The 121,896-nt window shown below is 36.4% G+C and overlaps 2 protein-coding genes across 4 annotated transcripts; both read left to right on the forward strand.

Moving 5' to 3' along the window:
- Positions 1–45,733: 45,733 nt before the first annotated feature.
- Positions 45,734–68,317, forward strand: G2E3 (G2/M-phase specific E3 ubiquitin protein ligase). Of its 2 annotated transcripts, XM_066188364.1 has the most exons (16): positions 45,734–45,842; positions 48,538–48,593; positions 50,044–50,141; positions 52,085–52,186; positions 53,736–53,860; positions 54,919–55,084; positions 55,763–55,869; positions 56,935–57,051; positions 57,879–58,003; positions 58,152–58,284; positions 58,955–59,083; positions 60,297–60,607; positions 61,240–61,421; positions 61,586–61,758; positions 63,512–63,711; positions 64,281–68,317. In XM_066188364.1, the coding sequence occupies exons 2-16, from the start codon at positions 48,557–48,559 to the stop codon at positions 64,511–64,513; spliced, it is 2,238 nt and encodes a 745-aa protein (XP_066044461.1). In that variant the 5' UTR covers positions 45,734–45,842; positions 48,538–48,556; the 3' UTR covers positions 64,514–68,317. The 2 variants fall into 2 exon arrangements, with proteins under 2 accessions (XP_066044461.1, XP_066044459.1); XM_066188362.1 differs by lacking the exon at positions 45,734–45,842 and having other exon boundaries at positions 48,520–48,593.
- Positions 68,318–68,820: 503 nt separating this feature from the next.
- On the forward strand, positions 68,821–118,470 carry SCFD1 (sec1 family domain containing 1). 2 transcript variants are annotated; one of them, XM_066188365.1, is made up of 25 exons: positions 68,821–68,876; positions 73,171–73,241; positions 73,480–73,568; positions 74,510–74,600; positions 75,351–75,473; positions 76,539–76,626; positions 80,385–80,474; positions 81,732–81,787; positions 82,748–82,833; positions 84,569–84,668; positions 87,801–87,940; positions 88,929–89,019; positions 89,370–89,443; positions 89,981–90,062; positions 96,974–97,070; positions 100,479–100,549; positions 101,462–101,541; positions 102,061–102,123; positions 103,134–103,209; positions 105,367–105,420; positions 109,633–109,685; positions 112,197–112,230; positions 113,493–113,558; positions 116,139–116,207; positions 117,136–118,470. In XM_066188365.1, exons 1-25 carry the CDS (start codon positions 68,846–68,848, stop codon positions 117,157–117,159), a joined length of 1,899 nt encoding a protein of 632 aa, XP_066044462.1. In that variant the 5' UTR covers positions 68,821–68,845; the 3' UTR covers positions 117,160–118,470. The 2 variants fall into 2 exon arrangements, with proteins under 2 accessions (XP_066044462.1, XP_066044463.1); XM_066188366.1 differs by lacking the exon at positions 68,821–68,876 and adding an exon at positions 72,357–72,561.
- The last annotated feature ends 3,426 nt before the right edge of the window (positions 118,471–121,896 follow it).

The following is a 121,896-nucleotide window of genomic DNA, read 5'->3' on the forward strand; positions in this document are numbered from 1 at the left end:
AGTCCTTGGTATGTGCCTAAGTTCATGATGGAATAATCTTGTCCACAGTGGGTGTCACTTTTTAAACACCAAGCATACAGCCCAGATTCAAGTGAATTATCACAGACTAGTAAATCTGCATGAATGGCTGAACTGTGGTTGCTGCCTCTGAGGATGTTCCTGGGCTGCAGAAATTAAAGGAAAATATGGTACTGCTAAAACTGAAGTGAGAAATTAACTAATTTACTACCATATCAAGATTTACCTCATTACCTGCAAAAGAGCGCAGTTTCTAAGGTATCCCCTCCAGAAAAGAAAAAAAAAAATGGTTGAGAAAATCATGAGTATTTCACTTAATAATCAGTCTTTGTATGTTTTGGTCTATGTTTTTATTTTCTGAACTCTTTCATAAAGATAATTTGTAAACTAATTGATACTTTTGTAAAATACTTGGAAGTCCCTGTGAGTAAGAAAATATGGGTATTAAAAGGAATTTAAGGAAGGTCTTTTTTATTAATAGCATACTCAGTTACCATAGCTCAGCTGGCACATGTTTAATTCCACTGTGGTCTTTTTATTTTTAGTCCAAGGCTTTAGTTTCTTAAGCCAGACCTTGAAGCACTGAATGAAACAATTCAATAAAACCAATTTGGATACAATACTCAGAACTGGTACTTACTGCAATATCCAGTGTTGGTGACAGGCTGCCTGGAGTCCTGCCAATGCTGATTTAGCAGTATATGCCAGCTCAGTGAGTCAGAAAGAGTTTTTACATGTGCCAGCTCAATTGTGCAAGGTTGCACAGAAATCCCTTTCAATACCCAGGCAGAATAATTGCTGTATTTCCAATCTACTTTCCTTTGGAGAAAGGAACAAAGGAAAAGAGAAGCATCAATAGAATGGCTTTTACTATCAATTTTGTAGCCTGCTGTGGAAGGTCACTGCTTTGAAAATATTTCTCTCTAAGTGAATATTTAGGTCATGTGATAGTGGGTGCAGCTTTCTGACACTCTAGTATGAGAGAGAGAAAAACAATAATTGAAAGGATAACTCCCTTGAAACAGTAAGAATAAAAGTTTAAAAAGTCACTTGCCTAAGAAAAAATGTTTAGCAAAGACTGGGGAATGTACACATGTAGTTCAATGTAAATTCAGCCCACATATCATAACAGAGAGCAAAAGAGAAAGATGGAGCACAAGTGTGATCTTTTTAATGTTTTTAATTAAATTATGCGGTGACAGTATAGCTGTAGGAATATTACTTTTTCCTCTGTATAGAATGAGTTAGTAGAAAATTTCTGTTTCAGACCAATTTCTTTAGAGTTGCTCTGTTCGGCTCACTATGAAATAGGAAAAGGAGCACTTTTATGAGCCAAGTCAAAATACCCATTCATCATTTGCCTGGGACAGTGTCATTACTGACGAGTTGCATAAAAAGGAAATGGTAATATAGGAAACCAGGACCTAATTGGAACAGGTTTGTCCTGTTTGGTTTTAAAAATAGTAATAAAACTGGATAAGAGAATAAAATTTACATTGTAATAGTCACTGAAGCCAATAACCATTACTTACTGGTTCAGTTATCACAACATAATCTGGTTCAGTGTAAAACAAAGAAAAGTTGCCATCTCCTCAAATTTCCATACAATGAAATTAGAATCTCAGTAAGAGAAACACTGAACACACAAACCCTTGTTCCCTATCCAAAAATCAAGTTACAATAGCTGGACTAGGTGATTTGGAAAAAAAAATCCTCCACTCCTAGGCTTTGAAACAATAATCAGCGTGCTTAGTAACACTGTTTTCCCCCAAGGGGTGAAGAACCTCTTTGTACTCCCACCTGTTTTTCTCACATGACAAGTGACTCCAATGAGTTTAAGGGTCAGATAACTTCCTGCTATTTTTAACCTCTAAGAAATACCTGTCAGCGTTTTTGTACAAGTCCCTCTTTCTTTTCTGCTTCCACCACTGGCTCTAAAAAACCAGGCTGACCTTCCCACCAGAATTCCTTCTTGATGAGTTTTATATGCCAGTTTCCTTTTATTTCATGTCTCAGCCTTACATAACAACCGGCGGGCTAAGGCCTAGCCTATGCCATTCCAATCACTTGAAACACTGAAAAAATCCCTTTTACCCTTCTTCAAAAGGAAATATTCCAGAATTCTTAACAATTTATGATGAGGTGCTTATTATAACCACTTAGATAATAACATCAAAACAGCACCAAAAAAAATATAAATACTGACCCCAGTTCCTTCTAAAATATGGTTCACAACAAATACTGAAATAAAAATATGGGTAATTTTTTTAAAGTTTAAAATTATTTTTTCGTTGTCAGTCAAAGTGTGCCTTTTAAGAAAATCATCTATTTTGATTTAATTTCAGTAGGGTATACATTTAAAACAATGTCAATGTAAGTAGGTGGATTGGATGGGGTTTGGGTTGCTTCAGCTTCTCCTTTCTAACACCTGCATTGAAAGACACATTTGAAAAATGTAAGTCCAAAAAAGTAGTAAAAACAATAAAATCAAACATCTTCAGGTAGAAAGAAATTGATATAAAAGCTGAATTTGCAAGTGTCCATATAATCTCTTGTCTACAGCTTTGGTTGTTCACAAAGCTTATTTCCATGATGCAAAATTTAGTTCATGATAGAAATTAAAATTTTCTCAGAGAAACTTAGCCATCTGAGGAATGTAGTAGGGATCACTGCAAAATATTGCATCATATAAAGATATTACAAGTGTCATAGTGACACACATTATGCCAGATTTGTGATCTGGAGGTCTGTACAGAGCATCTACTGAGCTGTTCAAATATATAACAGGAACACAGAGTATTATGCCCTCTTTTCAGGATGGAAATCAGGTTTTTCTTACTCTGAAACAACAGAGATAAACAACTTAGACTTAATTTCTGAATTATAAGTATCTTCACCCAGGGACATATGATGTTCAAAGGCTATAGAGATCAGTAAACTTCAGCTTAATCATGCACAATCTCAAACCCCAATATTAAAATAACTCATATGGTCATCTTTATTCATCAGAATTTGTCATTTTTTTTCTATGCTGAACAAAGTCTTATTACCAGTGAAATATCACAAAACATTTTGCAGAGTTGCTGAGGAAAGTGAATGTGTTGGTCAAATGACTTTTGAAATAAAATATCTAACTTTCTGCAATAGCAGCTTTGAAATGACTGACATAATAGGGAAGCTTTGACCATGGGTGGCATCTGCAATACTGGGCACAGTGTGTTAATTGTGTTGCCTGTATAGGTGGCAGGTTTTTATGACATTGGTATATGTGTGTGCAACTGAAGAAAAGAATAAATGTGAGAGCATGGAATTTTGATAGTGATGGATCACTGAATTCCCAGGAAAGTGTATAGGTGGTTTTCTCAAGAATTCCCAACATAAACATGACAATCATATAAACATTCCCATGCTGTAATCTCTTCCTGCAGTATAACGAGTGAAGAGTGGAGTAAGTCCAGAAAATTAACTTGGTGGATATAAAACCATCATCCACTAAATTGAATTTTATTCCAAAAACTAAAATGTGTAAGGCTAGGTGGCCATCGACCTATAGAGAGAACAGATATACATGGTTTAAGTGAGTTAATGTGCAATGATTGGACCGTGAGAGACAGTCGTGTCCAGCCATTCTTTTCTCCCTATTCATCTTAAACTGTTTCTAGCTGCACTAGTGCTTTTTGTTCTTTTGAGAGAAGTAACCTAGGTTATATTGGAAATCAGTCAGAGAAGAGGGAAGCTTTTCATCAATTATTATTAAAGGCGCTTGTTGAGAGGAATTAGTTGGAAGTTAGTTGTGATGGGATAGGTAAAATCAGGCTCCAGAATGTGCTTGGGAACAAGCTCTGTGTTCAAGGGATGTGATCCACTTTGTTAGTAAAGCCTTTGCTGTTTATTCTCAATATGACATCTTTTTCAAAAAGAAAAATTTTGTATCACACTTCAAAGAGAAGAGCACTGGGTTTGTATAAGTGAGACAATTTGTCGTAGTGGCCCTTTGGGGCAACTCCCAGTGTATATTTTTGGGTATATAAATTGAGGCATACTTTTTTTCCTCCTGTTTTTCCTTATCATTATGCATTATACCTACAATACACTCTAATACCCAATAACCTCTCTGTAGACAAAAGTTCCGAGGAAAAAAAAAAAAGTGTAAATTGTCTTATGTAGAATTTTCAGGGCTTAGATATAGAACAGCTCTTCAAAAATGTTTACACCGGTCTTGATTCTGCCTCTGATTTGCTGTAAAATATCAAACTCAGAGTTCTTCCCAGATATTCCAGAAACAGTTTCTGTCCTTTCTAACAAGGCTCTTTTAAGATGTTGGAGCATGTCCTCTGCTATTTTCCCTACTACTCAGAAATCAAGATCCTGTTTCTACTGATTACACTCATATAATATATTCCCACAGACCAGAAGGGGGTGAGATCTGCTTGAGAGCTTTTGCAGTCACCAAAAGACCATGAGGCTTTCAGTTGCTTTTAGCTTGACTTGCCAGTTTGAGCAATAGCAATATTCTCATTCAGTACAGAGAGCCATAAAGCCTAATGTTTCCAGATTTTTCAGATGTTATGAGATAGGGCACCCCTGTTGCTGATTAGGCACAGGTGAAATAATTTGAATAAGTCAAAGTAATTATATCTGAAAGTTCTTGGCTGTAAAAATCAAGATTGAATGTATGAATGGTAAGATTGTACCTTTGGGCTGGTTTCTGACAGTGGCAAACGAGCACTATTTTATCCTTAGTGAAATCTGTTTACACTGGGTAGACTTACCTACATATAAGGAAGCAATAAAGTAATGGTTCTGACAAATCTAAAATCCAAGGCTTAATTTTACGGATTAAATTGAAGTTATTGAAATATATAAATTTGAAGGAATTATTGGAATGGAGTGAATAAACACTGAATACAAGGAATCTTCAAGTAGGATGGCATCTTTATTATTTAAATGAAGAACATATAGGATTACATCATAATCAAGGCTTTATGTGTTCAGCTGAAATGTGTGAACCTACATGGGCAAAAATGTATACATTTTTGCATTAAACTGATGGAAACTTTCAAATTTACTCTCTATAATTCTTTGTTTTACAAATACATTTCTGTCAAGCTCATGATTACTAAATGCAGTCCTGTCACATTAAAAAAACGTATCTGTGACAAAGATGAGATGACTGTGAACAAGGCCAATGACACAGAGCTACAGCAGGACAGAATAAAGCAGAAGGTTTGATAATGAGAGATTACACTTTCCAGCTATTCTTGAAGACCAGAGGGAGGGAATTATTTGTCTTATGCTGGCAGCAATTTCCCTAAACCATGTGAGATGGCATACCTCAAGCTGTTGCAAATGTAGGCAGAACAACACAGGCCATGGCTCTTGGTTGGATCTAGGTTCCCCAGGGTATAAAATATATTGAAAAGGCTCCTAAATAGGGGCTGAACACTTAATTTGACTGTTTCAATGGAAGTCCCTATATTTTTCAATCACTAATCCTTGTTCACAGCTCCCTTGAAGCTTAATAATCAATTCTGATTTTTTTTAAAATTAGATTAGCTGTTCATGGTTGCAGTTTTACAACTGTAACGTATCAGATGTGTTAAGCAGAATTTATGCACTGTCCCCTTCTTTGGGTTCTGTGAAGCTGCAATGGACAAAGGTTATTAAGCTCCTGCTGCGTTTAAGTTTCCTACAGGTTAGTTTTAATAAAACGTTTGTTTCTTCAAAAATGGGACCACATTAATCCCCAGTCCTTGAGAACTTAAAAGTTAAGCCAAAGTTTCCCAAAGAACATTTGAAAATAAAAATATGTTAGTATTTATTTAGAGACATTTTATTATCCCGCTATTCATCAGTTTTCTGTAAGGAAATTATGGTTAATTGCAATGGTTGAAGATTGTGTTATGCATGTTTCTGAATTGCTAATACTTATGGCTTTTTGTCCTTTGTAATACCAATGCGAGAAAAAAAATTCATTCGAAGTTTTCAGTTTTAGTGAACAAGAAAAACACCTTTATCAAAATACAAAAACCACCTATTCTTACGCAAATTCATGTCAGACATCTAAAAGACTCCTTTTGTCATTCCTCTACAGGAGCTGATTGATTCATGCTACTAGTTTGAAATATACATACAAATCAGAGCACTAAGAATTTTTTTTACATCAGATAGTGTAAACTTTATTATAAATACTTCACTATTACATATATTTTATTCCAATTCAGACTCAGTCAAGTGTTCTTTAAGGATAATGTGCCTTAGACTGAAGTAAGGCATTATAAAAAAAATGTACTGACTTTATCCATCCCATTCTGTGAAAGTAGATAAGAATGTGAATATGTGTATGTGTGTCTGCTTGTGTGTGTGTCATGCAGACCATTCATAAATTGTCATAAAAATTAGTCACCTAATTAGTTGCTACTGCATATTATTTTTTAAAAGATCCAGATAGAAGATACGTTGGCAAATGTTCAGACCATCTTTATGTTATTACATCTAATTGTAAACATCAACACATTTAATTATCATGCAAGCATGAACAATTATGCCATTACTTTGTAAATACACATGAAAGGTTATTCATCACTGCCATACATTATAAAATATTAGTAATATCATGAAAGACGACCATACCAAACTTCTTCCCAGTCTTTGGTTTACTCATCATTTGAGAAAGTCACAATAATGTGATTAGTAACACGTAAGTTGTCTTTTTCTGATGGAGAATATGTATCTGTTCTATCTGAAGCATTGAGATTTATCTGTATTATTTTCCCATTAATTCTTCATTGAAATTACCTATGCAAGTTTGACAATATTTAGTTACATACTTGCCACCACAGGAAATGGAAGCAAACATCCATTTCCACTCTGAAAACGCCTTGTAAAACCTGAACTGTACATGTTTCAAGGTATGGGGGAGAAAAGAATATGGGACCATAGAAGCCATAATGTGCTTTTTAGTTTGTTTGAAAGCAGATAAGCAGTAGGCTAACAAAAAAGTAACAGTTTTATGTTATCATTTTTACACATGCTCCTACACATAAAAGACACTAATTTTAGATAATATCTAGACTTAAGGTTGTCTAACACTTTACTATTTTAGTATCCAAATTTGACTTGCATTTAAATTTCCTAAAATTTCAAACTCTGGACCGAAAGTCTCATGTCAGGTGTTGGCTGCTGAATATTTTTCAAATATTTCCCCATTCTATAAAAGCCTTTCATAAGGAGTTATCAGCCTATGTCTGCTCTGAAGCAAAACCGTGGTTCTGCCCAGCCAAATACAGCCAAGTTTTGAACTTTTAGATACTACAGTTCATGTTGTAGTAAGGAATCACACTAGATCTTAGTGAGAAGCTTTTAGAATTGGGCAACATAATTTCCTGAACAATAAGCATGTTTAACTCAATAGTGCATGACACTGTGCACCAGACATGCCTCACCTCTACCCAGCAGCCAATATGCCCATACAGTCCAATGTATTCCAATTTAAATAGTCCAGAAGTGGTTTAGGCATGTCAGCTCCAAACTGCATCCATTCTAATTCATAAATTCCAAAACTCTTAGCCTGTGCTAAGACCACAGGCTCATTAGCTCCAGGGCTTCAATCTGCCAACATTACTATACTATTTCCAGCTTAATTACTCCAGAATTTTTCTGTTGTGAGAAAAATACCTGTGAAGCATGCTGGGAATATGTCTGTCACATTAGCTTAAAACCAATAGCCCATTATTTACCAGCTATTTTTCCAGATAGGCTACTAGAGTTCTGTGCTGTTCATCACATGCAAGATGCAATATGGTTTCTTTGCATCTAATTTTTGCTATTTATTTTCTGGGGAAAAAAAAAAAAAAAAAAAAAAAAAAAAAAAAAAAGCTCAGAAATTATATGTATTGCAGTGCAAGAATATTGATTTTTGAGGTTCAAAACTTAGTAAACCCAAGAATTAAGATTGATTCAGCAATGTTAATTCAGGCCTTAGATGTATGTTTTAGGTGGTAGATCCTTATTTATTTATTCTTGACAGTTTATCACATTTTGCCTAATTGAATAGACTACACTCTGTTCTGTCCTTGATATGTCAAGGATAAACTGCAACGGAGAATAAGGATCAAAAGAAAACTGATTCATCCATCATGTAACTAGGAAAGTCTGTAGGACCAGAGTGTGTCTTGAAATGGCAGGTGAAGGATAATGGATTTGAATTGTGACAGAACTGAATCTACCACAAAGTTCTAATGTGATGGTAATTGAGACACTTAAATTAAAATTTTCATATGGCTGCTAATGGCTGCTAAAAATGGCCACATTTTCTAGGTACCTATTTGAGTCATCCTTGGCAGATCCATGCAAGTGCCAAGTGATCGCAGCTGTGATTGAAATGAATTGGATCTGTGCTTGTTTTTTAAAATGCTCTGAAAATTCAAACCCAAATGCATTCAATTAGCAAAATATTAGTGAAAACTTCATAATTTTAACCTCTTTCAACTTTTTAATTTCTTGCAGAGATTCCTCAATACTGGCAGAATTATTTTAGAATTTTAAATCATTTTATGATTTAAAAAAAAAATGTTATTGTTTTGATGTGTCTTACATAGACAGACTTGAATGTTCAGACTCAAATGACCTATAACCCACCAAATTATCTGTGACTAGTGTCAAATTCAGAAATTACACCAATGCTTGCATTACTGTTTTCATTTGCAGTAAGCCAGTTGAGCCTCTGAATGAATTTAGCACTGTAATGTTAGACTGACTGTAAACCTTAGCTGGTTAAATGAAGTTTCAGATGGGTGTAGAGATGCTATTTCTATTGCATTATCCAGGAAGTTCACTTTCTTGCTTGTTTTCACTGTTCCTACACCCACTGGAAATGTGGAGTGTCTTCACCATTTTCAGAAACTTACAGACAGCATCATGCAAGGACATATGTTTAAGACTGAGATAATCAAGCATACATCAGAGATTTCAGTTTCTGACCTCTGGGCTACTTCCAAGCTAGCTTTCATCTGAGATGTGTTTTTACTTTTTTTTAATTAATTAAATTAACTGACAGTTTATTTCCTGGTGGTAACAAGATCATATTTATAAACAGGATATATTCTGTATATCCTACTTTGCAGCAACAGAGTTTTAGTAGAAAAATTTGGCTGTTTCTAGATAATGAAAGAAAGAAGCCTGGGAGGATCACAGAATCATGGAATGGTTGAAGCTGACAGGTCATTACCCCCCGGCCTTACTCAGGCAGGGTGAACTGAAGCAGGTTGCTCAGAACCTTGTCCAGCCAGGTGTCAAGATTATCTCCACAGATGAAGACTCCACAGCCTCACCTTACTAACCTACTTGTATTCAAGTTAGCTTATATTTTCTCCCACTTTTTTTTTTCCCCCATCTTAAATTGTTTATTGTCCGTCCTACTAAATGGTTACACCATTAAAATATATTGGGGATGAGTACTCATCAGTTCTCATCAACCTCTAACCTACTTCTAAGACAGCTATTTTATTAAAACAAATGCAAATTAAACACAGTACCTTCCAAGCGGGATAACCAGAAGCAGATTGAAACCTTATAGAATTAAGGACACAATGATTTTGACTGAATTTAATTCTGTATTTGCAGATTTCTATTCACTGTACAGATTTAAATGGTATAGTCTGCATTTTCTACTCCAGTGCCAGGGCTGTAAAGGTGTAATGCATGCTTAAATTTAATGGATTTTATCTCCATTGAATCCCAAAGCATTAAAGTTTTCCACGTTGCAAAGTTTCCATGTTTCACATGGTTTTTCTGCCATAGTAGAAGAGCTGGTGTTTGTGGTCTGAGCAACAATGTTTTGAGCAGTTTTGTTGAATAACATCTGTTCTACCTTAAAATTCAACTTTGAGCACTTACAGATATGACCATTAATAAACTGATAGTAGTGTTCTTCCTGTGATGGGTTGCCAACTACTTTCTTTTTAAAATCTAGCATATTTTCCAAGTTATTGCTAGATAACTGTAAGGCATTCCTCTACCATCATTGGTCTAGGTAAATTTGCTGAATTGTTTTGTGACTGCTTACTGTCTTTTGCTAACAACATATTGAAATATGGCAATAAAGTGTATGTCCTTCTTCTTATAAAACTGATAATTATTGCTTCCGATTAAGTATTGTGAAAGATATTGTAGTAGTTCAGCCAACTATTCTCTGGGGAGAATGAAGAGGTAGAAAAGTCTGTTTGTAGCTAACACAGGCAATCTTCCTACATGCAAAATTCATCATTGCTTTTCAAACTATATGCTCAGACTCTTCAGTCAGTAAGTAGTAGTTCAGAATGGGGTATGCATATGTGAGGTTTAGGGCTATGGTGAGGTTTGGACTTTATTATAAAGGAAAGTGAGTTTTCAACGAAATGAAAAGTTTTGAAAAGGTCTTGAAAGAGAATATAGAAAAAGGAAAGAGAAAAGAGTAATACTCTAAGCCTCGAAGTGTCAGATGGAAGTTTCACTGTTGAAGTGTTAGTCCTGAGTGTAAAATGATCAAACAGGAGGAAGGGAAATCATAACATGGAATGGGATAACATTTCCGAAGACAGAGCTTAATTTCTCTTGGAGACCTTAATCATGAGCAAAAATGGTTCAATTATGTTGTCAAAACTCAGAGCAAAAAAAAAAAAGCTAAATAAATCACATACAAAATTGATGGTGTGCATGTTGACATAAGAGGACAAGGCTTGAGCTAGATGTGAATGAATGAATTTGAGAGTGAAGACAGGGAAGAGGTGACACATCCAACCTGTCCTTACTACAAGGTGTCCCAGTTTTCTATTCTAGCACTGAAAGATGAAGAGTGCCCCCTTTTTTTTCTTTTTTTTTTTCTTTTTTTTTTTCTTTTTTTTTTTTTTTCCTGAATTCCTGGCCAACTTCCCTTTTTCCTGTGCCAGAATGTTTCCCTGAGAACCCCTGAACACAACACCCCAGTTTTTCACTTTAAAAATACGATCAGTCTGCAAGAAGATAGAAAGAATCTGCAGATTGCTACTGACTTACCAGTTAGTTTGGCATCATTTTCCACATGACCTATCTTGGGAGATATTTTAACTCACATTCTGAGTGATGCTTCCAAATGGAAACCTCGATGTTTAATGGTTGATTTTGCAGCACCAGACAGTCTCATAATTTTGATCTGAGTAACATCTTGGTCTGATGCTTTTCATATTTGCTATCTTTGCTTCCAACTACACCAATGTAAATATACTTGTATTGTTGAATGTTTCAGTCTACTGACGCACAATTTATTCTGAATACTGTATCAAGAAGGACAATAGAGGTTCAAAGTACACACCAAGTTTCTAGAATGTAGTTAGTCTTCTGGTAATCATCCACCTTCATTAGCTGAATAAATACTTATTATGTCTATCTGAGAGGTAGCTACTGATTTTCAGGAAAAAATATTCCAAATATCTGTCATCATAGCTTGAAATCCAGAATCTCACCAAAAGTCTCTGGATGTAAACGTAGATTTGATGTTTTAAGGATAGAAGCAGATGGTCAGAAAGGGAAATAAAACCACTGATCTTTGACAGAAAATATAAAATAGATTCTGACTTCTTCATCCCTAGTTATCTAGGAATGACTTGGAAATTCCTTTTGAGCATGAGTCTAGTGGGAAGGAAAAAACACAATCTACATCCTCTTTGATCCTCAAACCTTTGCAATTGTACCAAGATGATGGTGTTTCCCACTATTTGGGCAACAGAGGAAAAGAAGTGTCTTTATCTGTTTGTCAGACAATATATTCCACTACCATTTGAAATGCAGTTTTCCTCCATAATGAGTAAGCCATAGTATTTAGCTTCCTAAAACAGCCTCTGGATGGAAGTGCAATGTGTTCCAATACAGTTTGCTTTCATATGTGCAATTTGTTTGTGACTCATGTATCCCCATCAATATGCCTTCTGTAGAAGATGTTATAAATGCCATCAAACCTTTATTTGTATTTGAATCACATGCATAAGGCACTGAGATTTCATAAGATACCAAGCAGATTTTGAGAGGACAGCAGTTTTCATTTTCAGGGGGAAAAAAAAAAAACAAAACAAACCCCAAACAAAAAAAAACGCAAAACAAAAAAAATCATGTATATGCAAGATTTTAGTGAAAAGTCAATATGAAAGAGCAACAGAAATTCCTGACAAAGCCTCCTCCCCTTGAATTCCTCCCACTGCTTCTCCGTTGTCATCCTTCTTAAGTATCACCTCTCCTTTCCATCAGGACTGGCACTCAAGAATAACAGATGGCAGCCTCAAGATTGTAGCACCCTTTAATGTCTGCCCTTTACTGTCTGGCAAAAGTGTTGACATTTCTGCCTTGAATGAGAACTGAAAACATGTAAAAATATATTCAACATGAACAGTCAGTGTCTAAGATGTTGTTTACACACTTGCTAATGGGCTTTGACTTTATTAGAATGATCCTTAGGTCTGCAGAACCCACAGTCAGGTGTGAACTGGAAATTTTCTTCTGTTATTTCCCTTACATTAGAGAAATAACCAGTCTTTCTGCCCATGGACTTAAGAGCTGTCCTTACTGTTTCCATCAGCAAATGTGAATGCATTGTTGTGGGTTATCTTGCAAGCATCAACCAAACTATAATCTCCTAGAATTGCCCCCAGGAATCTGCTTCCTCCTCCTCCTCCTCTGGTTAGGGTTGCTAAATTGGTAGGAAGAGATGAAATAAGAAGCTCAGGTGCTATTAAATTGGAGTCTTAAGTAGTTACTGAATTTTGAAATTCACCATCACAGGTTTTTGTCTTTAGTAGTGTACTCATGTTCCGAAGGTAAATTGTACAAATGCCTCTTCATTGCTGAAAGCAAAGTTTATTTATTTGTTTGCTGAACTGAAGACAGAAGTAATGGAGTGTATTGTTCATTTCTAAGAGTAAGCTTCAGGGAAATCTCTAGAATTCTTTTTTTCTGAAGTACTCAAAATAGGTATCCAAATCCATAAGACCAGTGTTTTCTGTAAAACATGAAATAGTATCGAAGTGGAGCAGAGTTACATCATGGTACTGGGCACTGGCGCTTTTCAAGAAAGCACTGCAACTCCTGCAAATCATTTATAGCACTGACTTGTTTCTGGTGGACATGAAAAATCCCATTTCCTCCTCATCATAAACTATTGGACAGCTCTTTCTATAATGTTTTTGGGACATCATTTCATGTTTTATATGTTTGCAGAGTTTTGATTTTTATCCTTGTTTGTCTTTTAATTATTCCCAGTTGTTATGAGGCAGAAAATACTCATTAACAAAATAGATGGTTCTTTAATTTTCAAATATATGGAACAATTCAAGTCAAACAGGTGACAAAATACAGGACAATTTACCAACAAATCCTTCACATTAGTGTATGCTGCTTAAAGATTTAGCACAGAAGGACTACATATGTCTTGGAAATGAGTACTACTTTCTGCTTGAAACCCTGTATTTTGACAGGCCATATTGTCTTGAGATACAACGTCAGAAAAAGAATGAATAATTTAATCAGAAATAAATGAGACAAATTGTATAACGGACAGTACACGGTTTTCCGTTTTGAAAGCTGAAGTCTACCCATGCTTCACATGACTGGACAACCATTCCACACTAAACAGTGAGCTGATCAGAAGCAGGTTTCTTCCTGCTAGTTTTTAAACCAAATAAATAAAACATTCAGATTGCTGGCAGTTGAAGGGAGATGTTAAGGAGGCACATAGCTTTTAATACCCTTAACAAAAGCATGTAAGGTGATTTTAAAATTAAAACTATTACCCAGCTGATTTGAAAAAAATTTAAGAGATTTCTTTTTATTCCAAAAACAATGTAAAGGATAGACTTGAGTTCTATAAAAATATTACAGGATTTACTTTTTGTATGCAAGCTTTTCTCTGAAATTATTCCATACAATTTGCTTATCTGAAAAAATTGAATACCTCTGCACTTCATTGGATATCTCCCTTCTCTTCCTCAGCAACATGAAAAGCTGTGGCACAGAATTATTTTTAGATGGAGTGAGCAGCGTGAGAAAATCTGTCTTATTTTGGAAAAAATACATATATTCAGAATTAAATGCGAATGGTCTCTTTTGATCAAAAGAGTTGGAATAAGCATGTGGGGCACAAATGTTGGATGTCGAGGCATGCTGTTCCTCACTGTTCTTTCATATATCAAACACTGTTTTATTTCATCTTCACATTAGAACATACTGAGTGATAGGGTTAGAGAGACCTAGTGGTTTTAAATTTGCACGTCTAAGCCCTGTTTATTGGTGTTTTCCTGACATCTAGTGGTGACAAACCTGTTAGCCAGATTTCTGCCCTGTGCTGCTGTAGCAGGATCATCGCTTAATGAAGAATGCTTGTAACTGTGGGTTTAAAGCTGGCATTTCATAAGCTGAAAAAGAAAATGCTCAGCAACCGTTCTCTTCTTTCACTGCCTAATCACAGGGAATTGTCAACTTCTGGTACTTTCAAATACAAAGGAAATGATAGTCTTGTAGATAATTCTAGAATTTCAAAGTCAGGTTCTACTAATATTGTCAAAAGCAGTAGGAAAATAGAAAACTAGAACCGAGGTTAAATGATGCCATAGTGAAACCTTGATAGCCAGTCTCTTCTTCAGTCTCCACCCACTGCCAACAAGTTAAAAATATTGTGTGCAAATTGGAAGTGTTTGCCTGCAATGAAGAAATACCTTGTGCTGACAGAGTGGCATGGTGGTTTGGGATGTGTCTAAATCAAAGAAAAAAAATTTCAGCTGCCCTAGTTGTGAATGCTAAACTAGTTACATATATTAGATGGCTGCCTTTGTTGGAATTCACATCCACATCTACAAATTCAGTCTCAGGCCCAAGGTATGCAATAAGATAAAAAAAGGAATCAAGCTGTGAGAATTCTCTTTTCTCTCCCTCAGAGAATTAGTGTTGAATAGAGATACTTTGGTTGAACAGCACTATTTTCTACAACACAAACGTTTTATTTTTAATAAATATTTATGAGGAGTTGGCAGGGGAGAAAGAGGTTATATTTTGATGATTAGAAAAAACAGTGATTCAATAAATGACATTAAGCTACTGGCTTTTCTGCTTTTGTTTCAAAACTATGAATATGTAGTGAGAGAGCGTGTGAGAGCGTGTGTGTGTGTGTGTGTGTGTGTGTGTGTGTGTGTGTGTGTGTGTGTGTGTGTTTGAAAGAGAGTGTGTGAGACAGGTGGCAGCAGGGTTGCTATAGCAATTACTTGTCACTAATGATAGGAGGGTAATTACTGCAGCAAATTCCCACATAGCTATTCAGCACACAAGTTAGACTATTTCCCATCCTAAAATATTCTTTCTGTATGTACAAGATTACCTTTTTCACCAGATGGCTGCCAGCTACATTTCTAAAATTTACAACACTGTAAAACCTGAAGTTCATTAACTATGGTCTGAATGGAATCAGAATTCAGCCACCACCATCAATTTTGAAAGATGCAGTGTCTTTTGGGGTGTTCTTCTCTGTAGATGCAATACAAAATTTTGTTTGCCAGAATGCTTTTTGTAAGTTCAATGTCAAAAATTTATTGAGGTCACCTTCAATGCTGCATTCAAGAAATAGAGATTAGTATGTGATTGAGGCTGACTCATCATTTAATTGCACAAGATGTAAATCAGGTTTTTCTGCAGTGAACTAATAAAATTAAACTATTAATAACTGTACAAACAACTACAAATCAGGCCATGTTTGATGGAAAATAGATGCAGGCATTGAGAGAGTCATTGTGAGAGTTTCTTTGCAACATCTTCATTAGTATATTTTTCATTTCCTCTTCTTCCATTATTTGTAGCTTAACAGTGGCTTATCATCTCCACCTAATCAGAAAACAAACTACATTTCATCTTTAGGCTGTTTCATTCTGCAGTTTTTGAAATATTTCTAAAATAATAAAACAGAAGCTTCTTCCCTGATATCTATAATGAACATTTTTATTTTCTGTAATCAGCACTAATAAAATGGTGTCAAAGGTGTCTATCTAATTTACACAAAAGTATGATGTTACCTCAGCTACAGTATTCTTCAATGATTCTCTTTTCCTTAATGTTCTCTTTATCTTTTTATTGCCTTTGAAATGAAAGTATGGATTACGGACATTACCTCTTAATTAACTGATGGCAAATATGTACAATTACAATCTACTTTAGAGGGTTCATTTTTTGCCCCCCAGCTGGCTGAACTGAGATGATTTGAGAGAATACATAATATTTTCTCTCTTTTGAAGAAGAAGTAATGAATTTCTGAATTAGGAGCTGGAAAGATAGCACTTGGGCTTCCTAGGTGGATGAGATTGTCCACTATGCCATAATTAATGACTGTTTGATGCTTTCCTAAAGTGTATTTCTTTCTGATTCACTTGTTATGACAAAACTGTGCATCTCTGGTTATTCAGACTTTAAAAAGTGCAAATCTGCTTACCTGGGCTTTGTTCATTTTCCATCCTTCAGACAAAGTATCAATATTTTGTATCTCCAACAGTTCATTTTATTATTATAAAAAAGATAACTTTCTTATGGTGTATGAATATTTCTAGAAGAAACCCTTATCAAATGCCACTGTTTTCAGATAATGTTTAGTACTATTGATAAAAGTAGAAAGTAGAAAAAGGCTGAAAGTTAAAATCCACTAGTCACCTGGTGACCTTGTACAGTTAGTAAAATAATACTTGCTGTTACAAGATGAATAATTGTATAAATAGATATTCTTTAAGTAAGGACTATCACAAATTTTTTTTCTTTATGCCACAGGTGAAGGTTGATTTATAATCTGCTTCTGATGTGTAAATCATAAACCTTATGAATCATTTTATCCTCAAAGACATCACTTGAGTTCCAAGAATTTAATGAAAAGCACTTCCCATTTTTCTCACTAAAAAAATATAACTTGGTGCCAATTAAAATTCAGTGCACAGTGTATCCAGTAACCCTGATAATCAGTAAAAACATGTCAGAGAGCAAAATGGTTTCTCCAACTGAATGGAAATTTCAATGAGCAGTTAAACTACAATAGGAAGAAATTCATTACTGGAATACCTTGCTGCCTTTACAGCAGTTCAAATCTGATTAAAGAAATAATGACATGAAACTATATAAAATCCTGGTGAAAGTGGTAGCAAGGACAATGACACATATTTCAGCTTGTACCAATACTTATTTTGGCTCAGAACAACAACAGAAAATATTGATCAGACTGCTACATGTTAGATCAGTGTACAAGAATGGCAATTTCTTCTGCAAAACCCCACACTGTTTTTATTGTTTCAACTCTTTGACTCTTGCTGACTTGAGTTCGAGTCCCAAATGGACCTCTGATCAGCAGGGTAGCTGATTTCAGAATACAGAGAGAGAGAGAAAATGTGTAAACTTCGTGAAGTACTCCACAAGCTCCAGCTTGCAAACCTCACAGAGATTGCAGCCCATCCAGCTCACAAGCTCTCACCTAATACAACAGGCTGTAAGTTGTGAAGAAATGTGTTTAAGTATAAATAGTCTCTGCTGGCTTCAGGAAGTAAAACTGTTCCCTTGGTTTAGTCAACATATTGCTTGCTGGGGAAGCTGAGAGGCCAATGTCCTAGGCTCACCAGTGATTTCTCCCTGTAAAATGGAAGTTAGAAATAATTGTGTGTATAATATTGTCTATTAGGTGGTGCATAAGGGCTTGCATTGTATGTACATACTGTAATTCTATAGAAAACATTACAGAGTGAGCCTGCTTTTAGCTTGATACCTCATACAGTGGTAATTGAGGAGAACAGTCTTTTGATTTGCTACTATTTGCAGTTCTGCAGGAAAACTAGGTTTAGGCTATCTTGTGCTGTGCATTGTTGCCATGTTTAATCTTCTGATTCTCTAGGAACAATTACATGCGACACCCATGGGGAATTTAATTCCTCTGCTCCTGCCTCTATGGCAATTGTGATTATGGTGCAGTACTATTGGGGGGGCCGGGGGGGGGGGGGCGGGGGGGGGAGTGGAGAGGAAAGAGAGAAAAAAAATATTGTGTTTTTCAGAATATAGCACTGAATAATACCAAGTTTAGATTTATAAAACAGCATAGCTCCAAGAAGTAGCTTCCAGAATTAACCCTGTGTTTCTGTGTTTCTTTTCATGAGAGGCCAGACCAAATAAAAGCATTGGTTATTGCAAATATTGGCATGTAAACCTTTCCATTCAAGCCTATCAAATGCGTGTATCCTCCCAACATATGTGGGAGTTGTCACAGCTTCTGTTTTTTCCCCCTCCTTCTCCAGCTGAGGAAACTAAGGCACAGCAATGTTCTGCCTGATTTGTCTTTATGAAAAATCCAAAGGAGAGCAAATTACTATGTGAGAAATTTTGAATTTCTAGCATTTCCAAGCTCCTTTTTCTTTTAGTGGATGCAGCTTTGAAGGAAACATAATGGGCAAAACACATGGCTTTTTAAGCTATAAGACCTTTAAAAAGTCTGTGAAATGAAACATAATAAATGAATAAATGTTTCTGTGCACTATTCTGCAGATAAATCCTGTAGAGCAGAATTGAAGATGTCATTGTCTAAATCACACTGTATGATCCCAACCAAAGGAAATCATAGATAGGGTTATGCTATTGCATTCTGAAGGAAATTTTAAAGAGAATCCAAAAAGCAATAGTGTATTAGAACTTCTTTTGTTCCTTATAAAAAAAAGAAAAAAATTATCTCTGCTTCATTTGCAGTAAGGCCTTTTGATTTCTTTTATCATTGTGATGATTTTCAGAACTGATCTTGATGGTAATTCAGTTACAAATTAAACTGTCATCGAGAAGTCCTCCAGTGGCTTCACAAGTTAGCACTCTTGGAGAAGTGGTGTACAGGTTAAATCAGGACAAATACGCCACAGAATAGAGCCTATTCTGGCTGAAGAGCCCATTTAATAATAATGCAGAGGCTTATTTGTCTTAAATAAACACTAATCATGCAGAAGTGAAATGCACTCACCATTCTCCACGAGCTACCTGTTCACTTTCAGCATGTGCAATAGTCCCCCTTAAATGAAACCCAACATGGCCAAATGTGACCTATAGATAGCAAAAAGCTAACCCATGCCTTTGGTATAATTATAGTGTACGAGAAATATAGGTTTAAGATAACTACTAGGTTCTTCTCTTTGCAGTCTATCCAACATAAGTTTAGTCATGCCAGAGAAGGTATGATGCTATAATTGCCTGTATGAATCTTGGTAGACAATGTGCTGCAGGAGTGAAGGTGCACAGTACATACCCTTGCAGATCTGCTGCTGTGATTAACCTGAGAAATTTTCATGAAAAAGAAAGTAACTAAGAGAAATGTGTTTTCTTCAGATAATTATCAACTTCTTTTGATACTGACATCAACAGAACTGACAAGATCTCTTTGAACATCAAGATTACCTTTCTGTGCATTCTTTCTTTTTAAATGAAAAAATACCTACATTGACATTTTAAGCTTTTCCCATTTTTCCTCTTAAAAAAGCAAAGGAGTTGATGGAAGATCTTTTCTAGACCAAAGGGAATAAATCTCATACAAGAGCCAGTCTAATTTTTTCCACACAATCCTTTTTTTTTTTTTTCTCAGTTATGAAAACAGCTAGCCTTTTCACTGAACAGTAGTTCCATGTGTGAACTATCCATATCCATCCTCCCCACCCTGTATTACGTTGCAAAAGACTTCTGGACTGGTACAAGACAGGTCAAGTTTTCCACTCAGAAAACAATCTGTGTGTTCACAGCCAATGTGATGATCTCCTTGAGAAGTCAGCACATGGGAACTGTCATTTGAAGACCTGCATTTTGCCACCATCTGGCCAAACAACACTGAATAAGTCACTTGCAGTCTTTGTTCTTTGAACTTCTCATTTATGAAGCTATTATCAGCCAATATTTGCACAAATGTTTTGTGCTTCTGTTGTATATTTAAAGTCATTTTTGTCTTTACTATGCCTTAAAAGAATTTTTTGGCCTTGTTTTCTCCAAATTTACATATCTAACCCTCAGTCGAGCCTGAACTGCATCCCTTGTTTTGTAATATTAACAGTGCAGGCATAGTACAAAAGAGAAGAGACTCCAAACAGTGAATATGAATGCACTTTTAAACATACTTTTTCATTGCAGGTATTTACAAATGAAATCCTGTGATGCAGCACTTAATTCCCACGAGAAGTGTTATTCTCATTATATCTTCTGTCCGTATACAAGCTTCTGCTGTGTTACTTGTATTGCCATTTTCAGCAGGGACTCAGAAGAGAAAAAGGATAGGAACTCGGACAGAATTACTAAACTGAAACACAAAGATAATGAACTCTAATGCAACAGGACAGCAAATTAAAAGACTGGGAAGCTGTTGGCCCATGCAAAAATAGGAAGAAAAAGAGCTTTATTCCATACTTCTGAAGCATTCTTCAAAGCTCAGAGAGCCTACTAAACGAAGCAGTCCAGTTAATCTGCCTAGAGCTCCTCAGTTTGGCTCTCTTTACAAAAGAAATCCAAGCAGACATTTTTAAGAGCAATTATTTTTTTATGAAAAGAAAATAACTAAGACCTAAGACTAAGAAAGGCACATTAGGGGCTAGAAGACACACCAATCAGGAAATGGTTTAAGATGCCCATTCAGCTCAATTTGTTTTAAAGTATTTCAAACCCCCTGAATACAGAAAATTCTACAAATAACCAAGTGGCTGGAGACATAGTACATACTGCCAACAGATTTAAATGCAAAACCAAGACTCCTGTTTCCCAAAGCTGTGGAGGGTGATTATAACATTGTCTAGTCTTAAGGCAAAATTAGTCCTTCTGTGTCTCTGTTTGTTTCTCTGTATTTCCCTACCAGAGTCCTAATGTTCCTCTTCTGTGCAAATATATCCACAAAAGAACAAATTTATAGAGAAAATTGGTGGTTCCAAAAATGGCATGGATTTGGCAAAACTGTGCCCTGGTTCACAACATTATCAGGCAGAAGTATTCGAGCATTATAAAACACCTCCTTTGCTTTGGGATCAAAATTTTAAATACTTAAAATTATGCATTTCATAACACATTTTAGAATTTTATTTACTTTTCATTTCGAAAACCTTGTGAAAATCTATGTAATACATTAAGGTTTTTTTAGAAGCACTATGGCTATGAATTTGTCTTTTTATTTAAAAGAAAATCCTCAGTTTCCCCTCTCTATCCAAATAATTTTAGCTGCTGAAATATACAGAAATGCACCATGTATCACAAGACTGTGAAAAAAGCTGGAAGATCACAATATTGGATCCATTGGCTGCACTTCAATTTTATTGTTCCAGGAGTTTATGGGTACTGTTACATGAAAGGGTACAAACCTATTATAATACTGACTTTTCAAGTAACTGGCATTCTGAAAATGTTCTGAACACTTACCTGGGATTGGGGGAATTTTCTTTTCATTCTGGAAAAAAAATAAGTTCTCTAAATCTCTTAGTCTGGATAGAAACTTAAGAAATAAAAGAAATGAAGGCAATGTTTCCAGATTTTTGTAGGGGAAAAAAAGCACTATCACTCAGGAAATCAGATACTCAGCTGTGTCTGCAGGGTATGGAAAGCTACGATACAATCTTTCTGCAGAATGAGAGTCCTTTGCAAGGCTTACTAGACAGAATAATACAGAATATTTCTAACAAGAGTATTGATTGCAAAAGCACATTTTCCTTCCTCTTACCCACATTTCTGATTTTAAAGGCCTACACAATAATGGTGAAGTATATGAAGCTTAAAACGCTGTAAAAGCTGCATAAGGAATCCCTGATACCTGATCAAAGGCAAGCTATTTGAGAAATTTCATGAGCAACCGCACCTATTTGAAAGATAAACTAAAACCATCTATTGAGAGATAACATGTGAAATAATGTCATTTAACTAAAAAATACTAAATGGGCATTAAAGCAGAATATGAATATAGTTAAATGCCAAATATCACGTTTGTTTCTAAGACACAGGGAAACAATTCCAGAGATTTTCAGCAAAGAAGCACTGAGTGACACACAATAAAAGCAGTCAGCTTCCACATTTCAGCACAGGTTGCACCACATAATGCAAGGAACAGCAGGAATGTATTAATAAGCATGTAACTACAAGACAAATCTGTTGTGATGACTGCAGTTGTGCAGAAAAAGATCTTTAGTGGATTACATAAAAAATGTACAAAAGTTATTTTTCAGATCACGTATTTGTGATATTGAAAGCAAATTAATATCAAAGACGGCTCAGAAAATACAATGATCTAGAGGAAAAAGGTATGAAATGTGCCTCTTTTATACGTCAGCACATGCAAATTCACAGTTGTACTTTTCTAGAATACTGTCCATCCTTCTGATTGTGAGACGAAAGTCTCTGAATGCAAAACCCAAAGTGGGTTCTCATTATCTGAAGAAAAATGCGTGAAAGAAAAATGCCTTAACTAGCTTAATGGCATCCAAAATTAGGATATGTAAAATATCTGTAATACTGAAAACCTTATGAAACACCTGTATTACATGTAAGATTACATAACCATTCAGACTAAGTAAAAGCTGACCATGACTGAATTTGCAATCATGTGCCTGGAATATCAGTGTTTAGCACAACAAAGTAAACTATTCAAGAAGTGTTATGGAGTAAGAGCTCCCAGTAAGTGAACACATATCTTTACACAGAACAGCTGCAGTAGCTGGAATAAGGGAATAAACTTTCCATCCCGACAGGTAGAACACAGTTACCAGACATGGATGTTAAAACAGACCTACAGCAAGAATGACACAAGTAGAATAAAAGTGGTGACTTTGACCTTTGAAAGTAATGGTGAAGTGATTCATTCCATGGTCATGATAGCTATTCTTGCAGAACAGTATGGTCACACTCATTTCTGAGGATCAGTCCAGCAAAAAGCATCAAAGCTAAAGAAAACTAAAGGTAATAATGTTTACAGTTATGTCAGGATAGTCAAAATACTACAGCCTGTTTTCCTTCACTGACAAATTGTTACCTAATTACTAATAGCAGAAGTCATGGCACACACAGGAAAGAAATGCTATGATAGAAGCCTAGATGAATTAATTGTTTGGATTCAATATTTAAACCCTATGAACAAATGTACAGTGGAACATAGAATCACTTTGGATACAAATTCGCCTGTCTCCTGGATAGCTATCGAAGTGATTTTATTGGGTATTTGTTGCTATTTTTATTTGGCATTATGCTTAGGTTTCACTTGCAGTAAATGGCAAGCAAAATGAAGCCTCAACATAACTGTTCAATTAGTTTTATTTATTTATTTATTAAGCATTAAAAGAATTTCCTGGAATATACTTTCATTTGAGCCAGATTTTATATACATTTGCCATTATCTTTTCCTATCCTTCAAATAATGTTTCAAGAAAAATGTTTATAAAACCTCATTTTGTTCTGCTAACCCTGCAAACTAAATATGTTTCATTTATTTTTAAATTAAGTGAAAATTAGCCAGGTGTGATAGATAAGTTTTCTATACACAGGTCTAAATATTGACAAAAGGAGACGTGTCACTGGAAAAATCATCAGTCTAGCAATTATCACGTTAGCATGTTAAGTGGAAAAAGATGTGAAACTTCCAAATGTGTCAATACAGATTATTTCGTTTCCACCAGCTATCAGCTATACTGTGAACATCAGTGCCTTAGTGTCTATTCAGCAACAAGTCAGTTTTTGCAAGCAAATATCTTAACGTGACATGAAGAATTGTCAAATCTCTGGCAAAAATTATGCACATCCCTTTCAGAAATGGTCTGCCAAGCAAATATTAGACATTTCTAGAAGGACAGACATGTCCATGTCCATGGGATAGAGCCAGAGGCCAGGAACTGGAACAACCAGTCAGCAAGACCTGTCTTTCTCACAGACATGGCAATGATTTTCAGGCCCAAATGTGAGTGGACAGGGAACAGAGGAGAAGGAGCTAGTCACCAATTTTTTCCACTGCTACTGACTATCAAAAAATGTTTCAAGAAGTTAAATTAAAGGGCATTGATTATGGAGCGGCAGACAAAGCAAGGAAGATAGAATAATGATCCTTGTAGCTGAACAGAGTGCATTTAAAACACATCTTTTTCTTTACAGTGTAAACAATTAATTTCAAGAGCCATGAGTAGACTACTGCCTAAACCAGTATTTAAGTATTAACTCTTTCTCTTGTCAATAATAGTGCTGATAATTTCATAGCAGTTTATGAGAACTACAGCTCACAGAATTCATTGTTTTGGAGGGAGGACTTATAGACTCAACCCAGTGAGAAATAACAGGATGAGAAAAGGACACTCAAGATGAATAACATTTTCTTGCAAGGATCATGCACTGTTGCAAGATGTTGGATCTTGAAAAGAAAAACCTCTCTTAATGATTTTTGAGTGATCTTGGAGAAGTCCCAGCTGACTGGAAGCTGGCAAATGTTACCCCAATTTTCAAGAAGGGCAAGAAGGAGGAGCCCAGAAACTACAGGCCTGTCAGTCTCACTTCAGTGCCTAGTAAAGTTATGGAAAAATTATTCTGTAGCCATTGAAAAGCACCTGAAAGACAAAACAGTCACTGGTCACAGCCGGTACAGCTTTATGAGAAGGTCCTGTTCATCAAACCTGATTTCCGTTTATGACAAGGTAGCCCACCCAGTCAATCAGGGGAAGCCAGTTGAAGTAATCCTTTTGGATTTCAGTGAAGCTTTCAATACCGTCTCTCACAGGACCTTTCTGGACAAAATGTCCAGTGCAGAGCTGGATAAACACATCATGTGATGGGTGAGCAATTGGCTCACAGGTCTGGCAGGAAGGGTTATAGCAAAGGAGATGACATCAGACTGGGGACCTGTCACTAGTGGAGTTCCACAGGGTTCCATCCTCAGCCCAGAGCTACAGTACACCACTATGATTTTCTGGCTGAATTATGTCCCACCTTTGCAAACTCTCAAGGAGACCTTCTAGAGTGCATGTGGGCAAGATAGAATTTGTGATGCAGTTTAATCACAAAAATCCAATTACTGAAGTGCTGATTTTGCTTATAACAGAATTCATTGTACCATAGTCTAACAGACATTTTTAGGTGAAGAACAAGTATCTTCTTAATTTTATTTGTACTGATTTTTCCTTAGAAGCATATGTATTCCATATTTTAAACGTCTTTTTCATTAGAAGTGCATTATGCAGGCTGCTGGTGTGATAGTCCAAGCATTATTCAAAGTTTAAAACTATTTTTCCTAGGAAATAAATCTGCATTTGCTAAGTTTTAATAAGCACTAACATTTTATGAAGATCTACTACCTTCCTATCTATTTCCTTCAAAGATTTACTAATCTTTGACTTCTAAGCAAGAATTCTCAAATACATAAAACAGTGACAGATTACTTTAATACAAATATCATAATTTTGATGTCAAATGCCTCAATGACTGAAACGGTTTTTCCTAAGTTTTATTGCAAACAGTTTGTATGGTATTAAATTTAAGATATTGCGATCATCCCATTCTTCTCTTTTTCAATGTGCTCAGGAGTCCATGATTTGAAATCTCCTTTACTATTGATTTCAAGATAAAATTTCAGCAGCCAACAAGAAAGATATTTTAGTATTTCCTTTTTATCTTTTTTACTCTCCCTTGGTGCTCAGTATCAAGCCAGATTTGGCCCCAAGTTGTGGAGATTTTAGGCAATAGCTTCCCCATGCTTAAATTTTAAAAGTAGTTGCCATAGCAACTGCCAGACACAGCATATGGTGTGTCTGTTACCTCCAAGATAACAGAGCAAGTTCTAAAGAATTTTCTTTACAATATGTTATGAACCTTTGTACTTTTTACAATTTTTCAGAGTGCAGTATAAGGTACTGTTGTTCCCTGACATTCTCTTCAAGTTGAATGCTCATTTTGTAATTCTCTCTTTCATATTAGGGAAATATTTCCCTCTCTCACTTGTATTTTTAGTCACCCAATATTCAGCAAAACAAGAAAGAATGAGGCGGGGAAAAGGAGACATTTTTTAAGTTTTATTTTAAAATTCTACTTAGTTTTGCTACGGTGTTCTCTTTCTTTCACAGTGACAATCCAAAAGAAAAAATACAGAAAAATCGTTTAAAATTCCTTACTATATAGGTGCTAGGCATGCAGACATTTTGCAGAACTCTATACAGCCAGCCTTCAACCCTTTGACTCCCATATTTGTCCAGCATCTCATCTCAAGTGAAGAATAAATATCTGCACAAAGTGGCCTCAAACAAGAGAAACTCAGAAACACACCTGTCACCTCTTGTTTGGTAGGTAATACATATCTCTTGTATTGCAAAGACCTATGTCCAGACCCCTTTCCAAAATGGGTTTTCCCTGCTATGTGTAGCTCCTAAAAAGAAAAACCACTAGAATAGTTTGTGGGTGAAATGACACTACCTACCTTCCTTCACACACCGGGAAGATGCCTCTGTCCAGCAGAACTGACTCACAGAAGTTCACCTGTGCAATGCTTGCCTTGCTTTGCAGAATGACATGCAGATTTGAGAAATAAGGGTAATAGGCCTTTATTCCTCCTTCTGCACCTCTGTGGTTGTATAGGCTGAGACAGGATTAAAAGAATAGTTACTAGGATACATAATAATGTTCTGCTCTATAATTTTCTGTCCCCCGAGTCCTTCATTCTGACAACTTTCTGCAATTCAGGCACCTTCTGCAAAAATCTTCTAAAAAAATTAAAAAATAAAACTGCACCAAAACAGGATGTAAGAGTGCACATTTAATTCTCCCCTGAGAAGAAGCTAAGAAAGGGAATGAACTATTCATTATACACTTAGCTTAATGCACAACTACAAGATGGCGACACTACTCTGATGAAGACACAAGATAGTGTAAGAACAGAGTAAAATATTTCAAAGGGAACTTTGCATGCTCGTGGGCTTTTCTTTCCCTTTATTTACCCTTCTTTTACCATGGTTACTTCTCAAGGAAGGGGTAGTCATTCAGTAGTTGGAACTGCATGTTGTTACCTTCAAGCAATACTTGGTCAAACGTCTGGCAAAGAAATACTTGTGTTTATTTAACAAGTTGTATGGTTCATTATAGCAATTATTAGTGTAGATGTATTTTTTTAAATCCTCTTCTGCTGCCTGGTCAAGAGGAGAAAGAGACTAAAGAGCATAGCAGCAGGTACTATTTCTGGACATTAGCTTTCAGTGTAACTGAATTTCAGCAAAGGCTGAATGATTTTATTGTGGGAAAAAAAATGAAGACTTTTTTCTGCTAAGAAGAGACAAGTGGCAGCATTTTTTTTACTAGTAATAGCAGTTGAAATTAACTAATAACCACAGTTACAGGAAAAGCAATCGTGGGAACTTCAGATTTTAGCTGCTAAATGGCACGTAACAGAGAAGGAAGGTCATGTGTGTTTCACCTCATCTTGGTCATGCATTATCAGTTTATTAGTCTGGAGCATTTAGGAGAAGAAAATTACTCCTGGTGTCCTGACTGACAGAAGGCTAGTAAGAAAATACATTTAATTAATTTTTAAATATTGTTTTTATTATATATAATGTAAAAATCATGATTAAATGAAAATTCTATAATGTAGAAAAACATAGTTGTCACCCACCATGCCCCATTTTTATTTGCACTGTAGGCAATATCAGAGTACATAGATAGAATATTGGTTAAAGTCACTTCAATAGCCATGAATGCCATGTTTCTCTTGAATTTCAGTTTCATAGGTTCGTATGGCTTACTTTTCCTTGCCAGCTCATGGATGGCATTACTTGTTGCATTGGACATACCCTTGATATTAAGGTCTCCAGAAGTTCCTAAGGGAACAGTTATACTGTTACTCATACTTACTCACTTCCTTCTTCTGAAACCATTTCCTTCCACTTAATCCTGAATTTTTCTAGTTCTGCTCTCAGCAACCAGCCATCTCCACAGGCACTGTGGCATACCACCCAGCCACCAGGCCACACAGTGTACAAGAAGGGCCTGAAAGAGGTGGGTCTGTTCACTCCTACGAAGAATAAGCAAAGGGGAGATCTTAATGGACTTCTCGCTGTCTTCGACTGCTTACTAGGAGAGTCTGGAGGAACAGAGCCAAACTCCTTCAGTGGGGTACAATTACAGCATTGGTAGCATGAATTGCCACATGGGAAATTTCAGCTAGATCATAGGAAAAAAAGCTTTTATCATAGTCAAACAGTGGAACAGGTTTCCAGAGAAGCTGTGGCATTGCGACCACTCAAAACTCAATCAGGCGAGGTACTGAGTAACCTCGTTAAGTTGATCCTGCTTTGAGTGGAGCCAGATAACCTCAAAAATTCTCTTCCAACCTAAATTATGTGGTGATCCTGTGATTCTATTCAGTTCAGGAAAGCTCAGCAGGCAGTGTTTACCACTGAAAAAACTAGTGTAATTGAAAATCTGAGTATGCCTGACAGTTACAAGCGAAAGGTTGTGATTTATCCAAAGTAGTTTGTGCCACAGAGGGAGAGGTTGGTATTTTTCACTTTTGGATGACTTTTTTCTTTATTACATACAGTATGTTGAATTTAGTAAAGTTATTTACGGTGAAAACACAAATAGCAGAGAATCAACTTGTAACTACGAATGCATCAAAAATAAAATATCTGATAAGTTTCCTTTCAGCATGGCTTATTCCATTTCAGGAAACATAGAACCCAATAAGATATATGCAAAGCCCCTCTGTAATTAAGTGTAAGTGAAGTATATCACTACAGTGTATTACTGACTCCATATAAACATATTTTCCTCCTGAATGGTTATAAACAGGCACACCATAACCTCATTTTTAGCTTTTTTTCCACATTATAAATTCATTTTTCCCTTTGCAAAATGTCACTTTCTTTCCAGTAGGTTAATCCCAGGAGGTCTGGTAACTACAATTACTCCATTTAAATATTCCACAGATCTGTCAAGACTCAAAAGAATTCTGTAGTGTCAGTTTAAATATAAATATATATAATTCTAGTTAATAATCATCACTTCAAGTCTGTTATGAAAACTGTATTACTCATTCGGAGTGTGTGTGATGTTGTGTATTATGCAGCATTTGTTGCAGCATTTTTATTGATTTAATTGTTAAAAAAACAGCCATACTAATGGCAGCACATCAATGACCTCATGTAGAAAACAACATTGCTTTTAACAAGGTTAACTGGTCTATAAGTGGTTTTTTTCTAATTACTTAAGGAAAAAGTACCAGAAATTTTCTAGCTTTTCATATAGAGTATGTATTATTGTAAAGACAAATACCAACAAAACATATTTGATGCTTTTAATTTCTATAGCCTTTCCATCTGAAGAAAATACTTTCATTTACCAGTTACCAGAACTTTTATTTTCTTGATGGGGGGTAGAGATGTTTGGAGAAATTGACCATTTTCTGCTACCGTATAAATAGCCAGAGACATTAAACAGTTAAAAGACAACCTTCTTAATGGCTTCAAAACGAAAACTGTTATGTTGATCAAAAACAGCAAACTGTATATTTTCTTTAAGTCTAATGTGTTCATTGGATCTTTGTTTACTTATCCTGCTAGAATAGCACTTGCAATACAGGCAGAAATGTATCTCTTTCTGCAATGAAAGTTTCAGAGTAGCAGAATGAATATGCCCTTATGCCCAGGAAACTAATAGCAATAAATAGTATTTTGAAGCTTTTAATCACCATGACAACCCACCTCAGATTCTTCAATAAAATGTCACAAACATACTGACTTATGCACACCTACCATGTGTTCATAAATATCACCAGTGTTGTGCATCTTAAAAACATATAATGGCATTGATGTCCTTCTCTTGGAAAACTCATCAATCAGCACTTCAGCTAAAATTACATGTGTATCCTTCTATTTATATTAAGCGTTGAGTAAACAGTTCAGTTAAATAAAAAGACAAAGAGATACATGCAAAATATGTCTCAAACATAGAAGGACATTCATTGAGTTTGACAATCATTGGGGAAAATACTTGATACATAAATAAAGCGGAGGAATTACCTCAAATATCTACAAAACAGAATCAGAATTCACACGGCAGCACTCTTCAAAGTACTCTGTCTCAGAAAGGAAATAGTTGACTTAAATATTATAAGCAGAGTATTCACTAAGCTGTGTGAGTAAGGGTCTAATTATTGATATGAGTCACATTCTGATGTAAATGCTGCTTATGCTAATGCTGGAAAAATCACGACAAATGTTCAAAAAAAACTGCCCCAGGACCAAAATTCAATTCAGGCCACTCTTGGAAGTGGGACATTACAGACATTTACCTGTGTGAAGAAAACAGATGCTTACTGCCATTTACCCAGCACTCAGAAAATTCATCAATTACAGTCCATTATCTTCCATGTTTTTAGGACTGGTGCCCTGGACCAGCTGTGCCACCACAGCTGTAATATACTTGCTGAGGGGGACTCAGTAGTGTCACAAACCAAAGAACAATGTATGCTCATGCCTGGAGGCAGACCTGCCACACTTGTCTATGCATGGCCTGAATGGGTCACGATATAGCTGCCACCATACCCCCTACAGCCTCTGCCCCCTGCCCCAGCCTCCTCCAGCACATTTTGCCAGCATTTCCACGTAACCTGTTTTAACAAACTCTCATATCTATAGCCAACCCAACCACATAGACTTTATTAGTCATGGTTAATTGAACATATTTCAAATACAATTTGTATCTGTTAGGCCATTTTGCAAGGTACTAGATGACGAACTGGGTAGATTCCTTTTTCCTCACTTCTCTCAGGTGTCAAAGGGTAGCCTACTATCAGTATCAATTTGGGGAAAAGCACTTTTCTACACACACACACAAAAAAAAGAACCAATGAAAAAAGAAAAAGTCAGACATCAGCCTTCTCTGTGGCACCCCAGGCCATCCCTCACTTTGGCATGAGTCTGCTTACCACAAGACCTTTTATCCCAATTTGTATGGTCAGTCACAGCAGATGACATGAAGCACCTGTGAATCTCCAGGCCAGTCTGGAGGCAGAGCTGATAAACTCAGCTGAAACATCTCTGAAATACCACCAGGTATATTTTGGGATAGATGTGAACAAAAATTCTTAGCATTCTCTTCTTCTCCGATCCTTTCTACTATCCCTGCACTGAACTCTACTACAGAACAAGACCAAACATCCATTTATAGAGGAACAAAAACCACTTCAGCATACCATTTGCATGGTATTTCACAGGACCTCAAGGCTTAGGATGGACTCAGGGCATGTTGAAGACCTACAGCATACATGTGAATGGCTTGGTCCCTAGAAGAATCTCAGAAAGCATCATGGATGCAGGCTGGTTGATCCCTTTATTTCCCTAAATAACACAGAACTGTGCTTCAGGAAATGTGAGGGAGCAAGGCAGTAGGGGCTCTTTGTAGTCTTGGTGTAACCCATGCTGCACAATCACGCTATTCTGCAGACATTCTCCAGCAGTAATCTATCAGATATGTTAACCCTGCCCTATTCACTTAAGATTAGCTGTGAATTCTGTAATAAAAGTGACAGTTTTAAAATCAGCACAAAATTCTCCTTTTGTTCTACATGTCCATTCAAAAATAAAAGCTTCCTGCAACCATGTACATCCTGTAATGTATCAATACTAACAACGCTGTCCCAAAAACCTCCGGTTTTTCCATCCCTCTTCCTATGACTATCACAGTGAAGACATATTGTGCATTCTAAGATGGCATTGCATTATACTGTAAAATAAAGGTAATTTTCTTAAGTTTCATGGATAAATGCCAAATTATGCTTATTTTCAGATTTCAGTACCTGAAGTCTGCAGTCCATTTCACTGCAAGCCAACAAAATGAGTCTGTCAAGATATATTCCTCAAAATTTGTTGCTCTGCTCTGTAACTTCTTCGTAATACTTTCCCTGCTCGAGAAACTGCAAAATAGGACAGAAACTCATCTGCCTTTTAATTAGCCAGTCTAAACTATTTAATTTATGTTCAGTCTAGCATAGTTCAGTCTAGCATAGTTCAGTTCTAGTTCTGTTCTGGCAAATGGACAGAATGTCTGAAAAGCCAAAATTTAATTTCCCTAAAGACTTTCAATATTTTCTCATAATAAAAAAGTTCCAGGGTGACGGGGTTATATATAAGAGTTTAGAAGACAAAATGAAACATTACTACAAAAAGATACCTTGAAATTCCTCCTCTGCTAGCCTTTGCTCACTTATGGCCAGTTGCATCCCTTCAAAGGTTTCACTATCCTCCTTCCATTAAAATGACAATATAAGTTACCAAAAGGCAATTTATAATATATATAATCACCTTTTGTGTATGTTGAATGCCACATGCAGTGTCAAAATACCAATGCTGAGTTGTACTATCTGTCTAGATTGAAGATCTAAATTTCATACCTAAGAGTTTCCCTGAAATGCCTTATTTCATAATACAGTGCTGATGGTGCCAAAAGGGCTCAACTATGTTATTTAGGTACTCATTACTCAAACACAACAAAAGGTAAGAGTTATCATTTACCTGTAGACAGCCCAAGCTTGGAGAGCTAGAGCCACCACTAGAGCATGAATCTTTTTAGAACATAAACCCATCGAGATTAACCTTATCATTTTCTCACTATATCTTCAAGGCACTGTTAAAATTAAAAAGACAGTGAGCTGGACTCCTCAGGGCACCTGAAAATAGCTGAGTAGATTGTGAAAGTCACAAGTTCAGAGATACTAACTCTTATTAATCATAGTTATTTTTTACTTATTGGTAACAACTTCATTTTAGATAAAAAACTTGCACTGCTCCCAGTATTTCTGAAGGAAATCTAATGTAAGGACCACAGGTTTTATGTGGATTCAGCAGAGCTTTTGAGCTGTCAAGACTCAATCCAGGCTGTTAGAAGATTTAGCCAGGCAACTCCTAGAAAAAATAAGCACCTTCTTCCTACTGAATGAGTTTAAGTTTTAAACCAATACTTCACTTTTTAAAAAAATGTTTTATCTGTTCATTTTATAACTACTGCATCACACAGTTGATTCTCAAGTCCAAAATACCACTTGTCTAGAATCCTAATGACATTTACAGGGCCTACAATTAAATAAACAAAAGATATTTTACCATCTCTCAATGTCATTTCCCTGTAAAAATTACATACTGCACTTCTAAAGAAATGTATCTTTTCTTCTGTTTAGTTTATTAGCTATGAAGAAGAAGTTTTAGGTATCCTTTTATGTCTTGTAGCTCTAGTCTCTAAACTATATGCAAGTACTTTCAATGAAAGGAGAAAAAACTATAGTGGGAATAGCTTTATTGTCATATTTTTATATGGGTGGGTGTGAGAAGTGATTTAAGTTACAGGTACTGATTATTTAATTGTATTGATACAGAGCATAGAGCCTACCATGACTAGTGAATCATTCAGACTGACAAGAGGAGGTGTAAAAACCCTTATTGCTTCTATTCTGCCACATCCTTCCAGCTTTACAAAAGAAAAAGCTTTATTCACAAGTGGGGGTTAGTAAGCCATTAAAGTTCTTGATAACAGCTATGAATGCGTAAAACAAACACGTCAAATCCATACAGTATAATTCTGTAATTGATTGGATAATGATTTTTCCAAGAGATGACTATGTCATCAAATGCACAATATAGCTGACTCTGAGCCTACATATGGTTTAAAAATAATCTTTGTAAACTTAACAAAATTAAGCTTATATGGTGTGTTCTATTTAATTTGTTAGCATGTGACCTTTATTCAACAGTTTTATAAACCTATTTACTTGTTGAGATGGGAAAAGATATCACAAACTATTAAACTCTTTCCCACATTGTATGAAAGAAATTGTACTTTGAATTTTTAAGCCTATAGCCCTGCAGCAGTAGTTGATTAAAAGAACATGAATTTAGTCTACTAAATAATTGTGTTTTCGACAATATTTAACCAAAAATGAATCTGAGTCAGCAGTGCCCTGGCAGCCAGGAGGGCCAAGCGTGTCGTGAGGTGCATCAGGCACAGCATCGCCTGTGGGAGGGGATTGTCCTGCTCTGCTCTGAGCTGGGGCAGCCTCACCTCGAGTGCTGGGGGCAGTTCTGGGTGCTGCAAAATAAGAAGGATGCAAAGCTGTTAGAAAATGTCCAAAGGAGGGCAACAGAAATGGTGAAGGGCCTGGAGGGGAAGACTTAAGACGAGCAGCTGAGGTCACTTGGTCTGTTCAGCCTGGAGGAGACTGAGGGGAGACCTCACTGCAGTTACAGCTTCCTGGTGAGGGGAAGAGCAGGAGCAGGCGCTGATCTCTGCTCTGTGGTGACAGTGACAGCACCTGAGGGAATGGCCCGAAGCTGTGTCAGGGGAGATTTAGGTTGGATATTAGGAAAAGGTTCTTCACCCAGAAGGAGGTTGGACACTGGAAAAGGGTCCCCAGGGAAGTGGTCAGAGCACCAGCAGCCTGACAGAGCTCAAGAAGAGTTTGAACAGTGCCCTCAGGAATATGGTCTTGGGGCTGTCCTGTGCAGGGCCAGCAGTTGGACTTGATGATCCATATAGGTCCATTTCCACTCAGGATATTCTGTGATTCTATGAAAAATAATTAGCAGAATTTAATAAATTCTCAGTCCTGCTTCCAGCAACATGAAGACAAAAAGCTACCCGTAGATAGGTTTGAATATGACTATTTATGTCAGGTTTTAGAAACATAACAAAGCACAGGTTTGGAATCAAAAAAGTCTGTTTTTCTTTTCTTCTTCAACAGTTCTATGTTTTTCGCTAAACACAAGATGCTGAAAAGCAAGCAAGTAAGGGATTGAGATATATCTCTTAATTTCTTTTCAGTATCACATTATGATGAGGATAATTTTAAAAAAATATGTGATCTGTCTTCTTTAAATTCTTACGGTTTTGATTTTTTTTTTTTTTACAGCCAGCAATAGATTTTAAAATCATACTTTTCTCATTGGTTTTCCTATAGTACTTAAGTAATACATAACTTTTGGTTTGTGTGGGGTTTTCACTATGTATTATACATGTCCAAAATTTTTATCTTCTATTTTCAGTATCATTAGTTTTTCCTTTATTAGTACAAATTAATATTTTTGGAAACTGGGTAAAAGTAATACACTGAAGGCTAATAATTTACTTAGTAGCAGAAACATAAATTGTAATGTGAAATTTTTATTCTTATTACTTTTTGACTTGCTATTATCAGAAGAAACAAAATAAGGTAAGAGCTGTATTAGGTAAGATTCAGTGCTGGTAAAAGAGTTCTGAACTAGTGATCATATTCACTAAGAGGTGAAAGGGTTGCTATTAAGTACTGTCATAAATTTGTTTTGCAAGAAATTGTTTCTTCAACAAATTACTAAAAATCTGCCGGTTACTAGTAGTCCAATATTGAAGGGAAATCTTACGTCCTTTTTTCATTTTGTACAAAAGACAACTGCAACGAGTCTGACTGCAGGACAAAATCATCAGAAAATGATGTTGAGAATGGTTGTGTATCCTGCATTATTTCATAGACAACACACTAGTAAAGTCCCACTGGAAGAAAGCTGGATCATCTGGACAACTCTTTAATGAAGACAAGTTTTATTTTACAGAATAAAAGTAAATGACATTTTTGACTGGCTAGCTATCTTCAGATATGGAAGCTAGACTGTACGAAGTAATGCAACATGAAAAAAATACTGCAGTAACCCTGGTCTAAGGTGAAGTTTGCAGGTCCGAACAGAATACTCTTTGTGCTTGTGCACTTAGCACGGCTTACTCTTAACAACTGGCATTTCACAATTGTTGATGACATCCAAGCCACTTTTCAGCACAATGCATAGCAGTCTTTTTAGTTAAACATGAACTAAAAATTATGTCTGGCAATTCACCCTACTTATCAATTTCTATTTAATAAAAAGGATGAAACCACTAGAATTGAACTTACCCTGTGAAATGACAGGATTGAGGAGAATCATAAGAACAAATTAGAGACATGAATAGGGAAAGTGAGCATTGATACAGGATCTTGTAAGTCTGATAAAGAATTCTATTAAGATATTGTTATTTAGCATTGAATTGTAAAAAATCTTTTTACATGAAGAGAAAAATCATAGAATTGTAAAGTTCAAAGAACAGATAATGCAATTATAACAGGATACAGGTGAGCTACTCAAATTATCATATTCCACTTAACTCGGTGATCATAATAATTTTGCAACTCTATTATAGTGAGCGATGAATAATTTAGAAAATCACTGACTCCATCTAGTGGTAGTTTTCTGTAATTTTTCATTGGCAACTGCTTCAGTAAAGAAATCAATTCCAAACTTTCATTTTAATTTGTCAAGAAACAACAACAAAAAACAACAATCAAGAAAATCAGCCCACATCTCTTGCAAGAACAGTGCTCAAAATATTCTGCAAAGAAAGTCACAACATTTTCATACACTGTAGTTTAGGAAGCTGAGATGGGGGGAAATGAGACAATTTTGGCCAGTGGCAGAATATGGACGAGAGCCTCAGCTTCCCCAGCCACAAGATTGTCCCTCAGAGAACCAGGATGATGGAGGCAATTTTTCTCCTTGAATATCTTCGCCTCAGATTACCAGTAGACTACTGGTGGCTGGCACTCCGAATGAAATGAAATTAAATGAAATGGAATTAAATTATATGGTATTTTTCCTTTTCATAACTTAGAGGAGGAAGATATATCACTGCAGCCACCACCTTAGCCATTACAAGTAACCATGTTTGCAGGCTGCTGAGACAATATAATCAGACCTCAGAACATGCTCTGCTTACTCAGTCTCCACAATGTACAATTTAATCAAAGTGGCAGCATGGCATGAAGAAATTTACACTGCAACTCACTGATGATCTACCTTATTCCATAAAATTAAAAGAAAAAAAAACCACCCACACACACAAAAACCGAACTAACCAACCAAACAAAACCATACAACAAGTCAAATCTCCAGGGCAATAGCTGCAATTTTTCAAAAACATTTTCCAAACTGTAATTTTTCAAAGATTTTCCAAAAGCATTTAACCCAGATGAAGTGATTTTGGATAATCTTGTTTATGTGACTACTAAAATGTAAGTCTGCTAGAGAAGTCTGAAATGTGGAAAGCCACATGTTTATCCAGGGTCAGTGAAAGAAAAATTAAGTCCATAGTGATCAGAATCTAAAGAACTCTAGAAAAAAGTGATTTTAACATTGTGAAGTTTTGGGGCTTAGGGGGAATGTGGACATCAAAAACATGAATTTTTATTCCTGTTTTTACAACAATACTTGTAAATTCAAGCAATATAGTGGACCTCAGAAAGGAGACACAGTATTCATCTCCAGAGTTTCCACAATAGGGCAATAAAAATGTCACTGTTCTAGTCTATATAAAGTTCAAATACATAACACTCTTCCCAATTACTAATTTGGAAAGCTATCAATAAATTTTGAACTGGTGCACAGCTATGAGGAAAATATCAACTGCTGATAGGAATAAACATCATTCCATAAGCAGGATGATTGGAGTTCAACTCTAGCTTGAGCTGATTAACACTACCTTGTCAGTCACAGACTGCACAGCCAAAAGAGCTGTGACGCTGAGTGAAGGATTAACACCATAGTGAAATGGGTTTTCAGAGCTGAAATTTGAATGTTGAAAGCATTCACTGGTGAAATTATCCAAAGATTATTTTGAGGAAGTAAACTTGGCAAACACAGTGATCTCCTAAAAGCAGTATAAACAGTATATGTCAATAAAGAAGCTTACTTCCCCTTCTGCTGGTTTTCGTCAACACAGTTGATTCACAGAATTTCTTCTGCTAAACTCTGTCCTACTCAAAGCCATCTTCTCTTTGACAAGAGTACTAGTGAAAAAATCACTGGATTGAAGAAATTCTTAGCTACTAACACTTGTTCTCCCAAGCCATTATGTTCAGTATTCTGAAGTACACTGCTTCCAGGACAAAGTAGAAGTATTCTACATGCTGTCCTTACCAACACCTATGGATGAACAGAGCATCTTTAAATAATTCCCTAGACAAATGAGAGTGACCCCACAGCTAGTCAGTTTAAAAATGCTGGAATATCACAGAATAGTTATCTCTCAGATACGATTACCAAAACAAAAAATTAGAAGAAAAGTTCTTTTTATATTTTCAAGTAATTTATATACAGAGTGACTTCAGATCTTAATAAGAGCAAACTGCAAACTAGTAAGAGATCTGACATCATCTACAGCATCTGATTAATATTTTGGTATCCATAAATAAGATGTAGATCAACAAAATAAATGCAGTACTTGAAACAAATACAGTAACTGTATTTTTCATTGTAAGTGATGCAGCAAACAAAGTTGTAAGTAACATAATTAATGTATTAAAAATACCAGGCACAGGTACTGGCACTTTTCTATTTCCCTTTTAAATTATACCATAGAGATGATCCCTAGTGCACAGTTCTAATACTGCGGTCTTATAGCTGCATATTAGAACCTTCTTCTCCTATTACAATCATACCTTAGAGAAAAGAAAAATGTCTGAACAGGCTTTTTAATAGGAATAATTTTCCATGCCTTTAGTTTAAAAACTATCCATTTTATAATAAAATTCTTTATTTGTAACTGTTTGTACTTTTAAAAAGAATAAAGGCTGTTTTCCCTTGATAGTCATTCAATAAAAGAATGTATTCCAGGAATTAAGTAATCACCTGCTATTTTTAATCTTTTGTCTAGCCAATTTTCAGATCCTGGGCAATTTGCAGAATGTGAGAAGTCTGGATAATCATGAGTTGTGGTAGTAAAATTCAGCTCTAAATTTCTGCAATGAGATAACACGTATGAGACAACATCTCAATATAAATTATTTCTGTTTTCCAATGCAGGTCCTCCTCAAGAGGAAGAATTTGTAAATAAACACAGAATGCTTATGCAAGTGCACCATAGCCTAAGTCAGGTGCAAAGTATATCATCATCATCAAAACCATCAAGATTTCAGGTTGTCTAGCCATTTCAGAGCTGAGAATTTAACCTCATCTCAGCACTTGAGAAGAAGTAATAGGTTTATGATCAAATTTTCTTTGTTAAAACAAAAGAAAGAATTGGTAACAAATACAAAAATCAGGACTCAGACTCATTTGTCACCAGCAAATGATGGTTCCTTGGCTGTTTTTACTTCATCTGGTATTTTCCTTACATCCATCCATGAACTTCATAAGGGCAGTGCATAGGTCTTTCCCCCCCAAACTCTTAATTGCGGCGAACAAAATGTAGGTATTGTGACCTCCCTGATACCTTCCTGCTTTTTGCTTGTGGGTCACCTCTGGTTGCATGCCAGGTACCCACCAAAGCTGTTCTCTCACTCCTCTTTGCAACGGGACGGGAGGGGAAAAAGAATATAATAAAAGGTCCACGAGTTGAGACAAGGATAGGGCAAAATCACTCACCAAACACCATGAAGGCAAAACAGACTCGACTTGGGAATATTAATTGAATTTATTGCCAATCAGAAGCAGAGAAGGACAATGAGAATAAAACAAATCTTTAAAAAACACGTTCCCCCTGCCCTCCCTCCTTGCTCAGGGGTTCTATCTCCTCCCCCTCTCATACTCCCTGCCATGGCCCAGGGAGACAGGGAATAGGGGTTTCGGTCAGTTCCTGCCACTGCTTAGGGAGAGGAGTCCTTCCCTTGCTCCAGCGTGGGGTTCCTACCATGGGAAACAGCTTTCCACACACTTCTCCAGTGTGAGCCCTTCCCACAGGCTACAGTTCTTCATGAACTGCTCCATCATGGGGTTCCTCCCACAGGGCGCAGTCCTTCAAGAACAGCCTGCTCCAGCATGGATCCCCCACAGGGTCACAAGTCCTAACAGGAAACCTGTTTCGGTGTGGGCTTCTCTTCATACTGACATCTCAAGAGTCACAAAAAAAGTTAACAACCTGCCCACCAGAGAGTTACAGGGAATGAGAAGGGCTTATGAAACAGGGTCCTGCCTTACTCTTGCAAAAGGTGGAATATGTAAAAATTTTCTTGAGAAAGGATGCTCTTTGATGTTTGATCTTTATATACTTTCAAGCCTAATCAACAACAAAGATTTAATGTGTGAAACAGATAGCAGCCAGCAAGCAAACTCTGAGTGATGTCCAGGTGTTAGAAAGGCAAATTACTAATTTGCCTTGTTAAGGTTTAGGGTTTGACATGCTCCAGTGATCTCAGACCTAAAGGGAGGTTAAACAAAACTTGGGAAGAAGGGTAAACCACAAAGAATTCATAATTTATGGGCCACAAGGACATTTGGCAGAACATCCAAGATAAGGAAGAAACTAATAAAACCAAATCAGCAACTGTGCTGAATCAGCTCCAAATGAGTAAAAGGTAATTCCAGCAGGGGGAAATCTGCAGCCACCGACTCACAGGCCACCAACCCAGGAAACCCACAGACTCAAGAGAATGACTGTGTGGACTAATTAGCATGAGAAGCCAGTGAATCATTAACCAATAAAAGATAGAATATTAATTAATAAGAGAACTATGTCATTTATAGCAAATAAACATTAATGCCTTTTTTTTTTGTAAAATATATAAATAGTAAATAATAAATAGTGTGCTTAATTTGCGGAAATCTCCACCTTGCATGCTGCACAGAATAAACAATGTCTGCTTTCTAAACCAGACTCTGTGTCTGTGTTTGGAGAGCTCCTAAAATTGTCAACACTTCCTCCACAGGTCTGCAGGTCCCTGCCAGCCTGCTGAGGTGAGGGCTTCTCAAAGGATTCAGTCTTCTCTTGGCATCCAGCTGCTCCAGTGTGGGTCTCCTCCATGGGCTGCAGGAGGATCTCTGCATTCCTGTGGTCCCCCATGGGACTGCTTTCACAGCCTGACTCATCACAGCCTTCACCATGGGTTACAGGGGAATCTCAGCCCTGGCAGTTGGAGCCCCTCCTGTCCCACTTTCTCCACTGACCTCAGTGTCTGCAGAGTTGTTCCTCTCATATTTTGTCATTATCTCTGCTCTTCTCTGGACGCAGAGATATGTTATATCTCAACAATAACTTTTTTCCTTCTTAAGTATGTTATCACAGAGGGATTACTGCCATCACTGATGGACTCAGCTTTGGCCAGCAGCAGGTCCACCCTGGAGCCGACTGGCATTGGCTCTGCCCGACACGGGGAAATTTCTGGCAGCTTCTCACAGAAGCCAACCCTGTAGCCACCCCAGCCCCCAAAACCTAGCCATGCAAACCCCATATATACTTACGTAAAATACATCAGCAGAGCAATCACTGAGGCCATCACCATTTTTTTTTCTGCTTTTGTTAGACTCCAGTACTAAGCTTTTGTGGTGAAATTCCTATATTAGCATAAAAATCTTTTAAAAAGAGAATAAGTATTTCAAAGCAACAAAGTTTAAAACGGACACTGCATCTTGGAGCTGGGATCTTCATTCATATGTAATTCAAAGGCATTTGTGTTGCACAGGACAATTCACACCCTCAGGGTGCACCAGTGGTTTCATGTGGGAGTAGACCTGTATTTCTGCCTTGTCTGGGTCTGATGAAAACAAAATGTTTGCAGGATGCACTGAAGGATGAGTCACTATTGCCTGAGAAGACAAGATTAGCATCTTGATTGTCACAGTTGAACACAAAGGTCTTTAAAAAAGAGATACATTTTTTAAAATCCAACAATTCATTTTTGTACGGACAGATTCCTTTCCAGATTTGTCCTTGTATCTGTAATAACTTGTGAATTATATTCAGGACATCATTACGAAAGGAAAATAAAATTGGATTGACTGGACATTAGGTGAAAGGAATTTAGAGTCAACTCTGAATGATGGTCGCCCCTAAATGACAGTTCAGGGATATGTTTCCAAATGCTTCTATGCTTTCCAAAATCTGAGTCTCTTTCTGATATTTTCATTGAAAAGCAGCATAGGCCCTAGATTGCTAAGAAAGAAAAACTAGTACTAATCACCTCTTCAGTAAGGCTGTCCATAAGATTTTGGCAGAAGTAGCATTCTAAGGGGTGAACAGACAGTTATCATCTAAAATGCACTTTTGATTGATTTCAAGGTTTGAATTTTGTCTGATTTGTGTCCACTGACTGCTCCCTCATCTAAGTCTTCTTGGATTGCTTAAGGTAAACTGTTCCGCTCTGCTCTTGCTTAGTTATTGCTGGAGGAATAAGCTGGCTACAGTCTATCCAACTGAAAAACTTTGGTTCAGCAGATTTCAGCTAAGTTTGCTCACTTCAGCTTATTTATAAAACTTACAAAGTTTCCAGAGTAAATTAAACAGAAAATACCGGCCCTTAAAGGAACAACCCCTGCCCAGCTTTAAAATAAATATTTATTTAAATGCTCAAAGAAAATGTTTTATATTCTACTTTACCTTTATAAGTAAGATTCTTGGCTGAGGTGGATTAGGAATTTCATAAGCAAGGATAAGCATACTTATCTCACAAATTATGTTAAATATTTGTATGCTCAAACAAACATCTCAAGAAACATTAACCTACTTTAAAGGTTTCCAGAAATACTGGAAGGCATCAGCATTTAGAGAACAAAGTGGCAGTAGAATTTAAAACATTTTCCCAACTAACTCTTTTCCCTGAAGCTACTTACTGTGCAAAAACAGATACAATTTTCTTTTGGAATATTTTAAAAGTCTCTGAATCAAAAGTATTTCATCAGCATCACCCATAATCTACTCTACAAAATGCTTTCTGCAAGGCAAGTATTAGCTGATATTTAAATACAGCTTTCAAGCATAAAACACAACATGAACAATTGAAGTAAAACAGCACATTCACATCTACAGTCTAGAGTTTAATCATCTGGATCGGGACAAATGGAAGTTTTTCTGACACAGGATGAAAAAGGAAAAGCTTTTTACTGTATATTTTTTTTCCTGAACCTAAAAATCTCAACAAAATATCAAGTAAAAAAACAGATATATAAACTATAGCTGGTCATCAAATGTAGAAAGATTGTTTTAAAGTGCTTTGTCAGCTTCAGGAAGGGTAACTGATACGTGTGTGCAACCACTTTCACTCAATAAATGGAGTTGTTTCTCCCCACCCCAGTTCTCACAAGTGTCCAGATACACAAAAGACACCTATTTATACTTTTAGCTTGGGGAGGAAAATTTGTAAGCAGTTTTGCCTATGTCCTATCTGAAAAGCCAAGGAGTGGAACAGTGTTGTTGCATTTATACAGGCCCACCAAGCTCCTGACCCGGCATGAAAACAGCAATGCAGGCAGCAGATGATCTCTGCAGGGTGAAGCCCCACTGCCTCACAGCAGGAGAAATATCACCCCAACCACTGCTGTTCACACACTTGCCTGTTTTCAGAGCAAGCTGGGACCCGGAGACCTGAAACTGCTGTTCTGTGAGGAAATCCCTGCTGCCCAGAGGTTGTATGTTTGAGTTTAAGACACCAAGAACAGTCAGAAGTGGTTTCAGATCAAACATTCAAACAAGAAACAGAAAATATAATAGGGGGAAACTAGGAAAACAAAACACTCGTGTTTAGCAGTAAATAGTAAGCTAGTGCTTTTTAAAGGGTTATGTGAGAACAAAAGAATAAGACAGTCCATGATTAAAAAAAAAAATATATATATATATATAAAATTAAAGGTAACTGGACATCTTTCTTTTAAAAACAATTAAAGAATAAGGACTTTATTAGTTATTATGTTAATTTTATTATTATATAACCATGTAAATTGAGTGCAACATGCCACCATCATGGTTACATCCTAAAAACTTTATAAGCTGTGACATGACTGCTAAGCATCTCCATATGTGGTTTAGAGTTTTAGACATACTTCTGATGTTTAGAGGATGCACTGCTTGTCAGAGTTTTACAGAAATATAGAAAAGTGTTTGAGACTGTCTCATTAAAAAAAAAGTTCATAAAACCCAAGAGAACACACAGATACATTCAAATGTTAATTCTTCCTTTAGAGCTCTTTCTCCCTTATGAGTAGAACTACCTGAATGACTGATAAAGACTGAATGAAAACAAAAAATGTTCAGGGTTTTTTTCTGACTGAAAAAAATGACAATAACAACAATAACAACAACAACAACAACAATAATAATAATTTTCATAACCCTAACAGAAGAGCTGAACCAAAATGAAATATTCTGTATTCGTACAGAATACATAACTGTATACAGCAAATATATTCTGTAATATATACCAGAAGTACTGCTATATTATAAAAGATGGAGGTAGTATAATAATAACATCCTTTATTCGGTAAACTGTTACTTGAGACAGATACATCCAGAATGTGGCAGACTGGGATCAGACTCTCAAAAGACAACATTAAGGCTTATCATTTCCATTGGCAATGTGACAATTCCTTTTATATATTAGAATAGTCATCGAGCCAGACAGGGTATGGACAAGAATGATACTCTGCACTTTTGAAAATGTGCATTTGCATCCATGTAGGAGAATGGAAGCTGTTCCAGATAGCAAGTAGGTTCATTGGGTTTTGGATAAAACGGGACACCCACCATACTGAGGTACACTTAGGAAAATCAACATAATTGGTTACAATATTTTATTTTATTTTATTTTAGGAAGAAAATAATTACCTAGAATTGTCCTTCTCTACCCTTCACCCTGTTTCGAATCCATAGACATCCTTCTTTTCTTTTCTTTTCAGAAGTACAGACTGGAAGGATTAAGAGCTGTTTAACATGCAAGACTTGGGCGACACACAGAAGGAGGTAAGCCCTGGATACACAAACCCAGGAGGTAACAGAGACTCTTACGAAGACCTCTGATAGGCCATTGAAGGAAACATTGGTCCCATGGAGATGAAGCTGGAACTTTCTAACTGATGAGGGGGAAAGTTGATCACATATTTGTCAGGAAAGAACAACGTCGTTACAGGGTATTTTAGGGTATTTGTATGATTTGCGCAAAATATGTCATGGGATGTTTACAGGAACGGGTGTGATGAAGGTAGGTTATAGATGAACAAGCACAGGGAAACAGAGAGGCAGTGGGACAACGGGGCCAGTTGTGTGAAAACAAGCTGCAGGTCACCACACCTGCCTAAACAACTCCAGATTCCAGATAAACTCTCTGTTCCGTCTCTGTTTGCCGCTAGAGAACTTCCAGACTGGGCAAGTGATCCGGGATCTACCTTGGGTACCTGCTGGGACTCCGGGCTCAACAGCCAAGTCACCAGGGGAATAAAGGTGCGGAGCAGGTATTGCAGAGACCAGCCTGGCTAGGGCGGGGCTGAGCGGCGAGAGCCGCTCTCGGCAGCGGGCAGTGGGTGGGTGTTGAGCTGACACCCGCCCAGTATTTCCACCGCATGGAGCTCGGCACGGCGGCATTCCTGCTCTGCTGGACAGGGAAGGAGCCCTCGCCAAATCCCAAAGCCGCTGGAACGAGCTTCCTTGTGACACAGTGCACCACCAGTGGCATTCCAATGGAAAAACATCAGCACAAACATCAAATAGATTCACTGAGACACTCCATTTCATTGCAGCTATGGGGGGGAAAGGGTCAGCACGGCCTTGCACTGTGGCAGCTTAGGCCCCTTGAGAACAAGCTGCAGAAATAAAAAAAAATTTAAAAAACCAACCAAAACCTGGATTTCTTACAAAAATCTCAATTTTTTGTTTCCTTAGGTAGCTCCTCCAAAGGAGGCTGGCGGGGCGGCCTCCCGGCGTTGCGGGGGCGCGGGGCGGGGCGGGCCGCGCTTCCGGCAGGCGGCGGATGTTGGGGTTTGAATTCGCCGTCGGTTGGCGCGCGGCGCGGCCCGGCCCGGCACGGCACGGCACAGTCCGGTCCGGTCTGAGCGGTGAGTGCCGCCCTCGGGGCTCCGCGGCGGGGGGAGGCGAGGGCCGCCCGGCACGGGGTGCTTCGGGGACACTGTGAGCTGCTGGGACACGGAGACGGGAGCCCCTTCCTTCGCCGTGCGGGGAGCGACGTGCGGCAGCCTCCCAGCCCGTGCTTTGGGGAGCCGCCTCTGCTTGGCTGCCGCCGCTCGGAGCGGCAGGAGCTCCGGGAGTAGCTAACCAAACGTGCCCCCTCTCGCCCGCACGCATGCGGGACACGGGCGGCGTCCCGGGGAGACGCGGAGCGCGGCACGGGAGGGAGCGGGTGGGCGTCCTGCACAGGACCCGCCGTGGCCCCTGTGGCGGGCGGGGTGGCGGCGGAGCCCCCCGTGCGGGCGGAGCGCGGCCGCCTGAAGCCCGGTCCTCGGCTCCAAGGGACGTGCCGGGGGCGCTCCCGCGCCCGCCCGGGGCTGGATGCCGAGCACGGGGCTTTCTCGGGGCACGGCGCCGGGGAGCGACCGCGGGGTGACCTGGAGGTCCCAGGTGGAAATTCAGGACGCACGGGGTGTATGGACGGCTTCGGGGGTTCCTTTGTTCCTGTGCTGGGGAAAACACGTGCCTTTTACCTTGCCTCTTGGGGCTGGCTTTGTTCTTTTTCGACCTCTAGTTAAAAGACTCTTGAAACGCTTTACGTTATGGAGCAGTAAAAAAAAATACTGGACTTGCAAAATCTAATCACCCACTCTGAGCACTTTTCAAGCCGCTTTAGGCAAAGTAGATACATTTTATTTACCCTGTTTTTCTTGACACTGGGCGATATTGGGGTCGTTCCTGTCTTGCAAACGGACTGATGCGAAATTGCTTTGTTCCTGTGAAAAGCCCCAGAGGACTTAGGCAGGGGGCCTCAATGGTTGATCCGTGTATCTTTTAACTTGTAAATTCAAACTTTGGGTCCGCTTACCTGAAAGAATTTGAGAAACGTAGAGAGAATTGGGGGTGGGGGTGTCGTAGCGATTTCTTTTTACTTTCTGTTTTGCTGGAGCCAAATGGGTGGGAAGGTGAATTTCTTGTTTCCAGCCACGTATGTGCTTTGTCCACCTGTAGGGCTTTTTACGAAAAAAATGTCGGCTTATGTGGTCCTGTATAGGTAATTTCTTTGTTGTATTACCGCAAGAGCTTGAGAACGGTGAAACTTGACAGTGTCCATCCTGGGGAGATCCTGAAGAAAGGGAATGCGTGTGAGCTCTGTGCTTATCTTTTGCTCCCTCTGTACTTGATTAAGTATAGTTATTCCTTTTTAATTTAGAAAAAGGGAAGTGTGTTTCTAGGAAAATAGTAGTCACTTATTTAATCTTATTCTGACTGTCAGTGTGGTGTATCTTTAGAAGTATGAACTAATTTAGTGGTGGTACTTGTTGGTTTGTTTTCCTTTTGGCCCGTTTTCTGGCCGAGGTCCTTTGTGCAACTCCTCTGGTTCTCTGTGGCGTAGGGCAGTTGCCTTGTGCCTGAGACTTCTGCCTCCCTTTCTTTTTCTTTCTCAAATGTGCCTCCTTCCCTAAATCTCCAGTAAAATTGCTACAGTGCTTTATTTGCAGTAGTTTGAATTAGCCTAAACTTTGTTCCTGAAGCTGATACCTGGTAGTCATGAAAACTGTAAATGTCGGGCCACAGATAGCTCACAGTCTGGTAGGTTTCTGATTTGAACGTCGGATTTGTTACTGGCTGCTTCCCTGTTCGCTTCAGCGTGCGAGAGGGAGTTTTCTGCCTACCTGAGATCTAGTCTGGAGATGCGCTCATGATTCTTGGCTTGCAGAACTTAGCTAATGCTTTCTTCAGCTTCCTAAGGGAAGGCAAATCAGAGGTGTTCAGATGTGTTCCTATAAGGGTTCTGAGAAAGAATAATCATCTTGATGCTGTGGTGAAGAAACTAAGGAATTAATTGGTTTGAGGGGTTTTTTTTCCCCAATGCGTGATGTAGTACACAGTAAAGGGCAGCTCACCTGATGTTTGAAGGAAATGGAAGTTAGATCAATGTTTCTAAATTCCTATCCACTTCAGAATGTAAAATAGATTGTTCCACGTGGTGTAAATTCCTTTGAATGCGTGTCCCAGTTTTGGATTCTTCACATTTTTTTGGTTTTGTTTTGTTTTTTTCTTTGCCTTTTTTGTGAATTAGGCTTTCTCTGTTTAGGTCAGGATCCTGCATTTTCTCCAAACAGTGGAAATTATTCATAGTCACATCACTACACAGTTATTTTTTGTTTCCAAGTTTTTTGTACTAGTACAGTCTTTATTTGAGCAGAAGTCAGAGCTGTTTCCTAGGTTATCTCTGGACCATTATTTCTGTTGCTTAAAATAAGTAAGAACTCTTCTGTATGATTAAGTTTGTAGATAACTAGCTGTTGCTTTGGACTTCATTTTCTCTTCTAAAAATGAAATATATATGGTTTGTTAGTTTGAGGAAATAGGTAAAAGTTGCTATATCTCTCATTAGTTGTTGAAAAAAATTGGTACGAATTTTTTTCTGGACATCCTGCTTTCTGAACCTCTGTCTCTCACAATAACAGTCGAATTATTTTATTCTTCTATTATAATCGTGCTTTTAGTTTATTGCGTTTATGCGCTCTTTTTTGCAGTTTTAAATAAAACATAAAAGAGGTGTGTAATGTTCATTAATGCACTGGATGTATTTAATACCTTGTTTCTTTTGCATGACAGACAGCCAGAAGAACTCAGGATGAGTAAAATGACTAGTTTTGATGTTCAAAGCACATGTGAGTAAAGTTTTTATCAAATAATTTCAGAAAGACTTAATCTAGTATGCTAGTTATAACTTGTTTCATTTGGCCTCAAGGAGCAGGTGAGTTTCCAGTAATCAAATTACTGTGTCCAGTTTGAGGCTCTTCAGTACAAGAAAGACGAGCTCCTGAGAGGGTTCAGCAGAGGCCACAGAGATGATTTGGGGTCTGGAGCATCTCTCTCATGAGGAGAGACTGTGGGAGCTGGACCCGTTTATTCTGGAGAAGACTGCGAGGGAATCTCATTAACACATAAATATCTCAGAGGCAGGTGCCAAGAGGATGATGGCAGACTCTTCAGTGGTGCCCAGTGACAGGATGAGGAGCAATGGTCATGAGCTATAACTCAAGAGCTTCCTCCTCAACATGAGGAAGAACTTCTTTACTTTGTGGGTAGCAGAGCACTGGAACAGGCTGCCCAGAGAGGTGATGGACTCACCCTGTCTGGAGACATCCAAAACTCACCTGCACAAGGTCCTGTGTCACCTGTTCTAGGTGGCTCTGCCTTGCAGGGGGTTGGACCAGATGATCTCCAGGGGTCACTTCCAACCATTCTGTGGAGTTATGTTGGAACCATCACTTGTCTCAGGAAATGAAAAAGAAATAACTTACAAACTTCCTTGGGTTTGTTTACTGTAATCAGACTACTTTAAAATAGTATTTTCTGCAGATGTTAAGAAAGTAACCGTGAATTTAGCTGCCAAATCACACAGAGCTGTGTTTGAGATGTATCATTCAGGACTTTCTTAGGCTGAAGCAGTAACCCTATTCTTGTTACTACTGTGATTGTTCTTAATATTAGAATATTATAAATGTATTTTATACATCTACTGGGAGTTAAAGTCCATGGAACTATGATAGCGGGCTAGAAACTTCACTGAGTAGGAAATCTCAAGGTTTAGTTCAATGCCGTGTTGTCTCAAATTGTTAAATATTTCTAAAAGCTGTGGTAGCAGATGGCTTGGCACCATTCACATGCTTATCACCAAGGTTATCATACAAGTTGACAAAGAAATGGTTGATTGGATTCTGATATGGGGATGACTTTATGTGTAGTACAAAAAACAGCAGATGACATTTCACGTGCACCTGGACATTGTTGGCCATTTGTTAATTCTCTTTTTGTGTTTTGGGAAGAATATTTCAATTGGGAGCACAGTCTGCTTGTGAATTTAGCTTGGCTGAGAGACCACTCCTGAATCAGCAGGCTGGTGAAGTATTTACTTTCTAGTAACTAGAGAAGGAAAAATAGTGCATTCTTCTGTATTATAAAATTCAGCATTAAGGAAAGGGAGATCTACTGTCCTCATCCAGTAATCTACTTGATGATGCATGTGATTAAAAGAGGTGAAAGCTACTGCTCTGCAGCTGATCCATAGTAATTCCAGCACACTCACTGTGGTTATAACATGATTCTGTATTTCAGCCTGTGTTCTCTGTGGACGAACAGATGACTGCCCTGAAAAGTATGGAGAAAAAAGGACCTATGTGGAGTACAATCTCACTGTTCATTATTACTGTTTGGTAAGTGTATGGTATTGATCTTGGAGTTTTTTGATTTATATGATAAAAAAGGTGAAGCAAGTATTTAATACTAATAACCTGTCCTATTGTTGTAACTTTTTTTTTGTTGTAAAGCTTGAAATGTGAGCTTTAACTTATAGCCTTGAAGGCTTGTACTTGTCAGGTACAGCAGATGAAATAACTAAATCCCAACAAGCCTTTATTCAAAGCTAAATTCTGTTCATGGCCCTTTTAAAGGAATTCATTTATTCTCCCAACCTATCACAGCAAATAGCAGTGAAGGTACATGTTAAGACAAAGGGAACAGTTTGCACCTACAGATTCCCTCCTCTAAGAAAAGTGTAATTTCAAAATTTGAAATGCGAAAATTCCATCCGGTGTGGAAAAAATACAGAAAAGGGTTTTTTTTCTCATTTCTCCGTAGTTCTTACTGGCTGTGAGCTAGTCTCTGACATTACACAGAACATCGTAACACTTAAGTCCTAATTTTCAGTTGAGTTATATGTACCTTGTTGATCATATTAGTACAGTTTCACTAATTAGTAGAAGTTTATAATTTAAACGAAGCTGTGGATATAACCTGCAGCTTTTGTTATCACCTGTGACATTCTCCAGGATTCATATTCTTGAAGGTGTACTTAAACTGCCTCCCAAACTCTAAATTTTTGTGGGTCTTTAGAATAATACTACTACTTTACAAAAAAAAAAAAAATTCTTTTGTTTCTTAATAAATATAATTGGAATTGTTCTCCCCAATTTTGAAATGTGTGTCAAGTATCAGAAGTAATGTAGGAGGTATGGATTCTCAACTAGTTCTTTAAGGATTGTAGATGGTTTCATAGTTTGGATACTGAATCCTTTAAAAACTAAGGAGAGTGGAGGTTTTCTGAAGTTACATAAACATAGAAATATTTGTTTTTAAGTAAATTTTAAAAGCTGTAAGGAAATAGAGGCCATCATACCATGTTAGTGGTAATTTTGTTTCCTATATAAGGCCATATCAAATGATAAGAAAAAAGTCCTATCCTGATGAACAGCTAGGAAAAGGCATGCATGCAATACTGAACCTTAGGACTCAGAAGGTATTTTAGCTGCAGGAAGCTCATCACAGTATCTTTTACGTTTTTTGTCTCTACTTCTTTTAAAAATATGCAAAGCCCTCTGATTTTACATAAATACAGTGTATGTTATATAAGAAAAGAGTTCTACAAAGAGGCACATTAGTGACAGTTTAATTATTCTTTGCCAAATGTCTCACAGTTGGAAAAATACGTTTAATTGGTTTGGATATATAATCTTACATTTATTTGAGTAAAATATTGATAAAACTAGTTTAAATGGTGCTATGTTGAAATTATAAAATGAGGTTGTAAAGAACATAGCATCAAGTTGTGAAACTATTCAGTTACTTGAAGACAGTGATGTAGCTGCCTAACTTTAAATTATCATCAGGCTCTTCTGATTTTCTTAGTTACTTGATTCTGTGTTTATTTAAATCTCCTCTAAAGTGAATTACTTTTCCTCTTAGGTGTCACTTCAGTACAGTTACTTCCTACTGTGCTTCATTATCTCCACAGCACAATTGTCATTCATATTAACTAAGCTAATTTAATTTTACTTCCTCTGAAGATCTATGTGCTGAAAGTAATTGTTTGACAATTATCTGAATAGTCTGTATACTTCAAAAAAGGAAGACAAAATACACTATATTGGGCCCTACAGTATTATACAATACTTTGATGTTATAAAATATTTATTTTCATTTTACTGGTTATTGTCATGTCAGACAAAAAATGTGTTTTCTATCAGATTTTTAATCATGCGTATGTTTCCATGTGAGCTTTTTTAGACTAAACTTCTCTCTTACTTGACAAGCACAGTATATGTAATTTTAAATCTTTAGGTTAGGTGGATGTTTTAAAGTACTTAATTTGTTTTTGTAGTTGATGTCAAGTGGCATTTGGCAGAGAGGTGAAGAAGATGAAGGTGTAGATGGATTTTTAATCACAGATATTAGAAAAGAAGTAAATAGAGCTGCAAAACTGGTAAGAATGATGTCTTGAAGAGAAAAAAGGTAACTTTTAAGTGCTCTTAGTACTGCCTGTGGGGTTTGTTTTCTTCCTCAGATGGACAGTGTGTTGAGCCCATTCAAGCGTGTGAATTTTACATTTAAGCAACAAGTATACTGGATGTGTGGAGGCCACAAGGAAAAAAAAAACCTGCAGAAATTGTAATGATCCATCCTTAAAGGGAAGAAAGCATCTAAGATTTGTAAATGCTCATTGGGCAAAAGCAGTGACAAAAGTCAGAGGATCCGCTAGAGATCAAGAAGTGTTATTAGTCAGTTACTCACTTGGCATGGAAACTGGCCTGGGCTTTGTGGGGGGTACCTTTTTGGGGATAGGTTTTTCCACCTCAAAGGTAGATTTCTTGCCTTCTATGTAAATTAGTTTTGAGCAGTCTGTTCTTTCAGGCCTTTTTGTGGAAATGGGTTGGAGGGCTTTGGGGATCTAAATCCTACCCTGTAGTCCATTCCCACTTCCTGCCACATGTTCCTGTGCTTGCACTGTGCTTTACCAGTGGTGTTGTGGTTCTTTCTCACAGCAGAGTGAATCTCTGCCTGGCCCTCTGCTCCAGTTCTTGTTCTCATGTTGTGTTAATACCAGTAGTCCTTGGTTTTCACCAGCAGTTCTTGTGTGTTACTGTCAGCAGTCGCTGGTTGGCTCCAGAGCCATGTGGTTATCAGTGTTTGAGACATGCACATTAGCTCCTTGTCTTCTGGGAATCGAGAGCTCCAAGGGTCTCACTTTGGACCACTGCTTATGGGGTGACAAGAGAGTGGCCTTTAGTTACAGTAATTTTCCATCCTGGCTGCAATTTGAGTTGGTAACTTCCTCTGAAGTTTCAGTAACAAAAATACTATTCCACTTGGGTTGTTACTCAGGCAAGAAAAATAAGTTTACAGGGCTGTTTGTGATAAAACAGGAGCTCATTTGATACCTGTTAGTTCCTGGGAACAGTGTTTCTGATGAGCATTGTGAGAGGCTTAGTCCAGTGCAGTTTGTTCAGGCTGAAGTGTTGTGAACATTTCTGAGATCGTAGTGTGGCCTTGATGCTCCATTACAATCCATCCCACCACTGAAATCAGTCTCCCTGGACCTCTACAGTTTGCAACTATTTTTATTCGTTGGATAAGTTGCAGATAAATAAGAGTGATTTGAACTTTCATAATACCTCATGATATTGTGCTGAGCTTGAAGCTAATAGTTAACAGATGTCCACATATAAACATATATGTGTATATATATGTGTGTGCCTATTATACCTGTATAAACTATAGGTACTGGTAAAATAACTTGTATTTTATTTACATGTCACAAGACAATGTGCATGTAAACCAGTACATAAAAAGTGAAATAACTGCATATGTTTACTCTTTTTAATGGAGCTAAGCCACATACTCCTGTCACAGTTTTAATCTATTAGCTACTGTTCTTTGTTACACTTTTTGTAACTTTTCTATTGGTTTAATTCCTGTAATTTTACTTGTATTTAAAATGTTAATATTCTATTTCTGAAACAACTTATTTCTAGAAATGTAATATCTGTAAGAAAAAGGGAGCTTCAATTGGATGCGTAACTCCTAAATGCAAAAGAAGTTACCATTTTCCTTGTGGGTTACAAAGGGAATGCATTTTCCAGTTTATGGAAGACTTCCGGTGAGTTTTGGGGATTTGTTTTTTTCTCCATTTTCAATTTATTATATTTAAAAAGGAGGTGACTTGGGTTTTTTTTCATGGCTTGTTATTGGATAGGCTGATTGTTGCAATGATATCAGATTATCTAGGAAACAGATTCCTGATTTGTGGAAGACGTGAAAGTCGAACGGTTATATTACATACCTAATATTTATAAACTCAATTCTCAACACTTTTAAATACATGAGTTTATGCTTATACAAGTAGTTAAGTTGAGCAGTAAATTCTGAACTCTGAAATAAACTGCATAATGGTCGATTTGGGTTTTCCTGTTTTCTTGCCTGTCTCCTGTGCCTTTGTTAAAATGGCAGAGCTTTGGCTACCTGTATCTCTCAGCTGTCAAAACACAGTGTCTGCCATTTTGCTGTGTTTCCAAGTTTATTAGAGGTGGACTGCAGGGGAAATGGGCTTAAAAATAAATGTTTAAAAAATGTTTTCTTTTACTGTCATCTGTCTAGCATCTTGGCTGTAGTCAAAATACTCTTGAGTGCATTATTCTTCTTGTTACGAGTGGAGTTTGTAGAGTGGATGAATTGAAGTCTGGCAGGCACTTCATAAAAAACAATTTGCATTAACTCAAGTGGGTATAAGGACAAGGCATTTTCAGAAGGGTTTCTTCTAGAGCTGCATTTCTTGGATGTCATGGTATGGAATGTCCCTTAGGTCCGTGGGACCAGCTGTCTCACCTCACCAATTCCTTGTGCATCCCATGCCTGCTCCCTGATGTGGAGTGGTGAGAAACAGAAAAGGTCTGGTCTCTGTTCAAGATCTGCTCAGCAACAACTAAAACCACTGTGTTATCAACACTGATTTCCTCACAAATCCAAAACATCTCCATACAAACTACTATTAAGAAATTTAACTCTAGCCTAGCCAAAACCAGTATGTCTGCATTTTTAGCTTGTTGCATAGCACTTACTATTGAAAAATGGATTAATTAATTTTACTGTCTTCAAATTTTATGAAGAAGGTTCTTAAGATGTTATTTTGTTAAGGGAACCTTAAACTATTATTTTTAGATCTTACTGTTGGGAACATAGACCAGTCCAAGAGTTTGCAGATAAAGAACCAAGGGAAGCTTCACAGTGCACAATATGCCTGGATTTGGTTGAACATCTTTCGTTGTACACTGTATTGAAAAGTCCTTGCTGTAAAAATGCTTGGTTTCATCGAGAATGCTTGCAGGTAACACAAGTTCTTCCTTTCATTTTTTTTGCGTCCATGGAGATCACATTTCTTTTTAAAAATAATGGAACAATTGCTTACTGTTAAGTATAGGTAGTAGGTATGAAGTATACTAGGTTTGAAGCCCAGTGCTAAAATTGTGTTATGGACACGAAAGGATTTTGAGTTTTTAGTGCTATTAATTTTTCTCCCCCTGTGACCCCTCCATGTTTCTGCATGTATGATATATACCTACTGCCCTTACTACTTTCAGGAACTGAAGCTCAGCCTATGTAGTTGCTTTCCTGCAAGTCATTATGTGCAGAATCTGAGTGCTAAAAATGTAATTTATCCATTATCAGTTCTCTTTGGCTAAATCCAGGACTAGAAAATGTTACAACATTATTTTTGTATACTTATGGTGGATCTGGAGAGGTTGACTGTAAAGGATGGTGCTTTTGTTTATGAATCTTACTCTAGCATATGAGCTCTTCCCTTCAAAGGAAGAGAAAGTCCTTGCTATTTGCTTTAATGTCAAGTCACATCATGATTGATATCAGCTTTAATACCCGTGTCAGGACAGTATCCATGAATGTAATGCATCTCAGTATTAAGACATAACTTATTGGCATCTTAAGGTTGGTAGTAATTCAATAATTGGTCTGGTTTCTTTGTTGTGTTTTTTTTTTCTTGGCACAGTATCAAGCTTTGAGTGCTGGGATATTTTTCTTTAGGTGCACAGTATGTAATAACAAGGACAAATTTCAAGAAGAGATGTTGAGAATGGGCATACACATTCCAGAAAGGTAAGTAATTTTGTTACTGATTACTCTGGTATGAAAACTTTGATAGGCTGTTATAAACATTGATTTTATTCTACAGAACTTCCAGCTATTAATATGTGAAACGTTGGTGCTACCTTCAGTTGTAGAATGGTTCAGTTTGGTAAGGAGTAGCCTGTTTCCTTTTAGATATGCATAAAAATTGGCAAAGGTGAAATTAGTTATCTCCAACCTGAAACAGGAAGCTCTGAAAAGTCATTTTTAATGCCATGATTCAACTTAAACTCTAAAGCAAATTAGAAGATAAAAGCACTTCTTAAATATAATAATTTTCCTTAACATAGAGGTTGCTAAGAAGTGGGGTTTTTTTTGTGTCCAAGTTTAATTATCTGAATTTCTGTCAAGACAGAATTATAATTGACTGATTACTCAGTCATACAGCTTCTATCTTCTGCCAAGGGATTGCAAAGGTTATGTTAGTATAATAATTGCTTCCAAAATTCCAAGCTGTTTTTCCAGTTTTTATCACCTGATGAAGCTCAAAATATGGCAGAAAGAGATCAGAATGATGTTTCTTTGTTAGAAGTATTATTCCTTAATAACTATTTGTCTCTTCAGAGAGCACCATTAATTCCCTCTTGAGATAAAAGCTTAAGATTCTGGAGAGGAAGAAGAGTCAAAATAATTGATGAACTTTGCCATGCTGGCCTGGAATGTTCTGAGTTACCACTCATTAAACCAGTTTCAGAGTTGAGTAGGCTGCCTAAACAAATATCCTTGTTTTCTGTGAGAGAAAAAAGGGACAGAGCAAATGTGCACTGAGGTCATGTGAAAAATAATAAATACTTGAAATCAAAGTAACTTTACACCAGAAAAAGTCTGTCTGTGTGTTTTATAGTATTATTTTAGTTACTAGACTTTTCTTCCCCCTCAGTTACCTAGAAGAGCCCCCCTGTCTGTTACCTAGAACATGACATGATTGAAATATATTCATATGTTTATTGCATATATCTTCTTTGAAATAGAGAGTAACCCATTGAAACAATCAGAAATAGATTTCTGGTATCCAATCTTCTGCCTTCTTTGCAGGGATGCGTCTTGGGAACTTGAAGAAAATGCGTATCAAGACTTACTCCATTGTTATCAACATTGTGATGTTAAAAGATGTCTCTGCAAAAAAGGAAGGGACTATAATGAGCCTGATAGGTATGATACTTCAGCAGGAAAGTAGAACTTAGGATAGAATGGTTTTTTTGATGTGTTTTTCATTGTTGTTATTTATTAGTAATATTTTTATTTACTTAAATGTTTTGCTATTTTTCAGCATGAGGTTTTAATGTCAAGCCAACACACTGTCCAGATAGTGTTTGTTTTACTCAATATAATCATATTTCAATACTAAATTTCTCTAATTTGATCTTGTTATAAAAGCCATGAAAACCAAACTTAAGGGATTATCAGTTACCTTGTCCTCATTTTATGCAGGCTGAAGTAGAATTTGTACATCAGCGTAGCATGTGCCTACATGAACATTGTGTATGTATCATTCAGAGTTTAATTCAGCAATTTAATAAGTGTTAAAATACTTACAGCCTTTGCAAGAAGTTATTGTTAAAGTAGTAGACTTAGGTTAGTATCTTGAATGTTTCCCTAGAGGGCTCTCCTTTAAAAGAATTACCGTTTGGAAAAGCTGACTGGTGGATACCCATAAAACACAAGGGATTTTGCTGACTAGCAGGATGAGAAGGAAATAGTGCCATGCAATCTGTTGACTTCAGGGCACAGGAGTACTGATAGTCTCATTCAATGTAAGGTGCTGGAACATGAGTAGCTTTTTTTTTTTTCTTGTTGCAGCCAGATAATGAGTACATCTCACATGGAGATGTACTCATTGATTAGAATCAGTTCTACCAGACTGATAAAATTATGCTGTGGTGGTTTAGTGTCTGGATTGCACTTACTATTGAACAGTCTTTGTTTTAACTAGCCTCTTTATTCTGTCTACTTCTAAATACCTGAGTCTTTCATTTTAGTAAATGGGAAATAAAGCGTTGCCAGTACTGTGGTTCTCGTGGTACTCATTTGGCCTGTTCATCTATGAAATCATGGGAGCAAAACTGGGACTGCATGGAATGCAGAAGTATCTTTGCAAAATCAGGTAAAATTATGGGTGTGACAATGACTTCTTAAATGATAACTCAAGTTATGTAAGCATACTAGCTTAATGCTAGCTTTACTAGCTTAATGCTAGCATACCATCTTTACAACTAGCAAATTCATTAAATTAATACAATGTAATCCTACAGGGAAGTATAGCAAACGGCAAAAGCATTCTTTGGCTACCTCTGAAAAGACAAATGGAACAACGTATTTGCTGGAAGAGCCGCCTCCGAAGACCCCTCGGCAGTCGTCTGGATCTCCACACAGTTTTCTACTCCAGTGTGTAATTTTCTGTTTTCTTGCATAAACTGGCTATTGGATAAAATAATACTTAAAACATGTGGAAATTATTCCTTATTCTATGGGAGAAACTTAAACTAAATTGCAAATCAAATGAAATTGGAATAAAGTTTAGTGATTGAAGTTTTCTGAGTAAGCCATGAACTCTGGAAATTTGCTATAGTTATTTGGATTTGGTGGAACCTAAAACCACTTTTTAGTTTGGTGAAGATAGATCCTTGTTAAAGGAATTTTAGCGATTTAGTGGTAACTTAAGAATATACAAACAGCAAAGCTTTAAATTTGCTTATTGGTATTTTTTTCCATTTTAATAGTGTTCTAGAAGTCTAACTTAAAGATGTTCATAACAGTGTTCTCTTCTGCTGTAATAAAAACTTTTCAAGTTTGTAGAAACAAATATTTTTAGTTACTGTGTCAATCAGGACTTTCATCTGATATATCAGATGCAACTAAAAACATACCCCAAGACCACAAAAAATTGTTATTTTTAAAAGTATAATTCAGGCACTGGTGGATTCATGGAAATGAGGATACAAATTAGATTCTGTACTGATTTAGGGGGAAACTATACTGCTACCTTGAAGTAGGAAGTGTTCAAGCATTCTTCAGTTGTATCTCTTCTTAAAATACTGGGTTTTTCGGCTAATAGATCACCAAAGATGATGTGCCAGAACTTGTCACCTTGCTCACACCTAGAACTTCCAGCATCCAACGGAATGTCAATGTCCTTGTCTCCAGTGATGTCAAACAGGAACTGGTCCCTGTCGCTGAGGCACAAGTATTTCTTCAGTTTTTCTTACTTTGAAGAGTAATCTAGCACATGGCTTTATACCATATTTCCTACAGAACATGTGGCTGGGGAGGTGTCTCTGTGTGTGTGTGTGTGTGTGTGTGTATATACAGTATCCATATATATTTCTGAGTATATACAGTATGTATATACATTTGTGTGTGTATATATGTATCTAGTTACTGCAAAAATGAGATGAGTATACACTTAAAGTGTAAAAAGACTTAAAGACTTTCTCAAGTCTTAGCTTGAGAAAGGCTTCTGCTATTTATAAATACTAGAGGAGTGTGAGGAGAAAAAAATGAAACCAACTGAGAATTTTTAAGTTAGGTAGTGAGGGGACCAAAACCCAGAAATGCGTATTTGTCCTTACTCATGCATGGTTAAACATTCTTTACAAAATAGAGAGTAAAAAGTCTTAATTGCCTTCTTCTAATTAGACAGGTCCTTAATTGTTTGTTTGTTTGTTTTGTATTGGGTTTTCTTGAATTGGTTTATATTAAACCAATTTTTATTGGTTTTGTACCATGTGAATAGTTTATGGTTGTACTAAAGTCAGTGCTAAAACAACATGTTTTAATATAGAATATTCAGTTTAAGGACATAAAATTCATTGTCCTCTTGTGAGTAGTGAATTTATGGATTCTACCTGATCTGCTAAAGTCTGATGAAGAAATAAGTTATTTCTAGTAGATATGGTGTTTGGGATAGTTTTGGTTGGAAGCTAGAAATCAAAGAAAACATCTTGCTTTTTTAAATGAGAATCTTTTTCCTACTCAAATATCTTCTTTATTATAGTGACAAAGATTGTTCTAATTTGGTTGCAAACCATCTTTATTGTAAAATGATAAACTCTTCAATTTCTCACTTGTTTCACATTGTTCAAATGTCAGCTCATTGTGTGAGAATTGTTTGGCACTGTATTGGAGTCACTGAATTAAGAAAATTACTACTTTTTTTTATGCCAGGGTAATTATTTCTACCTCCTTTTTTCAGTTCTTAGAGGTATTTTAAGACTTGCCACTACTGTGGTAAATTTTTAAAATCTATACTAAATGTTTTTACTGATATAATTCAGGCAATACTTGAATGTGCCCACAGTATTTAAAGAAGTGTTCTTCTTATTAAAATGATTTTTGTGTAACTGTTGCTAATTATGAATAATAGATTTCATCTGAAAATACATGCAATTTTCTTGTAGGCATTTAAGAGAGAAAAGAAGGGAAGCTTGTAATATACTGAAAGAGTTAAAGGCACAAGTTAAAACAAAAACAACAAGACTTAACATCAATGCGGAAGATATTTGGAGTAGTGCTTTAAAAGGATTTAGACAGCGCATCTTCAGTCCTACAAACACTATTGAAGTAAATTTCTCCAACTGCAAAAATAGATCAAAGACAAATACTTCTGCTGCATCAAAGCACCATTTCTTCCAATTATTAATGCTTCACCTTCAGAATTCATCATTGTTTGAGGGCTCTTCTGGAAAGAACTTGTCCCTTGATTTTCAAGGTAATTAGTTGCTTTGTTCAAAAACATACTGAGAAGTATATAGCTTAAAATATTTTTTAATCTTCATCCAGCATGAGTGTCAGTTCACAAGTATAAAGTATGAAGGATAAAAATTGGGAGTTGATTTATTTTTTCAATTTCAAAGGGGGATGGTGTGTATATTTGTAAGTAAAAAAATTCGGGTTGGTTGGAAAAGTTGATGACAACCATGGAAAAGCAGCATATAACTAGTCTTGGAAAATTTTAATTAGTGTATTTGTTCTCTTTAATGAATTTCTTCCTGACTCACTTTCTCTGCTAATTATTTTCCTTTCCTCAAACTTCTAGGACATTATTTCCCATAGTGTGCTTCCCAAAGACCCCAAGTTAGCTTCTTTGAGTTCTTATGCTTCAGAATTAAATATGCTTTGGGTGTATAGTCAAAGAGGAAGTTACATCTCCCAAACCTTGATAGTGGCCGAAGAGTTGGTGTAAAAGAATGTGGTACTCCTATGTAAAAATATGGTCTTACAGTTTGAACTATCAGAAGATAGTAAGTCATTAAGAAAAAAAAGCACTATGACATTTTCTATTAAAAAATGAGGATCAGAAATAATTTCTATGCATATAAGTAAACACTTTTCTATTTGCAGCTGTAAAAGAAAATCTTTATTTTGAAGCTGGTAAAATGATTGCAATTTCTATGGTTCATGGTGGTCCATCTCCTGGCTTCTTTTCCAAAACACTGTTCAAGTGCCTTGTCTATGGTCCAGAGAATGTGAAGCCAGCTTTGGAAGATGTTGCTGATGTTGATGTAGCACAAACAATACAAACGGTAATATGCCATAAGTTTCATTTTATTTCTTGCTCAAGACTATGTTTGGAGATAAAGAGGGTCTTACTGATTATGAATTTTGTTGAAATTCAAAGGCTTATTTTTCATGTAGTAGGCTTGTTTCACATGTAGTAAACAAGTGCCTAATTTATCTTTTTATGCAGATAAAATGTGCAAATAATCTGTCCAGCCTACAGTCTGCAGTACAGGACTGCTGCGAATTCCTCGCTGCTGCTGGGTGTTTAAGACCTGTAACAGCTTTGTGTGATAAGAACATGCTGGTGAATGACATATTGAACTATCATGTAATCAAGAGAATTACTTTACCCTTAGAAAGGTTTGTTTTGCTTGACTTTCTGAACTTCTTGGTTCTTTTCCTTACTGCAACTCTAAATATGTTGCTAAAACTAACTTTCACATGTTCTTATTCTCCATTTAAACCACTGAAGTGTACTGTAATTTTCAGTTGATAAGTAGCTGCTGTTAACTAAGTAGTTAAACCAAAAGACAAATTATTTCTCTGCATATCTCCTCTGACTTCTCCTTGGTCACGTTCCTTTTTCAACCTTATGAAGAAGGCAGATTCACAGTTTTTAAACTGCAGCATCACAAAGACCTTTGCACTATAAAATTTCTCTGGCTTATGTTCAATTTGAATTCAGAATTGCTCGAATTTAGAATCTTTACATTTTAGAAATGTTTAACATATGTTTAGAATTAAAATGAGTTTTCTAGGATTCTAATTAGGGAGTTTGTGTGTGCCATTAGGAGTGCAATACTGTCAGCAAGTGTAAGTTGGCCTGCTTAGAACATAAGCATTGCATTGATGTTTCTGTGAGGTAGTGATGACCTCATTAGCTGGAAAAGTTGCAGCTCTTTACTGTTCTCTGATTGATCTCTGGCCTTACTTCCAATTTGCATTCTTCATCTGCTCAGTAAAAATTTATTGGATGCTAATTTTTCCAACAAGCATAGCCTGATTTAAATTTCACATATAGTGTTATTTTTGACAAATTTGAACAACTCTCCAAGAGTTATGAAAACTGATTCTTAATGTGAAGATTTTTTTAATGAAGGTCAGAGGAATTAGTCCTTCAGTCAAGGCCCTGTGGCATGTTTTAACAATCTGTATCATATTTTTTACATTAGTTAAAAATAAAACATAATAATTGGCGCATTTGTTTATGAGGTAGTGGGGTTTTGTGCATTTCTGGACATGGGCTTAAGATGGGCATAAGTGAGTAGAACAAGAGATTACTTGTCACTAAAGGACTGAGAGTAACTGGAGGTGGTTATTTTAGCTGTTAAACGTTCTGCACCACTGAAAAGGGTCTGTCTCTGACCTCCTTGCACGTTCCCTTCAGATACTTCTACATGTTGGGATTCCATCTGAATATTCTCTTCTCTAGGCTGAAGAGTCCCTGCTCTCTCAGCCTCTCCTCATAGGGTTGTTCTCTAGTCCCTTAATCATCCTAGTCACCCTTTGCCAGGCTCTCCCCAGTATGTCTGTCTCTCTTGTACTGGGGAGCCTGGCAATGAACACAGCACTTCAAGTGTGGCCTTACTGCTGCTGAGCAGAGGAAAAATATCATCTCCCTTGAGCTGCTGGCAGCACAGTTCCTAGTATAGCCCAGGTTGCTGCTGTCTGCAGTTGTCACAGGCAGAAATAATAGCCTGTGAGTACACGCAGAAAGCTAAGCAAAAGGCTGTCTTTTAAGACAACTCATTTTGTCTATGGACAAGGAATTTCAGCTGTTTTCCAAAGAGCTATTTTTAAGAAAGAGAATTGCAATGTTTTCATACTGAAGTTTAAACTATACGTGTACATACAGTCAAGTACCAGGAAATAGGTCAAATTCTACATATCACTGGTATTTCTTTCGTCTCCCAAAAAAAGCTCTACGGAAACATATAGATTGTTAAAATGAGAGTGAAACGCATTTCCCAAGATAAAATGGGAATACTATGTAACCTTCTTGACAAGATTAGAGACTGGAGATGGGGAAGATTTATTATATCCCATCTTGCAGCTTTATAAAATGCAGAGTTCTGATGCATGGTTACTTTTTTTTTTTTTCTCCCCCTCCTAGTTTTAGGCAGGGTTTGAAAACTCTTGGTGTTCTAGAGAAAATGGAAATGCACCCAGATGTGTTCTCTAGCATATTTTGCTACAAACCCGAAAGACTTTCAGCGGAAACTGTTTGTGATCTCTTTACAATCCATTCCTCATCAGATGTAAATAAAGTTGAAGGTGCTGATTTTTGGATGGGCTATTTGCAAGATGTGGAAAGTAAGTAATTTTAATTTCTTTTTAGTTAAAAAATCTTCCCCTTAACTGTCCAGGTTATTTAGTTGCTGGTATACACACAGAACTTGATTTTTAGAGTTCAGTGGTGTAAATAAATCAAGGTTTTGTAGTCTACTATCAGTTCCTAATTGTTCTCTCTTCCCTCTTTCTTACTAATTAGAATTTCTGAAACTGTTGCCCAAAATCTTAGAGGGGTAAATATCTGAAAGATTTGCTCTAGGATTCCTGTGAATTAAAAAATAAAAATCCAACACACAACCTAAGTGATACAGAAAATTCCTTTATTATATAGATTGTCTGAAGTCTTAAAGACCACTGTTTTCTATCCTTTTCTTACAGAAGAGATTTTTATATTCACTTAAGATTTTTCAGTACTAACTGAAGTGGGTTTCTCTTGCTAAACTTTTTCTTGGGTAGCCATATAACTCCATATTTATTCAGCATAATGATTTGATTTCGTGTGGGTTTTTTTCCTCTTAGCACTTAACATGCAGGGTAATGGTTTATGCATAACAGACAATAAATGATAACATTTAATCCTATTTTTTTAGGTGATGAGTCTGTAGTGACATTGGAGGATATTCTGCTCTTTGTAACAGGCTCCTGTTATGTACCATCTGTTGGTTTTGATCCTGAACCTACTATTAAATTTTTGTGTATAAGCTATCCCGTTGGAAACAGACTTCTTAATTGCTTGGAGCTTCCTATAACAAAGACATATCAGCAGTTCAAAAATATAATGGATCTCACTATCAGAAACACACTAAGAGTTGAAAAGGATTAAGTATTTTTGCTATTAAACTGAATGCTGGAAACTTGAGTTTTCTGCAGGAACATCTGCTTTTAGTTCGCTACTGTATTTTTGGATGACATGCTTTTAGTATTTTCTGACCTTCCCCCCCCAAAATTATGCTAAAAGTTGTAATGTTGTGATATATGCAAAAAGATTTTCAAATTTAAAAAAAAATCTCCTGAATAATTTTCCTTTTGAAGTTGACTTTAAGAATCCTCCATCTCTTGCAGAAGTAGTTTAAGTATCAGCTTTTGCTGTAGACAGGTATGAAATGTTACCACAGTCTGTAACGGGTAAGTATGTGGATTGTATCAAACACTTAGGTAACTTATTTATCAAAAACAAACCAGGTACATTTTGAAGATAATTGCTGTAGAGCATTGTCTTGCGTAAAACTGTGATGCAGTTCTTCAATTCCATGTATATTTTTTCAGTAATTGTTTTGTATTGATTCATTTACATTCTTGATGGTTCATGGAAACCTAGGAAAGTTAAAATACTTGTAGTTTTATGGTCATTGTGGCTAGTGCATTCAAGGTCTGGAGAAAACATAGGTAAAATAATAACAGTGTAAGAACAAAATCCAGTTGAATTTGTGTCTCTGTTTTAAAACAAAGTCTTTGACATTTGCACATTTCTGCATTCTACTGTCATACATTAATTTTTAATTACTCATAGAGCCAAAATAGTAGAAAAAACAGAATGAAATCTTGAACAGGCAATAATAACTGGTCTTTCAAAGTGAAATATAGGAGTTAGACTTAATGTTGTTGAGTATGAAAGAATACATTTGTTGCTCATTAGAACATGTAAACTTGACTTCTATTAAGGTATTTTCATATGACCATGCACTAAAGCTCATTAAACTAAAGGCAGTCTACCATCAAGCTTGTTTGGCCTGACATTTTCCTAGCTTTTATTCTAAACTCTTCCAGTTCAGTTGTAGGCGCATTCCAAGCGCTGTATAAAATAGATTTTAGTGCTGCAGTAATTTGTGTAAATGGCCGGGGCATTAAGCTGTAAAAGATAAGTAGTGAAATTCCTATACAGCAACACTTTATTGTTACTAATGCTAAAACTATGACATTAAAAGAACATTTAAATACATTTTTTTTAAATGTGTGTTGCTTTCTGTTTTGAAATTATACTATTTCCCTCTGTTAGTTTTAACCACCTGTACTATATGTCCTGAACGTTAGTTGTGCTATAGACATAATACAGATACATATGTGTCTGTATGTGTCTATTCTTCAAAATACTGGAAAGTAATCATACAATTTTTTATTAACAGAGCTTGGTTTGAATTGAAAATATAAGCAGGATTGCTTTACATTTGAATTCCTTGGCAAGAAAGTACATCCACAGTAATTATAAATGAAGAGGTGCTTCTGAAAATATGATAGAAAGTCTTAGGAGATCATTGCAAGTCTTAAAACAGACATTTCTCATTACTAATGCATAAAACAATCTAATCTCATCAGTCTTGTCTTTTGTAAATTTAAGAATATTAGAAATTATGACAGGATTAGCAGTGGTTTTTGCTTGTTGGCCAAAAGCATATTCAAATCTCCTTTAAAATAAACATATGATCTCTTGGAGAATGTAATTTGACTTTTTTATATACTAAGTATTTTTTCAGTGTCTTTTCTCCAATAATTTGTATTTCTCATCTTTGCATAATTTTTGACTCATTCTGCCATTCAATTCTTTGTATTCTTACCCTTTACAGTGGTCTATTACCATTATAGTGATAGTGGTTTGGCACAAATTCATTTACATAATAAGGATTCGTATTGTATGTTTGTATTTTTCAAATAATAATGAGTTTCCTGCAGATATATTATACTTTAAAAATTAGTGCAGTATTTGTTTTTCTTGCCTAGTTAAAGATAAACGTGTTCTGTAATGTTATTCTTCCATATGAGAAGTACAAATTTTATAAAAGTAGCGAGCAGAGTGTGAGTAATTTTAAAGGACAAGGACTTTTGGTACCTGCAGTGGCAAGAGAAATTGTTCAGAACCTGGAACTAAATAAACTGCATTTTAAAGCCTTCAATGCAGAAAGAAATAGTAAAATAATGTGAGTATAAGGCTTCAAAACATACCTGAAATTACAAAAGTAGAGTTCACACCTTTTATTGCTTATTACTTTTGAACTCAGCAGTTGAAAGGCGGTTATATAAAGGCAGAACTAACCTATAAGCCAGGTTTAAAATACGTTAACTTTAAAATTATCTGCTATACAATGCTGTATCCAAACACTAAATTCATAAAATCACATAGTATGTAATATTGCTTGAAAGGGTTTTTCTTGCACGGAATTTGTTCCCATTTTCTAAGTGACACATACCCATTCAGTACAAGTTGTCTTTTCTGTTGGTTTGATCAGCTCTATCTAGACACTCCAATATAATACTTAATATATTCAAGTAGTAGTCCTGAATGATGCTATGGAATTTCCTCATTTTCAGCATTTATTTATATAGAGCAGTCATAAATTTATTTGAACTGTTCATCAGAATTCCACTGAATAAGCTAACCTCCAAGCACAGAATGGCCTCCCTTGTCTTGAAATTGTAAGAGCAATTTATATAGCTATGAGGTTTTTTAATGTTGTAGCAGATCACTGAAGTGCAATATTATGGGGTAGTTTTCATTTTACATAAACACAATCTGAAGCACACCTGAAAATTAGGGAGGCTGCTTTTTTTCAGTATTTCTGTCTGGAAGAATAATTGTGTATGCATCAGTTGTGTATTAAATATATTCTTATAGAAGCTGAATCTTTAAGATTTCTCAGTGCCACAAAAGAACTATTGCACACCTTTTTGTGTTTGGCCAAAGAACTTCATCCCACAGTTTCTGCATCAAACCCTTAGTTTCCATCTGGAATTAGCACATCAAATAAGCTATTTATTTTCTAGAGTGATAATTTTCTACTAAACATTAATATATTAGTATTAGTGGGTTTAGTATAGTCTCCTTAAGAATGCACATTTAATAAACATGATCAAGTATTTTAGCTCTATGTTTGAAAGAAAAACAAGGAATAAGAAATTTCTGTGACTTGCTTTTTTACCTATTTCAGAGGATGCTTACCAGAAAAAGCAGTTAGCCTTTTTAACTGATTTAAGAGTGAAATATAGTCCAAAGGAGAAAAAATTTGTTCATATTAAAAGTCTAAACCATTGTGTACTGCAGCTTTGATTATTTTCATTAAGTCCTGGAATTTGAAAACATAAGGATTTTGAGAGCATTAGTTAACAATTCACACTCACATTTTGCATATGCATTTTGAAAATAGTGTAACAATCTGATTTTAAAGAATTGCAACTTTAAAGCCTACAAAATATGACTGTAGGTTCTTTCCAAATTTATCTTGAATTTCTTTTATATGGTAAAACATGTTGAAAGCTCCAACTTTTCTGTTTCTTACCTAAGGGAATGTCTAGTTAGACAAAAGAAAAATTAAAATGCAAAAACTTTTGAAGTGTCAAACCATATGAATACAGAAAGTCATTTTCAAAATGTTAATGTTTGTAAAAATCTACAGTGTAACCCTCTGATTTTTGTATTACATAAACAATGTTCTTTTTAAACTTGTTATTTTGAATGTTATGCAACAAAAACTAATTTTGTAAATTTTTGTGGCTCTAACTTGAACTGCAGGATCAGTGCCTGAACCGTTGCATCTTCAAGCAACGTTTTACATAGCAAGTGTAACATCAGTGTAGAAATAATCGGTAATTGTGGGGAATACTGTGTATATATGTCCAAAGTGCAATAAAAGGTTAAATAGGTAGCTTCCGTGTTTTTATTTTGTTGATTTGTGGATTTTAGCCCTACAAGTGTTATCACTCTTTTCTGTACTTTAATTTGTGTACCTGGAGGATTTCTATAGAGGTGTATGTGGCCTGTTTATCCCGATCCCGGTGTATCCAAAGCTGAGCTGGGGCAGGGGGGCTCCTTCCCCCTGTAGGATTGCTGTAAGGCCATGAAGGCGCAGGGGCCCTGTGGGCCTGTGCAACCTGAGGCACAGGGAAAGCCAACTTGTAAGTATATTCCATTGTGATAACTCACTAGAACTACGTGACTCTAGTTGTAGCTAGATCGCTGGTTTTGAAACCTACGACCGACTCAGTAGAAAAGGCATGCCAAAGGCCGTCCCTCGGCGGTTCTCAGCCGGGGCAAAGCGCAGGCCCGTGTTGGCAGCGGGCGTTCCTGCCCGGGGCCCGCCCCCTGCCCGGGGCCCGCCACGTGTCGCGGCGGCTGCGCGGGCGGCGGCGGGGCGGGGCGGCGCGGCCGGGCCGGCGGCGCGGGAAGATGGCGGCCGGGATCCGGGAGAAGCAGACAGGTGAGCGCCCGCCCGCGGTCCCGCCGTGCGGGCGGCAGCGGCCCCTCCCGGCGCTCGGCCGGGGCAGCGGGGCCGGCCGCACGCTGCCGCGCCTTCCTCTGTCCCCGCGGGGCGGGCTGCGGGCGCCGCCGCGCCTCCGCCGGGGATTCGCGCCCTCTCACCCGGCTTGGGTCGCCCGGCAACGGGGTGGCGGCCCCTCTACCGCCTTCTCCTGCCTCGGCGGCGGCGGGCCCGGAGCCGCGGGGCTCCGGAGCCTCGGATTGCAGTTCTCGCAGAGGGACTTGGGCCCCGGGTACGTGGCCGTAGGTGCCGCCGAGGTGTGGAAGGCGCTCCCGGGGCGGGACTTGGCCGGGCCCGGGCCGTGAGCCGTGCCTTCTCTCGAGGCCGTGGGAGCGCACCCTCCGTTTCGGTTTCTTTCTGCCCATGGGAAGGATCGACGGGAAATAGCGTTTAATGGTGCAAAAATAAAGCTGCTGTTGTCACGTTTGTGTAAAGACAATACAGAGGCATTCGAGCGTGTACTGACCCTCAAGAAATTGAGAATGCGATAGTAACTGAACTAATTGTGCATGAGGATTTCCATGAGTAAAGGGTTTGTTATTCAGTCTCTTCCTAGACTTTGCTGAGAATCCTTAATTGAGTCTTCTCTGACTTGATGCTGCTTCGTAAAGCCTTGAACATACTCCTGGAGCGCAGGGAAATGTCTGCTCCGTAGTCTTTTACTTCCCTTGCTTGCCAAAGTTGTAGTCAGTAGTTAAGCTGTAATCATGACGCTTTCTCCTTGACAACTGCAGTATCTTTGATGGTATAGAGGATTCTGGATGCATTTAGTTAGATGAAATTTTTGAATCATCTCACTAACACATCTGTCACAGTCTCTGTGGACAATAAATATTTTACTAGTATGCTTCATTTTTTGGTACCAGTGTACTTTGTTGTCATCTCATTCCTCTGCCATCTACCACTGATAGTGCTATTTGATGTTTCTCTGAAGTCCTTCGTTTATCTTCTCTTTGTTATCTTTCTAATAAAGCCTATTTTCTTTGAGCTCATATTCTGTACGGCTTTATTCTTTTCTCTTCTGTTTGACTGTATTCATAGGGTGGTGTGGGTCAAAAGGGACCTTGAAGATCATCTCATTCTAACTGCCTGCCTGCTATGGGCAGGAACACCTTTCACTAGGTCAGGTTGCTCAATGCCCCATCCAGCCTGGCCTTGAACACTTCCAGGTATGGAATATCTACAGCCTCTCTGTACAACTGGTTCCAGAGCCTCACCACCCTCATAGGGAAGAATTTTTACATTATATCCATTATATCTAATCTAAACCTACTCTCTCCATTTAAGGCCATTCCCCCATGTCCTATCACTGCATGCACTTGTGAAAAGTCCCTCTCCAGGATTCTTGTAACTCCATTTAGGTACTGGAAGGCACTATATGGTCTCCCTGTAGCCTTCTCTAGGCTGAACGAAACCAACTCTCTCAGCCTTTCCTCACAGGAGGGGTACTCTAGCCCTCTGATCATCTTGGTGGTCCTCCTCCGGACTTAATCCAGCAGGTTCAAGTTCTTCTTATGTCGGGCCCAGATGCGGTCACAGTACTCCGGGTAGGATCTCACCAGAGGAAAACAGAGGGGCAGAATCCTCTCCCTCACCCTGCTGGCCATGCTGCTTTGGGTGCAGCCCAGAGTTCAGTTGGCTTTCTGGGCTGCAAGTGCACATTGCCAGGTCATGTCAAGCTTCTCATGCACCAACACCCCCAAGTCCTCCTCAGGGTTGCTGTTAATCCATTCTCTGGCCAGCCTGTACTTGGCCTTGCTGAGCTTTCTGAGGTTTACACAGGCCCAACTCTCAAGCCTGTCAAGGTGCCTGTGGATGGCTTCCCTTCTCTCCGGCTTAATGAGGAGGAATTTCTTCATGGAAAGGGTTAAATATTGGAATGAACTGCCCGTGGAGGTGGTAGTCACCATCCCTGGAGGTGTTCAGCTGGACGTGACACTTGGTGCTATGGTCTGATTGACAAGGTCGTGATCAGTCAAAGGTTGGACTCACCCTGGAGGTCTTTTCCAACCTAAATGATTCTGTGATTTTGTGACCATACAGAGTTTGATGTCATTGGCAACCTTGCTGTAGGTGCACTCAGTCTCACTGTCCGTGTCACCAGCAATTGTTACTTGATTATTTCAGTCAGCCTTTACAACTGAATCCATGTCGTCTTCTGTTAAGATCTTTTCCAAGGAGCTAGATTCAACAACTGAAATATACTCAGAAAAAGGTTTCTTACCACTTAGTCATGATATTACCATGTATGTGCACCATCTGTTATGACCTTTATCCTGGTTCATAACCAGGATTGGTTTCATAAGAAAAGCATATCATTGTACAAGCTCAGTAAAAACCTGATCCTTGTCCCAGAGAACATTCAGCATTAATGTAAATGAAATGGCAATACAAATACAAAAAAGGAACCCAGACACTTGCTGAATGTTGGCGTGATTGTCACAGCACATTACTAGTCTGATTACTCTTTCTTAGCAGAGAGCTTATGCCAAGTTTTACTTCAGATGATAAACTCTGCAGTGCCCCTGCTTCAGCTCCAGTAGTTCTAAAGCATGTAACTATACAGCTTTATATAAAATTGCTCGTATGGCTGAAGATGTCACCAGCAGTGAGGGGCTAAAGAAACCAGGAGCAGCCTGTAATCAACTTTCGGGGCTGCTTTGCGGTGCTTAAAAAAAGAAAAGAAAAAAGCATGAAGCAAGTGGAAGGTGGGAGCCCATCAAGACTCAGCACTCAGTGCTAGCTTGGATTTTCCCACATTTGTGTTTCACTGCTAGTAATGTCATTTGAAAGGGTAGTACACAGGAGGAAGCAAGGCATCAGAAGCACTGCCTGGCCATGGATGGATGGTATTAGGGAAGCCAAAGTTCAACTGAGGTTGAGCTGTGCAGCATGTATCTGGAGAAAGAAGTGCTTCTGCAGCAACATTAGTAGCAAAAATGTAAATAAAAAAACCTGTGGATCTTTGCTAAGGGGAGCTGGTCAATTAATGGTGATAGGCACAGATAAGGCTGAGGTAACCAGTGCTGCCTTTGCCTCAGCTTTCACCTACAAATGCTTCCAGGCCTTAGTGTCACTTTGGAGTCAAACACTGAGTGAATCCTATTGGAAAATACTCATCACATGAAGGAAAAGGCACGCATGAATTTATGTATGGTAAATCATGCCTGACTGGCCTAATTGCCTTCAGTGATAAAATGACTGGGTTCGTTGGCAACAGGACAGTAAAGTATTTAGTTTGTCTTGACTTCAGCAAAGCTTTTGACACCGTGGTGTTATATCCATGTTAGGATGTCATGGACTAGATGGGTGAACAATTAGCTACATTAAAGAAACTGGTGGGATGGTCAGGCTCAGCAGGTTTGTAATTAATCAGACATAATTACCTAGAGGCTGGTAACAACTAGAGAGAGCACTGCGTGAGTGTATCCGTCACTCTAATTTCTGCAAGTTTTTCCTCTTTGCAAAACTCTCTGATGATTTTGTTGCAAGTTTTAAGAGAATAGGCACTGTAGCACAAATAGTCTTTTGCTGCTAGTCAAAGATGGGAGAGCAGCACAATACTGTGTTGTTTAATCAGATAAATGAGGAAGAATTCATTACATAATAGATTTATAAATGAGAGGTAGGTGAAGCCATCTGCTTTGGTTTGTATGTGGAATGGAAAGTTAAATTAAAATGCATTCCTCTTTCAAAGAGTTTTCCTGCTGCAAACTAAGGGTATTTTTGTACCCTTTAAACCAGCAATTTCTTCATAGGAGCTCTCAAAATCTTTCAAACTGTGTATTGATTTTAGTCAGGCATAAGGGTTGGGTTTGTTGGTTTTGTTTTTTTTTTTTTGGTGTGTACAGTGTTATTCCTGTGGGGTAGGAAAAGCAGATGGGGGAATAAAGCAAACTAGTTCCCACTGGACAGAATGCACCTTCAAGAAGATACTGAAATTATTTTTAAGGCAAACCATGTTAGAATATAGCCTGTGTAGCTAAGGAGAGTTAATGTTTTAGGACTTGCTTCGTTGCCTTTTGCTGTGTCCTCTGGAGCCTATAAATTCTAGCAGATGTGAACCACTTGTCAATCAAAGCTGCATAAAAGTAATGAAAATGTGACTTGTTGCTTTTATATTTTGTGATGGTTTTCCTTTAAAATTAAATGTATTATAAAATCCCTGTAAAGTCTTTGGTCACTGTTGTTGAAGTGTAAAGAGATTAAGGCATTCTCTGGCTTTATTTTCTAGTGGCTTTGAAACGTATGCTGAACTTCAATGTTCCTCCTGTTAAAAACAGCACAGGAGAACCAGTATGGAAGGTAAGAACTTTTGGAACTGCAACAGAGGAATTTTATAGTGTTCAGATTTTCAGATTTTAACTAAATCAAGCACAGATGGAAGTCCATGACAAATTAATGATTTATTATAAATTGGTAGATGTTTAGATGTTGAAGCACTTTTGAAGTTTCAGTAATAGTTCTCTAAGCCTGAGTTCCTGTATCCACTGTATTCTGCAGTATCCACAGCACTTTATAAGATGATGTGTATCTGTTTCAGGTTCTCATTTATGACAGATTTGGCCAAGATATCATCTCACCTTTGCTGTCAGTGAAAGAGCTGAGAGATATGGGGATCACTTTGCACCTGTAAGTACTTCTAAAAAAATTGGGAATTCTTTTCTAAAAATAACATTATTTAATATTCCCCAAAATAATGAACAAATCTAAAAAATCATTGAATAAATAACTGCTATAATAAAGGTTATATACTGACTTGTTCCTAAATCAGATTTAATTATGCAGAATCAGGGAGTGGAGAGGTAGCTCCAAACACTGTTTAGTAGTATTTCTTGCTCAAAACAGGAGGCCCTTGTTCAAAAATAAGTAGGTATCATTTTGGAATTTGTCTCTGCAAATCATATATGTTAAAATTTTATTGATACAAACTGTTTCATTGGACTGTGTATGTTCTTTGCTTATCTTTTTACATATAGATTTTACTCGTCTTCTGTCAAAACAATCTTTAGGTATTTAAGAGATTTCTCATTTCTTTTTCCCCAGATTACATTTACCTAGTCCATTGTCATTCCTTAGCTGTGGTAATAGTCATGAGGAAATGTTGAACATACATTTATTTTTTTACAAGTTTATTAACTTTAACTAAGTGAAGGCTAGAAATACCTGCTGACAAATCAGCAGAAATGTGAGAAAAACATCTAAGCTCCTTGTTTTCAAGCAGGAAAGGTAAGTTTAATTGAATGAAATATAGTGGGTTTTTACCATGTCAGCAGTTCACATATGAGTTTCGTGTATGCAGTATTTTAGCTTCCTCTGAAAGGATATTCTGTTTTTGAACACTTGCAAAGCCATTTCTCAAGCTTTGAATAAACTTTGAACACATCTATTAAGATATTCAGCCAAAAAATACACAAATGTGATTTCTTTTCTTGCTAAAACTCTAGCTAAGTATAGAAGGAAATTTTAGGAAATTACATTTGTCTGTACAAATAAATTATTTTTGTAACTTTTCTAATTTTATATGTTTCAGAGAAGAAACTCATTAGAGATGTCTTTTTTCTTCCTGTCAGGCTTTTGCATTCAGATCGCGATGCTATTCCAGATGTTCCGGCTGTGTACTTTGTAATGCCAACAGAAGAAAATATTGACAGAATGTGCCAGGTAACTTGCATGTGTAATCCTTCAAAAGAGCCCACACAACAAGGTGTGTGAAGTAATCCTGCACTCACCAGTCTGTGACTGTAACTAGCACATATTTGTCAGAAAAATGTTGCTCAAAATATTTTTATACAAAACTTCAACTTCCCAGCAAGCAGAAGAGAAAACATCTCATGTTTCAGAGAGAGTTTGGGGAGGGAAAAGACAAGAGGCAGTGGGTACAAATGTTCCATTTAACATTGGAAAAAGCTATTTTATTGGGGGTGGCTGTACACTGGAACAGATTGCCTGAAGAGTTTGTGGAGTCTCCATCCTTGGAGAGGTTTGAAACCTGACTGGACACAATCCTGAGCCACCTGCAGCATTTGATACCGCTTTGAGTGGGAAGACTGGATTAGGCTGTCTCAATTTTTCACATTCCTGAGAAGGAGATGGATGGAAAGTTGACATCTTTGCCAAAGTAAGGAGAAGAGCAAAGGATATTTTTGATCAGCAGCAAGGTGTGGAATAATACTTGCTGCCTTTTGCCTTAAATGTCATTTCCTGTTTTTTTTGCAGTTCTGTGTTTGGTTGTTTATATCTAGATATGTATTCAAAACACCACGTGCAGAGCTATATGAACAGACAGCTAAACACTTCTGAGGGTTTACTTTTACTGTGGATAACAGTAACATCACATAGTAAAAGTATGATTTCTTTGAATTAGTCAGGAATGTATTAGTATTTATTCAGGAAAATTTTCCTTTCTTTTAGGATCTTCGAAACCAGCTTTATGAGTCTTATTATTTAAACTTTATTTCTGCCATTTCAAGAAGTAAACTGGAAGATATTGCAAATGCTGCTATAGGTGCTAATGCAGTAACTCAGGTGGCTAAGGTAAGAAAATCCCTCAGTCCCTAATAATAACACCATTAAAGGTGCCACTGCATTCTTATTTTCAGACATACTGGGGAAAGAAACAGAACCTACAGTCATCCCAGTAATGCAGCTTAGTACCATATTTCAGCTGTCAGAAGTCTAAGTGCAAGGCTTCTGGGCTAAATGATAAGAGAGGAAGTACAGTGGTTTCACAGGATTCCTGATTGCATCAGCTGAATGAGCGCTTTCAGTGCATATATATTTCAGTATTATCTCCAAAATACACGAAAAGAACAGTATGAGTGCAATTCTCATTTGAAATAATATTTCATATGTACACACTTTAACTGAGTACTCTCCTATACTTTTATGATTTAAAGGCATGTGTTAGGGATTTACTTCTATTTTTGTTGAATGGCTGTACCAAAACCTATACATTATTAAGTAATATGCTTAAATACATTTACTTTTTCTCACTCCAGTTAGTACTACTGGCATGAGAGAAAGAACCTGTTGTGAAATAAAATGCATACTACTAGTAAAGTTTAAGCCTTAGGTCCTCAGCAGTAGGAAATTGGTAAACTAACTTTCTTCCATCTGTTTTTCAGTTGTGATATCTCATTAATAGTTTATACTATGGAGAAGTTTATTTTTTTTCCTGTAGGTACAGGTGTGTTACAGAAAAGTTAAAATTCATGAGCTGTAATGTCTTATTCTTCAGATATTGCCCTCTTTCCTCTCACCTGCCTGAGAGCTCAGTATTGATTATGCTGTAGTCATTCATATCCATTAAAAGTGAACATATAGTATTGAAATGTCCTCCATATGTGTTTTTTCAGTGATACTTGGCTGCTAAACTTTGTTCACAGAAACAGTTGAAGTTGTACAGTTCTGGCATTTGCCAGTGCTCTAATATTTTGTGTTAATCACTCAACCCTTACACAGGCTTTTTAATTCATGATTTATCTCTTGCTTCTTTTTTTTTTTTTAATAGGTACTTGTGTAAAATGTAGCAGTAAATCACATACAGGTTTTTTTATGCTTCATTCTGGACTATTCTGACCGTTATTCCTTGCTTTTTAGGTGTTTGATCAATATCTGAATTTTATTACTTTAGAAGATGATATGTTTGTATTGTGTAACCAAAACAAAGAACTTGTTTCCTATCGTGGTAAGTAGAATTTATATAAAAATTATACTGGAATGTCTGAAGTTGAAATTTACTTTTAAAGTTGTAGCTAATAAGCAGCATTTCCTTTGATCTGCTCAGAATTCAGGAGGATCTGTTAGATATGTAAAATTGTGAAAGAAGCAGTTCTTAGATATTCATTTCAGCATCTTTTATTACATAGTGATTCTGATACTGAAAAATAAATGTGTATTTTTAAATAACAAAGCAAAACTGCAATGTAGACATTTATGGATAATAACACTTTTTATACAAGGAATAATATTGGAAAAATTACGTATTGTTTTCACATGTAGATAGTCACTGTGGGTGGGAAAGGGCATTCTAGACAATATGCAATACTGACGGCTTCTGAAAGCATGCGAGCTAAGCATGTCAACTTCTTCATAAAGTTTCAGAGTTGCAGGTGAAGTCAGCCTCCTGGAACTCTTTTTGGTTTTGGTTTTGGTGTTTTGTTTTGGGTTTTTGTGGGTTTTTTTGTTTTGTTTTGTTTTGTTTTTTTCTCTCAAGACTTCTGTTCGGCTTGGTTTGGAACCTAGCAGGAAAAGCAAGTGGCTGCCTTAGGTCTGTTACCTGGATGCTATGGCAGCTCAAGTCAACATACATACTAGCTGTCATAATTTTCCGCATGATTTTCCTCTATCTTGCTGATTTTATTTATATCTCTGACCCATTCAATGTGCTAAATGTACAGAGAACTACACTCCACCACTCCTGCCCCTTACTCTGGATTTTACAGGGTATGTTGTCTGTCTACTTCTGCTGTAGCTTTGCTCTTCCTCTCCTTTTGCATCAGAACCAGTAATTTCTGAGCTGCAGGGTGTGTTTAATTGACTCATTCCTTAGAAAATACCAACTTATTTCTGTGATGTACAAATGCAATGCAAGGGAAGAAGCAGAAGTCAAGGTAGTCCTATTTTTGCACCAGCTCCTCATTACTTCAGTGTAGTTACAATGTCACAAAGCTAATTCCTGGTGCATAGAATACTGCCTAGTGACCAGACGGAGGTGAGAAGTCTCTGTATGTGTAATATTTACCAGTGAGATTTTTCTCCTGTCTTGCCCAATATCCAAAGTCAGTACCTTTCTTTAAAACTGGATCCCTAATAACTGAGTTGTGTCTCACACTGGGGATTGATTCCATTGTCAGAATGAAGGGCATTTTTGTTTGAAAAGCAGATTTTTCTTTTTTAATTTTAATTTTTTTTAATTTTTAAAATTTTAATAATATTAATTTTAATAATAATTGTTTTGTGATGTGTTCCTGTGTATATGAAGATACTTAATTGACTGTCATAAGATTCCTTATGCTAACAAGGAATTTGGATTAGAATGACTGAAAGTGTTTTGCACCCATCAGTTTCTGTCTGGCTTGTTTTCCTGTCTTGGGCCTCTGAAATTTGCTAGTATGTTTAAACCAATCTAGAGGTGGGCTGTTTCCAAAAGCTTATCGAACAGAAATCTGATCTCCCACAGGGAGTGATGGGTTTTCCATTAGAGCTCAGTAGCTGATCTGTCTCATTGTGTGAGTTCTAGATCTGACACAGACAGGCGGTAGGAATGTAGAAGTGAGGAAAAAGTGGCTCTTTCACGTGTGGAGAGTAACCCGAGCAGGAGAGCGTCAGTTTCATAATCTACAAAGTCAGTGTAAATCAGAGGGTACTTTAAGATGCCTGCTATTCTTACAGCAGCACTGCTGTGTGTGACCACAAATGTGTCTGAATGGGTGAACTAAGAACAAATATAACAAAACAGGTTAATTTTCAGTTTCCTGATCCCTTGGCTGTATGACTGCTTTTACAGAGAGGTAATGTCAGGACAAATAAGCAATATAAAATCCTTCAATTATGTGAAAGACTTTCCTAGACAAAAAGGACACAATACATTCTCTCGGTTTAGTAATGGACAAGAAGTGATAAGTTTAAATGCAATAAGAAAGTTTCTGATCAGATATTAGGAGCATTTTCTAACTTCAAAAATACTGAAATATTAGTTTACCTATAAATGTTACGGTATTTTATGAGTGGGAAGCTCTTTGAATTGGTTTAGATAAAGAAATTACAGTTGGGCTTAACTCTCCTTTGGAAAGGAGGACCAACTAGTTAATCTCTCAGGCTCCATCTGATTCTGTTTTTCTAAGACTGTGTAGAAGGAAGAGTAAATGAGTAATATTGGTATGAAGTTGATATTTGAGACATCCTGTTTCATGCTATTTGAGTGCTTGTTCACCATTCTTTACAATTTGGTTGAATTTTGTAGTCTAACAGGAATATGTAGGAGACCTATGTTTACTTTTCTATAGTAGATGTATTCCCCATAAGCTTGTTAGAGTGGAGAGAGAGAAACTTACAGAAAATTAGGTACAACATTTTACCAAAATATTCTTAATGAAGTTTCTCAAAGGTTGATCTAAGGAGCAGTAATATTAAGTATCTGTGTTGGTTGCTAGGGTACAAGAAAAGGAATGTGCTCATAAAATGTGCCTGGTAGACAGATTAGAAGGCACTGACAGTATGGAGATTACTGGAACATCAGAAATGAGGACTTCAAACATAAAAACAGGATGGGAAATAAACTTTAAAATTGGAGAAGGCAAGAGAGTAAAAATAAGGGGTTTTCCCCCCTGTAAACTGGGAGACCATTAGTTGGAGATAACTACAGAATGCTAGCCCCAGTGAATTCCAAAGTTTTGTTATTATAGTAAAATACTGATACTGGGAATGGTCTGCCTATCTTCGTGCTGATATTTCAGAAACTTGAAACTTCTGTTGCTGCTGTCAACCTAGTCAAAACTTTGGCTTACTAAGTATAGTTGCTGAAATATAATCCATGTCTCTAAAGTTCTTACTGGAGAAAAGCTGAGGGGAAAAAAGCACCTCCAAAGTTAGAGAATGGTTATAGCTGTCCATGCATAAATTTAGCATGGAAGGCTTACTAATGTTTAGAGCTTTGAAAATCAGTTTTGAAGAAAGTGGATAAGACAGGTAAATGTGAGAAATTAGAAATTTTTAAAGATAAAGTAAAACAAACAAAGATAGGATTTATGGCATGAATCCTCAGTGCTTGACTTGAGATCTGTGATAAGATTTGGTTTGATGTTTCCTGTTGGCTATTACATTCTTGTCAGTGTTAGTTACTTAAGAGAAATATTGCTCCATGTCTTCTGTTCTGGCATACATGTGGGAGGGAAATCTCTCTTATCTGTTAAGTAAAATGTTTTATAACTTGGGAATTGCCCCTAATTTAGAGGCTGATGGTAACTTTATGAGAACAAAATGGAATCGCCATACAAGAGATGGGATTTAGAAATTTTAAATATAGATAACTGCATACTATAATTATTTATCTAAATTAGGTAATTTTTGAGGATTTTCTTCCTGAAAACTGTTTGCCAAGTGGATGGCCATTTCTCTTGTATAACATGTTTCTTAGTAGGCTTTTTTAAATGCAATACTAATATAAGCCAAAAGATACATATGCAGTGAGAGGGGTTTGGAAATGACTGTGTAGTGTTTGACCTTATACAGTAAGCAATAATTAAGTTCTGCCATTTTTTTTTCTCAGAGAGAAAAGGGGGTGGAAACTAATAGATGTGCTTTGAGGGGCTTTTCAGGATGTAATCTCTTCTGCAACAAAAGCCGTTGACTCCTAACAGCCATCAGATAAGAAGAGGATTGCTCTCTCACTATTAAAGTGGCATAAACTTACTTAACCTTGTTCTTTTTTCCACACTCTTTTAGCCATTAACCGACCAGATATAACAGACACAGAAATGGAAACTATAATGGACACTATTGTTGATAGTCTCTTCTGTTTTTTTGTTACACTTGGTAAGTTTCAAAATTCTAGCGTATTTTCTATTTCTATTTTTCATATTTTTCATTCAGTGAGATAACTAGAAGTCTAGTGATTTCATATAGAAAATTGAAAGCAGAATTTGATCTGTGACCAAAATCTCAATAATTCACAGGGTAGGATAATGATCTTGTTCAAATTATTGCTTTATATCACTGCGAAGTACAATAAAGGCTGTCCTTCATGAGGGTTGAGTCTTAGTCTTCAGTATCAATGGGAGAAGAATACTGAAGTGCAAAGGTTTGGGGTCACTGTTTTAACAAAATCCTAGTTTGTAATGAAGATAATAGTGCATTAATTTGGATTTGTCATTCTCAAAAAAAAAAAAAAAAAAAAAAAAACAACAAAAAAAACACACCCTAAACACCACAGAATTAGAAGTAAAAAACTTTTCACACAAACCCTGCAGAGATCTAACTGAAATAACTTCCTAAAGGAATAGGAAGATATATTAAGTTTACTTATTTTATTGTGAGTTTCCTTGATGCTTAGCTGATACATTTAACATACTGATGTTAACGTATGACATCAATATTGATGACAGTTAACTTAACACGTAACTGAAATTGGTTCATCTGAGATAACTTTCCTACAAGGGGATCTGGGGATTGCTATGGGGCAGTCTGTTCAAGAGAGATTCCCTTGGTCCTACTCAGTTCTTTCAAGTGTTAGTGTGATACAAATTAATGTCTTTTCCTCAGTCACTTAAAATCTGTGGGTTTGGAATTTTCATGTTTGTAAAGATAAGTGAGAAACAGTAGCTAAATATTTTGAAACCTGAAAGCCAATGGAAAATGTACTTTTGCAAACAGCATTACCCTACATACCTAGTCCTGGACATAGCAGTGAGTTGTAACAGATATATATGGTGGTGGTATAATACTTACTATTGTGTTTAAGGGACTTTTGACCTTTGAAAATAACTTCTAATTCATCTGTATGAGATAGTTTGTCCCCTCCAACAGTACATTAGCTTTCTTTCTAGTATACACTCTATTTCTCATAAATTGTATACACTCTGTTTCTCATAAATTGTTGTATGGGGTATTCACTTGCTGCTGTAAAACTTTATTTGATATTTCTATATAGTATTTTTTTGTTTCATAGATAAAGACTAAGAGAAAGGTTTTGTATGTAATCTCACAATGTTAGTAAAAGTTTTTTATGAAAAGTAATGTAATGTAGAATCTGAAAATTACAATGCACGTAGATGTCAATGTATCTTTTATTAGGCGCTATACCTATAATCAGATGCTCAAGAGGAACTGCAGCTGAAATGGTGGCAGTGGTAAGAACTGTTTTTCTAAACACCTATCATTGCTTTACAACTTTCCAAACAGCACTTTCACTTTGCTCAGTACTAGGCACAGGTCTAGTGTCATTGTATCCTTTTCCTTATGAAGGAAATTAAACTGGAAAAGAGATGCATCTGTTTTCCTTTCTGATTTGAGTTCCACAGAACTCCTGTAGAAACTGTAATGTTAGGGAATCAGATAATGAGAAACTTAAACATAAATAATTATTCCTAATCTGGAGTTTATCAAGTTTCTAATAGGCATTGTAATTAAGCTGCATCTGCACAGTCTCAAAAGTGGCTGTTGGGCCTGTTTTCCTCTGTGTGTATCAGTAAGAAATTTTTACTTACTGGGAAACTCTGTAAGTACAAGACATTTTTAGTATAGCAAATTAAACTGACATTGAACTTGATCATCAGATAGGGATGAAATGACCAAACAAAATCACAATTAACAATCTCTACACAACTGTCTTCATTAGGAGTCACTATGGTTCATTTCTTCCATCTTCTTCGCATCTTCTTTGTCAGTGAAAAGATAATGCTGATTAAACATAAGCATGCAGTGTGCATGCACTCATATTGAGGATAATCTCACTTTTTATGAAACAATTGTGTGGCAGTGTCTGACAGCCCAATTTGCTGCTTCTGCTGTGGTTCCCTCTTGTTGCTTCCTACTGGTATTTTCTACTTGCATGTTCAGGGAAATTCTCTGGGAGATTAGTAGACATAAAGGAAACATCTTCAGTGTAGTCCTGGACGTAGATATAAATGCTGGAGGGACAAAATAGATGTAAGATTTCTTTCTTCCCATGTGCACTGAACCTAGTCCTCCTGCATTTAAGACATTTATAAACTACAAAAACAGCACAATATGTCTTTTAATGTTGATCGTGTAAAGAGGTTAGGAAACCATTGGTTTGTTAAAAGTGGCTTTGTTTTTCCCCTCCTCAGAAATTGGATAAGAAGCTCAGAGAGAATCTAAGAGATGCCAGAAACAGTCTTTTTACAGGTGACACACTTGGAGCTGGCCAGTTCAGGTATTGTATTAGTAATTTCACTTCTCATGTTACAGTTGTCTGGGTAAGTCGCCACTGGACTGAAAACTATTTACAAGAATTTGGTTCAAATTCTATATTAAAATAATTTACATACTTTCAAGAGAGTTCTCCAATCCCATAGCATAACCCATTTAAAAACTTAGAACTATTAAGTGCATTGTCCTAGGACAGTAAATCAGAAATTATGTTATGAACCGGTTAATTTTGTTCAGCCTCTAAACCCAGCAAGAGCCAAACTTCTGCAAATACACTCTGTTTATGAGGTTATGAAATGCAGTTGGATATCTGAACATAGTTCTGAGCAACACTTAGTCCTTAAAAAGAAAGAAAGAAAGACCCATTTTCTTGCTTGTGAATACTGTTACCAGTTTAGTTAAATCAAAAGCAAAGTTTCCCAGCTGATCCCTATCTTAACCGGAGGAGGACTGCTTGAGGACTACCACCTGAGTAATTAAGGTCTGTTAAGTCATGACCATTTGAATCTTTTGTGGATGCTTCTGAGCATCTGATAATGTGTTCTCAGTAGCATCCCTGTATACTGTTCCCCTCAACTGAATATTCCACAGGCTGTCTTTGGAAGGTGTGTTATGAGAGTTTATAGTGTACATGAAAAGGAGGAGATGTATTGGCAAGACTGTAGCTGAAGGAAACCTACAGTCTGCTAAATAGATATAAAACAGTCATCATACTTATATCTCAGATAAAAATCAGAGCTTGGATAAAAGGCACAAAAACATCAAGATTGGCAAAAGGAATAAGATTGAAAGGGGAGAGAATAGGTGTGAAATACCAGTTTCTTCATTTTCATGGGAACTGAATTGTAAGCACTGCTTTTCCTTCAGAGGCGTGGCTTGTTTTCCTCATAGTGTAGCATCATTGCCCTCAAAATTAAAATGCAAAGTAAAGGAAACAGGAAACTTCAACCAGTTGAATGGCTCCAGATCTTTAGTTTGGTTTTTCAGAATCAGGTGACTAAGGCACTTGAGATTATATATGTAAGTGAGTATACTTACTGCAGGGAATTCCAGAGCATGGAATTTAAATGCTTTTACTCTGTTCAAATGCATTTTAACTGCATGTTTGTAGGATTAATGTGCTTAGGAGAAATGGCTGTTATAATGTTCTGTCCGCTCTTCCTATCTTCACTATAAATTTTTCATGTAGCTGTAGCACAAGACCTTTAGGCATGAGTGCATTTTTTTACCACAAAATTGGGTATTGATTACCACAGTGCATCTCAGAAGTTCATAATTTATTTTTGTATGGACTTTATGTACAAGAAAAGAGAATAATGAAATTAGAAACCCTTGGAAGTGAGATTTTATGTTTGAGGATTGTAATGGGGATTTAGGTCAAATATTACCCACTGAAACAGTTTTTTGGAACTCAAATGTGTATCCACACAAAAATGTATTAGTTAATACCTTAAAAGTTTGTTGCTCTTCAGTGTTTTGACTTTGGCTCAATATTTATATATTGCTAATTTCACTTAGTAAAAACTAAATAATATTTTTGTCATTACTAAGATTTGATTAATGGAATTTATCAAAATGATCAGCCCCAGTTACTTTCAGGAAGGCTGGAGGAGCTCAGCTGTAGGTAGTTTTGCTTTTGTCTTGAAATGTGATATAGAAGGTGGCTGATATCACTCAGGATGTTACTGGGTTGCTTTAACCATGTTTAAAGAAATACTAACACAGTGTCATCTTTTCAGCTTCCAAAGGCCCTTATTAGTCCTTGTTGACAGAAACATAGATTTAGCAACTCCTCTACATCATACTTGGACATACCAAGCTTTAGTGCATGATGTTCTGGTAAGGATAAATCTGATTTTGTTACCAAAACTGTTTTTTCACTCAGTTTGCTGTTAAACTTATTACCAGATTGTCTCTTAATCCAAAATCTGTTTTGTCTGTTTTATTTGGAAGTTGTTTTAGTAAAGAGCAACGGGGAAGATTTTTCTCTAGGTTTATTTAGCAATTATTTCTAAAATATTTTAAAAGTTGAAATATTGGTATCCTCAAAAGTTCACTAATTCAGCAACCCTGGCTTTTTCTTCAGTAGCTCATGATCTGTATGTTATGTAATATCCAAACCCCATTAAGTGCAATACAGTTTTGAAAAAGAAATGTTTTTAATGTGTTTTTAAACCAGTTTTGGTTTTAGTTTGGACTTCTAAAAATACTTTTTCCTGTTTTTCTCCACAAGGTGGGGTAGGTGTTCAGTGCAGAGTGGTATACGGTCTTACTGTAAAGAATCTAAAACAGATTTTTTTTTTACTAATTTTTTTGAAATTTAGATAGCCTTAAGCTGCCTTTATTTCCTCAAGTTTATTTTATAAAACCAGTATTAGAAATGTACTTGAATGATAGTTCATTCTGTTTACCTCAGATTTGTGCATTTTGTGTATAGGTGTTGAGTAAATAATAAAGAAAAAGAAGAGTGAGAGTAATTAGTATCTGGAGGCTTTTTATGTGCTGAGACTTATTTGTGAAAATCATTTCAATATCTAGCTTTGAGAATTATTTTGAATTTATTATTGAGACTGTTAGAGGCATACATGAAATATGCACATGCACATATGTGTTGATATACAAAGTTGATGGTTAACTCTATAGTCATACATAGTGTCCAGAAACTTGCATTGCTACAATGAAAATATTTCAGCACTAGTGGAATGTTTTAGGGCACTTGTAAGTTTTATTTTATGTAATTAATTCATTATCACAAGTCATTTCCTCTTAAATAATAAGGGTGTTTTCTGCAAATAACAATTTTTGGCCTAGTTTCTTTAGGAAAGGCATATCTGAAAAAAAAACCAGTTTGCACCAAGTGTTGAACTGGCCGGAGACTTGCAGGTAGAAGAAGTGAATTTCTACGGGTTTGTTTTTATAGTAATGTTGGGTGGCCCTCAGGCATGAGTTGGGATAGGACTTCAGTTCATCAAGATGCAGAGTGATCAAAGATGTACTGGAAGCTGAGGACAGCTAGTGCTACAAATATGGTGGGATACTGGAATAACACTGGAAGACTTACTCAAAGATCATTGGATCTCTAGTGCATCAGGCTTTTCTAGTTTCTCTGAACCAACTTGTTAAATGTTGCATCTTAAAAGTGTACAGGGCTAGGAATATTTTCAATGAAATTGTAACCAAGTGGTCTGTGGTTCCATGGCAAGGGCAAAAGTTTAATTTCAAAGCTAGTTAAGTTATTCACCTTAAAGCCAAGCCTGCCAAACTCTTCACATATTGAGCATAATATTTCATTAAAAAACTGCAGTAGTCTTTTAGAGGCCATAAATTGTAACCATGAAAGTGTTACCAAGACGTTGATTATGTAAACTATACTTTCAAACAAATTTGGGTTTTTTTGAGGTCTCAGTTACAGTAGTCCGGGAATGCTGTGCAGTGTTGAACTACCCAGGCACAAAATTGAATGCTGCGTCTGTTGAGATCATAACCATGTTGTTTCTGCACATAAACATGCTTACATGAAGAGATTGCTATTTCTGAGCAAAACCCTTTTGTCAGTGGATACAGAAAAATAGGAGGCATGGTTAGAAAGCCTTATAAGGACAAAACGGGGAGTTGAAAGGAAGAATACTAATCAATAAGAATTATTTTATGAAAGCTTGTAAATGCCAAAAGTAACTTGAAAATGCAGGTCACTGGTGAGATAAAATGGTCCAAAACATAGATCTCCATTAAAAATTACAGCTAAATTTGCAATCAAATTAATTATTTTCTCTTCAAGTTTTTATCAAATATGCATACTTGAAAAATACATTTTTTTTGCTGAAACATTTAACGGCTCTTGTAGTATGAGGTTTGTGCTTATCAATTGCATGTGTTTCCTTTGAGTAACTACTTGGTTATGTTATTGTTCTGGCATGGAACACTTGTAGTATTTAAGTCCCTGCCAAGAGATAACTAGAAACATTTTAAAACTTTATTTGACAGTTTCACTCACAGTGATCCATTTCTGTATGCTTTAAGGAAAATAATGAAGTGCTCTTTTATTTCTGGAAAAAAAACCCTGTTCTAAAAGGTTCATAACAGTTTCTGTGTAGTTGAAGATTTCACTATCATTTTTTGTCAAGCAAAAATCACCTTTGAAGTTTTAAATGTTCTTGAAAAGAGCTAGGACAAAGTCAGCAAGTGGAATACTCTTTGTTGAAAACCAGAGGGAATAGGTGAGCTGCAGAAAATACAGGGCAGTCTTTGGCAGTGGGGGAAAGAACTAGAAGACCCACAAGGAGCTGTGTGATGACATGAGCATAGTTGTGTCCTCTAGCAAAGTGATGTGGTTTCTATATTCATGCATCTGTGGAAGAAGAAAAGCTATATGGAGAAATAGCAGCTTTGTTGCAAAGTTTTGCTTTATCACGCATTTACTATTTTACTATTGCTCAAAAAATTAGGGAAGGAGCTGTGAAGGTGTGGCTAAATAGTCCTCACAGTGGATAGTCCTATTGCTGATGTCATCAGCTTCTTGGCAGCTTTGATACATATGTTGTAGTTATGTAGATCAACAGACTTAGAAACACTTTTTGTCAGCAACATGGAGACTTTTCTACTTCAAAGTTTTGGAGATTTGTTAGAGCACAGTCTTTGCTAAGTAACTTATTTTCTGTGCAGAAAACAGTGTTCAAAGTTCAGTGTCAGAAGAGTGCTTGCATATGAGATAATCAAATGTCTTTGCTTAACATTTGCTGCCTCATTTAGTATTGAACTGATCACAGTTCAGTAACTGTGAGTAATTTTGATATTGCTGTTGCTATTATCTAGTTAACTAGTAAACTGTTTCCTGCCTACTTACGAAGTTCTAATAAATAGCTGTGTTAATATTTTTTAGAAAATATACTAGAAGATATATTTTTTGAGTAGAAAAGATTGAATAAACAATTTAACTGTCAAATATTTACGTAGGATTCCTTTATATTTTAGGATTTCCATTTGAATAGAGTTAACTTGGAAGAATCAGTAGGAACGGAAAGTACTCCAGCAGGTGCTAGACCTAAGAAAAAAAATAAGAAGTCCTATGATTTAACTACCTCTGATAAATTCTGGCAAAAGCACAAGGGCAGGTAAGCTGTAAAGGTATACAGTTTATATTAATTTAGTCAATATAAATTCTAAGTATTCTTCATATATAATAGTTCTGGTTTTAAGCTTATTTGAGAATATTTTCTGACTTGGGGCTTTTTTTTTTAAGGGTCTGGCTGAGATGAAGTTTATTTTCCCGCAGCAGCCCTCAAAGTGCTGTGCTTTGCACTGGTAGCTAGAAAGATGTTGATAACGCACCAGTGTTTTGGCTACTGCTGAGCAACGCCCCCACAACATCAGCACTGTCTCCCCAACATTCCCCCTGACCAGCGGGCTGAGGGTAGGCAAGATCTTGGGGGATTAGCCAGGACAGCTCACCCAAACTGACCAAAGAGATATTCCGTTCCATTCCGTTCCACTTTTCAGCAATAAAACCTAAGAGAAAGGTGGAGAAGGGTACAGCATTCGATGAGGGTTTTTTACATGTTTTTTCTTCTGGAGCAACCACTCTGCCCACTGAAGCCCTGCTTCCTGGGAAATGGCCAGACATCAGCTTCTGGTGGGAAGGAGAGAATAAAACCTGTCATTTTCCTTTGCTTTCACACATAAGCTTTCCTCTTTTCAACTGCCTGTATCTTACCGATGACTTTGGGGATTTTTCTACCTTGCCTTCTCCCCACCCAGTCTTGCTGTGGAGAGGAGTGATAGAGTCACTTGGTGAGCACCTGCCATCCAACCAGGGTCAACCCACCACATAAGGAATGATCATTGCCAGTATTCATTGTCCATGATATTTGTCTGTTAGCTCTTTGTTACAGAGCTCAAAATAGTTCTTAACCAAAATTACATTAAATAATTGAAAGCAGTGAACACATCTTAAAAAGTTTAAGTAAACCTACAGTAGATGTCATTATTTTCGGTGATTTGATTCTGCTGAATGATTTGTATATTGTTATGGTTATTTTATTGTCTGGTTCTGGTATTTCAGTTTGTTGATTTAACTGAGCTTAATGCAGGCTATTGCATTAGTCCTTTTCCAGAGGTGGCTGAGTCTGTTCAGCAAGAACTGGAATCTTACAGAGCCCAAGAAGATGAAGTCAAAAGACTTAAAAGTATCATGGTAAGTTTTATCGCCCCTGTGTGTTTTATGTAAAGCATAATGGGGCTTGTAGAGATTCCTAGCCCACCCTGTCATCCCACAGGCCGAAATTTTCAGTGCATGCTGAATTTTAGGTGTGATACAATTTTAAAAGTAGGACCAGAAGTAGCATATTTCATGGGAAGTTTCAATTCCTTGTTCATTGGTGTTGCAATTGTATAACTTGCATACTAACTGAAAAACACAATCCAGACATTAATACCATTATGAGAAAATAGGTTCTAAAGGTACTGACTTTATCTGCATGTGCAATGTTTGTATTTATCATGACTACTTTTGTTCCTCTTTTCAAACCCTTCCTCAAAACCCAGGGCATTGAAGGGGAGGATGAAGGGGCAATAAGCATGCTTTCAGATAATACAGCTAAGCTCACTTCAGCTGTCAGGTAAGTAGTCAATAATACATTATTGTTTAATTATCTGTGAACCATTTCTAGGTTTTTTTTGTTATTGTTCTTTCAGTATTTGAAATAAAAATCTTTAAATGTAGGCTGTTCAGCTCTATAATTTGGTTTAAATGCTTTATAATTCTGATAAAGTTAAATGCAGTGTCCTAAAGCAGTGCTTGCATAGTAACTCCCACAATGTGTTTGACTTTGGAGTGTTTCCTCAGCAAAGACAAGTAATCTAAGTGCATCATAGATTGGCTTGCACTGTTCCACGAAAATCCCCAACCTCTGTGTTCTTTCATTTAAAAAAAGTAGTGAAATCCTCTTCTTCGGGTATAGTTATGAGAATCATTACATCTATACATTGTCAATTTTTAGTTCCAACCCTATTCTGTAGATTTTAATAGCCTTTAAAAGTCCTTTCCAACCCAGACTGTTCTATAATTCTGTAAATGTTGTAGTATCTACTGTATACAGTACACAATTCAACTAACAGTGCAAATCAGCAGGTTAGTTTGTATTTAATCTCTTCAGCTCTCTTCCAGAACTTCTGGAAAAGAAGAGGCTGATTGATCTTCATACAAATGTTGCAACAGCCGTTTTGGAGCACATAAAGGTATAATTGCTTCCTAACTGAAGTTTTCTGTCAGTACTCTTTAACTGAAGGAATGTATTTGAGGCAGTGAAGATAAGAAAATGAGCCGTTTCAATGCTCAGTGCTACATTTTCAGAATTCACTGTGTAGCATTACTTAGTGTTGAATGGTGAAAGAGAATGAATTTTGAATGACTCTGCATGGAAAGCAAAGAACACCAGGTGTTTTACTTATCAGAATTTATTAGTATATTCTCTTTTTTTTTTTAATGGTGGCCACAACTGTTACTGTGGGTTGAAGTCTTTCAAAAAATAAGTTTATGATGGAAGTGTTTTGTTTCTTATAGAGATGTGGCATGGCAATTCATGACTTCAGTCTAAGCAATCTTCTGTTCTCTATGTGTTTGTCAGAAGGGCACTGCTCACCAGCAAAACTCATACCCAGAGGTGTGGCAATAATGCCATGCAAGCTACTGAAGTGGTCTTCCAGCAGGGTCTGTGTTAGATGTCTTGTGCATAATTTAAGAACTTCAAGGGGGAGTTGTCTTTTCTGTTTTAAGTTTGCTGCTTTTGTCAGAGACCTTGCAGAGGGATTGGTGTCAAGTGACGGCCCTGGTTGCTGCTAGGATAACTTGGAAAATGGATTTGTTTTACAGTATGAAAACAGAAATTGCAGATGAGGCTTTCAGAAACACTGAAATTCTTTTTAGTTTTAGAAGGTGCTTCAGGCACTAGTCTAATTGAAAATCAATAGTTAGAGAGCTTTACCCCAAGCTACTTAAAAATTTATGGAAGGCCATGTGTTTTGAAGGTAGCTTTAACATTTGTAAAGAATGTAAGATCTGTTCTCGGATCTTATTATTGCTACTGAGTTTTTTGAAGTACTCTATATGAACAAAGGATTAATTCTGCAATTAAATGAATAAATTAATTTTACACGTTTATAGAGGTGGAGAAGAGGTAATAAGTGTCTCTCTGTGCTTAGCTCATTACTGTAGGGGCTAGTGTATGGGCTTTTGCACTATTAGCTATGTCAATTTTCATATCTGACAATTTAAAAGCAGTACTTTATTACCACTGAAAAAATTTGAAATCAACAATATTGATATTTTGATGCCTTGTCTGTAAATTCACTTTTCTAAGAAAGATACTGGCATGATAAGCCCAGGCCTAGACCAGTAGTATTCTATAGATGGTTTGGTGGTTGGAAAACAAGTTTCAGAGCAAGAGGTAGAATGGCAGGAACATCAGTTTGGCTTCCCAGTATACTACTGGCAATGAGCTGGAGTCAGATGCGTTAGACGATGCCAACACACATGATTACCTAGAGGTGGAAGGAATTGCCTTATCTGGGCACTCAACCAGCCCTTGACTTGCTGCTCTGATAGGGAGCCTGTTTTTAGGGAGTGCCTTAGGAGTGGTGGTCCATTCCTCCATGATTCTTAATTTTGGTACTGCAAAGTGCTCAGGCTCTTTACCCTCTTATTGTTATAAATGTCAAAGAAAATTGTGAGACAATTGGCCATGCAGTTACTTCAATATATTGATATGTACATCTCCATCATCTTTTCTTTTGATTTAGAAAGCCTCAGTTCATCTCCAGATATTTAGGAAACTGTCTTAAACTAATGCAGATAGACACGTTTTTTTCTATTGAAATTTGCCTATGGTAAAGCCTTTTAACTGAATCACTGTAAAGTTTATTCCAACTGCTTTCTCTTGACCATTTTCCCCTCTCTTTTTACCCTCCAGTGTTAGAAAAAGTATCTTTCCATCTTGAGCAATGGGATTTTAGTATGCAGGACATTATGCTACCTAATGAATTCCTCAAAAATACTCCCAAAACAGGCAGTGTCTCATCCAGTACTTTCAAAAGAAATTCTGATGAGACCTCGACTCTGTGGTTATTGGGTTTTATATGCAGTTAAATAATGAAACCAGATTAGGATAAGACAGAATTTGTTTTGCAAGTAAGTGCTGAGGTCATGAGGAGCTAGTGAGGCACCATGCTACTCCTCAGGTTACTATATTTTCTCTTCTAAAATAATCAGGAAGTGCGTTTATATATTTTAAAAGAGTATTTGCATTATCCATTATGGGATTTTACTATATTAGTTGTTTGAGCATTGTTCTTCATTACATATATAAGGGTCTGTGCAAAGAATCCACTGCTTTAGATGTACCAAGTGAATTTAATTTTTCTTGTGGTCATATTTTAATGTTCAGTTTACAGCTGCTTTCCACATTCTCTTGGATCATTTTCTAAGACACAGCAAGAGGAAACCAGAAATTAATCACGTACTTATGGGTCCTGGCAGTTTTTTGGCTGAAGTTTTTAGTGAAATAATGGAAAGTATGCATCACTTTTTCATGAAGCAAACCATCAAGTATTTATTGTCAGTGCTTAGAACAAATGCATCCTTGTTTTGCATTTATTGATTTTTTCCTCTGCTGAAGCTGGTGACTGAAGATCTGGACCCAACAGATAATAGATTTAGAGCTAGAGTAGCCTATCTAGCTGCTTTAAACTTTCAAGTAATGCTTATCTTTGCATGTCATTCTAATATGAATAGAATTATTGATGTATGTTAAATAATGAATATAAAAAGATGCACACATATACTTTTCTAAAATGACGGTTGGGGGGGTAGATCAGATAACTTCTTGCTAGAATTCTACAGATGTGAATTCAAGTGGCAGATTTTTATATGAATTGTTGTCTGTCTTAAATTACTTGTTGTGTTTGGTTTAGGTTGGGGTTTTTTTTAATTTCTATACAATTTTATTATGTATCTCTACTTTTGCTTGATCTCAAGGTCTGATATTTTGAATGATCTTTTAATTGGGATCCCCTTAATTGGGATTGACAATAGCCTTTCAAATTTTCAAATTCATATTTTTGAAGGAGTTCCGCTATTTTAAGTACTCTGTTTTAAATGAGGTTACAATTTTGTCTTACACCGTGTGAAATGGTATGTGTTTGTGAAAAATGTATGTCACAGTGGGCCAGGCTGTTTTTCTGTAATTCAGAACTGATAATTCAGTAACCTTCTAGTAAAAATCAGCTTTTTCTGGGTTTGGTTACAGAGACCTTTCTATAATCATTCTGTGCAGTTCAGTGAAAAGGAATTGGCTGTGACTGTCACTTCCAGCCTTCTTCCAGAGTTTCTCTTCCTCTTGATAGCAGCACACTATAATTACCTGACCAGCCTCCCTCATTCTGGAGACAGTTATTTCTGGTTGTTTTCTGCCAGCATCTTTGAAAAAGACCTCAGAGAGTTTCTAAAAAAAATGTCTTCTCTCTTCTGCGTATTCTCTCTCTCCAAAATTAAGAACTTCTGTAGTGTAAAGAGGATAGAAGAGCTTCCAGCAAGTCTTTACAAAAATGACCCTCTAAGAGATTTTAATGGGTCCCACTTCCATTTACTTGCCTTAAAAAGAAGGAATTTTTTGTTGATTTGGGAGTACAGTGCTCAAGCAGACTTTCCCATGCACTTCAGTAATTTTCCCTAAAATAAGTTTGGGTTTACAACCTGTTTCTAAAGATGATAAGTTGAAAGTTTTCACAAATACATTTTTTTAAAAAAGCAAGCTGAAGTGTGGCACTTCAACTGCAATATAGAATCCTGTTCCTGAAAGGGCGGCCAGAAAGGTCTCTTGGATGAGACTGGTGTGGAACAACATGTCATAGTAGAAAGTCAAGAGCCGGAGACAGAAAAAGAATAATGTAAATGTAAATGCATCTTTATTTTATTTTTTTTTTATTATTGATTTTCTTCACATTGCTTGCCAGTTTGGCACCAATAAGAACCTATTCTTTGCTGTTTTTTATTGAATCTACAGGATTGTTTAGCTCCTATTACCCAGATTTTCCTCTTGGCATGTCTGTGAATTTGCCATTGAGTGAGCAAAATTGCACTTATTTAAATTAAATGGGACATCTGCTTCTTATCAGCACCTCTTAGACAAGTTGGCTCTTCGAGAAGTAACTGTCTCATTGATGTGGCATATCTGGGATATCTATCAAAAGGTAACTAGTAGTGTTTAAGGCTATTCAGTAATCCTTATGAAATTTGGTTAGGTGTCCACCTAATTTCTAGCAAACCAGTATAAGAAAAAATACTGCCCTGATTAGCATCTTTGCTAGCAACTTTTGTTAGTTATCTAGTGAAGAAGCAGCTGAATAGACTTACCTTATTGATCTGTCTCTTTAGTTTGTCACATCAAAAAGAGTCTCAAAAGTTTTACATTGCTGCTTATCTTTGATGTCCCTATTGTGGATAGAAAAAAAAAACAATAAACAATGGATAGAAAAAAAATGTGGATCTGAAGTTTTGGAATTTTCAGTTTGGGGTTTCTTCCCCAAAGAGTGCCGAGTTCACACTTCAAAAGTAATTGTGCAAAATTTTTGAAGAGCATGAGTGTACATCTATCATTAATGTTTTAGTTTGGGCTCCCAGTATAGCACATCTATGCAACCAGTGAATCTTCTTTGCTGCTGGTAATCTCTTTTGTTCAGCAACCATAGTCAATTAGCCACAAAGTTGCACATGGCTGAGAAGAATTTTACCTAGCCTGTGCTCCAAGTAAGTTAACAATTGTCAATCTCTTCTTAAAATTGAAAGTAATAGATGTTTGAATTACAAAATTTTATTTAGAAGTTGATCTGTGAACAAATACAGAGAATCAGTGAATCTTTTTATGTTGTACATTTTTACATGCCATCTGAATGAATTTCTCATAAGCAGATCACCAGCTAAGATAATATGGGCTTTGCCAAATTCAACAGTGATACATTTAACTTTATAAGATCGAGTTTCCACATTTCAAGACAATCCCTTTTTTATGGGATGCCTTTTGTCTGGGAAAAATATTTTAAACTTAAAAACATTGAATTTAGCCTCACATAACAAGATGCAAATGTAGATAAAACACAAAAAGCAAGTGAATGTAATGGAAAGGCTTAAAAATTTATGCTAGTTTCTTTGTGATTGCTCTATGTCTCTAGAGAGATTTAAGGAAACTATAACACAGAAAATCTCCAAGATGCCATAGAACTGAGATCTCACATGGTTTACCAGATACCAAATTGTATCTGATGTAAGGCCTTGGAAAAAGGCTGGTAGGTCAGTTATATTCAGACTTTATACTACTCTTTTAACATAAGCTTAAGGTAAATATAGCTTGAAAGAAGCTCTAGTTGTTTTTTTTTTTTTCTTCTCATTTCATGCACTTTCTATGTAGTCATAGTCATTATAACAATCAACAGAAGACATGCTTCTGCCCTTATAAGTAGCAGGGGTCATTTCTGAGTGCTCTTCATGGTAATTTACTTTATAAGCTGTAATTGCAAGCATCCACAAAAGCTTTAAATTAAGTTGCTTTGCAAGTAACTGCTCTTCTCAAGAAGTTGAGTAAGTGGTGACTGAGAAATGGAAGCGTTGTATAGCTACCTGTATCATAAGCTGATCACCATATGCTTTCAGTATAAAAATATTCTTGTAGTTCATATCTCTTTTACTTTGTTTTCTCCTCTCTAGCTCTTTTTTGAGGAACTTACAGTTCTCAGAAGGTGAAATATCCTGATAGCCTTATGCTAGAGAAGTATCCCTTTTTTAAGAGAGAGAGGTGGTAAAATAAATTTTTTTAATTTTTCTTTTTATTTGTGATCTCAGGAATAATTTTTGTAGAATTCAGAAGTATGTGAAAACCAGACTTTTAACGTTTTTATGTACTGTCATTACAACAGATACTGCACCAGATAAAAGGTGCCACAGCAGTTTTAAATGGTTTGGCATTACCAGGCAAAATTTTTCAAATCATTTAACCCAAGAAATGCAAGGTGACTCTTGCTCACTCTGGCAGTATCATTTCAGTCTCACAGTGGGGATAATGTGGAGCTGACACACTTCCAAAGCAGCAAGATGGAGATCCACTCTGCCAGTCTCCTGTTTGAGCCAATACATAGCTGAATGTGTTCAAACATCAGGATTTAGTTAGTTACCAGATACTAAGGTTTTGTAAGCTGAGTAGCTATAACATTTGTTGTGATGCTACATTTTAATGTTCAAGTACACATAATGATCAGCATTGTAATGGAACATTTTAAAATAAGTTCTGGACTGCATTTTTCTATTTTTAGCTTTTAGGATCACGATCAATAAGTGCAAAGCTTGTCTGTTTGTGCAGATGTGCTGCAGTGCAGTCATTGTTTGCATGGCCATGTGATGTCTTCCATAAAGCTTTTGCCTCAATAATTTTGTGTAGTCCCTGTGTCATCCTCCCTAAAGAGGATTTTCACAACATCTAGATGTGTTTTTGCATAATGAGAGACTTCTTTTCCAGTGTTAACAAGATAATCTAATTATAAAGTTCTCCATCTTTGGTGTGAATGAATTACTGCAAGCCTTTGATCTGAGGTAGTATTTCAGTACCAGCCCAAGTTGGCAGTTGCCAACATTTCTTTGGGATGAAGCCTTAATGTGTAAAGGAATTTCCCACAGTTATCTTATGGTCCATTATTAATTTTCTTGTGGTCTAAGAGCCTGGAAGTTCAGAATAAATTTGACATAATATTCCCTTGACCATTATTTTTTCCCTTTACAACATAGCAATGTGTATGATGGCATGTAGTTTTCAGCTGTGGCAAAGCCATAGTTGAAAACAAAGCTTCTCTTCCAGTTCAGTATTCACATCAGACACCTTTTGCTTAACTTGCTTTTTCACTTTTAGTATGATAATTAAATACACATCAACTTTCTGAGTGTTAATAAAAGTATATTATAATGCAAGCATTAGTTACTTTTACTGATTTGTTTAAAAATAAAAATTTTAAAACCATCTTTATAACTAAAACTACATACCTTTTAAAAGAGGAAATAAATATTCTTTCACAGTTTTAAGATGTTAACCCTAGTACTTACTCCCAAACAGAGTCGAAAGCTGGATGTGTATTTTGAATATGAGGAAAAAATAATGAGCAAATCTACTCTGGATAAATCTCTTCTGGACATGATTTCTGACCCAGATGGTGAGTACTTTAAATCTAACCTTGGTATAAAATTTGTTAAGCTACATGATAAATCTGTACCTACTTGGATTTCAGGGTTGGTAATGAGCAACCTGTGCAAGATTTGTAAAAAAAATGGCTTTTGATTGATCTTCAGTAGCAGTCTAGAGAGTTTAATACTTAGTTGAGTAATATCCAAAATATTAGTAACTTCTGCAGCTCCACTAAAATCCTTTCCTAACCCCTTATTTTTGAAAGTCAATTTTACTTTTGTGCTTTTCCAGTGTGTAGTAATGTACCATGGCATTCTGTGGTCTGAACAATTGGAATTCTTTAAAATCCTACTGCATGTTTTACATCCTATACATAGCTCATGAACACGATGAAAACTTCACAGAATTTGATTAGATCAAGGGGCTGTAATGTAGGTAGCTCCTGCTTGAGTGAGGGAATGGGACAAGTGGAGAGAAGGGACACAAGATGTAGATTGGCCAGTTCACTGGGACTCACCTGAAGCTTTGGATGTGTTGATTCAGCTGTGGCATGTCTGATTTCATAGTGTAAGAGCAGCAACAATGCATCTCAGCTTCTGTGTCAGATACGGGTCATCCATATCTGAGCATTTCACACCAGGAGTGCTCAGGTTCTCTATTAGTTAGAGTCACTGGGGGTCTTTCTGGGAAAGGCTGAGACCCAAATGACTTCTCAGCTTTTTGTACTATTCCAACATCAATTCTTTCAATCTGTCACAGCCTGATGTGTGCCATAACCCTCTGACAGATTTCAGTATGATCTGATACCAGTTGCTGGAAGAAAATAATGTGCAGAGCAAAATTGTAAAACTTAAATTACGATCTCTGACTTGTCTGCGTACCGGCAATTATGTTGTCAAACCTCAAGCATTTAGAGGCCCATGGTTCCTGCTCTTTTTCCAGTGTGCTCTTTAAGAAAATGTTTTGCTACTGCATGATTGTGTGTAGTCTTACAGCTACATACTGGGCTTAATGCCTGCTTGGAGTTTGTATAATGATTCATATTTATAGAAGGAGTCCATGTACATCCTGCTGACATTTTACAAAAATCTTTTAATAGTGCCCATAATATATGACCAAAAGGCAGTAGGAGAAATAGTGCACCAGTGGGTAGAAATCTGAGCTAAAATTTTAAAGATCTCAAAATGGGTCAAGTCGAGAAACTAATTAACTTTCAGAGAATCTAATGTCAGGCATCAATCTGTAATTCAGTACATACCTTCATTTTTTTTATATGAAGCTTATAAGAATATGTATAATCTGTACTTTCATTAAGCATCAATACAAACTAGTCCTTTTCCACGTTCAGAATTAATATTTCATGTACTGTTTTGGTTTCAGCTTTTATGTTTGCATAAGCTTAGATATGAAAACAAATTTTTATTCTTGCTTGTATGTCCTACTGGATCAATTACTTTTTTTACCTGAATCCATATTTTCTGTGCCTTTTTAGATTGCAGTGTAAAGCAAATTGTTTTCCAAGCCTGATGTATCATACCAGCATTCCTATTAGCAAGGTTCCTGGGTTGTACACAAGAGAAAGATTAGATTTAGAAGCTAGAGTTTTTCTTCATAAGCTTAGTATTCAGGTTGTCACAGTATTATGTTAGCATTTTGTATGCATTGCCTAGGTTTAAGTTTATGTAAGAAGAAGATTTAAGTTAAATCAAAGTGATTATTTCCAGGCACGCTGTCTTGTAAAACTGTCCAGCCTCATATTGTGTGATTCACTGAAAAATACCAGCAGAAAACATTTTTAAGGAGTAATACAAGTCTTCCTGTGCTTCCACTGGTGAACTATTTATTGGCATTATATGGGGGGATATTTGTCTTGTGGACAATGGGATCTGCAGAGCTCTTCATGGAAGTACTCAGATGTGACCACTTAACAGCTTCAGGCTTCAGCCTCCCATCTGTTACTGTGTTGTTCTAATCTACCACTCAGGACTATTAGTTACCTTCCAGTTTAGTGGGTATTACTGTATCCTGGAGTAGTGATAAAATGGGAGCTAAGGGCTGCCTGCTGGTTTTTCAGTTGAATATAAAATTGATCTGTTCTAGGTCTGCCAAGTTACATTATCTTCAGATTGTTTTTCTGACTGTTGAGCAGTTTGCCTCTCTGTGCTGTCAGAGATCGTAGTCTAGAAAAAAGCAATGAATGTTTGACAGGCAATTGACCTGAGTCTTACAGCTGTTTAGCACAGCTTTTTTGGCTCAAGTGAATTCCAGGTGGATCTCTACCCTGAAAGGTGGCTTTTGGTTTAGATAATACAAAGTTTCTTCAGTTCTTGATCTTCTGACTTACTGGTATTTGGTAAAAGTTAGTAAAACCTACTTTGCAGAGAAGATTGTACCAAGTCATAAATGCTCATTATGATGGCGCTTACTCTTAACATCTGCCAGACTAAATATATGCTCACTTATAAATAAAAGTTGCAGATTAGATCAGATGGTCTCCTGCTGACATGATCCACATTCCATAGTAGGGGAAAACAGCCCAAAACAAACAAAACAGAAAAAGAAAAACAGAAAGAAAAGTAATTTTCTTACCCGCAAGTACAAAAAAGTGCAGTCATATATTGTACTGAAAGTATCAGGCTTTTATAATGAATTTTAATTTGAAATGTTTGTTTTGAGAAGTTGTTCTTCTGGAGACTTCATTTGAAACTATTGTCTTTACTAACAGCAATTCTCTTCTAGAAAAATAAAAAAAAGATAGTGTTCAAAATCTGGTGTAGTACTTTATAGTCTAAGTAGTGGCTACATCAACCTTTTTATCTGGAGAGATGAATTTTTTTGCATATGAATAATGCCTCCCAAGAATGGGAAGTGTTTTTCTCCAACAAAAGAGAATTTAGGAGGTGAAATCCTTTCTGAAGGCAAGTTGGAAGTTCAGGGGTTTTTTTTCCTGACCAGAGGTTCATATAAGTGCTTTTGCAGTCCTCAAGTATTTCAGTACAGTGGACCATAGAGCTGTGTAAGCAAATTGTAGAGCTAAAAAATAATATGCTGTGGCTTTTACTTCTATGATTTTTCTTTAGTCTACTTTTTCATAGACCTACTTCCAGATAACATTTGCAATCTCCACTTAAAATAAGTCATAATTTCTCTTCATAATTTACTTAGTATGTTATATGAAGAATAATAGTCACTACAAACAAAAGGGGAAAGTGTAAAACTTTCAGAAAGAGTGAGCACATCTAACCAAACTCTTCATAAAATTGCTGTATGTCTTTTTACCATTTTACACATTGAAGAAGGCCATGGTTATCAATAATGTTTATTGTCATAACTAAAGGTCTGCATGTACATATGTATGGCTGCTGAAGAGCAGTTAATGTGGCAGCACAGTTGCAATTGTAGTTTTTAATTCTTTTTTTTTTTCTTCTTACTGCAGCAGGAACTCCTGAAGACAAAATGCGATTATTTCTCATCTATTACATAAGCTCAGCTCAGGCACCTTCAGAGGTACCTATGTTCTTTACAGCTTCCAACACCAGATTCTGGCACAAGGGATTTTTCTGTGGCCTTTCAGTACTAAGTAGATATTTCTATTTCTTTGCAAAAGGAAGTATGAAATGCCCAGGAAATTCTAAAACTTTATATAAATTTTGTCTTATTGCCAGGAAACCGGCTCACAAACCTTTAGCCACCATTTCAATGGATGTGAATGACTAGTAAGAAGGAATATTATATTGTATAATATAATGTAAATAATACATATTTAGATCATAGTTACTGCAAGACACAGCATGCTTCCTGTTATTCTGCTCCACTGCTCAAAGAAGTAGATGAAGCAGAATGAAAACATGACTTATTTCACTCCATCTTCATCTGTTCAAGTATGATTGGGTCAGTCGACTAGCAGGTGAATGAAAGTGAAATGCATCTGCCAATATCTGAATAATTCAGGAAATAATTTCATCATATTTCTTTTGAACGTAAAATGATTAATTTAAAGGAAAATTCTTACACCATGGAAACATTATTTGATGGAAAAAATGTTTGGTTAGGCAAATAGAAAGTATTTGTATTAATATATATTAGCTCCTCTTTGTTTATTATTTACTGCTTTGACATTCTACAGAAACCAGCATTCTGTTGATGCTGGTATAAAGACTGTTCCATATCTGAAAGGGCACAGGATTTAATTCCACAAACACTATTCAGTTAATTGGGATCTGCTCATGGCAAATTTTATTTCAAGTTGCATTTCTTTACTTGGTAGGAAATAGGAATAAGACTCATAATTACTTTTTAACTTGGGTCAATGCTATAACTTTGCACTGCTTATTAATATTTAGATAAGGATATCTTGTCTTTGTACATGGAGTTAAGAGTAGCTTCAACCTTTTATAATTCTCCACTTTATGATTTCAGATTGATTTGGAGCAGTATAAAAAAGCATTGATGGATGCAGGTTGTAATCTCGCTCCTTTGAGCTACATAAAACAATGGAAGTAAGTAATTTCTTTTTTCTCCTGTATGAGGCTAACTGGGTAACACAGAACCCAGCATTGTATTCAGGAATTGTGTGTTACTTGACTTAAATTGTAAATTATCCTTAAACATTCATTTGGTATAAATTTTACTGTCATTGTTATGGTAATCCATGCAAATCTTTTTTTAAAACTAAGTTGTAGTAGTGCCCTTAATGATCCAGGACAGAAACAACTTATTGGATTAAATGAAAAGCTGTGCTAGTTCAGACTCCAAATTTTTTTTAGTTCATACCAAGGAGTCATGTTGCATATCAGTTAGTGTAGTTTTACATGGTATCTGAATGAAATCTTTGTCTTTTAACTATAAAATCTAATTCCTATTGTATTTGTAGGCAAGAGGGATGCGTGTAATAAATAGTTACTTCTTGGAAGAGTTTGAAATGCAGAAGTTTTTGCACTTTCAGATGACTGGAGTGGAACATTTTATTGAATTATGTGCCTGAGATAAATACTTTATTTCTATCCCTGCCTTCACAGGGCTTTCACTAAGATGGCTTCAGCTCCAACCAGCTATGGAAACGCTACACCTAAACCTTTGGGGTATGCTTTTGATTAATTTTTTGTAAGCCTTTGGGTTCTTTTATCTTATTTTAGTAGTGCTGAAAGCGTGGTTAGTGTTATACAGGGCCCAGAACAAAACATCTCCCTGTTTGTAAAATTGCAACCACTGATCTCCCCTTAACAATGCGTAGTACACAGAGAGGAAGATAAAAGGATCTGTGACTAAATTCACAAACTATCTTAATACAGTACTCTCTGCACCTGCACATTAAATGCACTCTCACAGGAGAAGAATTCAGCACCAGGAACTGGATCTGTGCCAGCCATCACTTTCAGCCTTAAGTAGTCAATGGCAGAAGATAAAAACAGCCCTGTATATTCAAAATCATTTCTTTCCGGGGTTTGGAGACTGTCAGAGGTGCAGGAACACACTGCTGTTTCGTTGGAATGTCCTGTACTGAGTGTCTGTCTGCTTGTTGAAAGGTGTAGATACTTATTTCAAGACAGGAGAAGAAAATTACTGAGGTTAATATGCTAAGGTTACATATATCCCATACAGAATATGGGACTTGGGTCTTTCCGTTCTTCAGAAGATTTCAGTCCCTATTACCAACTTTACTTTCAGGAATGCCCTGTCACTGTCGCAAGGAATCTGTGGCACAATATGGTTAGAGAGAATTCTGGTGCTGTTTCACTTGGAAAATTTGCTCTTTGGTTTGTTGGAGACACTCAGCATCTCTGTTGACCCTGATGATTAAGATACCCACTTGAAAGGAGCAGTCAGATCCGTGCATTACTGAAGTTGTAAAATAAACTGTTCAGTGGATTAAAGCCTAGAGTCCAAGACTCCCATTGATAGGTGAGGATCTATCTGGTAGCTTACAAGTGCATTCCCATACACTTGCTTGCTGTGTGATATAAAGAATATATTTTATGACAAATTGAATTACTTGGTACTTAGGTGCTATTGACTTTATTAGGCATCAGATGTCAGTATGCAAATTAAAAACAGAAAGATCTTACACACCATCTTTATTTTGTTTTTCCAGTCTGTTTTCACGTGTTATGAACACAGGATCACAGTTTGTAATGGAAGGAGTGAAGAACTTAGTACTGAAGCAGCAAGTAAGTTTAAAAAAACAATTAAAATGTCTGTAGTGGGTATTGTGAACATCTGGAAAAACAGATTTCAGTACCTTTGTCTAAATAATAAAATTCATTGCACAGTGAAAAAGTAAGCATAAATCTCTGCTTATGGATAGATGTACCCCTTCGTAACTTCTAGATATCGGATCAGTAATGAATAATTCACATTTTCTTTGAAGACCTCTTTGTAGCAATTAAGACTGATTTCAGCATTATAAAAACAGCAGCTGTGGAATACTCAAAGTAGACTAGACCTTCATAAACAAAAAAATATAGCTATCTGTATCTTTAGTTAGAACTACATTCATTAAATTAATCTGTTCCAGGCTGAAAGTGTTAGTTCTGTGTTTAGTCACAATTCCAACATTTCTTTTTTTCCCATATTAGTGTAATGTACAGCAACCATAATCTTGTAATGTGCATGAAAATACAAATATGTTTATAATGACATGACCACCTTCAAATATTCACTCAACTTTATAAAATACTTCTGAACATAACTTGCATGTAAATGTACCCCCCCCCCCCAAAGAAAACAAACAACAATAACAAAGAAACTGGTTGTATAAACTTGTAGCTGGAATGTGGAATTGTGGTTTCCAGAAACCTGCTTCTCTATAGACAATACATTGTTTTCCCAATATGTACTTTTGTCAGATGCCAATAAATAAATATTTATTTACAGTTAAAAATCTTAATTCTGTAATATTTTCTCATCAAGATTTCTGAAAAAAAAAGATCATTCATCATACTATAATTTAGTTGAAGAGTCAGAATTTAAATTAGGAATACAACATATCAGAACTAAATAAAACGAAATCTTAACTAATGGTTTATCTTTTTGACCTACTTAATCTTATCATTGTCGCTGTTTGTTTATTCAGCCTGTTATACACATAATTTCTACATGGAAGGTATCAGCTATCACATAAAAGTTTAAAATTAAGCTCTCAGTTTTGTAGGGTAGTTAATGAAGTTAATTCTGCAGGAATTTCACTGTGACTAGGATGATAAGCTGTATTGCAGAGTTACAAGTCAGTGCTATATAATGATATATGATTGAGGAAAATTTAAATATGCAGCTTGCCTGTGTGTTATATTTTATAGAGAACTCTTCAGATAAACTGTTACTTGTAATAATAAAAAATAATTCTATTCTCCAGGAAACTTCCTCTTCTTGTGTTAAATATTTTGTCATTTCTTTAGATGCAGGGCTTTAAAGAGTTAATATTATTCTATAGAAAGTGGCTTGCATTGTTTTGTGTTCTGAGAGAGCAAAAAGCCAATTTGCCAATGTTTTCAGGATATGCCTTTCCTGGCTTTTAATTTCTTCTCCAGGTATTTTAGGGTAGCCAGATGAGAAGCCTTTCTTCCTCATATTTCTTCCTCATATTGTAAGCTTAATGTAGGTCTGTGGTATTTCTATTAAAGCTAACTTTTTATTTTTCCTTCAGTAATTCAGGGATTCACATTGGTTTTCCAGTGTAATATGTAGATCATCCGTTGTAATATCCTCTTTTGATACATTCTGTCAACAAGACTCATTTCTAATCCTGTTGCTATGCAAATTCACCCTCAGTTTATTATAACTGAAGTAGTTTTACTCTTTAATATTCAGATCTTTTGTCCCAGCTGACATTTCCTGTGTTAAATAAGAAACAGTAATCTTGAATTTCACCTCAGTTTATCCCTTTGCAGGTCATCCAAACATTTGTTGCCAGGGGATTTTTTTATACCTATTTCTTTGACAACGTTAGTTTTTTTTAGAATCACATACTTAATTATCAGCATCGGCTTTAAAATTCTTTCCTTAACTGCAACATATTTTTCAATAAGAATTCATACTTGATCACATCTGCATATGTTGGTAATACCTAAATACAGCTCTGACTTTTCTTGCACTTTTTTCTTATCTTTATCCCCTAGCTTTATGCACCTCAGATGTTTGCATTTTTTTACAGAAAAGTAATTTAGGTGAGAATAAATTCAGCTTAACCTTTACAAAGCATAAGAGAAAAAAAATGTTTAAAATAGTATTTTAATTTTCTGTAAACTCTTCCATAAGTACTAATGTGCCTGGGAATTGTTCTTAGTAAGCTTTTCAGCATTCCTTCAATTTCACATTATGTTTTACAGAATCTGCCAGTCACACGAATTTTGGACAACCTTATGGAGATGAAGTCAAACCCTGTGAGTACAGTTGCCTTCACATCGAGAGAGGTGGAGCAAATGAAATCTTGAGGCTGTGATATGTAATATGCTATGACTAATTTTTTTCATGGTAGTGCAGTTGAATCCAATCATGCTGTATTTCAAGAACAGCACCATTTTTGTAACTATTTAATAAGACCTCTTTCATTGAAATAGTCTAAACAGTGACAACTTTTTGTCTCATTGGAATTAATATTTTTTAGTTTTTTCCTATTCTGAGCTTCTATTACACTAGTGCTATTCTAAGCTTCTGTTGCTTCTAAATTTCTACATTAAGCTGTGGACTGAAATTTTCTTTGCATCAAAGTGTTTGGTTTTTTTTAAAGAGCACAATTTGGAGAAGTGAAATATTTACAGAGAGTTGTATTAGGGAAAATTACATTTCCCACATCTTTAAACTTTGCTGTGTAGAGAAAAATATTTTACTACTGATTCAGTCATTTGTTTGCAAGCAGAGGTGGTTTTTGACAGAAAATTCCTCTTCTTGCTTTGTTTCTGTGAAAAGTTACTCAGACTATTTTAAATTTATATGTTACATATTTTTGAAATACTTACATGTTAGCTACACACTCAAGGCATTTGCTAGAACTTACAACTCAAAGTAGGCCTGAGGTTTGTTGTTCCTGTTTGAAAGACTTGGAAAAGATGTACAGGACTAACCAGCAGAGGTCACCCAGAACACTTACCATAGAAAGCTGAAATCAAAACTACAGATAACTTATGAGAAAGTGAAAAATTAAACAAATTTTTTAAAGATAAACATCAGCTTCCTCAGCCTACAAGTTTAGAAGTTGATTTAGAAAAGTTTACAAGTCATGTGAGGTTTTTTTCTGACTTGGTTTTTTTCACATTTTACTTAGTAGAAAACTGCTACCAGCACTTTGCAGCACTTTGATAATTTGGAGAAAACATTGATCTTCTCACTTTAAAAAGCAGCGTTTGGGCCAATCTGTCAGTCAACAGCTTCCTGCTCCACTGCTGTGACAGAGACTGATACTCATGGCACAGAACAGGGAGTCCCACTGTTCAAGTCATAGGAGACCAGGCAATCCCTAAAGCCTGATTCTCCTAACCTGCAGGAAAACTGACAGTGAGTTTGGGAGTAAGTTTCAGCTAAAGGAAGCAAGCCAGGGAGTCATTGTGGAATGTGTTTAGACTTGCTGTACTATCAACAGAAGTGAAATTGTATCTGGAAAAGGTCAATGCATGGAAATACACCATTGTGGCTTCTGTTCATCTTCTGATGTGTGGGGTCCTTTTCTATTCCCCAGAACAGAAAACTACTGCACTGCAGGCAAAACACAAAGGGAGAGGAAAAAAATATTCAAGACTTCCCTTTTTTACAACACAGAAAAAAGTCTCCTTTATAGTTCAAGAAATTATACTAACCGCAGTAATCAGGGTATGAAATGTACATACAGATAAAAGTAATGCAAATTTTTTTGTAATGCAAAATTAGAGCAGATTCTTGAGAAGTCAAACAATTATTACAGTGAATGTAAATAATTTATTTTCTAGATATTAACTGCAACAATAAAGGAAATACATGAAAGGTACATGCAACTTGTACCACAAACATTCACATATATTATCGTCAGTTAAAATCTTAAATCTATTTAGAATGATATCCTGTGCAAAACTCTATGGGGTTGTCTGTAAATCTCTTTGTGTGTTGCTTGTCTCTGCTGGTTTTTTTTTCTCCCTGGCAAGGACAATTAAGTCTACACCCATGCCACCCATGCTTTCCTAGTTTGTCAGAAGCAGGAACAGCTAGAACAAATATTACGAGCCATAATACTATCTTGTAACTTTTTGAATTTTTCTAGATTGTTAAGCTATAGTTACACCTTTTCTTGAAAAACATATTAAGAAACGTTCCTTGATGACCTTAAAAGTAAACTTGTGGGTATTTTAAATAATAATATTTACTGTTAAAAGCACGATTTTAGGCAATTGCTTTTAAGGTTATATTTTAATAAAGGAATATTCTGTTCATAAAACTAAAACATAGTTGCTTTGTTTTGGTGTCAATAAATAGAGGTTGATTAAAACCTTAAATTCTCATAAAGGAACAAAAAAAACCCCTTATTGTCAAGTATACACAAATTTTATTCCATAGCTATGAAATTGACCATCATTTACTATAGAGTTATAGAGATTCTTCTAAGGATCTTCTAGAAAATGATTTGATTACTGAGTGAGGAAAATCTTTGAAAAGTGAACCTTTACAAAGTGGTCAATACAGTGAGTACATTTGTATTGACTTAAGAGGTAGATAGATCCTATTTGTGATATATATTAATGAAACTGTATTTTAGTTAATACTGTCCCTTTCAGTGTACATTGTATCAGACTTAGGATAAACCTTTCATGAATTATGAAGAAAAATTCTGAAAGTAGAGGGTTTCCTTAATCCAAATTAGTCTGTTAGATTCTGCAGAAAAACAAATACAAACTGAAAGTCAATGTCACTTCCATGGGTCTTTTTCCATTTTAATTTGAAAAATTGAAAACTAAGTTTATATATTCAGAAGTATTTCTTTTCTTCTGGAATTGTTTAGGGAAGTCACAAATTCAGCTGCGTGTAAGGAAAGCGCTATACTGTTTTTTTTTATTGGCAGACTTGCTATTTCTTAAAGAAAATAAACTCTACTAGGACTTCTTTTCCCTGCACCCTCAGCACTGATTTCAGCAGGAATAGTGTATTTAGACAGCAACGATGGAAAATTCCTAAGTTATCACATTTCTATTGGTTTACCACTTTCTGTATGTCTACTTACACAAGCCCATAGGGTAAAAACACAGCAGTAGTACATTCAGGAGGAAATGTTTGTAATATGTTTGTTAACTCTGATTTTTAGTTCTGTCATTAATCTGTAATTCACTCTAATAAACAGAGAAAGTGCACCTCTTTATCCCAGGTAAAGCTTTCTCAGATACCTCTCAGTTTTAGTCTACCAGTATCTGTCCATTCCCAGCTGTCTCATTACCCCAGAGTCACTATACCACCTTTAGGTAGGAAGCTGCAAAATCATGAATGCTGGCAGACTCCTGTAGTTGAAATTCCCAGTGGAGCATATAAAAGCATTTTACAGAGATTCAGTGGGAAATTGGATCTAAATTATTTTCTTTTTAAAAGCCAAACTGCAGGATAAGAGAGTTATTTTATGTAATTATATAAAAGTTGGTAATATCAAATAGATTTATTTTGTGTGTGTAACCACCACATGTATATTAAATACTTTCTAATATTAGAGGTAGTTATGCTATGTGAGCTCTAGTAAATTCCCCAGTTAATTTGTCTGCTACTCAAGAAGTGTTATTTCTGCTTTACAGAATCATCAGAATTCAGAGGTCTTTGCATGTAAGCACGCAGATAACATCAACTATAGTTCTGCATGCAGTTTATCGACAAACTAAACTTCACAGTACTCGGATAAAAATGTAGTATAGCAACAGGAGAAAGCCAAGAAATTGTCAGAAGGAGTTACTAAGAAGTTTTGTTTTTCATCCATAATAATTGGCAAAAATCCTGCTTGTTGCCAATAAAAATATTGCAAGTGCCTCAGTCTTCTGTGTGAAGAAATTTTTTTTCTGTAGTTTAGACAGTCAAACTTTTCAAATTTTTCTGGAACTCATTTCTTCTTCAAGAGCTTAATTTTGGTTTAATAGTAGTCATAAATCATGAATTGAGAAGGATAAGTTACACAACAGTAGCAGATTTTGATCTGTCTTGTCCTTAGCACTCCTTGCCACAGAACTGTTTTGTTTTATAATGTTAAATCAATAGCAGATCTCAGTAACCTGGAAAATTTTAATGTTTATAACTAACCATCCGTGTTCCTCTAAATCTGGTAACAACTTAATTTTTCTTTCTGCATACTGTCTTTCTGTTGGGATTTATTATGCGTTCAGTGTATTTTTTGGAAAGTATGTGATAGTGAGTTTTAGGTGAACCAGAAATAAAAAGCTCAATAGCATCCTTCATAGCTTCTCACTGTTGTTTGTTCTGCACTGGTTCAGTTATATACAAACTTTTTAGATACTAGTGGGCACCACAGTTAACGGTGAATGAAGTGATGGGAAATAATACTGGTTTGGACAATGTTTAATATAATATATACAAGGAAAAATTCATTAGCCAAAATTCCAAATTCCAGTCTTTTGAGATAAAAATATACTTTTTAATAGGAGACAGATGACTACCGGTATTTTGACCCCAAGATGCTACGAGGCAGTGACAGGTGAGTTTTGCTTTGCTTCTTTTCCTTTTACTCCATGAAAAGACTTAAGTTAAGAAATCTATTTTATTTTACTTGCTGATTGCAAGTAATTATTTTAATCATTAATTCTAAGTCAAGACAGTTGGTCTTGAAGGAATTCACAACTGGGAACTTGGATCAATCAGATAAATTTTTATAACAGTGCCAAAAAATCCAAAAATGTAAGTCCTAACAGGTACATTAATTTAGTCACAGGAGCGTGCATTGGTATTTAGCAATAATAAATGTTAGAGTTCTTCATAGGTGTGCTACTTGGTTTCTTAGAAACTTTGTTAATTTTTAATGTTAAGTTAAATAGTCATTGGACAGTGCAGCAAAATTTCTTTGTCGCTTTTTAAACAGTTACAGTTTGGATCTGAATACAACCCTTCTTTAGTAGTTTGTTAATAAGTTTGAAAAAAATAGATTAAAATTTAACTGCATTCACTTTTGGTTAGGTAGGTGCACATTTTATGTTCATGTGCATATGGAGGGAGGCTTGGATATAGTTAATTTTTCCAGTAAAAGAGAGGAAGAGGAAATAGATCAGAAGTTTATAGATCTTCATTTTAGCTTTTTATCTTTAACTAATAATAGTCTGATAGTCTCACCTAATCTAATATCCTAGGAACAGAGAAGATACTTAATTTTGATATTCCTTCTTAAAATAACTGTCATCAAATCTGTGGGTAAACAATCATCATTTGGCTGCACCACTTTATTACAGGATCAGTGTGGATAAAGTAGATCTAGGCTCGATTTTAGTTATTTACATGAAAATTCTGTCTCTACTTTGTTCTTGAAACATGAAAAGTAAGAGGACATGAATTTCAGACGATATGTATGTTTTATTGAAAAGTGTAACAGATTATATAATTTCAAAGATAAGCAAATTTTGAAATTATCAAAAGAGGAAAACTACTAGTATTTTATGTTTCATTTTCATTTCAACTGTCACTGGTTTGTGATGCTTTAATAGCATTTTTGGTGGAATTTCTGCAGAAGTGCAAAGATTTATTTTACTCAAGCCAAAGGATTTTCTCAATTGTTTGCCCACTCTGTATAGTTCTTATATTGCTTTAAACAACGTAGAAATATTCGTTTACAGCAGTTCATAAATACGGCATTCTGTGTAGCTATAATAGTCATCATAGGGAATAGCTTTTAATTTCTTGTTTGGGATTTATATGTAAACTCAAGTTATATTCCTTGAATTATATTTGGGCATGATAGCAAAAACAGGTAGTTTGTCTAATTCTCCCTTCAAAAATTTTTGTAGACAATGAAAACATGTGTTAGTTCTTGACCAAATAGTGTTATAAAATAGTATAATTAATGGATTTAATTAAAAAGTGACTGGTTTTATTTTCTAATCTACTCCCATTTTAAGAAATACTGGCATTTCGACTTACTATGCTTTAAGCAGAGTAGTAATTGCATTGCTGTAATTCAGTCTTAGCAAAACTGTATCTTTCTATCCTTTGTAAAGCCTACCGCAAGTATAAACAGGCTTTGTCCTCTGAAAGGATGACACAGAACGTATGTGGGTTTGTCATATCATAGTCAGAAGATGAGAGAACTGGGGTAACGGTTCTACTTTGGGAAGGCTGTAGTATTCCTGACAGACAAAGCACATTAGAGATAGCCATTCCATTTAAAAACTTATTCTTCTGGAATCTGTTCTCAGTCAGTTGTTCTTGGTCACTCAGAGAAAATGTCTTGGAAATAGGGGGAAAGGTAGTTTGAAGGGGAAAATGCAGTGTTTTTAAGCTGTGTTAGAACATAAGATGTGTTTGACTACCTGGGGCTGCAGGCCAGTACAGGGCAGGAGGGCAGTGGTAATGTGTGAGCAAAGGGCAGGAGAGCAGACTGGCCCTTCCCAGCTTTTTCTTCCCTTCCCCCTTCCTCTGAAGATGCAAGGTGATGCAAGAAAAGAGGTTTTTCCCCCTCTACCTGCTACCTGCCCGTGTATTCAAATGGAGAAGAGTCTGTACCACTCAAACTTGTAATTTTCCTCTTCCTTCCTTAATCATTGTAATCCTACATACCTGCTGCCTAGTCCTTTTTGAGATTTGGAAGCATAAGTAAATGTGTATGCAGCCACTGCAAACTGACTGGCTTATCTAGCTGAGATTCCAGAAGGCAAGATTTCTAAGTGCCATGAAGTGTGCTAATGCTGATAACATTTTTTACTCGTTGTATTTGCTCCTAGGTAACAGCACTGTAGTTAGAGCTTTTGAACAATGGAAGAATTGTTGTCATAAAGCTTATTACTCAAACAGCAGCATTAGAAATGATGAAGTAAAATTCCTATTTATTCATGTATTCAGTCCTGTAGAATGAATGATTTTCCATAACAAATGGAAAGTCAGTTATTGTTCTGTTTTATATTTTTATTTAATATTATATAGTACTCCACAAATATGATGGGTGCATGATGCTTATTTCTATTTCTATTTATGTGTAATGAAATTTATGTTCTGTTTTTTATAGCTCAGTGCCAAGAAATAAAAATCCATTCCAGGAGGTAAGTCATGTAGAAATTATTTTTCAATGTTCGTGTGTTAAAAATAAATAAATCTTGAAGTACAGTCATTTTTGATGATCATGATTAAGAAAATGAGGGGTCTTATTTGTAAAAAAGCACTTAGACTAATTATATCTAGTGTTAATTATAATCAGCTGTTATTCTGAAGCTTTTCCTCTTCAAAGGACTATGTAAGTATTAACTAATACTGAAGAAGAAAATGTAGAAAATTTTCCTGAAGATAATTACGGGGGGTTGCTAATATCATAACTGAGTGAGCAATTTAAACCCCCTATTTTTAGACCGGATTTTCGGAATTCTCTCTAGATTTAATCCTTTGTCCAGCCTTAAACAACGGCGTTGATGTAAATGATTGTATTAAGGAGTCTCTGTTAATGGAAAAAAAGCAAAAACAATGTTACCATTCCATACAAATGCCTGTAACTTTCAGTATTTTTCTATATAAATATTTACAAATAAAAAAAGTCTTATCTGATCTTACTACCAAGTTTCATAAGCAAAATACTTGCCTTGGCAATATAAAAATGTTTCAGACTTCTCATGAAATGTCCTAATTATCCTCAGGAACAAAAAAAATACCACGTGGTATCATAGATATATATACGGCTGCAGATTCTCGTACCAAAAATGTCGGTATTAAGATAAAGTCTATATAACGTTCATATAGTATGGTCAAACAATTTTGGATAGTGAATGTTTACAACAATAATAAAACTGTTATTAATAATACAACTGTTAGTTCTCCTCTTTCTAGTCATGAATTGTTCTCTTTTAAACACAGCCCCAAAAATACTGATGGCCTTTATCTGTAATATTATAAATTATTACTGGTAGAAGTTGGGAAGAGAAAAAATGATGGAAAAGTGTATTTCTTTATCATAAAAGTATTTTATTTATGCCCCAAATGAATTCTCAAGCATCCATAGAGATATTTTAACTCTTCCTCTGGTCACTGGAGACATCTCTGGACAAAAAAAAGGAACATGTTGAAACAGTATATGTATCCAGTATGTCTTAATGGAAGAGAGTGACATGTTTAAAACTCTCAGCTTGCTATTCTGCATCCTACCAAAACTTCAAATATCTTCTTTCAGATAGGTAGCAGTGGTTCTGTATCTGGTTCACACAGACTGCAGTGTGATTGTGATGATTTTTGTTGTAGGTTTAATTATCTGGTATACCACTACTGAAATTTTAAGAACTTGAATGCATACTCTGATAATATGTCTGTTGCCTTTTAGGCCATAGTGTTTGTAGTTGGAGGAGGCAACTATATTGAATATCAAAATCTTATTGACTACGTAAAGGTATGTGTACTTCTGTCACTTGTAGTCCTTAACTTAGTGATAAAAACCAGATAGAGCAGGTTTTCTGTAATATTTAGTATCTAGAAAACAAAGTCTATGAAATTAGCTTTAACATCCTTATTCTGTACAGAGTCTGAGAAAAAAGGAATGTAAGAAATCAGTAGAAATTGTGGATTACTAATTCAGACCAACAAAGACTTACTGTTTCTGGTATTTTGCTCATGTTGCTCTTTGGAGTTGAGTAAATAAATTGCATTCTCTTTTATTTTGTGTTCATATGCACCAACTGTCAGCTGATGTAGCAAACTGAATTAACCTGCTTTAGAGTCCTGTTAGTAGTTTTCATGTGCTGGTGTTAAATAAAGCAGCTGTAGCGTATCATAAACTTGAAAGTAAGGAACTACTCAGAATTCTCTAGTTTTCATAAACCTTGCGAAAGAGATACCCCAGTGCTTTTTTGTATGCAACTTCACAATATGGAGTCAGTTCAAACTCAGACCTGCAGATAACCGCATTTTATTGTATGACAGTCTTACTTGAGCATGAAGTATGTTGTTTCAGAAACCAACATAATGCAAATACCATGCTATCTGTTAAAGCAAATATAAGATTGGCACCAATATCTAAGCAGTTATTACTTACCCACAGTTAGAAGTTTTCACTATTGAGTTAATAGAAGCTTATTCTTGTTAAACTGCATCATTTAATTCTGTGTAGAAATCATACAAGGTGTCATATGCATAAGCAAGAAAATATGTAACCAACTATGTAATGTTGGTGTAACAGATTTGATTTCTCTGGTTCCAACTGGCTGGACTAGCAGAACACATGTGTACCAAAAATCAGTGGATGGAGAAAAATAACTAAATCATTACAGTTCCTGGGAGGCAGGAGTGGTATTCAAGCCCTTTCCAGGAACTAAAAAAAATGCCAAAGTAATTTAAGTAAAATTCTGAAGAAGGTAATAAATTATTTAACAGGAGCACACCATGCTTTCTTCCTGATCTTAACCTTGTTCATTGTTCTGTTCTCTGGTAGACTGGATTGAGGCTTTTCACACAAAATAATAAAATTGGAGCATTATTTATTGAAAAATGGTTATTCTACAAAGCACATGAGATTTTTATGTCCAGGTTAATTTTGAAGAACGCAAAATCGGGATGTGTGTGCCGAGTTCCTCCCTCTAACAGGCAGCCACTTTGGAACAGAGCTGATCTGGATAGAGGAAAGGATAGGAAGAGGGATGTGAATTAAAGAAGTCATTTAGATTTGTTTTAGCACTCGTCACTGTCCTCAATAACTAATTCAGTGAGGCATCTGCCTGTGGCAGAATGTGTTGTCAAACGTTTAGCTTGCTCCTTAGTCTGCCCAAAGCCACTTTAGCTACTATATCGATCCAAAAGATGCCCAAGAGGATGAGTATTTGTTACTTGCTACTAAAAATAAAATCTCAGAATTCCCTAGAGCTTAGTTCACTTCCCTGATTGTAGCTGCATGCTGACAGAGCTGAGGTTTGCTCTGTGTGTGTATATACAGGGCACTTGTGTGATGACAAGTTAAACACTCAGCACTTCATACAAAGTGGCAGGAAGCTGAAGTTTCAGAGCAGTAAGAGGGCAAACAGGAGGTCATTTGTAAAACAGAAGGAACTGAAAACTGTGGAAGTAGTAATGTTAGATCTTATGTAGAGTCAGAAGTTGAACATACTCTTTCTTCTTCTGGAACCTGTGAACAGAGGTTTTTCATCACAGTTGTCACAGCTGAAGGGTGCTGTATGTTTCTCCATTCAGACTGCATACTTGAGCAGTGGGAGATGACCTCCCAAAGGGGAAGACTCCCTCACCTTTATTGCACTTAGCCCTTTGCTCTTGAAAAAACAAGGTTAATGAAAACCTTTATTCTCCCTCCCACCACCTGGAAACCTGCATGCCTCTCTGAGGTGACACAGTCTTATCCAACAAAATTTGCTTTTCCATGTGGTAGACTTCTGGCATCTATTGTTTCCACAGATGTAGCTTATTAATTATTCTCAAATTCAATCAGTCTTCCTCCAGAATAAAAAAGAGAAAAATCAACAGCTCTGTTCTTGCAAGCAGATACCACAGAGATTTTATTCATGGCTTTATTTTTCTAAGCACTGTCCGTTTTGCCACTTTGCTTCTAAAAGCACAGAGAAAGTATTTTAAAACTTTCTGAAACAGGACACAATGTTCATTCAGCTTTGACATTCTGGGATTTTTTTTTGTAGAAGAATTGAGAGAAACCTTCAAATCTAATTATTTGCAGTTCTCTGCTAGAACGGACTATCTCACAATGTCAGAAGCAAATATTTATACTCTCGTTAAGGTAGATTGTGCCTTAAAATAAATGTATTGTCCACATTCAATTCAACATACTGAAAATGTGTCATCAAAATTGCAAGCCACAGGAAGCCTACAAGAGGAGGCTAGCATGCTGTTGTGTGCAAAAGAATTTTGTATATCCTTTAATTTCCTTTTGTAGATGCTTTTAAAAGTACTGCTTGTTAATCTTCTAGTACTCTGTTAAACAATTGATTTCCTATGGACTTTTCATTTTTAGGGTAAACAAGGCAAACATGTCCTGTATGGCTGCAGTGAACTTTTTAATGCTACACAGTTTATAAAACAGGTAGATAACTTTGATAACCTCTGTAATGTTTATTGCTTCTTTTTCTGTAAGTTGATTTATATAACTCTACATCTCCATGGATTTGTCCAAAAAAAAATTAAATTGATCTGTGAAAAATTAATGCATGTTACCTATCTTTATTTGCTTGAAGTGGGGTTTTGAAGTAATTATTTTTAATTAGCTGTTGAAAGCCTGTTATCAGTGTTAGTTCACACAGGTAATGCAGGTATACAAGTTCATCATAATTGTCTTTACATTAATCCTGCTGAAAAAAATTGAGTCAATTCTTGGAACTTTCACAAGCAGCATCCTTTCCAGGGTTTTCTTGCAACTTTTTCAAGTTACAAGATGTTTAAACCTTTGTCCTGGTTTATAAATATCTACAGATATATAGATATAGAAGTACTGGCCTAGTGGGAGCTTGATGTCCATACCTATAGTAAACTCTTTTAGTGCAGTTAAAAACATCGTTACTTCTCTAGGCCTCATTCCAGTACAGATGGAAAATAAAAATTATTTGTGGTGGTCAGCAAATAGCAGCCCTTCAGTAGCTGTCACCACCCATGGTTTTATGTCCTACTAAGATGAGAGTAAGTTGTTATTCAAAACTGTATTTTAAAGAACTAAAATAATTCTTGTTGCGCTTCAAGGAGACAAATGGTACTTGCTAGCTTTTAACTCCTCATTCAGCTTAATTAACTTTTTTTTGTCTTGACTGTGTACACTGTGCCTTTACTTCATGAGATACATTCAAGTCTGAAAATTCTCCTCTGAGGTAATGCGTTAAATATTCTATCACCAGAAGACATTTGGTTCTCAGAGTCAAACAGAGCATGTAAGATAGAAATATTTGGTGTATGAACTGGATATTAGTTTGACTGACAGAATAAGATTAGCAATCTAATGACTTTTTTCTCTTCATGTTTAGCTGTCCCAACTTGGCCAGAAATAAGACTGAAACACTATTACCTGGATGGAAACGTGACAACAGAGAATTGTTACCACATTCAGATATCTTCATATCTTTAATTTTGTCATTGTATTAAAACTTAAACCCATTTCATTAATATGATAACTTTTAAAAAGAACCTTTAATTAATACAGTGTATATCAGCATTTCAGAAATAAAACCTGCTGTGTTTTTGGTGGAGGTCAGTTTCACTATTATTGCATTTTAATTGCAGTACTAACTGTGGTATATGACAGAACTGGCTGAAAAGTATCGCATTCAAAATTCTTATATGTAAGTTTCTGACACGGTAAGCAGGGCAATAGCTCTAAGAAAAGGTCAAGTCTGTCTTTAGGAGTTACATTCTTCTTGAAAGCCAGAATATCTTTATTTAAACAAAAGTCAAAAGAGCAGAACTGCCTTTCAGGACCACAGACAAAGAGCCTTAGTATAAGAGAACTACTTCTACTTCTTACCCTTTTATTTTACCAAAGTCATTTGATTTGTGCAGTCTTTGCATTATGGTCAAAAGATGTACTGGAAGATACCTTCAGTACAAGCTTGTGGTACAGTAATTTAGCTTTTCTCAAAAGGGTACAAGAAAATTGCTTGCCAACTCAGTCAGTTTCAAACTGTAAAACTGAAATCTTCAATAATTTTCTTCTGCACTTTTTATTGTAACCGCTTTGACTATTATGTTTGGGAAGAACCCAAGTCATACTCACAAAACAGCTCTTAACTTGTATAAGCACATATTTAAAATACAGTTTTTAACAATTCCATTAGTTAGGGGCAGTTTAGTAGTTTAAAGAATCCAGTAATGATAATTCTGGAGAATGCATACAGGACTCAGAGAACATACCAAATTCTCTTTTTATAGATGGGGGTCTCTGCTTTTAGAAACCTCCTCTCTGGAAACAGCTACTGGTGAAGCAATAATATGGTTTCAAAACAAGGCCTAACACACTCAAAAAGTGAAAACATTTCTTGTGGGTTCATTAGAAAACTGTGAGAATTACTGGCTTACTGTAAATCTTTCAGTAGTGCTTTTTGCACTGTTTTTCAATGTTGAATGTTAGTTTTGCACTAAACACACTGCCCTTTCCCCAACTAGATTGCTTTTCAGAATATCTGTACAAGAAATGCAGTTGATCTATTCCTTAAAATTATCACAAGAATAATATGCATAATCTAGACTGTGTTATCAAAAAGTAATAATGTTATTTAATTATCTAAGTGTTGTAATCTACTCCACAATACTGCTAGAAATTTCTAATTTTGCCAAGTCAATAAATATGTTTACTATGGTGTTCATTGTAGTTGTTGCATGTGAGCACTGTCCCAGATTTCAATAAGCAAGGACTCGCTGTCAAATGCAGTTTGTTATTCTAATTCCATATGTATATATACATACGTGTGTGCTATATTTGTTAGCAAAAACAAGGCCCAAGTGTGTCAGGAAAAGAAAACTACATTTAAAGTGTTTATTGCTTCTTGTGGGAGTTCGCTTCAGGCACTTGTAATAATCCCTCCTCAACTGTGCTTCCTGTGCAAAGAGTTTTAACCTTGTGGCTGACAACTGGCTTATGAAAAGTCTGCCACTTGGTTTTTGTCCAGATCTTGGCACTGCGGGCTTCAACAAGAAGCACTCCTAAATCCCAGCTTACAGAATGTGCTTTTGCAGTAAACTGTGTAAAGATAGAAGAATTTACTTTGGTGGCTGCATTCAAAAATCTGTTTTCCATCTTTACAGTGCATATGGAGACAGGTTTATTTTGTGCCCAGCTTTATAACTGGATCTTCAGGTCTGCTGTGTGAGCAGGCACTAGTCAGTTTGGGGTGTGGGTTTTAAAAAAAATTAATAAATACAATTTTTGTATTTCAAACATTCTTCTCCTTCATCTCCAAAATAGTTTTCTGGTTGAGTTGTAATAGGAGTCCTTAAACTCTGTGTTACCTTTAAGTGATGCATGTACTGCTCTGTCCCTGTAACAGTGTGCATACCTCATGTTTCTTCCTTGCTAATGTCACCTGAATTATGGCATACAGGCTTTTGTTACATGGCCCTTTTTACCTAGTACCTCTGGATTTAGGAACATAGAAGGTTGTACAAGGAGTCTCTGGTTAATCTAAGAGGCAAACAATGTTAAAAATAAGCTCTCTCTTTGGTAAGCTTCTTCAGTTTATAGCTGCCACAGTGCCCTTCGTATCCTCCAAGTTCCCTCAAAGGCATGTGCTTAAAGCAGAGGTTATGCCTGGCTCAGTGAATCTTTTAAGTAAAATTGCAGCATTCATGTTGCTGATAAATATTTTAGGTGGCTGCATGGAAGACCAGAAGTTTGGAATTTTTCTAGTCCCTCTCTGTTGATAAACCTCTGTCAGGAGCAGCTGGTGAGACAGCTTCTGGCACAGAAGCTCCACCTTCCACATCTCAGGACAGGCAATTCCTCGTTGGTATCTACCTTCCCAATTAGGTAAGTAAAGACATCACAATGATGAGTGTCAAGTGCTGTACCTGTTCTCAGGGAGAAAATTAGCTAACTAGCAGTCTGCATCTTCAGCTGTGGAAAATTGACTGTCAGTCTTTCAGGAAGGATGGACAAATCTTGTAAACAGTTGCACAAACTTCAGAATACATGCACATTTTGAAATTATAGCCCTTTGCTTGCTTTTCTGTTTTAATTTGAAGGTTTTAGAATATTTGGGTGGATGTTTTGTGACTTAATGGTGAATTTAGTGAAAATCCTGTTTTTTCAGGATTAGACACTAAAAAAGTAACAATAAAAAAATTAATCAGAATAAAGGAAAGAAGCTTCTGGAAACCAGAACTTCATTTAAATGAATTTGTATGATGCTCTCTGCTGCAAATCAGATAGCAGTCTTTCCTAGGGTAGAAGTAAATTTTGCTATTGATTGATGGTGTTTACATCAATCTGAATGGAACACAAAATAGCAGGTTTTTCCCAAAATCCATAGGTCCTACAGAGAACAGGAACACTTATCAGTTACAGTTATGGAGCCAACAAAGCTGTGCATGCATGGCTCCAGGACTCGAACTGAACAAAGGGCAGCATTTCTCTTTCCACTTAAATGATATACTCTAAAATGGAATTGCTTAATGGTTCATTCAGTGTATCGGTTAGAGCGGTCTTAGGAGGTTTAGGAGGTAAAAGGTTTATAAGCGGGTACATGGGAACTTACTTCAAAACTACCACAACTGAATTCTTGAGATCTGAAATAAAAAGTGTTGGGCTGGAACAACATCACATCCCTTATTTACTGACAGTGCAGACAGCCACTCCCTCTCTTTGTTTGGATCATTCATTAGTTGTGACTCCTTGCTGACAGATGGCTCTGGCTCAGAGGAAGCCAAGCCTGGCCAGTGTTTTAGTGGTACAGAAAAGTTAGCCACAGTGTCAGTGAATTCTGTGTAACTTCAGAGATCAGAGATGTTAATAATGCTTCCTGTGAATCAGTAGATTAATTGACCCACTAATGCCTTATTTGGAAGTGGCTTAGTAACCCTATTCTGTGCAGCAGTTGTAGTTGTTTTCAGCAACATTCAGATATATTCTGCTCCTTGATATGGTCACTTGTCACTGCTATACATACCATCCTTCAACAGCATAAAAAACCTGCATATTGAATCTACCAATGCATCTTTTTTTTTTCTACAGTTATAAACCATTAGGTAGTTCAATTGCCAGTGGAATTTTAAATTTAATTATAAACTTTGTATGTTTCCCTTTATCTGCTCATGTCTTTCCCCTTATGTAAACCAAGCAGGACTATATTTTATATTCCTGAAGTGTTATATTATTCCAGCTCCTTCTCATAATTGCATAGGTTGACTTGCTTGATTTGGTAATGGAGGAGTGGTCTTTATTCTGTGAAACCAGACTCATTTGCCCAAAAGCCTCAGAACTATCCATTCCAGGTTCTATTTCAATCACCCCATCTCGTGTGCATTCCTACTTCTGGCACTACAAAAGGCGTAGATCAAAGGCATACTGCCTTTACAGAAAATTGATTTTAGCACCTCAGCATAGACAGGTAATATAACTTATTTACTGCTCTGAATTCTTACTTGTATTATGCATGTAGCATGAAAATTAATGGATGAAAATGAAGTCCCAGAAGGGGTATGTAGTTTTCCTTAACAATATTTGGTGTGGATTCTTTCAGTAATTTCTAATAGGAATACAGTTCTCCGTAGTGTTTCCTACAGCTAAAACCATTCCCCCACCTTTTCCTTCTTCCCCAAATAAATTTTTATCTTTTCTCTGCATATAGACTTTCCAAGGTTTTCAAATCATACTGAAATACGATTTTAACAAATAATAGGATTGTTCCTATTTCATTTTGGAGAGTAAAATTACACAAGTCAAGTCAAATAATTTTTTGTGTGTTAGACTTAATTGAGCTGTTTAATTTACTCTCTGAAATGACCTAGGACCATTTGTACATTCAGCTACAATGGCAAAGCTTTCTGGATTCTTCCTGCATCTCTAAACCAGGGGAATAATAGCAACACCTTGTATAAGTTGCCAAATGACAATGGCAACTCTGTTCTGAAATGTTTATTACATTCAATCTGATATATGTTCTCAAAAGACTTTTTAAACCATAAATGAACACATATATATTTAATCTGTTTCAAGTGCAAATATCTATGTTTGTACACTTTTTCTCTGCCACAATATGCATCATATGAAGTAGATTGAATAATGTCAACATTTT

The sequence above is a fragment of the Chamaea fasciata genome, unplaced genomic scaffold, assembly GCF_029207755.1.
Source record: "Chamaea fasciata isolate MVZ Bird 193981 ecotype frontalis unplaced genomic scaffold, bChaFas1.0.hap1 SCAF_7, whole genome shotgun sequence".
NCBI classification, from domain to species: domain Eukaryota; kingdom Metazoa; phylum Chordata; class Aves; order Passeriformes; family Sylviidae; genus Chamaea; species Chamaea fasciata.

Excerpts from the sequence above, each read along its gene's own strand:
- G2E3 (XM_066188364.1), top strand. The coding sequence starts at position 48,557 with ATGAGTAAAATGACTAGTTTTGATGTTCAAAGCACAT. Across the intron at positions 55,085-55,762 it reads TTCATCGAGAATGCTTGCAG|TATCAAGCTTTGAGTGCTGG; the intron begins GTAACACAAGTT and ends TTCTTGGCACAG. Across the intron at positions 60,608-61,239 it reads CTTGTCCCTTGATTTTCAAG|CTGTAAAAGAAAATCTTTAT; the intron begins GTAATTAGTTGC and ends TTCTATTTGCAG.
- SCFD1 (XM_066188365.1), top strand. The coding sequence starts at position 68,846 with ATGGCGGCCGGGATCCGGGAGAAGCAGACAG. Across the intron at positions 97,071-100,478 it reads CATGATTTCTGACCCAGATG|CAGGAACTCCTGAAGACAAA; the intron begins GTGAGTACTTTA and ends TTCTTACTGCAG. Across the intron at positions 105,421-109,632 it reads TGGAGATGAAGTCAAACCCT|GAGACAGATGACTACCGGTA; the intron begins GTGAGTACAGTT and ends ACTTTTTAATAG.